The sequence below is a fragment of the Sceloporus occidentalis genome, unplaced genomic scaffold, assembly GCF_023333645.1.
Source record: "Sceloporus occidentalis isolate IW3139 unplaced genomic scaffold, rSceOcc1.0.p SCAF_2, whole genome shotgun sequence".
Taxonomy (NCBI): domain Eukaryota; kingdom Metazoa; phylum Chordata; class Lepidosauria; order Squamata; family Phrynosomatidae; genus Sceloporus; species Sceloporus occidentalis.
This window is the reverse complement of record NW_028316982.1, coordinates 144,716,608-144,860,786: the sequence shown is the minus strand read 5'-3', so window position 1 is coordinate 144,860,786 and position 144,179 is coordinate 144,716,608. Positions and strand designations below refer to the sequence as shown.

The window sequence follows — 144,179 nt, the reverse complement described above, 5'->3', positions numbered from 1 at the left end:
TAAGTCCTCTTTCTTTCTTTCTTTCTTTCTTTCTTTTGGTTTCTTTCTTGAGGCTTCAGAACTAGCTGATCTTTTCCCAAGACATCCAAGATTATTTTAAATTAATATTTTCTTATTTTTCCAATGTTCTTCAATAAAAACAGAAGAGTCAATATTGTATTCAAATCTATATACCTATATATATCCATACACGTAAGATATGGATCAGCACATGGTTCCTAGTTGAATGGAGACTTTCTCTTCCTTTTCCTCTCAATGGAATTCTTCTTACACCAGGGCTGGTGATAGGGATGGTGCCTTTATGCACCCTAGACGTGGTTCCTGTTGCCACCATAGTTGGACTTACGGTCCCGCTGCCACCTGCCTCGCTCTGCAAATAAAGGAAGGGGTCAGGGAAAGGCCTCAGTCTCTTCTGTAAGACACCCAGGAATTGAGTATTTTTGCTGGTTTCTTTGTTCCTGAACAAGATGCCATGCAACCTTTGGGGTTCTGCCTGAGCCGTAAAGGGGATTTCTGCCAGAATACATCAGTCAGGACAATCTCCTGTAGGGATGCTTAGGTAACATGCAATTGCCATGCTGTTTAATGGCTTGATTGCGTGATGCATCAAACAGGCAATTGCATTTTTTATCATGTGGCTGAGATTGTTTTTAATCTTATGAAGCATCAGTTATAAAATTAGACATCAGTGGATGGCTACACATAAATTCAATTATTTCTTTCCGGTAATGACATCAAAGGGTGTATCCCCGCTGCAGAATTGAAGCAGTTTCACACCACTTTAACAGCCATGCCACAGCAGCAATAGCAAGTACATTTCCGTGCCGTTTCTCAATGCCCTTAAGCACTTTCTAAGCAGTTTGCAAAGTGTAAGCTGGGAACACATTTTAGTGACATACACCAGGAGGGCCAGTTGAAATATCTTCTTCTTCAAAAGCATTAAAGGAAGAGGAGCTCTCTCCAGTTTTAACTCCAGCAACCCTACAGAACCAGGACTTTGGGAAGGGACTTCTTTTCTGTGGCTCCCTCAATGTGAAATTCCCTCTCTTTGGAGATCTGACTTCATTACTGAGAAATAATGGAAGGTGCTGTGTGTGTCAGCTTCTGCCTGGACTCTTACCTGCACAACTAAAATATCTTTTGTTTGGGTGGTCGGATTTGCGGCGTTGGTATCCGTGCATCTGGGGAGAAGAAGAAGCTGCTGCCCTACAAGCGCCTCAGAAGTTCCTCGCCACTCCGCGGGGAACAAACAGAGGACTCCTGAAGCAGGGGACAGGCTGTTCCGCTATTGGTCAGCACAGCCTGCCAGCCAAGCAGAGGAGCTCCAGGCTCTCACTAAGCCCTGCGCGCACCTGCGCAGAACTCTGGGGGCTAGCGGGCTTGCGGCAAAAGCTGTGTTGGTGGTGGTGGCAGTGGCAAGAGGGGCCGCAGGAACAGCCACATTGATGGCGGCGGCAGCCGCAAGGAAGAGCAGCCGCAAGTAAGAGTGGTTAAAGGCGCGGCGGCAGCGACGCCCTAACAAAACCCGGGGGGCACCCAGGACGGAACCAAAACCGGACCGGGACCGTGCAGAACGGTCCAAAATCAGGAATGTCCTGCCCCCCGGGACATGGCAACCCTAGGTAAGGAGCACCAGTCTGAAGTCACAATAGTACCGTCTGAATACTTCAGGCAAGGTGCATCAGCCTGAAGTCAAAATGAGCAGACTCAATGCATGAGGGAAAGAGAATCAGCCTTAGGTCACAATGGGCCATTCTCAATCCTTCGGGGGAAGGTGCTTCAGGCTGAAGTCACAATGGGCCAGTCTCATTCCTTCCGGCAAGGAGCATCAACCTGATGTTGCAATGGGCCAGTCTTAATCCTTCAGGTAAGCCTTAAGTCACAATAGTCCCCTCTCAATATTTAAGGCAAGCAACTTGAGGGTGAGATCACAATGGGCCATTCTCAGTTCTTCAGGCAAGAAGCCTCCGCCTGAGTTCGCAATAGTCCCATCTTAATCCTTCAGACTGAAGTCACAATGGGCCAGTCTCAAAATGGCCGCTGGACCACAAAATGGATGCCAGAACACAAAATGGCCGCCTCAGCCTCAGCGCTTCGCAGTGGACAGTTTGAGTCCTTCAGGAAACTCATAATGGAGGATGTAAGATTCCTAAAGTCAGAAGTGACCCCAAACAGGATTTCCCAACCTTAACAATACCTAAAAGTTTCCCTGATGCTCTAATATAGAGGCTCCCTGAGATAGTCAGTATTCACAAGCAAAGGAGGGCCAATAGAGCCACTGGAGAGCCTTGCCTTGGGGTGGCTCTGGATCTCTGGTGCTGCAACAAACTACAAATCCCAGGATTCCACAGGATGGAGCCAGGAGAGTTAAGACGGTTTCGAAGTGGAATATTTCTGCAGTGCAAATACAGCCTGAGCTGGATGTAAAGTACCCAAGTCTGGTTTTTACCCTCTTAATAATGGTTTTACTTTCAAAAACTAAGCAGTTTGTTTTTCTGTCTAATCCTTATTCTTCTTGTTGTTGTTGTTTGTATGTATCATTCTTGGTCATATGAGATGGTCTGGTGTCTCGCCTTCCTTCTTGCCTGAAAATCTATCCATAAGAAAACTGGGGAGACTTTTAAAACCTCCCAAAGGAGGTACTTTTGGCCTAGTTTGGGGGGCAGCCTCCTCTTAGAAGCCAAAGCCCAATGTTTGTAAAGAGGAAGAATAAGACTTGTATTAAAAGTATCATTCCCATTTCTGATCCCTTTTAAAACCCTTGTTCCCCAGAAGGAGCAGAGCTGTGTAATAAGAAAACCCTCTCAGAAAAGACACACAAAGGGACACACTTCCTCCCTTTTGGCCCAAGGAGCCTGGCCTCCTTCTCTCTCTGGAGCCTCAGGAGAGAAAGAGAGGCCTCAGAGAAGGTTCTGGAACATTATTCCCCACACTCACAAGCAGCACACAAAATGGCTGCCGGAAAACAAAATGGCTGCCGGAAAACAAAATGGCCGCCAGAACACAAAATGGCCGCCAGAATGCCAACTGTGAGTCTGGGCAGTGGGCGGGGTCTTCCAGCTCCTCTGCCCCCATTGGCCAGCCTCAAGAGGAGGAGGAGGAGCCTCTGTTTCTCTATTTAGCTCTGTGCGGAAGAGTGAGTGAGGAGGAGAGAGACAGTCAAGGCCTGGAAGTGTTAGGCTTCTCTGCTTTGCTGAGGTCTGGCTGCTTGGGTCTGCTGCTGCTTTTCTTTGGCCTTGCCCTCAGGGTGAGGAGGCAAGGAGCCCAGCAGTCCTTCTAGGCATGGCCCACTCTCTCTGAAGGTGGGAGAGTGGGACTCCCCAAAGGGGATGGCTCTCCTGCTGTAGCTATGATGATGATGATGATGATGAAGCTGTTTTGAGGGCTGTGGGGCAGGGATGGGGCTGCCACCACCCCTTAATCATCATTAGTGCCACCACTCCTGGGCATTCTTGCCTGAACCACTGTCATGGCCATGGCTCAGTGTCAGGGAGCTCTGGGAATTGCCTTTTGGTTTCCCATTTTAGCTGTTGTTAAGGTTCACAAATCCTGACTTTGGGGCCCCTTCATCCTCCATTTTGCCTTCCCTGAAGGCCTCAAACTGCCAAGCGCTGAGGCACAGGCAGCCATTTTGTTTTCCGGCAGCCATTTTGTTTTCCGGCAGCCATTTTGTGTGCTGCTTGTGAGTGTGGGGAAGAATGTTCCAGAACCTTCTCTCAGGCCTCTCTTTCTCTCCTGAGGCTCCAGAGAGAGAAGGAGGCCAGGCTCCTTGGGCCAAAAGGGAGGAAGTGTGTCTCTTTTCTGAGAGGGTTTTCTTATACAGAAATGGGGAGGATAGTTTTAAAAGAAGCCTTGTTATTCTTCTCAAACATTGGGCTTTGGCTTCCAAGAGGAGGCTGCCTCCCAAACTAGGCCAAAAGTACCTCCTTTGGGAGGTTTTAAAAGTCTCCCCAGTTTTCTTATGGATAGATTTTCAGGCAAGAAGGAAGATGGCAGACCAAACCATCTCATATGACCAAGAATGATACATACAAACAACAACAACAAGAAGAAGAATAAGGATTAGACAGAAAAACAAACTGCTTATCTTTCAAAAAGTAAAACCATTTTTAAGAGAAAAAATCAGCCTTTGTTGCTTCTACACGTTTACAACTGAATCAGGCTGTATCTGCACTGAAGAAATAATTCAGTTTGAAACCGCTGTAACTTTCCTGGCTCCATCCAGTGGAATCCTGGGATTTGTAGTTTGTTGCAGCACTAGAGCTCTCTGGCAGAGAAGGCTAAGTGTCACAAAGGAAAAAAGCCTGGTTTCCATAGCACTGAGCAGTTAAAGCGGTGTCAAAGTGCCTCATTTCTATAGTGCAGATGCAGCCTTCTTGGGAAAGGGGCTGATGCTGGGGAAAAGAGGAGGAATGCATTAGGAAAGGAGGACGGACGCTGGACTGGCCTCCCTGAGCGGTCAAGACCTGAGCTGTGGATGATGGGCACACTTAATATTAATATCTTTCACTATTGATTGTAATTAAAGAGGGGATCAGGTTCCTCCTTTCAATAGCATCAGGAAAATGTTTAGGTGTTGTTAAGGTTTGGAAATCCTGTTTGGGGACTTTTTGTGTTCTCTCATCCATCGTGTGTGATCAGGAAAACCTTTCTGGATTGTTTAGGTTCAGGAATCCTGTTTGCGGACCCTTCTGACTTTGGGGCCCTTTCATCCTCCATTTTGGCTTCCCTAAAGGCATCAAACTGCCAAGCGCTGAGGCACAGGCGGCCATTTTATCTTTGCAGCGGCCATTTTGTGCTGCTTGTGACTTTGGGGAATAATTTTCCAGAACCTTCTCTGAGGCCTCAGTTGAACAGAGGCCTCTCTTTCTCTCCTGAGGCTCCAGAGAGAGCAGGAGGTCAGGCTCCTTGGGCCAAAAGGAAGTGTGTCTCTTTGTGCCTCTGGCCCTCCATTTTGGGGTGAAGGAAGAAAGGAAGGAGCCTGTGGGGGTCTGAGGAAGGGGGGGCAGGGGACTCAGGGGCAGTGGGGAGGCTGGGCTTTGGGGGCTGGGAGAGAGAGGCGGAAGCCATCTCACATGGCCATTCAATGCCTGGTGAGAGTGTTGGGTGCGAGGTACTGGAGACAAATCCAGCTGTGTTTTTGTAGCCAGAAGCAAAACGAAGACATCTTCCTCTGAGGGCCACTGGGAAGGTCAGGAGGTTTCAGCAAATGATGCACTCATTTCACATCTAGCTACGGGGACATAACCAGGGCCCTCTCCAATTTCCCACGCCCTAATCCCCCACGACTAATATGGCATGGCGTATCTGTTGTGTAGGGGAGCTGCAGTGAATCTATGTTAGGTCCAGGGGGCTTTGTTTGGTGCAGAGGGAGGAAGGGGATACCCACCTCTGCATGGGCCCAAAGGCGGCATATGTCACCTGCGTATGTCCCCAGCAGGATGCTGTTCTCTTTGTCTTTGACTGCTGCAGGGTTTCTTGCCAAGCCAGTCCTAACCCTGGTCCCTTTTCTCAGGACCTTCATCTTGGCCTCCTTGTACACGGCTTTGGCTCTTCTCTTGCTGGAAGTGACCCAAGTGCAGGACCACCAGGACCGCTGTCCACCTGATGGCTGACAGAGAAGCCAACCAGAGGGAGCTGGGCTCCAAGAGAAAGAGGCTACCGAGGTACAACAGTTCTTTGGTGAGTCACTATCCTATTAGCTTCATCTGGGTCACTGCTGGGCCTATTTATGAAAGGAATGAAATACAATACTGTCCGAGTTTGGCAGAGACAGTCCTGGTTAATCCTCTGTCACCCCATTATTTCGGGGGCGTTTAAAATGTCCTGGTTTCTCTCTTCTCCTCCCACTTTCCCCTTTCTTCAGCTGACTCCAGTTTCTGCATAATGAATGCCAAGGAGTTTGCACCCCATCAACTCAAACATGGGGAAAGGCGAAGAAAGAAGGGGGCAGGGACATGTCCTTGCTAGGAGTCTGAGGCAAAAGCAAAGTGCTGTGCCCTTCCCCGCTTGTGTGATCTTCCTCATAAACAAGTTTGACCATCTTCACCACTTTCTGGCGTTGCTTGTCCACATGTGTCTTGTTTTTTCCATCTCTGAAATGTTGGGGGATAAGGGAGAATGTCTCTGGATCTAATTTGGGGTTGGCCCCATGGCCCTCAAGCCCACAGTGCTGTCCAGAACTGCTTTTTAGAAATGACATTTGCCTCTGAAATTTGGCAACAAATGGCTAAATGCACTATAATCTTTGGAAGCCAAATGTACTATACGGAGCATATCACACTGAGCTTTTTGGTGGTGTTGTGACTCCGTTCCAGCTCACTTCCAAAGTGATTGCAGTTCCAATGATCCGGTTTCATGTCATAAACTGACTGTTTTATCAGACGCCATTGATTTCTATGGGAGCCCCTTGCGAATTGCTTCAACAGTGTTTCAGAAGTCACCCCTCATTTTGAGAAAAACGGGGAAAAAGTCCAATGTTCATAGAATCATAGAGTTGGAAGAAACCACAAGGGCCATCCAGTCCAACCCCCTGCCATGCAGGAAATCCAAATCAAAGCATCCCCCATTGACAGATGGCCATCCAGCCTCTGCTTAAAGACCTCCAAGGAAGGAAACTCCACTACACTCCGAGGGAGTTTGTTCCACTGTCGAAAAGCCCTTACTGTCAGGAAGTTCTTCCTCCTAATGTTGAGGTTGAATCTCTTTTCCTGTAGCTTGCATCCATTGTTCCGGGTCCTGTTCTCATGACTCCAGAGAATTCGCTTCCAGGCTGCCTTCGATTGCACTGCAATTTGTTCTGGTGTGAAAAAGCACTCTGATGCCACCCTCCTTGGCCCCTGCGTCCTGCTCCGTCATTCCCCTCCTCTTCCTTCATGCCATCTCCTCCTTTCTGCCAACCAGCCGATCCCATCATCCCCTGCGTCCCCTGCATCCTCCTAGACCCCGATATGATCCCTTCCTTCAGCCTGCCACCAATCCCATCATCCCCTGCCTTCTCCTAGACCCTGATCTGCTCCCCTCCTTCAGCCTCCTACCAATCCCATCATCCCCTGACTCCTGCATCCCGATCCTGGCCCCAGGGACCCCCAGCGAGCTAACCCATCATCCCCTGACTGCCCCTGCATCCCAATCCTGGCCCAAGGTACCCCCAGCTACCTATCCCATCATCCCCTGACTGCTCCTGCATCCTGATCCTGGCCCCAGGGACCCCCAGCAACCTATCCTGTCATCCCCTGACTGCTCCTGCATCCTGATCCTGGCCCCAGGGACGCCCAGCGACCTATCCCATCATCCCCTGCCTTCTCCTGCATCCTGATCCTGGCCCCAGGGACCCCCAGCAACCTATCCCATCATCCCCTGCCTTCTCCTTCATCCCGATCCTGGCCCCAGGGATCCCCAGTGACCTATCCCATCATCCCCTGCCTTCTCCTGCATCCTGATCCTGGCCCCAGGGACCCCCAGCGACCTATCCCATCATCCCCTGACTGCTCCTGCATCCTGATCCTGGCCCCAGGGACCTCCAGAGAGCTATCCCATCATCCCCTGCCTTCTCCTGCATCCTGATCCTTGCCCCAGGGACCCCCAGGGACCTATCCCATCATCCCCTGCCTTCTCCTGCATCCCCATCCTGGCCCCAGGGACCCCCAGCGACCTATCCCATCATCCCCTAACTGTTCCTAGACTCTGATCTGCTCCTCTCCTTCAACCTGCTACCGATCCCATCATCCCCTGCCTCCTCCTTCACCTCTATGAAGGATGACAGCTAAGGAGGGGGCAGGAAAGGAGGACAGTGTCCAGAGCCCCACTGAGCATGCCCAAGGGTGCCGATTCGCATTGTTGAACCCTCAAAGTATGCTCTGGTGTGGTAATACAATGTGCACTCACTCCCCTTTACTTGAATCCGCATCACGTGATTTGCTTGGAATCGAACTGACTTTGCTTGCCCCTCACTTTGGAAGGACAACAGAAAGGCAACCTGGTGTGCAAAAACATGACGTTTTAACCTCAATCCGAATTGCTAGAGAGGAGTGACTCTGGATCTGGTGTAAAAAAAATCACGCTTTGCATTGCTAGAACAGGAGTGACTGCGGATCTGAGCTGCAACCCCCACCCCATGTGTGATAAGGTCCTACGTGTCAGGATAGTCAGTATGCTAATCCATCATCAGTAGCCCAGCCATGGTCTAAATTATATTGTTGATTATATTGTATATTACAAACTAGGTCTCAAAGGCAGTAGCTTTTCTCTTGCTAACAGAATTTAAAGTTTATTTCCTGGACTAAATTCTGAGGTGATCAAATAATTTTTGGGATGCATCATGTGCTTCTCCCTCCCCTTTTATTAGTCATTCTCTGGATGAGGGCTATTTTCTATTGCAGGTGACCTTTGCGGATGTGGCGGTATATTTCACTGAGGAGGAATGGAAACTGTTGACCAACAAGCAAAGACTTATGTACAATGATGTGATGATGGAGAATTACGAGAATGTGGCCTCTGTGGGTAAGGAAGATCAATTCATTGCCCTTACTATGAAGACTGAGGGCCCTTTCATTCTAGATTATCATGGCACTGTGATTCCACTTTAGAATTATAGAATCACAGAGCTGGAATAGATCACAAGGACCATCTGGTTCAACCCCTTGCCATGCAGGAGACACATTGAAAGCATCCTCGACAGATGGCCACCCAGCCTTTGTTTACAGACCTTCAAAGACCCTTAAAGACCTTCAAAGAAGGAGAACTTTAGAAATTAATAATAATAATAATAATAATAATGAGATGCCACCATGCTCTGAGGCGGAATATTCCACTGTGGCATAGCTCAGGAAGTTCCTTGTAATGTTTAGGTAGAACCCCTTTTCCTGTGGCTTCAGTCCAGTGTCCTTTGCTCTAGAGGAGCAGAAAGCAATCCTCAGTAACTCTTCAAATAGTTGACCAAGGCTATCATATCCACTCTTAACCTTTTCTTCAAATTAAACATTCCCAGCTCCATAAACCACTCCTCATAGAGCTTGATGGTTTCCAGACCCTTCACCATTTTCCTTGCTCTTCTTTGGATACACTCCAGCTTCTCAACATCCTTTTTGAATTGTGGTGACCAGAAGTGGACACAGTATTCCAAGTGAGGGCCTGACCAAAGCAGAACAGAGTTGCATTATTACTTCCCTTCATCTACAACATAGAATCATAGAAACTATAGAAGGGCTATCCAGTCCAACCCCCTGCCATAACACTATATCATATTGATGTAGCCTAGAATCACATTCGCCTTTTGAGCTGCTGCAAAACACTGTCGATCCAGGTTCAACTTGTGGTCTACCAGGACTCCTAGATCCCTTTCACACTTTATTTAATAGTCATAGCAACATTCTGTGAAATCTTGGAATTTGTAGTTTAGTGAGGCACTATTGCTCTCCACTTTCTAAGGGTTCTAAATACCCTAACTTAAACTGTCAATTCTAGGATTTTGTGGGAAGGAACCATGGAGAGAAATGTGTTTTGGCTCCAAATGCTCCTCAGCCCATCCCTGACCATGTTTTCTAGCTTTTTGGCCCCTCTTCCAGCCTTTTGAGACTCTGGAGCGGCTTCTTGGGCAAAATGCCTCCCTTGGCCTTGCAATGGCTTAGAGAACAATGGCAAATGGACATCACTTCCCCAAAGGGATGCTGTTGGATATTGAGGGGCAAAATATTACTTATCCCCCCCCCCCGGGAATACAATGTGGAGGTGCCTCTGAGATCCCCTGGGGGGCAATGTGACCCCCCCCCATCACCAACAGTAGTTCATCCCCGTCCTAGAGATGTCGTAAGCCTGCTTTCTGGCATTTTACCCTCACCAAAGTTGGCGTCCAGGTCCCAGCCCCTTTGTTCTGCCTTTCCTATTATTTATATATTTATTATCCTGCCTTTCTCAACAAATGAACCTCAAAGTGTCCCTTTTATGCATCAGGCGCTGTGGGTGTGTGTCTGTGATAGAGAAGAGATGCCGAAGGTGAAATGCTGAAGCAGTGCAGATGGGCAAGAGGGAAGGTTGGGGAGCAGAGGGAGAAAGGCAAGGGGATCTGGCAGATGGGAGCCAGGAGGGGAAGGCAGGAGCAAAGCCAGGATCGCCTAGCTCTGTGTGGCGAGGAAGGGACCTCTGGGAAGGGCCAAGAGAGGGGCCTTGGGGATTGGGAGGCAGGTCTAAAACCAAATTGAATGCAATGGGTGCTTGGTGCAAATATATCAGACATAAAGGATTAGCACACTGGCTCTTGGGTCCTTCTTGGCTCTGAATTCTGATTGTGTTCCCAAGCCAAAATACAGCACAATCTGAGGGGGATGCTCCCAGATACAGCTCAACAATAACAGAGCAGAGTAGGGAAGCAAATATCCAGATACAGATATTGATAATGAACTGACCACTTTCCACACTTAAAAATAAGTCACCAACACAGTTGATTTCATCTAAATCCTTGGAGGTTCTCTATCTTGAGTTGCTAAATAATACAAATATTTGCAATTTCTCCTCTCTGACTTCCATCAACTTCACCATCTCTTTTACACACAACTCCAGTCCAATCCACACCAATCCCCATTTTAGCTGTATAACGTATTGGTTTTGAGTCATCTCCTGGCACCAAACACCATGAAGTGACCTCTGCAGTTAGCTTGCATCATGCCATGTGCTCTAACTCAGCACTCTATGGCAGTCTCACAGAATATGATGCCACCAATCAATCCAAGTATTATTGCACATGTTTCATGGGATATTTTTTCCACAGTCCTTTGACTATCTGCTTCCACTGATTCCTTCAAGGCAGTCCCCATACAGTCTCTTCTTTGCTAGCTCCTGTGAGTAAGGATACAGTCGTTCCATGGATTTAGGGGCATAAACAGCAGGGTCACGCTTGGGTTCCTCACAGCAACTTTATTAATTTAATCTCAAATATGGAGGTGTTAATGAGGGCTAATTCATGGGGTAACAGCCTCCTTTCTTAACTCTGATTTTCAGTCTTATCTGTCATTGTCCTTTACAGAAGAACATTTGATTCATGATAGAGTCCACACAGGAAAGAAGTCACATAAATGCCAGAATTGTGGGGAACGTTTTGCTTACAAGTCAATCCTTGTCATGCATCAGAGAGTCCACACCAGAGAGAAGCCACACAAATGCCAGCGTTGTGGGAAATGTTTTACTTGGAAGTCATACCTAATGGCACATCAAAAAGTTCACACTGGAGTGAAGCCATACAAATGCCAGCATTGTGTGAAATGTTTTTATCAGAAGTCACACTTAGGGACACATCAGAGAGTCCACACAGGAGAGAAGCCATGCAAATACCAGCGTTGTGGGAAAGGTTTTTCTCAGAAGTCAGTCCTAGTGAGACATCAGAGAGTCCACACAGGGGAGAAGCCATACAAATGCCAGCATTGTGGGAAAGGTTTTTCTCAGAAGTCAGTCCTAGTGAGACATCAGAGAGTCCACACAGGGGAGAAGCCATACAAATGCCAGTGTTGTGGGAAAGGTTTTTCTCAGAAGTCAGTCCTAGTGAGACATCAGAGAGTCCACAAAGGAGAGAAGCCATACAAATGCCAGCATTGTGTGAAATGTTTTTATCATAAGTCACACCTAATGACACATCAGAGAGTCCACACAAGAGTGAAGCCATACAAATGCCAGCATTGTGGGAAAAGTTTTTCTCAGAAGTCACACATAGTGAGACATCAGATTGTTCACACAGGAGAGAAGCCATACAAATGCCAGCATTGTGGGAAAAGTTTTTCTCAGAAGTCAAACCTAGTGAGACATCAGATTGTCCACACAGGAGAGAAGCCATACAAATGCCAGCATTGTGCGAAGTGTTTTTATCGTAAGTCACACCTAGTGAGACATCAGATTGTCCACACAGGAGAGAAGCCATACAAATGCCAGCATTGTGCGAAATGTTTTTATCGTAAGTCACACCTAGTGACACATCAGAGAGTCCACACAAGAGTGAAGCCATACAAATGCCAGCACTGTGGGAAAAGTTTTTCTCAGAAGTCACACCTAGTGAGACATCAGATTGTCCACACAGGAGAGAAGCCATACAAATGCCAGCATTGTGCGAAATGTTTTTATCGTAAGTCACACCTAATGACACATCAGAGAGTCCACACAGGACAGAGGCCATACAAATGCCAGCATTGTGGAAAATGTTTTTCTTCGAAGTCATACCTAATGACACATCAGATTGTCCATACACGGGAGAAGCCACATAAATCTCAGCAGTGAACCAACATTATTTTTGTCAATAAGTAATATTAAAAAATATATTTTAATTCAGTAGGGCTAAGGAAAGGCCTTTGTGATTTTGTTTGTAAGGTTTGTCTGTTCATATGTCTGTTTGTGTTTTAAAGGTGTATTTTGTTAAGTTTAGGTTTTAATAGGATTAATAGGATTTATTTATATACTGCCCAATCACTAATTTTAATTGCTAATAGTATAGATAGATGTTTTGGGTTGTAAATTCGACTTGGGTTTATGGCTTGTGGTATAGGTTAGCTAGATGGGGGGCTGGGATTTGTTGCAGCTGGCTAGAAAGTTATGGGAATGATCGCTTTGGCAATGTGTGGGATGTTGGCTGAAGAAAGTTGGAGGCTGGTATTAGGAGAAAGGGGGCTAGTTTCTGGGAATGGCAAACGTGGCCTTGTTATCTGTGGGGCATAGACTGTGGGAATTGGAGGTGGGGGCTAGGTTTGGAAGAGGGTGGAGTTTTAGAGGTTTGGGTTTTAATGTATTGTTTGTCTTGGAGTGGGCAGTTCTGGCTTAAACACTGAATTCCTGACTCTGTGTTCTTAATAAAATTCTTTGCTATTTCAAAACACTGGACTCTTTGATGCACAGAAGTTCTGAATTTGCGCAAAACTGACCCTTTCCTCTCTCCTCAGTCCTCAGCTCCATTCCCATCCATAAGAACAGCAGAGGCAAACACACACACACACACACACACACACACACACACACACACACGATACACAGAGAGAGCTTGATTTCCAAAGCAGAGCCTTCCTTTCCTGCCTTTCCCTCCTTAGTGCAGCTTGGCACCTTGGGCTCCATTGCAGTCTCCTCAAAGGAAGAAAGGAGGGATGGAAAGGGAGGCCGCTGAACCCCCGGCGCATGCTTTCCTTTCCCACAAAAGCCTTAGTGGAATAAGCAGCAACAGAGGGGATAATAGACGATTCCCTGCTCTCAGGCTTACAATCTTTAAAAATCCAAAATGTGTAACATATACATTTTAAATAATAGCCAAACCCTAACCCTCCCTCCCCCACCCCAGTCCCAATTACGCAAGTAAATGATGTAGGATAAATTAAAATAGAGATAAGAAAAAGGAAAAGGGGGCTAAAATTAGGGTGTAGAGGCTGAGGGGAGAACATCTATCTATTCTGGGTAGCTGGGGTATCAGTATCAATATCAGTGTCGGTGACAGTGAAAGCGGGAGGGCTAATCTGGGAAGGGTTGCTCGAAGAGATCCATCTTAACCGCCTTTTTAAAGGCTTGTAAGGGTGTGAAGTAGGTACTACTGCAAATAGTCTGAAGCCAAGCCATGTAGGGCTTTAAAGGTTATAACCAACACCTTGTATCGTGCCTGGAAACAACTTGGCAGGAAACGAAGAGATTTCAGTGCAGCTGCTATGTGGTCGGTTCCAGGTGTTCCAGCGAACACTGTGGCTGCGATATTTTGTACCAATTGCAGTTTCTGAACGTGAAAGAAGGGTAACCCAAGGTAGAGCTCATTGCAGAAGTCCAGTCGACAGAAGTGGGGCTAAGTGGGTTGGTGTGTGTGATTGGATAAGTTTGTGATAGCTTGAGGAACGTCCTTAATACAGGTTCTCCTCCGGCTATTAATTATGTCACACACTGGTTATGGAATTGGTGGAGAGGTGGGGTGTATTGTGAATTTTGATCGTGTTGGCGGAGCTCAAATTGAAGTAGTGTGGGGCAAGGGGAGATATAGCGGTAGGAGGGTGGAATCACAATATAAGGGAAGACAGGATCGATACTTAACACCTATCCTGCCCTCCATCCACCCTGCTAACCCAATAGAACCGAGGGTCAGTCCAATCGTACCACAGACGCTGTCTCTGCTCCTGTGCAATGCCAGGTCAATCAAGAATAAGATCCACATTATTCACGACCTTCTGGAGGATAGGAACTGTGACCTAGCTTGCATTACTGAGACCTGGCTGGGGGCCAAGAGTACTGCAGTGTGGGCACAGGCTCTCCCAGCCGGGTATGTTGTTAAGGAGCACACCAGATTATGTGGGCGGGGGTGGGGGTGGAGGTGTTGCCTTCGTCCATAAAAACACTCTTACCCTAACCAGGAACCCCGTCCAGAAGATGGACTTCATTGAGTGTATTTACCTGACCCTGAAGGCTAGGGACAGTCTGGGGATATTGTTGGTCTACCATGCACCCCGTGTGCTAACAGACTCCCTGGCCGAGCTGACACAGCTGGTCTCGGAAGTGGTGTTGGAGTCCCCCAGACTTCTTGTTCTGGAGGACCTCAACATCCCTTTCGATGCTGGCTCTCAAGATCTGACAGGTGCAGCTCGGGAGTTCATGGCTTCCATGATGGCTATGGGCCTGTCCCAATTAGTCTCGGGTCCAACGCATTGCGCAGGTAATACGCTCAATGTGATCTTTCGCACGGATGGGGACAATCCGTGGGCAGAGATTGGTGGTACCTCTGCCCTATCATGGAGGGATCATTTCCTGGTTGAGATTCGACTTAAGGCAGCTACCTTAATCCCCCCCGGGGGTGGAGGACCTATTAGAATGGTCCACCCTCCAAGGCTGATGGAACCCAAAAGGTTCCAAAAAGCCTCAGAGGGGCTTATGGTTGGATCTGACAGCGACTCTGTTGATGCCCTGACTGACATCTGGGATAATGACCTTTCCAGGGCTATATACAGCATCGCTCCTAAGCGTCCTTTCCGGCCCGCTTCTAATAAGAAACCCTGGTACACGGAAGATCTCAGGGAAATGAAGCGGGCTGCGCAACGACTAGAAAGCAGCTGGCGGAGAGACCACCGTTTGTCCAATAAGACACTCCATCAGGCTCTTTTGAAGTCTTATGGAGTGGCAACAGGTGCAGCAAAACATTCTTTCTATGCTGCAAGTATTGCGTCTGCGGAGTCGCATCCAGCAAAGCTGTTCAGGGTGGTTAGGGAGCTAACTCAGCTCACTCCCGCCCTGAACCCTATCTTAGAACCAACTAAGGCCTGCTGTGACAATTTTAACAACTTCTTCGCAGATAAAATCTCTCGGATAAGGGCTGATCTCGACGCTGGCACTTCATCAGAGACAATTGTAGAGGTGTCCAGAACTTCCCCTGATAAGAAACAACTATAGGCCGCTTTCACTATTGCCATTTTTAGGTAAGGTGATTGAGAGAGCGGTTGCCTTCCAACTCCAAGCTGTCTTGGATGAAACCGATTATCCGGACCCATTTCAAACTGGCTTCAGAGCGGGTTATGGAACTGAGACTGCCACGGTCGCTTTAGTCGATGATCTCCGTCTGGGTATTGACAGGGGAAGTGTGACCTTGTTGGTGTTCTTGGACATCTCAGCGGCTTTCGATACAATTGACCATGGTATCCTTCTGGAACGCCTGAGGGAGTTGGGCATCGAGGGCACTGTGCTCCAGTGGTCCCGATCCTATCTCTCAGGCAGATTCCAGATGGTGCAGTTGGGGGACACTTGCTCCTCTAAGAGGGAACTCACATTTGGTGTCCCTCAGGGAGCTATTTTGTCCCCCACTTTGTTTAACATTTACGTGAAACCGCTGGGAGAGATAATCCGGAGACACGGGGCGCAGTGTTATCAGTATGCTCATGACACCCAAATATGCTTCTCTGTGCCCCCGACTGATTCAGTGACTAAGGATGGGGTCTCTCCTCTGAACACCTTCCTGGAGTCGGTAAAGGGCCGGATGAGGGAAAACAAACTCAGTTTGAATCCAGAGAAAACGGAAGTACTGGTGATAGGTTCCCCAGGCCTGTCCTGAATGGGGTCACACTTCCCCTGAAGGACGAAGTTCGCAGTCTAGGAGTACTTCTGGACTCGTCTCTGCAGTTGACATCTCAAGTAGATGCCATGGTCAGAAGTGCTTGCTATCAATTTCGGTTGATACGCCAGCTGCGACCCTACCTGGGCCAAAGGGACCTTGAAACTGTGGTACATGCTCTGGTAACCTCTCGCTAAGATCTGTAATGCGCTCTACATGGAGCAATGCTTGTACCAAGCCTGGAAGCTTCAGCTAGTACAAAACATGGCAGCCAGATTGGTCACTGGTGTTTCCAGGTTTGACCATATAACACCTATTCTGAAAGATCTGCACTGGCTGCCTATTTGCTTCCGAGCACAATACAAGGTGTTGGTTATTACCCCCATAAAGCCCTACATGGCTTGGGCCTGAGTTAATTGAGGGACTGTATCTCCCCATATAATCCGCCCCGCACACTCAGAACAACCGGGAAGAACTTGCTAGAAATTCCATCATCTAATTATGCTACTACATCCCAGAGGGCCTTCTCAGTAGCGGCCCCACAAATCTGGAACAATCTTCCCGAGGAACTCCGCCTGATCACCCCCCTAAAAACATTCAAAAAGAGGCTAAAAACTTTCCACTTCTCTCAAGCCTTCCCCTCTGGAAAATGAAACTAGTGTACTTTGATCCCATCAACTTTCTGCCTCACCGTTTCGAATGATTGTTTTAGATTTGTATATTGTATATTGTGTTATTGGTTTTATGTATTTTATGATGTGTTTGTAACTGTTTTAAATTTTGTGTACACCGCTTTGATCTTCTGGAAAAGTGGTATAAAAATAAAATTTATTATTATTATTATTATTATTATTATTATTATTATTATTATTATTAATGTGGGTCCTTGTTATCTGCTGGGGTTTGGTTCCAGGATCCCCCGTGGATAGTAAAATCCATGGATGCTCAAGTCCAATTAAATACAATGGCATTGGTATAATAATAATAATAATAATAATAATAATAATTATTATTATTATTACTGTGGGTCCTTGTTATCTGCTGGGGTTTGGTTCCAGGATCCCCTGTGGATAGCAAAATCCATGGATGCTCAAGTCCAATTAAATACAATGGGGTTGGTAATTATTATTATTATTATTATTATTATTATTATTATTATTATTATTGTGGCTCCTTGTTATTTGCTGGGGTTTGGTTCCAGGATCCCCTATGGATAGCAAAATCTGTGGATCCTCAAGTCCCATTAAATACAATGGCATACTGAAATGGTGTCCCTTATATAAAACGGCAAAATGAACGCTTGCTATTTGGAATTTATATTTTTTGGACTATTTTCAATCCATGGATACTTGAATCCGTGGATAAAAAAAAATCCGTTTGATATTGAGGACTGACCGTTTTCGTGTTTTTAGCTTGCATTTTGTCCTACGTTTTTCTTGAAGGCCCTACATTTCACGGTGCCTGTCCTCGTTTCTGTTTAGAATATCTGGTCACTTGGGTACCATGGCCTTCCTAACAGATTTCTTCGCATATATTAAGCACTCGTGATCAGATGTTAGGATTTTGATCTCATAAAACATCCAACGCCGCTGTGATCCTCAGGGGAGGAACTACTCTGGATCCCACCACCTTCACACTTAATCAGAATGAGGGACAGGGCCTTCTCTATGGCTGCTCCCAGGTTCTAAGAATATGGCTGCAATTTGGCATGGGACTTGGGTCTTTGTAAGGATACTTACATGTGTGGAGAACATAATTAAGTACTTTTGCAATATCCGTCTTCACCTGAGGGGCTACTGTGACATTACATCATCGAGACAACCGCTGTGCAATAGTTGACGGTGGAGTGACTCATGCACCACGGACCCAATGTGCAACAGGCACTGATGAGCATTGAGGCAATCCTGATGGTCATCCAGACGCTGGCTAGGAGGTGCCAGAATGCAAAAGGAATGCCTAATGTGGATTCTCAGTCTTGCTGCTATTTAATTATTGCCTTTTTGTAAATCTAAAATCATAGTTGGAGGAAACCCCCAAGGACCATCCAATCTAACCCCGTTCTGCCATGCAGGAAAACACTATCCAAGCCCTCCCTGAGACGGATGGCCATCCAGCTTCTATCGCAAGACCTCCAAAGAAGGAGACTACACCACTCTCCAAGGCAGCAGCATATTCCACTGTCAAACAGCTCTTACTGTCAGCAACTGCCTCCTAATGTTGAGCTAGAATCTCTTTTCCTGTAACTTGCATTCATTGTTCTGTATCCTGTTCTCTGGAGCAGCAGAAAACAAATTTGTTCCCTCCTCAATATGACATCCCTTCAAATATTTAAACAGGGCTATCATATCACCTCTTAATTGTCTCTTCTCCAGGCTAAACGTCCCCAGCTCCCTAAGTCTTTCCTCATAGGGCTTCATGGTTTCAAGACCCTTCACCATTTTAGTCGCTGTCCTTTGGACACCGTTCCAGCTTCTCGACATGCTTTTTGAATTGTGGGGCCCAGAACCGGACACAGGATTATTCCAGGTGAAGCCTGACCAAGGCAGAATAGACTGGAATACAGTCGGCCCTCCTTATCCATGGAATTTTTATCCACAGATTTAAACAGCAAACCTTGATTTTCCATTTTATATAAGAGACACAATTTTGCTATGCCATTTTATTCAGTGGGGCTTGAGCACCCATAGACTTTGTTATCCGCAGGGGATCCTGGAACCAAACCCCAGCGGATAATAAGGGCCCACTGTACTATCATTTGCCTCAATCTAGATACTACACTTCTGTTGATGCAACCAAGAATTGCATTGGCTTTCTTAGCTGAAGCATCACACTGACGGTCTACTAAGACTCCTAGATCCCTTTCACATGAAATTCCTAAGCAACCAGTCAGCTGCCAAGAATTAAACGCTGAGATTTTACTATTGAAATCAAAGGGGTCTTCACGTTTCTGAACTTTGACTGCCAGTAAGTCTTTGGGGGTGAGGGTTTGACTCAACCACACGATTGGACTTGAAGGATCGCCAACTACCTCTTGGCAATGCTGCTTTGCAAAGGTTATCACAAATGGTCAAGAATTCTGGAAGTCCAAATCATCTGTCCCAAGTGGGGAAATCTCTCCCAAAATAAAGGAGATAGTTGTGCAAAGCAGAAGGAGAAAGAGGATTCAGGCTGCCAATGTGGTGTTGGACGAGGAAGTAGGGAGGCAAGGGTTCAAATCCTGCCTCGGCCATGAAAACCCAGTGGGTGACCCTGGCCAAGGCACACTCTCTCAGTCTCAGAGAATAGCCATGGCAAAGACACACACACACACACACACACACCCAGAAGAAAGATGCAAAGGAAGCCCCCTGATAAATTGGAAACAACTTCAAAGCACTTGGTCTAAAATTGGATGGAACCACAATAGAAGCGCAAAGAGGCCCCTGGCCATGTGCCGAATGTGAGGGAGGGGTGACCAACCTCTGCCTGACATCTGAAGTGCCTTCATCCATTTCAGCTTCCAGATCAGACCAGCCGTTTAAGAGCCCCAGCGGCTCTGGCCAGCCAGAATCCCTCTTTGGGAACTGAGCTGACAATGGGAAATGCCCTCACAGCAGCAATTCCATTTCAAGCCCGGGCTGCTGCCACACTGCAGAATCAATGCAGCCTGACACCGCTTTACTTGCCACGGCTCCATCCTATGGAAATCCTGGGATGCCCAGTTTGCTGTGGCACAAAAGCCATCTCACAAAAACTACACATCTGTAGTGAGGCAGAGAGAGAGAGAGCTAGAGGGGCTAATGGGGACCAGGTGGAGGAGAGGGTGGAGGCGGAGCAAGGGGAAGAGTCACGGGACGAACGAGGAGGAGCCTCAGGGAGCTTAAGAGGAGAGGGGCAGAGCTGCGCGGGAGGAGGAAGGAGACGCGGAAGAAGGGGTCGAGAAGCAGCGGTCGGGACAGGGACAGCGGCAGTGACAAGGAGCCCACACAGAGACGGGGGTCCTGCAGCTCTCCAAAGGAGGTTGGGCGGACGAGGACGAGGGCCCCACGAAGAGGTACGGCTAAGAGACCCTCAGGTGGAAGGGAATTTAGCCTATCCCGACGCGGAGTTGTGGAGGCAGACAGAAAGAGAGAACCTGGAAGGACAGTGGTGGGACTTTAAGGGAGATAGGTGGGAAGCCGGGCCCGTCCTAGGAAAAAGAGAAAAAGCTGAAATAGAGCCCCTGGAGAAGCATTCAGGCAGCCGGCATAACAGCCAGGAAGACCAGGAAGAATTGCGGGCTAAGAACGCGAGCCCTGAAGAAGCTTGAAGGAGTGACAAGCGAAGGGCCCGGGAGCTGGGTTTATTTTAGTGTTGGATTGTTGTTGTTGGTTTGAGGGAAGTTCCCATTAAAGTTTCTGTTTCTATTGCAACTGGCGGTGTAAGTTTGTTGCCCACGTGGAGCTGCTTGGTGTTTTGCACACGTGACCTGCCTATCATGCAGCTGGCCCCGCCCACAACATCTCAGGCGTTCTGTAGCGCTGAGCCACGGTGCTTGAAGCAGCGTCAAACTGCATTCATTTCCACAGTGTAGATACAGCCCACGTTTCCAGTGCAGGTTTAACTTTGGGTGCTGTGGCTCCATCTGATAGAAATCCTGGGATGTGCAGTAGTTTGCTGTGGCACCAGGACTCTCTGAGAGAGAAGGCTAAAATATCGTACAAAACTGCAACTCCCAGGAGGCTCAGCTGGTATGAAACTGATCTAATAATGGGATGTCGTGTGATGTAGACACAGCGTTAAGGAGTGCTCTGTTTTACAGTCTGGAGGAAGGATGCTTTTGCTAATTCCGCAAATCCCAATAAATGACAAGGGGCTCCCATCTTGTGACCCTGATGGATACAGAAAAAGAGAGTTTCCCATGTTCTCTGCCTCGGATCAGCCCCTCCTAACCAACAGCCTGACCCAGGAGAAAAGCAGGCTAGATATACCGTAAACACATAAAAATAAAAATAAGTTGGTTTGTTTTGGAGAATCCATGGAGAAGGAGGGGGAACTGACTTTATCAATACAATAAAACAGATGTTACGGTCTTATGCTATAAGACCAGATATCCATATCGTGGTCATAGTGGCCTCATGCAATTGGACTTTAGGAAAGTTCCTCCTGCCAAATTCACTCTTTCAGTCTCAAAGGTGCTGTGAGACACTGATTTTACAGAGTAACAAGGGCATATATCTTTGAGTCAACCATGACAGCTCAGCAGAACCCTGAGGTCTTATGAAGTCACAATGGGAAATCAGCTACATGGCTGAAAAGGTTCCAGAATGCATCCACTTGGGCAGATGGGCTTTGAGAAGCCAACATGGCTGGATCCAGCCGGGTTCCTCTCCTGGTTCTGCCGATGCTGGTCTTCTGCCTGAGAGGTCAAGAAGACCCCACTGTAGAAGAAGAATCTTTCCGTCTACGGATCTCCCATGGGGCCCTCGAGTCTTTTTGTGGATGTGGATTTTGATGTTCGTGGATGTGGCTGGCTAAGCCACTCCTGCAGCCTTCAGGAAGACCAGAAGCAAGCCTTCCCTCTTCCCCCAACTTAACCAGGAGCACAGAAGACAGCAGAGACCAGGCAGCAGCAGGAGGGCATGGCAGGAGTGGGAAGCTTCAAAAGCCACTCCTGAAGCCCTCAAGAAGACCACCAGACAAGCCAGAAGCAAGCATTCACTTTCCCCCCAACTCCACCCAGGGCACAGAAGGCAGCAGAGGCCAGGCAGCAGGAGGAGGGCATGGCAGGAGTAGAAAGCTTCAAAAGCCACTCCTGCAGCCCTCAGGAAGACCAGCAGCCAAGCCAGAAGCAAGCCTTCTCCCTTCCACCAACTTAACCAGGGGCATAGAAGGCAGCAGCGCCAGGCAGCAACAGGCGAAGCAGGAGTGGTAAACTTCAAAAGCCACTCCTGCAGCCCTCAAGAAGACCAGCAGCCAAGCCAGAAGCAAGCATTCACATTTCCCCCAGCTCCACCAAGGGAACAGAAGGCAGCAGAGGGCAGGCAGCAGCAGGAGGGCATGGCAGGAGTGGGAAGCTTGAAAAGCCACTCCTGCAGCCCTCAAGAAGACCAGCAGCCAAGCCAGAAGTAAGCCTTCCCTCTTCCCCAACTCTACCAGGGGCAAGGAATGCAGCAGAGACCAGGCAGCAGCAGGAGGGCATGGCAGGAGTGGTAAGCTTCAAAAGCCACTCCTCCAGCCCTTAGAAAGACCTGCAGACAAGCCAGAAGCAAGCCTTGCCTCTTCCCCCAACTCCACCAGGGGCACAGAAGGCAGCAGAGGCCAGGCAGCAGCAGGAGGGCATGGCAGGAGAGGGAAGCGTCAAAACTCCTCCATCCCTCTGGAAGACCATCAGCCAATCAAGAGGCAAGCCTTCCCTTTTCCCCCAACTTCAACAGGGGCACAGAGGGCAGCAGAAGCCAGGCAGCAGCAGGAGGGCATGGCAGGAATGGTAAGCTTCAAAAGCCGCTCCTGCAGCCCTCAGGAAGACCAGCAGCCACGCCAGAAGCAAGCCTTCCCTCTTTCCCCAGCTCCACCAAGGGAACAGAAGGCAGCAGAGGGCAGGCAGCAGCAGGAGGGCATGGCAGGAATTGTAAGCTTCAAAAGCCACTCCTTCAGCCCTCAGGAAGACCAGCAGCCACGCCAGAAGCAAGCCTTCCCTCTTCCCCCATCTCCACCAGGGGCACAGAAGGCAGCAGAGGACAGGGAGCAGCAGGAGAGCGTGGCAGGCGAAGGATGCCATCATGCCTTTCCAAGCTGTGCCACTCGGATGTTGGGTGTGGACATTTCTCCATTTGGGGCAGGACAATCCCACCGGTTCCACCTAAGCTTAAAATGTGCCATCCAGGTCGAGCTGCCTTTGCCAGGTTCAAGTGATGGGACGCAGCTCTGCACCAATGGGGAAGACAAGGGGAGCACTAGCACCCAAACCCGGGTCTGGCTTAAACTCTGGGGGTTCAATTCTCAGAGTCCAGCCAGGTGCTCTGAGCGCTGGCTGGATTCAAATCCCGGCTTAACCAAAGAAGGAAGTAACGAAGAGGAGGAAGGGGTGGAAGGAAGGAAGGAAGAGAGAACTATATCTCCCAGCAGCTCCTGCCCACTATGCCCTTCCATCCTGCCACTGCTGGTCAGTTTGCTGGCGCTTAGTAGAGCCCAGCCAACTGACCAGCAGTGGCAGGATGGAAGGGCATGGTGGGCAGGGGCTGCTGGGAGATATAGTTCTCTCTTCTTTCCTTCCTTCCTTCCACCCCTTCCTCCTCTTTCCTCTCCCTCTTTCCTCTCCCTCTTTCCTCTCCCTCCTTCCTCTCCCTCTTTCCTCTCCCTCTTTCCTCTTCCTCTTTCCTCTCCCTCTTTCCTTCTCTTCATCTCCTTCCTCTTTTCCTCTTTTTTCTCCTCTTTTCTCTCCTTACTCCTCCTTCATCTTCTTCCTCCTCTTGCTTTTCTTCCTCCTCTTTCCTCTTCTCCTTCATCATCTTCTTCCTTTCTTTCTTTTTTAAAAATATATTCGTTATTACATTATTAAAAAGAAATAATATATAAAATTTAAACACGCACATACAATTCATTTTCTTTCATAACAAACCAGAGAGAAATCTAATTATATGTCTAAACCATATCAATTCTTCATTCTTTTTACTTGACATCTCCTGCCTTCTAGTATTAAATGAGGTCTCCAGACATTATAGACAGTGAAATATAGTACTTACAATCTAAAAGTAAACCTACTCCATTTTCAAGAAGTATCTACAATCTCATACATGATTGTAAAGTCCATCTATTTGTGGTTGCTTTAAAGTACAGTAACTATTTCACAAATATTTTTATCACTCCTTTCCAAAAGTAAAGTCTTTTCCTCATTCTGTTTTTAAAATTTTTATCACAGGCTCCCATTGCTTTTCAGACGTATTCATTGAATTCTTCTTTAATAAATGTCTTAATTCATCAGTTTCTATAACATCATACAATTTTATCAACCGGTCCTTTACATTAGGTATTGTCTTCATTTTCCATTTCTGAGTGTAAACCATTCTGCCAGCTGAAATCATATAAAATAGTAGTTTCCCATATTTTTGTTCTAATTTATCATCTGAGATAATATTAAGTAAATACATTTTGGGGTCTTTTTCTATCTTTTCTTCTAATATAATTTGTATTGACTTATGTATTTCATTCCAGTATTTTTTAGTTTCAGCACATTCCCAGAACATATGAAATAGCGTACCATGTTTTTTCCTCACATTTCCAACAAATTTTCTTTGTGTTTTTCAACATTTTTGCCTTTTTAAAGGGGCTATACCAACGTAAATATATCTTACAATAATTTTCTTTGTAATTAACACTTAAAGTATACTTTAATCTCTTCACTCCTGGTTTCTCCCACTGATCAAAATCTATATTTTGTCCCAGATTTTGCACCCATTTCACCATCTGGGTTTTGACTTGTTCATTCTCTAATTCAATTTTTAATAACATTTTATAAAAAAATATTGATTCTATCATTATCTTCTTATTGAATTTTTTTTCCTATTCCATATCCACTTCGCCAATTGCTAAAGTCTAAACATCCATTATTCTTTCTTTCTTTATTTCCTTCTTCCTTCCTTTTCATTCCCTCCTTCGATTTTTCTTTCTTTCATTCATTCACTCTGTCCTTCCTTCCTTCCTTCTTCCCTTTTTTTCTTTCCTTCCTTTCCTACATCCCTTTTCCTTCCTTCCTTCCCTCCTTCCCACTTCCCCTCCTTCCTTCACTCCTTCCCCCTTCCCCGCTTTCCTTCCTTTCTTCCCCTTACCCTCCTTCCTTCCCTTCTTCCCCTTCCCCTCTCCCTCCCTCCCTTCCCATGAAAGAGGAGGGCTCCCAATAATCCAGAAGGCAAGAGAGGCCAGGGAGCAGCAGGAGGGCATGGCAGGAGTGGTAAGCTTTAAAAGCCACTCCTGCAGCCTTCAGGAAGACCAGCAGCCAAGCCATAAGCAAGCCTTCCCTCTTCCCCCAACTCCACCCGGGGCACAGTAGGCAGCAGATGCCAGGAGCAGGAAGGCATGGCAGGAATGGTAGGTTTCAAAAGCCACTCCTGCAGCCCTCAGGAAGACCAGCAGCCAAGCCAGAAGCAAGCCTTCCCTCTTCCCCCAACTCCACCAAGGGCACAGAAGGCAGCAGAGGCCAGGCAGCAGCAGGAGGGCATGGCAAGAGAGGGAAGCTTCAAAACTCCTCCATTACTCAGGAAGAACAGCAGCCAATCAAGAGGCAAGCCTTCCCTCTTCCCACAACTCCACCAAGGGCACAGTAGGCAGCAGATGCCAGGAGCAGGAAGGCATGGCAGGAATGGTAGGTTTCAAAAGCCACTCCTGCAGCCCTCAGGAAGACCAGCAGCCAAGCCAGAAGCAAGCCTTCCCTCTTCCCCCAACTCCACCAAGGGCACAGAAGGCAGCAGAGGCCAGGCAGCAGCAGGAGGACATGGCAGGAGTTTAAGCTTCAAAAGCCACTCCTCCAGCCCTCAGGAAGACCAGCAGCCAAAGCAGAAGAGAGCCTTCCCTCTTCCCCCAACTCCACCAAAGAGAACAGAAGGCAGCAGAGGCCAGGCAGCAGCAGGAGGACATGGCAGGAGTGGTAAGCCTTAAAAGCCACTCCTCCAGCCCTCAGGAAGACCAGCAGCCAAAGCAGAAGAGAGCCTTCCCTCTTCCCCCAACTCCAAGAGAACAGAAGGCAACAGAGGCCAGGCAACAGCAGGAGGACATGGCAGGAGTGGTAAGCCTTAAAAGCCACTCCTCCAGCCCTCAGGAAGACCAGCAGCCAAGCCAGAAGCAAGCCTTCCCTCTTCCCCCAACTCCACCAGGGGCACAGAAGGCAGCAGACGCCAGGAGCAGGAAGGCATGGCAGGAGTGGTAAGCTTGAAAAGCCACTCCTGCAACCTTCAGGAAGACCAGCAGCCAAGCCAGAAGCAAGCCTTCCCCCTTCCCCCTTCCCCCAGCTAAACCAAGGGCACAGAAGGCAGCAGAGGGCAGGCAGCAGCAGGAGGGCATGGCAGGAGTGGTAAGCTTAAAAAGCCACTCCAGCCCTTAGGAAAGACCAGCAGCCAAGCCAGAAGCAAGCTTTCCCTCTTCCCCCAGCTCCACCAGGGGCACAGAAGGCAGCAGAGGCAAGGCAGCAGCAGGAGGGCATGGCAGGAGTGGTAAGCTTCAAAAGCCACTCCTCCAGCCCTCAGGAAGACCAGCAGCCAAGACAGAAGCAAGCTTTCCCTCTTCCCCCAGCTCCACCAAGGGCACAGAAGGCAGCAGAGGCCAGGCAGCAGCAGGAGGGCATGGCAGGAATGGTAAGCTTCAAAAGCCGCTCCTCCAGCCCTCAGGAATACCAGCAGCCACGCCAGAAGCAAGCCTTCCCTCTTCCCCCAACTCCACCAAGGGAACAGAAGGCAGCAGAGGTCAGGCAGCAGCAGGAGGGCATGGCAGGAATGGTAAGCTTCAAAAGCCGCTCCTCCAGCCCTCAGGAATACCAGCAGCCACGCCAGAAACAAGCCTTCCCTCTTCCCCCAGCTCCACCAAGGGCACAGAAGGCAGCAGAGGGCAGGCAGCAGCAGGAGGGCATGGCAGGAATTGTAAGCGTCTAAAGCCACTCCTTCAGCCCTCAGGAAGTCCAGCAGCCATGCCAGAAGCAAGCCTTCCCTCTTCCCCCAACTCCACCAGGGACACAGAAGGCAGCAGAGGACAGGCAGCAGCAGGAGAGCGTGGCAGGCGAAGGATGCCATCATGCCTTTCCAAGCTGTGCCACTCGGACGTTGGGTGTGGACATTTCTCCATTTGGGGCAGGACAATCCCACCGGTTCCACCTAAGCTTAAAATGTGCCATCCAGGTCGAGCTGCCTTTGCCAGGTTCAAGTGATGGGACGCAGCTCTGCACCAATGGGGAAGACGAGGGGAGCACTAGCACCCAAACCCGGGTCTGGCTTAAACTCTGGGGCTTCAACTCTCAGAGTCCAGGCAGGTGCTCTGAGCGCTGGCTGGATTCAAATCCCGGCTTAACCAAAGAAGGAAGTAACGAAGAGGAGGAAGGGGTAGAAGGAAGGAAGGAAGAGAGAACTATATCTCCCAACAGCTCCTGCCCACTATGCCCTTCCATCCTGCCACTGCTGGTCAGTTGGCTGGCGCTTAGGAGAGCCCAGCCAACTGACCAGCAGTGGCAGGATGGAAGGGCATGGTGGGCAGGGGCTGCTGGGAGATATAGTTCTCTCTTCTTTCCTTCCTTCCTTCCACCCCTTCCTCCTCTTTCCTCTCCCTCTTTCCTCTCCCTCATTCCTCTCCCTCCTTCCTCTCCCTCTTTCCTCTCCCTCTTTCCTCTCCCTCTTTCCTTTTCCTCTTTCCTCTCCCTCTTTCCTTCCCTTCATCTCCTTCCTCCTCTTTCCTCTATTTTATCTTCTTTTCTCTCCTTCCTCCTCCTTCATCTTCTTCCCCCTCTTGCTTTTCTTGCTCCTCTTTCCTCTTCTCCTTCATCATCTTCTTCCTTTCTTTCTTTTTTAAAATATATTCATTATATAATTTTTAAAAAGAAATAATATATAAAATTTAAATACACACATACAATTCATTTTCTTTCATAACAAACCACAGAGAAATGTAATTATATGTCTAAACCATATCAACTCTTCCTTCTTTTTACTTGAGATCTCCTGCCTTCTAGTATTAAATGAGGTCTCCAGACATTATTAACAGTGAAACATATTACTTACAGTCTAAAAGTAAACATACTCCATTTTCAAGAAGTATCTACAATTGCATACATGATTGTAAAGTCCATCTATTTGTGGTTGCTTTAAAGTACAGTAACTATTTAACAAATATTTTTATCACTCCTTTCCAAAAGTAAAGTCTTTTCGTCATTCTGTTTTTTAAATTTTTATCAAAGGCTCCCATTGCTTTTCAGACGTATTCATTGAATTCTTCTTTAATAAATGTCTTAATTCATCAGTTTCTATAACATCATACAATTTTATCAACCGGTCCTTTACATTAGGTATTGTCTTCATTTTCCATTTCTGAGTGTAAACCATTCTGCCAGCTGAAATCATATAAAATAGTAGTTTCCCATATTTTTGTTCTAATTTCTCATATGAGATAATATGAAGTAAATACATTTTGGGGTCTTTTTCTATCTTTTCTTCTAATATAATTTGTCTTGACTTATGTATTTCATTCCAGTATTTTTCAGCACATTCCCAGAACATATGAAATAGTGTACCGTGTTTTTTCCTCACATTTCCAACAAATTTTCTTTGTGTTTTTCAACATTTTTGCCTTTTTAAAGGGGCTATACCAACATAAATATATCTTACAATAATTTTCTTTGTCATTAACACTTAAAGTATACTTTAATCTCTTCACTCCTGTTTTCTCCCACTGATCAAAATCTATATTTGGTCCCAAATCTTGTGCCCATTTCACCATCTGGGTTTTGACTTGTTCATTCTCTAATTCAATTTTTAATAACATTTTATAAAAAATGTTGATTCTATCATTATCTTCTTATTGAATATTTTTTTCCTATTCCATATCCGCTTCGCCAATTGCTAAAGTCTTAACACCCATTATAAACCTTTCCCTAATCTGTCTAAAGTAAACCAGGTACAGCTAAGACCTTCGGATATCCATTGCTTTGTGACTTTATTTGTATGCCTTTTGCCTTTTTGATCAATCAGATCTTCATACCTTACCCATTTTTCTTGGCTTAGCTGGACCCAGTTACAAAACGCTTCCTTTATGGATGCCCATTTCGGAAGGACTGGGCTACATTTAGGTTTAATATTCAACCAATACTCTTAATTGCTTCTTAGAATTTAATTTAGTATAAAATAGATATCCATACCATCCAAAAATAAGTTCTACTCCCTTCCTTCCTTCCTTCTTTCTTTGTTTCCTCCCACCCTTTCTTCCTCTCTTCTTTCCTCCCCCGTTCCCTTCCCTTTCTTTCTACCTCCTTCCCTCTTTCTTTCTTTTCTTTTTTCTACTTCCTCTCTTTCTGCTCCCTCCCTCTTTCCCTCCCTCACTTCATTTTGTCCCTCCTTCCTTCCTTCCTTCCTTCCCTCCTTCCCCCTTCCCCTCCTTCCTTCACTCCTTCCCCCATACCTCCTTCCTTCCCTACTTCCCCTTCCCCTCCTTCCTTCCCTTCTTCCCCTTTTCCCTTTCCTCTCTCCCTCCCTCCCTTCCCATGAAAGAGGAGGGCTCCCAATAATCCAGAACTAGACTCTGGGAGCCAGAGGCAGAGGATGATGATGGGTCTCTGCTGGTGCCTGAGACTGGCATAGCCCTTCTGCTGCTGCCATCCTCCTCTCTGTCCAGGAGGCAGCTCCAGTCTCAGGGGGAAATCTCCTTTTCCCCTTCCTTCCTTCCTTCCTTCTGCCTGCCATCTGCAGCAGAGAATGCGATGATGATGAACCAGCTCCCTGTTGATGAGCCCAGCAGCAGGCCAAAGAGGCAAAACCAGCAGCAGAGAGTCCAAAAAGGCTGGCGAAAGACAGTTCTAGTATGGTTATTTTATAATAAAAAATGGTTATGTTAAATAGTGATTTGTGTGTTCATGCACTTTGCTGTGTTTTTTCTTCAGACCTTCTGACCTCCCAATTTCTCAGCTGCTTTTAATAATGTGCCAGTTTCTCTTTCCCTTTTCTCCTTCATCCTTAGCTTCCTTCCACTGCAAACTCCCCAGTTATCCCAATTAATCCTTTCCCTTCCCACTGTCTTGAATTATCTGTATTCCTGCATGGCCAAAGAGGATTGGCTTATATCACCCTTAGTAGTAACTTCCAGCTCTAGGATCCTATGTATTCCTGCACGGCCGAAGAGAGTTGGCCTATATGGCCCTTAGTACTAACTTTCAGCTCTAGGATCCTATGTATACCTGCACAGGTGAAGAGGGTCGCCCTATATGGCCCTTAGTAGTAACTTTCAGCTCTAGGATCCTATGTATTCCTGCACAGCCGAAGAGGGTCAGCCTATATGCCCCTTAGTAGTAACTTCCAGGTCTAGGATCCTATGTATACCTGCACAGCAGTAGAGGGTCGCCCTATATGGCCCTTAGTAGTAACTTTCAGCTCTAGGATCCTATGTATTCCTGCACGGCCGAAGAGGGTTGGTCTATATGACCCTTAGTAGTAACTTCCAGCTCTCAGATCCTATGGATTCCTGAACGGCCAAAAAGGGCCAGCCTATAGGACCCTTGGGGGCCGTATGTTGTGCAGGCCTGATATAGACATCCGATTTGCCACAACTGCACTGATGGGTCTAATGGACTATTACTGCTGATATACCAAATTTTTAATTTTTATAAGCGCAGTCATTCATCGCCAAAAACACAAATGGATGGATATTAACATCAGTGAAGACTTTTAAAGGACATGTTTATTTACTAATTTTCGTCTTTGTTTACCACCCTTTCTGTTACAGAAACAGACTGGTCTGTTAAAATGGAGTTCCAGTTGTTGTTATTATTATTATTATTAGGGGGGGCCTTCCCTTACGTGAAGGATCTGTTCCGGACCCCTGAGTAAGAGAAAAAGTGTGTGTGCTGAAGCCCCATTGAAAATAATGGGCCGTGAGCTCACGGTGTGGTGCGGTGCACATGCCATGAGCACGCACGCCATGGCTTTCCCCCACGCGGCGCTGTATAGGCCTATCCCTGGTTTTCCACTCCACCAAATACATCCAAAGGAAAGTCTGGGAAAGCTCATGCTGCCAACTGCTTTCTTTCAGTCAGTCTCAAACGGTGCCACAAGATCTCCATCCATATGACTCACAGGGGTAGTAAATTCAAACAATCCACCAAACAGTGATGCAGAGTTTTATCCCAGGTCTGTTCAGGTCCGTTTGCATCAGTTATTCACACTAATGATGATGTGGAGCTTTAGAAAAAAAACCTCAGAGGGAAACCCAATATTGATTATCTGGATTAAGTGGGGGCTTTGGTAGCCCCAGTCCAACTTAATCTAGTGTGTTCAGGATGCGAGTGAACAATGGAGATTCAACTCAGATTCCTCCTGGATTATTTTCACCGTGTGAATAACCCCCGAGTTTTTTTTAAAAAGATCCACATCATCGGTAGTGTGAATAATCTTTTTTTCTAACAGCCTTGTTAACCAGAGGTTGGATGGCCATCAGTCGGGAGTGCTTTGTTCATGTCTTCCTGCATGGCAGGGGGTTGGACTAGATGTAATATTGGCCCTTGCGGTCTCTTCCAGCTCTATGCTTCTATGAGATTTGTTCAGAATAGGTTTGCCATGGCCCTCCCCCGAGGCTGAGAGAGCGTGACTTGTCCAAGGTCACCCACTGAATCCAAGGCCAAGGGGGGAACTGAAGCCTGGTCTCCAGAGTCATAGGCCAACACTCAAACCACTCTGGCACTCAAAAAGCATGTAGAGAAAGCAGGGCTGACTTCCCACTCTGCAGGCGTGCTTGCCTTCAACTGGCTGGGACTGGCATCCAAGTATTAGGATGCTGCGGTTCAGCTGCAAGCTTAGGTTTACTTCTCCTGGGAACAGGCACCTGGAGAGTTCAGAAATAGTGGTTTCTACACACGTGTCTACCGAAATAATTATTTTATTTATGTGTCACCTTGTTTGTTATTGTTGTTGTCGTGTGCCTTCAAAGTGTTTCTGACTTATGGCAACCCTAAGGCAAAGGTATCATGGGGTTTTCTTGGCAAGATTTGTTCAGACTGGGTTTGGCACGGCCATCCTCTGAGGCTGAGAGGAACCCAGTGGGTTTCCATGGCCAAGCTGGATTTGAATTCTGGCCACCAGCATCCTAGTCCAACCCTGAAACCACCCACACCTTGAAATAAGTATTTGAATTATGTGTCTCCTAGTAAGTAAGTAAATGTTTGATTGTGGTAATAGGCCAGTGTATGATAGCTGATTCCAATACGATTACAAACATCTGAACATTTAAAAAACATAACAAAGTAAAACAAGGCAAAATTACGTGTGAAATCATAAAAAGAAGGCAATTCCAAATTAGTATTTTGCTGACAGAGGTGGTCGGATTTGCTGCGTTGGTATCCGTGCATCTGGGGAGAAGAAGGAGGAGGAGGAGGAGGAGGCTGGTGGACCTTCTGAGGAGGACCATGAGTTATCTGAGGGACCACAGAATCCTGGCTGGTCCCAGAAGGCTCTGACTGAAAGGGCACAAGCTCCTCCTTCCGTTTCCCTTCCTATCAAGAGCAAAAGAGGGGAGAAAGGGAGAAGTTAGTAGCAAACTTGAGAGCAAACTGGCCAAAAAGGCTACTGGCTACTGACAGAGCTACCTGAGGGCAGCCTAAGAATGGAGGGTTGTGGTTTCCCTATATTTCCCCTCCCCATATCTGCAGGGCAGTAAATTCACTCTAGCTTCTAATCTCAATTCCTGAGCATCTATCAAAGGTACGACACCCAATGCAAGGAAAGCGCTGGGGATGGTCCTTTAAACTTCCGGAAACCGATATTGTTTCTATTCACCGAAAAACGTCCCCATGACCGTCAACATATGTCCCTCCCATGTTCTGATTTTCAATCTCACCTCCTCATCCTTGGTCCGCTTCATGCGTGCCTTTTTGTAAACCCTGAACAAGCTCATCGCATCAAATTCAGCCAATTTAGATACGAATACCCATAGGTTCCTGGGAAATCAAATGAATGATATTTTCACTTTGTGCTGACTGCTGAGCAGCTATTCGACAACAAATATTCCAGCTAAGTTTCTCTTGAGAAAAATTGCCCTCTCCTGACCCTAAAACAGCCAGGGCCACCTGAAAGTCTGCCAAAATCCCCCCCCCGCCGGCCGCCCTGTTGGTAGGTGGCATTCAAGGGCAATCTGGGAGGTGCAGCCCTGCAAGGGCCCCTGGGGCAACAATTCAGCCTTCTAACCCCTAAACGTCTATAAAGTTGGTGTAGACCTCTAATTCCCAAATGTTGGTCCTTCGGGTGTTTTGGACTTCAACTCCCAGAATCACCAGTCAGTTTGAGCAACAGTCAGGAGTTTGGGGAGTTAAAGTCCAAAACATTGAAGGGATGAAAATCTGGGAATCACTGGTCTAGAATGGCTGGCGGTATAGAGCTGCCATATCAGAGTGTGGCCAGCTGAAGTCGGGTCATCGTGTCAAATTTAGTCTTTGCCAGAATTTCACACAGCAGACCATGGACAAAAAACTCTCATGCCATCTCAGCCCTTAGAGCTTCCAGATATTCTGGACTTCAGCTCCCAGAAGCCTCAGCCATCTCGATCAACGGTCTAGATTTCTGGGAGCCAAAGTCCAAAATACCAGTTTAGGCGTCAGTCCCCTAGAAGAACAATCCTAAATAGAAAGCAATGGCTGCCAAAGGATTGATGATGGTAGAATGGGGTGTTCTGGAAGAGGGCCTCAGTTATGATAAAGGGAGCCACCGAGAGCCAAATCAGCTCCATTTCTATAGCCTTGTCGGGGTCATTGGGTTCCATGGCAAAAGGCCTGGCAGGTAAGTAAGTGAGGCTTACCTTCGCCAGAGTATAGTTTTCTGCTTCTTAGGATAAGCTTTCAAGCACTCTCTGATGTGGTCGCCTATCTCTAGTATGCAGCTGTGCATAAGATTCTCCAGTTCTTCCACCGAGCGCCCCTTGCCTGGGTTGCCCAGATCTTGTATGGCCTTCCCGACTGGCCGCATCTTCTCTTGGCACTGAAGAGGGGAACAAACAGAGAGGAGAAGCTATACTTTAGCCATGTGAAAGTGAAGGGTGGGAGGGAAGGCGGGAGAATTTTTTAAACTTGCCTATCGCATCGGACAGCTAAGGAGAGAGGAAAATCAGTTCATCTAAAATGTGATGCTGGAGAAGAGTTCAACGGATACTCTTTTCTGCATGCTTTCAGCATGCTAGGAGTGGCAGTAAACTTACAATGTCAAATGTTTCCTGATCCAGTAGCTCTTCCTCCTCTTCTTCCTCCTGTTTTGCCATAGCTATGGGCTCGCTCCCAGCTGTAATGTAGACAGGGCCCTGGGGTGGGTTCCCGTGATCTCCAACTTTGGCCTCACTCTCTTTGGCCTGTGAAAGAAGAAAATTGGTCAGATAAGTCCTAAAGCAAAACGAGAGATCTGACCCTTGGAAGAAAGGAGGGGAAGAGGGTGTGACATTGCCTTGTTGTGGTGCTGCTGCTGGTGGTGCTGGCGTGTCTCCAGGTCATTTTGGACTAATGGAGTCCTAAAGGCAAAGCTGTCTTAGGTTCTTCTGGGCTAATTTCTTCAGAGGGGCTTTGCCCTTGCAATCCTATGAGGCTGAGAGTGTCTGATCTGCCCTAGGTCACCCAGTGGTTTTTTGATGTTTGATCAGGGAACTGAACCCTGATCGCTAGTGTCCTAATTTAATATTTAAACAGGCATGCTATACTTGCTATACCTTCTCTGTCTTGTCCTTGGTTTTTTCCGTCTCCTTCTCATCCTTCTTTTCTGGACTGATTGCAAAAACTTCTTTCTCTTCTTTCTTCTGCTCTGTTTTTGCAATCCTCTTCTCCTGTCCATCCTGCTAGAAAAAGGGAAGAAAATATGGAGGAAAGGAGACAAAGGGAATCTTTGGGAGTCCTAGTTTAAAACTAAAATAGCCGGGTCGTGCTGGCTCTACCTTCTCTTTCCCCTCTTTTGTTTCTTTTTTTCTTGTCGTCCCTTTCTGTATCTTTCTTGCTCTCCTCCTTCTTGTCAAGAACAATACCCCTTGTGAAAGAGCTGGCTGGCCCATGGAGGAGACTGGCTGGGGGGACTATGCAAGACTCCATTTGGCTGGCTCAAATGGACCTGCTCATGAAGTCGCTGCTTAAGGCGCTGTTTATGGTGGGAGGAAGTGAGAGAGGGCCTTTTCTACTAGGGCACCTTCGGGGGTCCAGTTGGCACTGATTTTATTGAACGCCAAATAAAACATGGCTTTTGGATTCCCGGTGCCTTTGGATTTAATCCACATTCCTGCATGTGTTTGGTTTCCAATTGTTTTCAAAGGCTGTCAGCTCTTCTGTTTCAATTTTTTGAATATAGGTTTACCCCACTTAATTCACCCTTCCTTAAATTTGCAAAGAGATCTTGTGGCACCTGTGAGATTTGCTGTTTCAAGCGCTCCTTTTCCTGCTTTTTTTCCTTCACGAAATTCACGAGGTAGTCAAGCTGGGCTTGGAGATGCTTCTCCTGTGGCGTTTTGTCTGTCTGAACTGGCGGGATTATTGGGATCCTCCTTTTCCCCCTTTTCGAATGGGAGCAACGTTTGCCCTCCTCCAGTCTGCTGGGACTTCTCCTGTTCTCCAGGAGTTTTCAAAGATTATTGGCAATGGCTCTGATATTACATTTGCCATTTTTAAATACCCTTGGATGTAGTTCATCTGGTCCCGGAGACTTATATTCACTTAGATGAACAAGGTATTCCTGTACTATCTCTTGACTTCTTCTGTGCTGAAATTCCCCTATTCTGTCCTGTTACATTATCCTCAGGTTGAGCACCCCTTTCCTTTTCTGAGAAGACTGAAGCAAAGAAGGTGTTGAGTAATTCTGCCTTTTCTCTGTCCCCTGTTAGCTTTAACTGCTATGACTCAGTGCTATCGAATTCAAGGATCTGTACTTTGGTGGGCCACCAGAGCTTCCTGATAGAGAAGGCTATATATCTCACAGAACTACAAACCCCAAAATTCCATAGCATTGAGCCATGGCAGTTAAAGTGGTGTCAAACTGCTTTATTTCTGCAGTGCAGACAAGATCCTAAAGAAAGGAAAAGTTCACAACACCTTATTGTCCCTTTAATGCCTGCCATTTGGGGGCGAAGAAGTGATTTTTAAAATGATACTTGCAATAGCAAAAGTATTTGTGTTTGGTCTGTGTCACCTAGTTCACTCCTCCTGCTTTGCATCTCTGTTCATTTCTTCTGAGTTTTTATGTTCTGTAATTTTCCTTCTGCTCTTTTTCAGCAGCACTAAACCAAATCAGGATTACATCAGCGACATTTGTGCTCACACCATGAGTTTCCCCTGCTCTATGCACTGGGGTCCAATGCATCCTTTAAAGACAAGAAATGGAGAACAGGTGCTCATTGGCTTTTCCTGGTAATAGAACTTTCTTTATAGTACCATATCTGCCTTACACTTTCTGGAATCTTCTCTTTGGCAGCTATGGACACATAGGCATAAATGGCTTGAGCCCAAAGATATTTTCAGGTGGTTGCCAGGGGACATGCAAGCTCCTCCAGCTAGATGGAATATTCTGGAAGGCCAGATGTCAGACACAGCTTCTGTTAAGTTGTGTGTGGGCTGAAGCAAGACAAAAGTAAGCAACGTAGGTAGGAATCTGATACGCTACTGGCATCCTGAGTGGTTCTCTATAATTGGTCCAAGAAATTATCATGCTTGATCTAGATGCTACATTTCCACAGAGCTTTGCCAGACTCATTTGGGTGTCTTGTAGGTAAAGAACAGGTCAGGCAGGTATTTTCTTCATCAGATTTATAGACTTGATCCCAGCCAAAATCATCTCCTCTCACCCACCCACAACAAAAATCAAAAGTATATTCAGTTGATACACACTGGTTTAAATAGTGACACACACTATTAGTCCTGACTAGAGCAGACTCATTAAATAGCAGGCACACTCCGCTAAAGTATGATCAGCTAGAACAGAATCTTACTCTTTTTCAACTCAATTTTTATTGTATTTTTTATTGCAGGCACACTGCTACAACCCAACACTAAACGTCTGTGTTTCTCCAGCTTTCTTCCTTCCACTTTTGTTGTTGTTGTGTTTAGTTTTGTGAATTTTTTTATTCATGGCAACCCTAAGATGAACCTATCACAGCGGTTTCTTGGCAAGTTGCTTCTGAGAGGGTTTGGCATTGCCAATCCTCTGAGGCTGAGTGAGTGTGACTTGCCATAGGTCACCCACTGGTGTTTTTTTAATGATCTCCAGAAATGTAGTCCAACACTCAAACCAGTAAACCAGTAGCTAGGCAGTAGATGTAGCAGGAGGGAGCTGGGTGATCATAAAAACCCTTTGTAAAAAGAAGCTTCATTGCCAGCTGCTTTGTTAAATGAAGTAGTTCTTTGCTTCAGAGGGAAAATGTAAGGATCTGAATAGACTTTAACTAAACATGCAAAGAAGGAAGCATGCTGTCCCTCTGTTTTGACATTGCTTTGCTCATTTGAAAAGAAACACCTGAAAACTGCTTCTATCCATGGAGGTTCTTCATGTAAGGAGAACCCTGGTGCATCAGGTTTCAGAATCATGTGGCGAGCCTCCGTGCATAAAAGAGTCTCCCCATCCAGACTCACTGATTTCATCATGGCAGTGGTACAGGCAGCAGGGCTGGCATGCTCCCCTCCTCACAGGCTGAGTGGAATCATATGTAGAACATGTGAATAGGATGTCCATGCGAAGCAAGTCATATTTCTTACTCTTTTTGGAGAACTTGGGCCAGTTTTGTCTGGGAATGGACAGTTTCTTGAATTGTGACACAGCGTTTGTAAAAAGGCAATGAAAGGCAGAGGCCATTTTCCTGGGTTTCCTCTTCCCATGGGAGAAGAAGGCCTTGCCAAGGATGATGAGAATGCAGCTGCTCCTGTCTGCTGGGTCAGGCCTCAGAGAGCTATGATCTGGCAGGCACCAACCTCCTTGGCTTCCCTTGCCTCCTTGTTTCCTTTTCAGATCTCCATTAATAGAAAGCTGGCAAGTGTTGAGCGCCTAGAGATCTATGACGAACGCTGCACTGGGTTTATGAATGAAAACAAACCTTTATTTTGGAAATGGAAAAAGTCACCCATTCACATCAGTTGTAGAGAGGAAAGAGAGAAGAATTTTTAATATAAATACTTAAAATAATTGAATTGATGTTGGTGATCGTATGACACGACAGACACTTAAAACCTTCACTAATACGTTGATCAAAATGAAGTAGAAATATGAGTAAGAAACCAGGGATTCTGGAACTAGAACTACAAAATATTTGGAGGATTGAAGCTTCTCCACACCTAAAGTAGATAGTTTGTATACACTTCAAAAATTCACATCCAGGTTTATTTTATCTATATAATTCTCATCTCATTGACATGTACATAATACACACACACACACATATATTCTATATGCACTGGAGCCAAGTGTCTGGGATAATTTATCTATTCCATAGGAATATTTATGGAACATTCTCCATGGTTCCACATGTTGGATGTTAGAAACAAGATATTTTAAAATCTTATAAAGAAGCTAAGGCCCCATACAGACAGGCCAAAATAAAGCTGCTTCGGGTCACTTCGGAGGTATGCTGTTTAAATGATGCATGCGGCCTAAGAGTCTGGAAGCTACGCCAAAGCCACGATCCAGTCCTAAGGACTGGAGTGCAGCTTTGGCGCAGCTTTCGGACTCTTAGGACTCAAGCATCATTTAAACAGCATACCTCCAAAGTGACCCGAAGCAGCTTTATTTTGGCCTGTCTGTATGGGGCCATAGTTACATTTGTGGTTCAATAACAAAGACAAAATGTGAATTTCAATTACAGTTTAGTTCCAGTCTATCTGAAAAACTATTTCTCTTTGGAGAGTCTGCACAAATTTTAAGATCCTCGGGGAAGACCTTTTCTGTGTTTCCAGAGCCACCACAGGTTCAGTTGTCGAGAGCATTTTCAGTGACTGCCCTGGTCTGTTGAATCCCCTCCCACATATGATCTTTTAACTGGAATGTGTTTATCATCATTCTACTAACAATATTTTAACCATTTAATTTTTTTTAATATGGTTGTTTAATTGTTATTTTTTTACTTGTGTATGTCCGTTGTTATTTTTTATTTTTATATAATTAAGAGTGTCACATTAAACTACAGTTTGCAGGATTCCTAGCACTGAGCCAGGGCAGTTAAAGCAGTCTCAAACTGGATTAAGAGTTGTTTGAAAGAACAAATTTCAAATTGTAAGATTGTAAAAAAAAAAAAGCTAAATATTTAGGAATCTGAGTAACCAATAAAAACATAGAGCTATTTAATAACAACTATGGAGCTTTATTGGGGGGGGGGGGATTCAGAAATATTTACAAAAATGGACAAAACTCAGATGATACTATACAGGTAGAATAGTAACTATTAAAATTATAGTACTCCCTAAATTTAACTTTGTTTTTGCAAACTTTCTGCCTATAGTAAATGAAAAACCATCCAATTATGGAATAAGGAACCTAAGAGGTTTATATGGGAGGGGGGAAATCCCATGTTAGATGGAAGACTTAATTGATTCCTGACAAAACGGTGGATGTGAAATACCCAAGTTAAAAACTTACTACCAGGCCATCATACTTGTATGGATAACATATTGGATCAGTTTGGAAAACAAAAAACTGTTAAATTTGGAGGGCTTTAATCTGCGATTTGAGTGGCATGCCTACCTATGGTATGGAAAACAAAAAATACACAAAGAATTCAAACATCACTTTGCCGGGAAAGCTATTCTTAACACCTGGCTAAAAATAAAATTGGCTTTCTACACCAAAATACCAAGTTGGGTGTCACCTGGAGAAGCCTTTTATAACAGAACTAGTACGACAGAGAATTGGTTAAGATATAAAGATATCATAACAAAAAACAACCAACAACAGTATGCTATGAAATCGCTGGAGAAAATCAAAGAACCCGAACCCCAAAGCCATTGGTTATTACATAAACAATTATCAGGCAGATTCAAACTTGATTTAAAACAGGAAGGCTTCGAGATTATGAAAAATGACTTGGTTAATTTGATGGAAGGTAACAGACAAAAATTGACAAACTCCTCTCAGATCATAAAAGAAATAATGATAAGATGGGCCAATGACATTGGCAAGTCAGTAGATATAGACAGTTGTCAATACGCTACAAAAAAGACATTTAAATTTTCCAAGTGCCAAACCATCAGAGAAAATTATTTGAAAATGGCCTTCTGCTGGCACTTAACACTGGTCAAAATAGCTAAAATATATAAAAACAATAAAAATAAGTGTTGGAAATGCGTAGAAGAGGTCGGAAGCTGGTATCATATGTGCTAGAAATGCTCTAAGATTCAAAAATTCTGGAGGAATTCACAACATTATTCAAAACTATGAAATTCTCCCAGAAATGTATTTGTTAAATATGGTCAATAAAATCACTGACCATGATGTGAAAAAACACCAAAATACTATGCTATATATGATTACCTCTACAAGATTACTCTTAGTGCAAAAATGGAAACAAAAAGACTTATCTACAGTAGACGAATGGCTAAAAAAATCTTTAGATAATATGGAGCTGGACAGATTATTAGACAGATTATCAAAATGGATAGAAGAAAAATGAGTGGCAACCATTAGATTGAAGTGAATAAAAAAGTGCAAAGCAGCCAAGATAAAAAAAAGGGAGTTAAACTGAAGAAATTGGTAGATTCTCATTTTTTCTCATTTTTTTTTTGTTGGAATTGTAAATACTGTATGCAAATAACCATAAGAAATAATGTAGAAAGAGACATATTATATTAAAAATGCAAACATTTGAAGAAGTTGTAATAAAGAAACTAAAAAAAAATCTGCCTTTTCATCTGTAGGCACTGAAATGAGAAAAAGATGTAGTAAGACAATATGGGTATTTTGGGGTCATTGGCAGCCTAGAAATGACCAGTCCTCTTTATGCTGCAAAGATTTTCTGAGCTTTTGCTCACATGCTGCTGATTCTAAAGGTTGCCTAGAAACCAGCCAGGATGAAAGAAACAGGTAAACCAACATCTACAGGAAGGATTTGGAGATCTGAAAAGAGATTTTGAAAAGTGGTTGGGTCACCGCTACTTTCCAAATGACTGAACTAGCTTTCAGTCTTGGCTCTTAAGATTCCTATATTTTCTCTCCTAATATGGCTATCACAGACCTAAATAGTTAGATTCCCACCTTGTAATAAATCTAAGAGCTTTTCTGATTGGAAGGTTGGTGAGTGATCTCTTGGCCGCTTATCCTTGAACCTCTTTTGCCTCAGCATGTTTCTGCCACATTGAACTCTCTTCATAATGTATGGGAACAGGGCCAGGCTTAAGATTTGGCTGTCTTTCACAAGGTGGTCAGATACTTGGCAAAAAGTTTTAAACAGTTCCTTTCATCATGCTTATATTGCTAAAGCTGAATTTTATCTTTCTTTAAATGATTCAGGAGAGGGAAATCTATATCAACAATTACATTCAGGAATACGTCTTAAATAATTTCAATTGGAGGAAAAATAATTTCCCTCAGCCAGCCTACTAAAACTAAACAAGATCACTGAATTATCTCTGCAGTGTAAAGAATAATTACAAACAGTATCTTGTTATTTCATATATGATATACAGTGGGCCCTTCCCTTACGTGGGGATCCGTTCTGGAACCTCCTGCGTAAGGGGATTTCTGCGTATGCTCAAGCCCCATTAAAGACAATGGGGCTCGTGCCTGTGGCACGGCACAGTGTGCGCACCAAGGGCATGCATGCTATTACTATTTCCAGAGGACGCCAAGCCTTCTTCCAGTGCGGCTTTCAGCGTATGCTGAAAGGCGTGTAAGTCACGCCTGTGTATTATGTGGGCACACTGTTTATTGTTTACCTCATGGCAACAGTGTAGCCCTATTCATGTGACATGACATATTTAGGGAAAGTGTGGTCGAGAGTAGACAATTCAGAATTGTGTCTGTTATCTCTGGTGCATACATACATTGCAGATATTTAAACTAACCCTGGTGCTAATACAAACTCTGTAACTGTGGACAACTCTAGACATACTGAACATGAACAGTGGATCAATCTATTTCATTTTCTATCACTCTTTGAACACAATTTCACTCTCCCGTTTTCACAGCATTTTATAAATGAAAATTCAGGTATATTTTTAAAAGGCTTGAATTTTTTTTCTACATTTTTCTACATCATTAGCTCAATGTACACAGTTTTGCAAGTCTTATCCCAATATCTCTCTCTTTTTATACACTTTTCCTTAATGTAAACTTTTTAGGAGACCTAGATTTCAGAGTGCAGAAAAAATAGAAGAACTGAAGGGCAGTTGTGTTCCAGTTTCATGTTAATTTGCAAAATGCACATTAATTATGGGCCAGAAAAAATTCTCTCTCATCTCTACTGAAAACATGGGCAATGAGTGAGCCTTGCAGGTGCAGCCCTGACTTCTGTACATGCCACATGATGTGGACAGGACTTTGAAGGTCTTCATGGTAATTTCCATTTTACAGAAGAGAAAACTGTGGTTTTATCCAAAGACAATGAATCCTTAAAAGGGTAGAACTGTTAATCCAGTTCTTTTGTCAGATTTCCAACCAGCTCACTTATTATTGAACTACATTAGATCCCGTCTTTTTGCAAATGCACGAATATATTATCATCGTCATCACATTTGTCTGAGAACGTGGAGAATATTGTTGCTTGTTCTTTGTTTCCTTTCTATGGAAGAAATCAAAGTAGAATCTAAAAAGCATTGAGAGTGCAAGCTATGTAGGGATTATGATTTATATTCTCATTTGAGAAAGTAATTATCTCATTTGGTTAAGCATTGCATTGTATTCATGATTAAAACACCAGAAATTATTTAAGCATGCAAAGGCTTAAGCAAATACTCAAGTTATCCATTTCATCCAAATCCAATCAAGCAGAGGATACTTTTATCTTTTTGTCATTTTGAGTCTGATTGGGTGAACAGCTACCCTTAGATTCAGAGCTAGAGATTGTGTAAAACAGGTGTGTTGCTTGTGCATCTCTTTCTGGCTGCTAAATTGACCAAAGCTAGACTAAATAAGGCATGATCAGTACCAGAGGAGAATACTGTAGATGCAGAAGGTCAGGAAAATAAGCAGAATAGTAAATCCAACCACTGGACACCAACAGGACCAGCTAAATCACCATTACTAAGCAAAATATGGAGTCTAGCTTGATTGCTGGGTTCATACGGGGGACAATTCTAGAAAAAAGATTAGACTATGGTCCAAAACACACTGCAGAAATAATCCAGTTTAAGACCACTTTAACTACCTTGGCTCAGTGCTAGAGAATTCTGGGGAGTGGCATCACTTTAATTTTTTTAAAATAATTTTTAATTTTTAATTTTTTAAATTTTTCTTTGAAAAATCACATTTTAACCAAATCTTCACTATGCATCTGTAAATACATTTAGGTTGTGCACATGATGTCGTAGTTTGAAGATATAGTTTTAATTTTCCTAGTTGTTTATGTCACAATGATTATCATTACATTCAGTGGTATATGGGAATTACGATTTACAATTAACATCAGTGCGATAAAGCATTACTAAGGATTCTGTATGGTGTAAAGTGGGAGGAGGTGAATGGTGTGTGTGTGTGTGTGAGAGAGAGAGAGAGAGAGAGAGACACCATGAATTATCACACCGGTTGACACCAACCCTAGGGATGCCACTGATTCTGGGAACTGTAGTTTTGTTACACATCAGACAGTTCTGGTGCAACATTAAACTACAGTTCCCAGAATTTCCTAGCACTGAGCCAGGGCAGTTAAAGCAGTCTCAAAGTGGATTATTTCTGCAGTATGTTTTGGATCAATGTACATATAACTTGATAGTGGCTTGAGCATTGTAGTAGGTTGAGCACTGGGCTACAACTTTGGAGACCAGGGCCTGATCTCCTGTTCAGACATGGAAATCCATTGGGTGACTTTGGGTGAGCCGTGCACTCTCAGCTCCAGAAAACCTTTAGGGTTGCCATATGTCACAAACAACTTCAAGGCAGACAACAAAATATGATTTAAAATTCATACACTGGTATCAGTTATATGACAAAGGAGAAACTGAAGAATCTTTATAAAGAAAATTTGTGAATGCATAAATACGAGAAACCTGCTCCCTTGTAGGCTTCTAGGAGGGAAGCATCAGTGACATGATAACAGTTTATTTAATGTTACAGTGTCAGGTGGACTTTGGCTTGGAAGCACAGGGTCGCCCTCCAAACAAGTAATTAAACCAGCTTAATATAGAATTCTTACAAAAACCTGTAGTGGCAGCAACTGCGCAATAAATGGCTATGACAGTCATATAAGCTCATCCGTAAGGAGCAACAACTATTTCTAAACTATGGATGTTACAATTGTTCTTCATATTTCACACTGATATTAGCTGGTATCCTTTATCTGCAGAATATGTGAAGATGTTTGTGGACATTTAACACAGAATATTTTGTACGTATATGGCTGTTTAACCTGAAATCTCTAACAGCTTACCACATTTTATGTGTCTAAGCAGTGTTTTCCTCATCACGGATCTTCCTTACTTAGGCTTTATGGTCCCCTTCTGATTTTTCTTCTTTACAAAAAAAATCTCTCCATCTATCTCCTTCTCAACCCTTGTCCCACCTCCAAACCCAAACCTCTTGGTTTAGAAAGTTGCTGTATTTGTGTTCACACTATCTATCAGGTCTGCCATTTCTAAGACTGCAATCTGCTCCCTGCTTACCTAGGAGCAAACCCAATTGAACTCAATGGTCTTCCTTCTAAATAGACAGATAACAGAATTCTGATTCAAGGACCATCAAATCCAACCCTTTGCCATGCACAAATACACACTCAAAGCACTCCCAACAGATAGTTACAGTGGTACCCCGGGATACGAATGCGCCGCCTTACGAAATTTCCGGGTTACGAAAAAAATCAATGTAATTAAATGTTTCCGGGTTACGAAGGTTATTCCGGGTTACGAAAAATTTTTTGGTGCTTTTCGGCGCGATTTCGCACGAAATTGCGGCTTTCGCTATTAAAGCCTATGGGCTTTTCGGCTAGCGAAAGTTTCCGGGTTACGAAAGCGGCGGCGGAACGAATTAATTTCGTAACCCGGGGTACCACTGTATTCAGCCTCTGTTTAAAACCTCCAAAGAAGAAGACTCCACCACACTTTGAGGGAGCATATTCCACTGTTGAACAGCTCTTACTGTCAAAAAGTTCTTCCTAACGTTGAGGTGGAATCTCTTTTCCTATAGTTTGAACCCATTGCTCTGTGTCCTATTCTCTGGAACTGTAGAGGGGGGAAAAAGCATCTTCAGTATGACATAGTCTATTAATTTATGGAAGCAGCCAACGAATGTAGGACAGAGAGGAGCAGGGAAGGAAATGTGTAACCCAGCTTCCTTAAAGGTGAAATCCACTAACAGTGCATCCAGGTTGGCCCAGTGTATTGAGACATGGAAGCTTTCATTGCTATACAGTTCTTATCCTTTATTTTCAAGCTCTGAAAGGCATTTCTCTTGTCTTAGTATATTTGCTTGGTATTATCTTCTTCCTCTGCTCCCTTCCAAAGCCTGTACCATTCACCATTTAGCACCTGCAAGCCGCCCTGCCATTTGGTGCCTGAGAGAGAGCAGAGATCAGAAAAGAGGTTGGCTATGCACCGCTAGTCAGGGACAGAACAATGATATTATCTACTGAAAGACCAGATGGATCATGTCATCAATCTACATCTCATTATGACCTCCCTTCTCTATAAGCCATTGAATGACCATGGGGACTTTACAGCACCTAAACTGTATATTTAGGGTGTGTGTGAGGGGTGTAAGGTAGTTCTATCCATGGAACGTTTACATTACACTCCATAAGAATACTTGTCCATTTTATCTGAACAAGACCCAGACAAGATGGTCAGCTCTGCTGTCTTATTTTGTAGTTTTAATTATTGAGTGAAAATTAATTTTAGTGGTGCTGGGTTTGCTAAAGGGTGTTGTGGACCATCTTAATGGCTTTTCCATCTATTAGGCCTTCTTGCATTTGCATTGGATGATGAATGGAATTTCATGCCAGTCGTCTCATGTAGCAGTAAAATGCTGTTGTACTTGAGAGGTCAGCTAGATCCTTTTCTGTACTCTTGAGCTCCAGTAGAATGGGGTAGCTAAATAGGAATTGAACACACAAGCTTCTCCTCTTTTGGTCCAGCAATCTCCCTAATATACTTTTGCTAGTATGATGCCTTTCAGAGCATTCTTGCCTTCCTTCAAATAAGACAATTCTCTCTGACCCATGGTTTAATCCCCAGCTACCTTCCATGCAGAAAAGATGGGAAAGTAAAACAAACTATGGCGGGTTACAGACCGCCATTTGGGACATCCTTAGGAAGTCCCAGTTTAAAAAGGGGGCGTCTCTTCTAGACACCCCTACTCCTGTTACGGACTCTGTCCGTAACAAATGGCGGTGGCCGTTCCACACGGCCACTGCCATTTTGACGTCTTGGACGCCTAGCGTCCAGATGTGTCGCAGCGGAAGTGATGCCGTGAAAGCGCATCTTGCGCTTTGCGGCGCCACTTCCGGGGCCCAGGAAGGAGCGCAATTTCCGCGCTCCTTCCTCGCAGCGTCCGGGAGTCCCGCGGTTTAGAAGCTGCGGCTCCCGGACACTGCAAGCAGCGGCGGAGCCAGACCACTGCTTTTAGGTGGTCTATAACCTGCCACTGATATCATAAAAGGAGGAAGTGGTAGCATGGCTATTGGCCAAACCCAACTTTATTGGTCTACACACAGAAAGGCAAGAGATGCTAACATTTTTGATGAGAAGAGGGAGGGGAGGTAGTGTGGGACTGTTAACTAAACCTCACTGACTTATCTTTAGTCCGGTTACGTAGACAGAAGTAGAAAGTATATGAAATGAGCAAGTGTTGTGGACTTGACAGTTGCAGTCTGGCTGCAGAGATCTGTGGGCTGAATTTGGCCCAAAGACTGAGAGTTGTCTATGCTACAGCCAAATTTTATGTCATTTATATTGGAAGCTGCCAGTGGAAACTCCTTAATAGTTAGATGTATAGCTGCTTTTTTCTAATATGACAGACAGGCATAAAATAGTGTGCTTTTGTACACTGGGAAATTGCTTTTTGGAATTTTTCTCATGAGGTGATAGCGGGTGACATAATAATTCTGGGAGATTAAGTGCTACTGAAGTTGGGCATTGATTTTATTAAATCTATTTTATCATTATATTATTTGAAGTTTAGTTTGTTTAATGTCAAAGCTCTAGAGAGATTATAGTCTTTCTTAAAATAATGCATTCTTTAAAATCGAATATGGACACAAAGATTTTCTTCTTGATGATTTAAATCTGCAGCATTTGGAAACTATTAATGTCAGAGTAGGTAAGTCAGAAAGGGTTCAGCTGAAATGATGATGGGCTGAATAGCATTATGGTAGTGGAAATATTTGTTTTGAGGGAGAGGATATAATAGGATGTATGCAATAGGAAGCAATTACTCTTCTTGCAATCAGGGTCAGGCAATTGATGAGGGCAACCTGCCCATTTGGCAGAGAAGAATTTTCTTTGGACACTATTAGGTGGTGCCTCTTACAATCTGATTGTACACTATGCCATCATCTGATTATGGTGGATTGTTCTGTGGAAGCACATGTATGCATGTGTATGAAAGCCATGAGCTAAACAGAAATACTGACTAAAATGTTAAAACAGAATAATAGAATTATAGAGTTGGAAGAGACCATAAAGACCATCCAGTCCAACTCCCTGCTGTGCAGGAATACACAATTAAAGCACCCCTGGTAGACGGCCATCCAGCCTTTGTTTGAAAACCTCCAAAGAAGGACACTCCACTACTCTCCAAATTCCACTGTCAACCAGTTCTTACCATTAAGAAGTTCTTCCCAACTTTTAGGTGAAGTCTCTTCTCCTGTAGTTGGAATCCATTGCTGTATGTCCTAGGAGTTTATCACATGCACTTTTGGTTCCATTCTGGGCATGGGCAGGGGATGTACGTGACCGAGTGAAAATGGATTTTATTGCACTCTAAACTGTTGGCAAGGTGTTCTCATGCCATCGTCGACCCTAACCTATCCCCAATCTGGGCTCAGGCGCGTGAATTTTGCTCAGCCAGAAAACTTCTGGCTGAGCAAAAAAGCTTTCCAGTTGAGCAAAATTCACAGGCCTGAGTCCAGCTCGGGGATGGGTTAGGATAGGCGATGGCATGGGGATGCCTTGATGACAGTTTAGCATGTGAAAAAATCCATTTTCACTTGGCCACACACATCCCCTGCCCGTGCCCAGAAAGTGTGTGCGATAAGCTCCCTAGTCTTTGGAGCAGCAGCAGACAAGTTTGCTCCATCCTCCATATGACATCTCTTCAAATATTTAAACATGGCTATCATGTCACATCTTACTTTTACTTCTCCAGCTCTCTAAGATGCTCCTCATAGCCATGGTTTCCAGAACTTTCACCATTTTGGTCTCTGTCCTCTGAATATGCTCCATCTTCTCAACATACATCTTGAATTGTGGTGCCCAGAACTGGACACAGTGTTCCAGGTTAGATCTGACCAAAAGCAGAATAGAATGGTACTATTGCTTCCCTTGATCTGGACACTCCTGTTGATGCAGCCTAGAATCATATTGGACTTTTTAGCTGTTGCATCACACTATTGACTCATTTAGCTTGTGGTCTACTAAATGCAGCAGGACATCTCAACTTCGGCCATCTTCTGCTGCTAGAACCTCACTGGGTAAGCCGAAGACTCTTTGTCCTCTGGGTAGTTGCTGTGTGTGCAACAGCTAATAATGGCAATCTAGTGTTGTTTAAATCAGTTGGATTTTGGTTTTAGTTGAAATGTGGCAGGTGAGGAAATGGAACCAGGGCAAAACTGGGCCAGAACAAACAACCAGGATAGTAAGTGGTATGGTAAACTGTAGAAAATGGCAGATTGAGATGCATCACATGGGACAAATATGGGGAAGTAGCATAAAACCTTTAATAGGCTGGCTCTGAGCTTTACTGTCATATCAGGCCCTCATTATTGATTACCTACCAGAGTATGGTAAGGCCAATTGGAGAAGAAAAATTATGGACCTTTGGGAAACCGAATGTGTTGGAGGCACATATTAGAAAGGTGACCTTTTGGACAACAGAATCTGGCCAGAATATGTTGGCTAGGGGAACCTAGGAATTGTAGTCTAAAGAAAGGAGCTTTTCCAAGCTGGGATAAGAAGTAATCATCATTCTTCAGGTGCAATTAGTACAGGAAATAAAGGAACGTTAGTTACAGAATTCATGTTGCTCAGCTTTTCTTCCAGTGTAATGGAGAAATGTTCTCTGTAGGGCTAAACCAAAGTAAGGAAGTTTGATAGAAATTTTTATATTTGCAAGTTGGATTAAGATATTCTGTATTAACAAATCCTCAGAACCTCTGTTCTGCAACATTATTAGGAATTAATGGGAATATTACAGAGTAATCAGTATGAGGATTACAGAAAAATCATGCCAAGACTGTATTATGCTAAATGCCGCCAAAGTTCAGTTTAACAGTAAATTATTTTATCCTGCAGTTTTTCATCTTTCATTTGGAGACATAGAAATGGGTATGAACTTAAATATATCCTCTCATAAAAATTCTTTTAGAACATTGCCGTTATAAAGCATATATTTTATACACATGTCAGACACATTTTATGTCTGACAGACTTCTAAAGGGGTTGAGGTGGATAATACTAGATCTTTATTTTTAAAAAAACTATCAAGGGTCTGACCCATCTAAGGTATAAGCTTGAATTTTATTGAAATTGATCTTTACTTTGCATTAAATTGATCTTCTGACGTTTTCATCATTGCCAAATGTAGATGGTCCTGATCTGACTAGGACAATGATTTCTGCTTTTATATTTGAGAACCATCATATACTGTAAAAGTCATGTGATATTTAAGTAAAACCATTTGCCAAGAGCAACTTATTGGAGCTGTAATCTAGTTAGATATGTGTTTATCATAGGAAATTGACTTCTGTGGCAGGGTGGGGAAGTTCTGGCTCTCTAAATAGTTTGGACTTCAACTCCCAGAGGCCCCAGCCAGCATAGCCAGTGGTAAGGAATTATGGATGTTGAAGTCCAAACAAATCTGGAGGCCCAAAAATTCCTCAACCCGGTTAGGTCTTTCTTTGGGGACTTGTGAAATTCTGTCATTGCGTGTTCTGTCCTTTTGATTTGAATGTCTGATAGGAGAAATCCCCTTCTTATTTGTAACAAGACACAAACCATTCTGGTCAGGATTTCTGGAGCCCAGTTGTGTTCTGCGTTCACTTGACAATTCCACTTGGTTGGTTTCTTTTTGTTTTTCTTAGGCTGCAGTTTTGTCCACATTTACCTGGGATTAGACCCACTGACATTAGCAGGACTTACTTATAAACAGGGGCACACAAGCCAACACTGTTGATGCTTTAATTCTGTTCCAGCACTTATTTTTAAAATGAAAAATATATGCATTTAATTGGAAATATTTTCATTCATTTCCAACAAGATTTCAAGTATTTCCTGCCTCTTCCAAGCCTTGATTTCTTTCTGGTGATTAGCTTCATACCACCAAGGCATTTTTCCAACATACAGGACTGCAGTCATCATGACCAGCCCTACCACTAACACAGATGCTTCATGCAATAGATTCAGGGAGGGGGTGCAGGCAAGCAATGGGGGAGATGGGACAAAGCCATATATACTACCAAGCAGCTCTATTGCCTGTAAGGTAGCTTGCTGTACATGGTGGAGAGTGTTTTCCTGTCACCATTAGTTAAATAAGATTCAGCTGCTATGCCACTTGAGTTCATCCTCTGAATGCAGAACAGGTTGGCAATGCCATCTTGTTATTTGCCTCAGACAGTAGAAATCTCTCAGGCTGGCTCTGGTGAAGTCCAAAAGAAATAAATAAAAAATTAATGATTCCTTCATAAGGAAAATAAATGTCCAATAATTTTGAGGTTTATGATTATACCTTTAAAATGAACAGTTGTTTTTCTTAAGTTCGGAAACTTTAACTCATATGGAATGTTGTTATTGCTTTTATTGTTATGATTGTTATTATTATTATCCTGCTCCCCCCAAAAAATGGGGACTCACAGCACCCTATAATCTAAAAGAACAGTACAATTAAAACATATAAAAGAATGATTCTAGATACCTCACTGCAGGAGAGTGCAAAAAAAAGAGTAAAGAATATTTTCCTTAAATAGATAATAACTTCTATATGCACATTGCTTTACTTACAATAATGGCATCTTAAAGGTGATTTCCCCCCACCAATTTGGTGTCCTATATTTTTGACAATGGAAAAAAACTTCTCTTTAAAGAAAACTGCCAAAAAGAACAGATCAGGGCAAAAATTAATTATAGTTGATGGAGTCCTTCATGACCTTTCACTCAGCGCAAACTTGCATACACTTGACTGCAAAGCAGAGGCACTAAAAAACTTTGTTAGTGAATTATGAAAATGTATAAGAGGACACCAGCAAGAGTGCCCAAGAGTGTTAAAACTCAAAATGATTGTGACGAACAAAATTGACAGTTACACCAGATACTTCACTCTGCAGTTTCTTTTATTAGATACTGAATCATTAATATTATAGCTTTTATTTTTTTATTCTGGCATTCCTGGTCCCACACACTCACCCACACTTTTTAAATGTATTGTTTAATCTATTGCATATGGATATGATGCATTTTAACTTATTATGGAATTTTTAAACCATAGTTTTATTGTATTGTGTTGTACTGTTTTTGTTTGCTTTCGGTTTGTGCTAAAGCAACAGAACTGAATTGAATTGTCTGCAACTAGGAAGAATAATTTGGGTGAGCAGAAGTTTGTATAACAACCTCTTTTGCAAGTGTGTGTGTGTGTGTGTGTGTGTGTGTGTGTGTGTGTATGAATTAGAGGAAAATAAGAGTAGCATGGTCCTGTGAGGAGATGGGAAATTCGATGGGGAAGGTTGAACTGGTAAAGCCTTCAGAAATTTGAGTGCATATCAGGATGCATACTTACTAAGACTGGCCTGCACTGAAAAGAAGACTTGGCCTTCATAGTCACAGTGGTACTCTGAATGGCAGTGATATTTCTAATTAGTTTGTAAACCCACCCACCTATTTTTGTGACTAGGTTTCGAATAGTCTTAGGCGACTGAGCATATGGAAGGAGTCACTGGCTGTTCAAATCAGCTCCCCTAAAGGCCTTGTGCTGAGCAATTCTTCTACAGGAAAGCAGCTACAGCTGTTTAACTCTGCCGCAAGGTGAAATGATGCTTGTCCAGGATGCTGGAAGAGCAGTCATTGCAATAAACAGATAAAATGGGGAAATGAAATAGATGAGACAGGTGTTGAATAGCAAAGGAGATGGATTAGCCTGGGCTCAGCGAGTGAAAGGATGCCAGACGTCCTAAAAGAAAGAAAAAAAGAGTGATGATTATTTGTCAGTTCCATATGACAGCAAGAGGATATATCTTTATAGGGGAGAATTAATGACAAACAGCCTGATTGGAAGCCAGGGTAGCCCAGTGGGATTGGCTTGGATCTGGGATCATGTTCCATTCTGCCATTGTGTGCCCTGGAGAAGTTCGTCATCTGACAAATGGGGATACTGGTAAGAGGATTGTCTAGAGAGGTTAAGACTGTCGAATGAAGAGTGCTATATACATTCTAAATGCTAGTAAGACCCCTGTCTCACATCTTATTCTGATAGATTGGTCTTGACCCAAAGATGTGTGTGTTTAGAAGCCTTGATCATAACACAGCTGGTGTCCTCCCACCATGGCAATTCTGTACTTGCCGGAGAGCTGGGGAAGGTATCAGAGATGTGTCTAGCTATGTCCCCATAGCAAGAAATGAAATGATTACATCATCTACTGAGGTCCTCTGGGGGTTTCAGCAGTTGATGGAATTATTTTGCATCTGGCTACAGGGAAATTCTCAGATATTTCTCCAATTCAAGAATGTTGTCCATGAGGCACAGAATGGTATGGGGCAAGGGGATTCATCAGCTCTATGGGATCCCTGGTGGTACAGTGGTTAAATGTCTGTAGTGCAAGCCACAAGATTGTTTTGCGTTTGATCCCAGTGTCTATGTACAGACTACAAACGGTTGTCCAATGACTGTGAAATCTTATATAGGATTAGTGTTTTTGTTGCCTGTGTTTATGGCCATTGGTAAATAAATAGATTATAAAGGCATCATTTGTGAGTCTCCAGTGCTCTCTCATAAAATGAGAACTAAATTCTTTAGCACTGCCTTTGGACCTCTCACTGTTCTGATACATGGGTTAACAATATCCAGTTCCCTGGATGCTCTTTTTGGCCATTCACTGGCTGATCCTGTGACCCCAAGCACTGAATTGTGCAGGCTGACAGGAAAATAAAAAAAGCTGTGCTAAACTAAAAAAACAACATGGGTGCATTGGAGGAATCTATAATTTTGTCTACATATTGTACACACAGGCCATTTTCATACACGGACCTATGTGCTTCCATCCCAAAAGTGGTTAAAATGGTGGTGTCCCAGGAAAGCAAGCCCATTTGCTAATGGTTATCACATACAAGAGCACATCAAGGGGTTAAAGGCACATTACTTAGAGTCAGATTCAAATTTGGCTGTCAAATGAGTGAGGACAAACCCCCAGTGCTTGCTTAGAAATACCTTTTCTGCACATGCTCCAAACTGTCATTTGCACAAGTACCCCCCCCCCCCACATGCCCCAAGGAGGAAGGGGAAACCGGGGGGATCCTCTTTGCCCCAGAAGCCCCAAAAGCCCCTGAAGCTGTGTTAGAGAGAAGCAGAATGAGGCTTCCCTTTGCAAACTCCATAAAACCACAAAGACACACACACACAAGAGAGAGAGAAAAGGGAAGGGGTTGGGTCCATAAGCCTGCCTGATCCCAGAGAGCTGATACTCCCTGATGCCCTCCTTTTAGAGGACATGTTCTCCATTTCTCCCTCCATTTTTTCAGGACTTACAAAACATTCTCCCTCTGCCACCTCCCAACAGCTGGCCCTTAATTAGAGCCTGAAAATAGGAGGAAAAGCAGCTGAGCAAGGCTAAAGAGGGGAGTGTGTGTGTGCGCATCACTTTAAGAAGAGAGCACAGCAAGGCACCCTGGGAAATGAAGGCATCTAGAGGTTTGCATTTTCAGGCACCTGGCATTACGTGAAGAGAGTGAATTTGCAAGCAGAATGGACATGCAAATCCGGTAGTTTTGCGAATTTGATTATTTCTTGATACACCTCACATTCTCCCTGGATTCTGTCCTGATTGCATGCAGCGTCATGTGGAAAGCAGCTGTGAACTTGTCCCTAATGCCCTGGATGGATCTTGCATTGCCCCCACTTTAACCTTCCAGTCTTCTCCATGTGAAAAAGTCCACAAATAAGAACATGAACTACTAATATGAAATTGTTCGCTCCAAATCATGTGCTCCCTTGTGCTCTCTCACACATCTACAACGATCAAAGAGAGTGTGTGTGTGTGTGGGGGGGGGATACAGAAGTAATGAAGGGACCAAGATAATATAAACTGCCTGTTGTCTTAACTATGTCCTAAAAAGCAGTCTAGCTTATTATTTGCAGACATTCTTACTCTGTATTGACTGAATAGCTGTCCCTCTAATTTATTTTGGACATGGCTTTATTTTACCTGGGATATTATGCTTGGCTCTGGAATCATGTTAGCATAGGTGGTGGTGATGTTGATATTGATGATGATTTATCCCCTACACAAAGAATTCAAGATACAATCATATACTGTTGGAAAGGCTGCAGGATCAGGTGGAAGCCCCATCCTCATGATATCGTATGAAATATGCCAGTGGAAAACAATGTCAGCACATCTGCTGGGCTAGCAGAACTCCAACTGGCATAGAAGACCAAACAGGACAGAGATATGACTTTTGCCAAATCGTACAGCCCTTCAGGTTCTGAACAGGTCCCTATCATGGTATAACTTTACACAGACTGTTCAAATTGATGGCAAGGAAAACTCATCAATGTAATCCAAAAGACCTTGCCTTTAAGCCCTTGTAAAATTTAAAATGAGACTAATGTAGCAGTGATAACTTGTTCTGCTATGCCCTAGGATGAGAAGTTCAAGTACTCTGCAAGAATGAGTGTCTGCAGAATTGAAGAACTGGAAGATGGCACTCCCCCAAAACAAAACTATATCATTTAATTCATCATCTCCCCACCTTTCTCCATCTTCCTGAAAGGCAAAGTGTTCTCCATGCAAAGGAGCAAAGATGGGTACTATACAGATGCTACTCCTATTACTATGAAACACTATTACTATGACAAGTCCATACCAGTTTGGCTGACAGGAAGAAAAAAAATATTTCTAGAGAAAAGAGAAAAAATGTGTTTTAAGAAAATTTTGGAAAACATCAGTCATCACACTAATGTAAGTGGTGTTCCAGAATTTATTCTTACTAGAAGTGCAGATATGTGATCTGAATAAGTTGTTTGCCACTGGAGGCAAATAACACTTATATATATATATATAGAAGAATTTAGAAGAGGCATGGTTGGATTAGATTCAGCTGCTGAATTTTTGCTGTCCCTGGGCAAAGGATTTGGTAAAATGCTTTTACCAAAGTAGTAAACATAAGACTGTAAATTAGGTACTAAGGTTGCAATCCCATACACTAGTGTTTCCCAATGTGCTGCCCTCCAAATGTGTTGGCACTACACTTAGAAAACAACCAGGTTTAGAAAGGCCATTCTACACATTTATATGGAAATGGCCACACAATTTCATCCATGTCTTTGCAGAACTAAGTCCAGATAAAAGAATATAGGATTAATTTCCAAATAAGTGGACAGAAAAATTGCAACCTATGTCCCACTGAGAGAGGATACTGGATGCTGGCTGGCTAGGTTAAACAGGTTTATTGGTCAGGCTATTGTCTTCCTTCTTTCTCTTGAATAGAAGTTTCTAGCATGAAGAAGTATTCTGAAACAGTTGTTCCAAATTGATTAAATTTTTTCTTTTGGCTGTTACGAAGCCAAGGAAAGCCTTTAGGAGGGACAGCAATTTTCTGGCCTATGCCTGGGGTTCCCTGTTTGCCCCATAGTTTCTTGTTTTTATAGTTATTAGAAATCTATATATCAGTGATGCTTGTGATGCAGTTTGGAGTGGGAAATGTACACAAAAACATTAATGTTGGTAACATGTTAGAAGCATGTTAATAGCAAATGCAAAAATGCACCTGTAAAAGTTGGTGTTAAGAAAAACACATACACAAATGTGTGCATTCAAGTTACAAAGACACACACACCAGTTTTTGCTTGTGCAGTGATGCCGGGGTTGGAGAAGAGTCTTACAAACCTGATGTGGAAAGAAGACTGGGATGAGAATAGTGGTGGGGAATTGATAAACTTATCCAAAATGACTGAAAGACCAAACAGCAACAGGACAGACATGGCGTCATGTAAAAAGTACTGGCCAAAGACACTATTACTCAGCTTTAATTTCCCTTTATGATCCTCACGTGATAAAATCCAAAGTGTCCTTCAGCAGAGGTTTTGGGGATCCTCTGTTCTCTAAAGTCACAATCATTTTGTAGACAATGCATTTTTTTTTACAAGTGACCTCCATCTTTGTAGCCCTACAATGAAATAGCAAAAATAATCTGGACTCATGACTAACAACTACCTTAAAAACACAAAAAGGGAAATGTTTGAATTATTAGCCTGGATTAGATAGATGAAACTTTGAGAAGTCCTTCATTTTTCACTTTGTATTTTCCCCCCAACCATTAATTGGAACCCAGAGTTAAGCAAAATCATATGGATTTAATTCCGCCAATAATAAGCATATTACCAATGTGGTTAACTATTTACCATTCATTGGATTATGCCCATATATTTTTTTTACTTGTAATAAACATTTTTAATTTGAATTCTTAAGAATTTGAGAGAAAGCAGATAAAATAAACTTTTTCTTTCATTGCTGTCTTTCCCATCCTGACTTCATTTCCAATGAAACAAGATAAATGGCATTTTTACTGGAATCTATCTCTTATGAGGTGATTAAATTTAGATTAAGGAATAGTAAATTTGTAAAAGATTTAAATATGTCAAAAACAGAGGGCTTACTTAAAAGGCTTGGGAAAGATTTATAGATGGTACATATAAAATAGATGCCTTTTAAAATCCTTGTAGTTCATTGACATCTGCTGCTTAAACGAACATTAGAATAAATCATATCACTAAATCATACCATATGAAACATTTTTTCATTTCACCCCTCTTACGCTGTATTTCGTTGGGGTGGGGGAATGCTGCTGCTCATTCCCTCCGTAACAACTTTATGCACTGTTTTCCACATGTCCCCTTATCATTTTTTTTTAAAAAATATGGGTTGAACTATTTTGTAAGAGATAGAAAATCTTTCCCCCAAACCTGTCATAGCTAAGGCCCCTTTTTTATGAATTAATGTTGGAAGCAGATTTCACTCTTACAGCTTAAAAAATTTAGTAGATAACCTAGGGGCTGTACAGACCACCCCAAAGGCGCGACCTGCAGCCACCTCCATCTTCGCCATATCAGGGCCGCGGCAACCGCATGCTGTGGCCCTGATCTGGCCTTTTTGTGCCGCCGGCACCACAGCTTTACAGTGCTCCTTTGGAGCTGCTTCATCTGAAGCGCCAGAGAAGTGCTGTGATGCCGTCCAACATGTGGTGTGGTGCACGGTTGAGGGTAGGGCATGCGCCATCTGGATGCCACGCCTGACTCCCTCCACCCCCAGGCCAGCCTTAATGGCTGGTCTGAACAGACTGTCAACTGGAATATTCCTAGTAGATACAGACCTGCAGGGGTGCATGCTGTTTTCCAACTGTGTTGTGGGTGATTGGCACTGCAGACGTGTAGCTATGGGGTAGGTGAGCACTATCCCCCTCAAATAAGAATTCTGCCCCCAAATGAAATTTCTCTTCAGTCCCCAAATGGCTAGCATTGCAGAAATAGATGCTAAGAACCTAGAACTCTTATATTTGTTGGGTCTGCTTTCCCTTGGTGATTCTCCCTTCTCCTTTTCTTTGGATGGCTAAATGTATTTCTAAATGCAACTGAAATTTTAAGTTACCACAATGCTAGATAATTTGGGACTCAAGAGAAATTTCAGTTGGAGGGCACAATTTTTATTGGGGGCAACACCTTCCTTCCCCTCCCACCTTCCAGCTACACCCTTGAACTGTCCCACCTCCATGGCAGCCTTCTACTACATATTTTTTTAAGAACTATGTGCAACCACCATCTGGTAATTTGTGGGGGGGAAATGGGAATTTTATTGAATTTTTGTGGAAGAGGAAATGTTTAGTAGTTTTTTAGGAGCTGGGGACACAATGATTAGTAACATTATTATGGGCACTTGCTTTTTCATCTCAGTTTTTATTATTGCTACCATTGTAAATGGCTGCTGCAGGTTTGCACCATGGACGTCATTTTGCATCTTTCCCACTTGGCATATGCATTAATATAAACTAACCATAATTAAACAACTAAAACACATTTTTCTCATGTGGTAGAATTCAACGATATAGCCATGTTATTCTGTAGAATCAGTATGTAGAGAGATCTTGTAGCACCAGCCCTATTCACAAGATTTCAGTTAGTCTCAAAGGTGTTACAAGATCTGTCTATATTTTTCCCAAGTGGATGTTTATAAAATACATATTCATACATAGTATGAATACATAGTAATGTCCAATCAGTGAAGAACAAATGATAAATGTTTATCTTTTCAGCTCTGGGGTATAAGGTTTTTAAGGAGCAGCAGAAACACTTAAGAGAACAATCATGTTGACCATCAGTGACATTCCATGTTGCAGAGCTAATGACCTCAAGATTATGGTTGCAAAAAACCCCTGGCATATCTTGAACAGAGAGATGGGTGGTACTATACTATAATAATATCATGCTAGGACCAAAGGATTTGTCACTACATTGCTTACTCATCCCAGCATGGACACATGGTACAAGAACAGTGTAAAAACAACAGATCCCCTTCATAGCCTGCTGCCACATTACAGAATTAATGCAGTTTGACACCACCTTAACTGTCATGGCTTCATCATATGGAATCCTGGAATTTGTAGTCTGTTGTGGCACCAGAACTCTCTGCCAGAGAAGGCTAAATATCTCACAAAACTACCAATCTTGGAATCCCATAGGACTGAGCTATGGCAGTTAAAGTGGTGTCAAATAGCATTAATTCTGCAGTGTAGATTCAGCCCTTGCCTTCATAGAAATTCTGCCAATGTCCACCAATTATGGACTGTTCTGCTGCCCATGTGCTGCCATACACAGAAGGAACAAATGACAACAGGGCCATGAAAAGATATATGAAAAGTGCCATTGGTTGAAATTTGCATGAATCACAATAAAAATTCAGCAGCATTAACAACTGGGAAGCACATTAATTATTTCTTTTGTATAATCTTGTTTCATTTTTTGTACCTTAGACTTTCAGTTTTGAACTGCACAACAGCAGACACAGCAATTTCTTCCAATTTACATAGGTTGAACAAAAGCCACACACTAAAACAAAGCCCGCTGCTGGCTCTTCTTCTTTTGGCAAAGGCTTTGGAAGGGGAAACATAAAAGTACTAACATTTCTGATTATAGTACTTTCCCCACAATGCTAAACTGGCCTCTAATGCGTTTTAGGCCAATTTTGTAAATATGAAGCACTTTTTCCTTGTGTTGTGAAGGGCAGATGTGGAAAAAATCATTTCTACATTTTGCAGAGTAATGGTCCACACCAAGCCATGTAGTTGACCTATGATTACAAAGTGGCAATTGCTTTCACACAGCACAAAATCAGCCTCCCTCCACCACTTTGCTGCCTATCTTGAATCAAGAGCAGGAGCTATTAGCAAAATGAGGGTGATTCTGCGCTTGGTGTGATGCTAATTATAGGGCCTTCTCTAGGTGCGTGTCTACACTGGCCAAAACACCTGTAATCATCTTGTAGCCATTGTGACGTGGGTACATGATGTTTGTGACAATTTACAGGTAATGTGGGGCTTTCCACTGAAAATCTAATTTAAAAAGAGCTGCCCTTTACTCCAAATTTGCCTGGAAAATCCAAATAATCATATATGTAGCCAGCTCTCTGTGGCAATGTCAAAGTGAAGTCGGGAGGATTTTTGGTGGCCAGAACTGGTTGGTGTCAGCAAGTGTGATGTGTGTTGCCTTGTGTTTGGTACTTCAATCTATGTATGTATGCAAATCTTCACACTAGTGCATGAGCAGGGAGTGACTGAACCCATAGGAATGCATTCCTCCCTCCCTCTGATCAGCCTTGTGTCAACATTTTTTAAACAGAAATAGCAATAGCATGTACATTTCTATACTACTTATAATTGAACTCAGCACTCTCTAAGCAATCTGTAACCCAGTTGCCCCCAACAAACTGGGTACTCATTTTACTGACCTATGAAAGGATGGAAGGCTGAGTCAACCTTGGAGCCCCTGGGCTTGAATTTACAACTTTGTGGCTGCAGTACTGGCATTTAACCACAGTAGTGAATGAATGAGTGAGCAAATGAGCCAGCGAGCATGTGCACCTCTCTTCCTCATTCTTCTCACCCAATTCTCTTCTTACTCAAGTCAATGGTTGATGGGAAGGATTGGAGGGGAGGAAGGAAGAGGGGACACTCATTCAGTGGCTCATTTACACGCTTGCTTGATCAAACATGCGGAGATTTGCATACATACATTCACTTCTCACCCAATTGCCTTCTTACCCAAATCAGTGGTTGATGGGGAGGACTAAAGTGAATTCACCAGGGGGAAATGTGTGGTTATGCTGATGTCACCTCAATGTGTCTCTGTGTGTGGTGTTAGCAGGGTCATTGTGGGATCATTGCAGACCAGGAAAATGAAATGTGAGGGTGGATTGTTTTTTGTCAGTGTAGACAGGCTCACAGCAGCCATAATTGAAAGGTTTGTTAAATTATTTTCAGGGAGAGCAGAAAAGGAAAGAGCAAATCCTTGATCAAATTTGTTTCATTTTACATCTTTTGCACAGGGTCTCACCTTAGGTATGCCACCCTTCCATTGAAGGCTTACAGACAAGGCTTACTTCTGTGTGGAGGTGCCCAGGCTTGTGCAATTATGAGTCACAGTCACAAAATCATTTGCTTGTGCAGTCCCTCATTTATTGAGGAATAACATGCACATTTCACATTGACTGCCTACTCAGGTGCAAGTAGAGCTCTTAGCTAGGTCAAAATGAATGTCTTTTGCTTCTTCCTCTTTGGCAATAAGAGATTCTCCGTCCTCCATCATTTTATTCAAACATCTGCAGCTGTGCTTCCTAGATCTATTTATCCATTTCGGTTCACCTTGAACTTATCATATGCACATCACTATAAAATGACTGGGTTCAGTTAACAAGATGCTTTCTTGGATATTAATAAAACAAAATGAAGCACTAGAAGTCTAAATCATCTTGGCCTGGAGTCTCATGCACTGGTGCGCAAAGACCTTTCAGCAAGGGTGTTCATTGATCCTCATCATTCCTTTAATATATAATAATCACAAGCAGCACCACCATATAAAGATATAATGGAATGAGTTGCTAATGTGTGGGATGTGGAAAGCCCTCTGCGGAAAATTATGAGATTGCTTTCTATCTCTGACACTCAAGAGTATTTCATAAATAAAGGTTCAAACCTATTTTTTTTTAAAAAAAACCTGAAGCTGTCAGAGAAGGATTCCTTAGCATGAGCAATATTATGTTCAAGTAGGTTTCAAAGCAAACATCTAGGATTAAAGCCTTTGGAACAAATGCCACTTCTATCTGCCCTCCATTATATTTCTTAAACTGTAATTTTTTAAAAAAAATAGTTTAATTGAATTGAGAGGGAAGACTCAAGGATATAAACTGACTGGGAACTATATTAAAAGCATTTTATATACCCATCTCCCACTGAACCACTGAATGTATGTCAATGACACTCTTCCTCTGTAAGAAACATATTTTTCTAGTTCAAATGTGACATACTATTCACTAAACATGGTAGGAAGAAAAGTAACTATATGCTTATATAGTCATATTATTCTTTGGTATAATCTTTTTTTTTACTTCTTTCAATAGTTATTAGGGTCAAATGTCTTAGGGTTAAGTTACACACTACAACAAACGTGCTATATACAGTGAAAGGTATCACTTTTTAAAAGTTCTAGAGTACACAGAATAAGTACATCACGGGCTGTTTCACACTGCACATTTATAGCATTATGATCCCACTTTAACTGACATGACAACATCCTCAGTAATCCTGGGATCTACTGCTTAGGGAGAGGCATTTTAAATTCTCAGTCAGAGAGGCTGATTCCACAGCAGGAAGCAATGACAATTAATGTGAAATCATGATGCTACAAATGTGTAGCATGGAAGAAGCAGTGTGCATGAATGCTGCACATGATGCTTTAGGACCTTATCGCACACACAAATGTAAACGTTCTAGGGACTGGAGGAGGACTCTCGTGTGCGCGCGCGACCGCCCAAAAATGGATTTTATCGCACACGAAGACGTCTTCCAAGAGGCCTCGTTCCGTCCTGTTCCGTCCCCCGGCGCGCACCCGTTCGCGTCCAGTCCTGACGGGTGTGATTTTTGCCTGACGGATTACCTTCCGTCTGCAAAAAATGGCGCCCGTCAGGACTGGACACGAACGGGTGCGCGCCGGGGGACGGAACGGGGCCTCTTGGAGGATGTCTTCGTGTGCGATAAAATCCGTTTTTGGGCGGTCGCGCACGCACACGAGAGTCCTCCTCCAGTCCCTAGAACGTTTACATTTGTGTGTGCGATAAGGTCCTTTGTTCAGCTTATATTTCTCTCCCGCCTTCTTTCTATGTGGTGGTTAAAAGAAGGAGGGAAATCCATCCATTAGAGCTTTCTTGTATTATTAAAAACTTATGTGCAAAGGGACTGATTCTGTAACTAAACACACACACACACACACGCATATTCTCTTTGTTAACTTCTTCTGTACATGCACAATGCTGCCTTGGAGCGAAAGGACAGGCCCAACACCATTGGGCCTGGCCTCAATTAAGAAAAAGAGCCCTCCCTCCGGTCCATCTGCCTTGGTCCAGGCCTCAGAGGGAGAGAAGAATGCTGGACCTGATCCCCTCCCCTCCCCACCATTCACTTCTCCTTTTGTGTCGTGTCTTTGTAGATTGTAAGCCTGAGGGCAGGGAACCATCTATTATCCCCTCTGTTGTAAGCTGCCCAGATTCCCAGTGATTGGGTGGCATATAAATAAATCCTATTATTATTATTATTATTATTATTATTATTATTATTATTATTATTCCAGATGGGAGCCATGCAGACTTAATTTTGAGTTTTAAGCTGCATAACAGATGCTTAATGTATCATTTAAAGAATTCAATAATATTCATGTGCATGACATTTCTTAAAAAAACCTTTCACATCTCTATGTACTCCGTTTATCCAATGCTATGCATGTCAATACTGAAGTGTACTCACTTGGAGATAATAGTGGGTGCAATCCTTTACTAAAGATCCATGAGCCAAGAGACTAGACTCTCCCATCCATCCTTGTCAGTCAAAATGCTACTGTCACTGCTCCCTTAAGAGGTAGTATTAGTGTTGGTGTGGGCATGCAACTGCAGCAGGGGCAATTTCCTTCCCATTGTGGGCCACGGTTGTATATTTTTAGCCACAACTGAGCCAAAAATACTTCTAATTTGCACTTCTAAGTTTATTGGTCGGGTTTGACCAATTTCTGGCATGTATTTGAAATTGGGGGGTGCCTCTGCACTAGTGAAACTCTTCAGATCTACTAGAGGAACACTACACAGACATGCTTGCTAAACCCTCCCAGTAACTTCCAAGCTGTGTATTTCATTCCATGCCACACCCTGTCAATGACACCACATTGCACCATTCTCAGGCTTAGTGTGCGAAATGTCCTTTGCAGTGATTTCAGTTGCCTCAATATTACCAGTCAGTATTACTCAGTATTACCAGTATTACCCTATCCATCTTGCTTCAACCGAGTATAAGATGTAGTATCAGCACCCAATCATAGCACATAGTCGCCTGGATATAGAGTAAATGCCATGCATCATGACCATAGCTAAGATAATAGGACCCCCTGCAACGAGAATGTAGTGGAAAAAATTATATTGGCTGGACAGAGACAAAAATGAGGGGAATGGCAGTAGAAAGGGTCATTGGATATCATGAAAGAAATTCAGCTGAAGAAAAGCTTTGTCAGGGATTTGGAATCATAATTGTGAGTCAGTGCTGTAATTTGCCTCCTGCAGTTGCTATCCTCCTGCCCAGCAATATCTCTCTGGCCTTCTGGGTTATCTCAAGCCTCTAGTTCCCAAGGGGAGATGAAAAACTGGAGAAAAGATATTTTGCAGACCAAGGAAGCATTTTGTGCCAAACAGCCTGGCCTCAAAATGAGAACATGAATGCATTGGTAACACTTCTTTGCCTAGAAACTACAGTAATCAGATATCTCATAGTGAGACTCCAGACACAAACACACAAGGTTAGATGGCAGACCAACAATTGGGGGTGCCAAAACAGAGGTCAATTTGGAAGGAGGAAAAGTAAAATTGCTACAACCATCTTCCTCCATATTCATTGCCATATGTGAATAGTATGTCCTGTACAAAGGGTCTTTCTCTTACACCTTTTCCTGTCCCCAAAGAGCTTGGGGCAATGGATAAGCAAGTAGCTCCACCCGCACAATTCCAAGTGGTTAAACCTAGGAAAGCCCCCCAGTGACTGTGGCTCATTGTGAAGCGGGAAGTGAGAGATGGAGGAGGTAATGTAGAAAAAGAAGCAACATCTGGTCTTGGCTTGAGGGGGGGGGGGAGGAAAAATGAGAATGCCATCACAGATAGACTGCACCTTTATTTTATGTCTCCTGGAAACCCAGAGCAGCTGCATATTCATCATCTGAATTCCCTCTCCCTGCTTTTCCTTCCTTAATAGTAAGCAGCAGCAGCAACAACAACAGAGGGGACATCTCCTTGGAGTGTGACAGCTTTGGATGGAGCACAGAGGAAGGGACACCTCCCTGCACGGTGCACCAAAATACTCATGCACACACCTAAGTCACACTTAGGAGTGCATATTTCACTAGCAGGATGCTTCCCAATGTCTTCCACCTAGAGGAGTCATTTAACACAGAGATCAGCTGTCTGTTGACAAAAGCCAGGTGTTCCATTCCAGCCATTGGCACAGCTGGCCAAATACATTTCTACCTTGTAGAATCATAGTCTGAATACACAGAGTAGAACAAACAACCAGTGCCCAGATGGTCTTTTATTATGACCCCCAAGGGTTATAATAACACTCTTTATTCTTTTCTCTCAGTGATTTGCAAACACCTTTTCTAGGATATATCCACTGCTGCTGCATACATACTCCTCCTCTCTCCACAGGCTCATCTCCCAGAGGTCAAGGAGCCATTCTGTAAGGGAAGCCCAAGCCATGAACTGTTCTTAATTTACTACAGGTTGAATACCCCTTATCCTGCCGGAGGAGATCCATCATATTACGACTCTTGATGCCTTTAAGAAGGCAATCAAGATGGATCTCATCCGGCAGGACTCCCCTGACTGACCATCCCATAATGTTGATAAGGCCGCTCTGTCTGCCCCATGATGCCTCATTTTAATCATAGTTAATTTATTAATTTAATTGTAAGTATAATTATGTTTTAAGTTCTTAAAAAGTGGGTAAGGAGATGATATGATTTTTTACTTATGTTTGCTTTATAATTGTTATTGTTTCATTTTATGCTTGTAATCCTCTTCAATCTTTTGGGGAGACGCAGGCTAATAATAATAATTATTATTATTATTATTATCCAAAAAACCCAAAATACTTCAACATCCAAATGTCCACATGGGTAGCTGAGATAGTAACACTTTTGCTTTTTGATGTTTCCATGTACACAAAATTATTAAAAATGTTGTGCATAAAATTCCCTTCAGGCTATGTGTATAGGAAACATAAATGAATTTCATGTTTAGACTTGGATCCCATTTTCAAGATATCTCATTAGATAGATAGATAGATAGATAGATAGATAGATAGATAGATAGATAGATAGATAGACAGATAGATAGATAGATAGATATTCCAAAATAATAATAAAAAACCCTCCAAAATCCAAAACACTTCTGGTCCCAAGCATTTTGGATAAAAGAGACTCAACCTGTATATAGCAATCCGGTGAGAGAGACTGGGTTGTCTCTGCCCTTGTACTTGGTCCACTGCTTAGAGACATTTGCACATCAGTTGTATACGCTGGAGTAATATTTGCAATAAGGAGCCATAGCAGCTGGCAAACCCCCACAGTAATAGCACCGAGAATGCTCTAAGCATCATAAGAGTGGAGAGAAATCTTTCCATATAACTCCTCCATCTTATTTGCTACCTGGTTGCTACTGCTGTAGTCTGAAAAAAGGTCCATATAGAAGGAAAATTACAATGCCACAGTGTTGAGGGACTGAAGTGGGCTGCAGTCCAACAACTAATACGCAACTCTAGGTGAGGGAGAGGAAGAAAGATTTAACACTGCACCATGCTTTAATAATTTCCTTGTAAAAATAGATTTTAATTGGCTGACTTGAACAAAGAAAGGGAATGTATATGAAATAGTATTATTGTATAATTGCCTGGGGTGTTTAATTTCCAGTGAAAATGAATAAGACCATTTGTAAATACTATTAGAAATCTATGGGAATACAGTGTATGAATTAAATAATTTATTTTGCTATCACAGCTTGGAATGCTATGTGTGTATGTTTTTTACATATATAACATGTTATCATTAGCTGTTGCTTTTGAAAGCACATTATTGCTTGTTACTTTACAAATAACGTATCAGTAGGATATTATAATTATGTTTAAAAACAAATAAAAAAATGATCTAAACACTGAAAAATGAAAATGGCTCAAAATAACCCCTTTAAAACATATTGTAGAAGTAATTAGCATACCTCCAAAGTGACTCGAAGCAGCTTTATTTTGGCCTGTCTGTATGGGGCCTATGTAACCATTACTCATTACACTAAAAAGCTTGTCACACTAAAAGGTACAGGTGCTTGCACTACTTTGCAAAACAATGCTTTCCTTACCTCCCAAAGGACTTGTAATGCATTATTTTCAAAATGTAGTTGAGAGTTTTAGCAATAGAAGGTATTCATCCTGATGTGTTGAATGCAAAGAAACTAGTGTTTCTGAAAGAGTTTTCTATTTTTTGACAGAAAATAACATTTTCAACATTGATCACCTTTGCTCGCCAGCAAAAATACATCTCCGAGGAACAAGACAGAAACAAGGTGATCCAACAAACTCTGCAAACCTGTTGTTATGGAAACCAGATTTTGAAAGGATGGAGCCATTTTTTATATACCAGAGGAAGAAGAATAGTATAGCCCACTAGGATTAATTAGTGCGATCAAACTCAGTTGTGAAAGAAAAAAAGTCTAATAAAGTATGTGCATTATCTTACACATCTGGTACCAAAGTCAGAACAGAATTTCACATCAACAAGTCCACCACATGCAAAGTGGATGCCGCTGACATGTCTAAGCATTGCCTTTTGTGGTTATTCTAATCTTTTCTATGATTTTATGTTCCTTGTACTGAGCAAATCCTTTGGAGGAGTGACTGAGATACCGTTCATAAATCAATAATGAATTTAACAATAGAATGTGGTCTCAGATCATGTTCGATTATTATCTAAATAGTCTTGCATATCGTCATGGATTATCATCTAAAAATAATGTTATAATACTGGGGCGTGATCCTTGTTGCTGCATATCTTGCTTTTATTGAATTTGCTTAAATTTATTGATCATTTAAAAAACAACAATGAACAGCCAGAATCCTGTTGGGGACTTGTGTCTTCATATGTGGGCTTACGTCTGCAGGAATCAGAATTGCACAATTGAAAAATGTCCATATCCAGCAGAAGGCTGCTGTTATGTTATTACATAGCAGAGCCAGCAAAGTGTCCAATGTGCAATGGTGCCTGATGCACAAAGGGACCAATGTACATCGGTCTTGATGCGCATTGGGCACCAGCGCACATTGAACGTTCTTACTGGTGTCCTGTTACAGATCTTCACCGTCCAGTAAAGCGGTTTGTTAGTGCTCTGCTATGTAGCTAGGTATATGTAAAATGTTACGTAACATGTCATAGGATTCTGGTGAATATCTTGTTGGGCAACCGTTAGGTACAGAAAAGAGTACAATTCATTTAGTGAGAGTCACTGAGAGTTGCTACATTGTACAGTAATGCAAAATATGTGAAATACAAATGATGGAATACATCCATGTGTTCCCCTCCAGTGCTTGCATAGCCTCCAACTGTGCTGATTTGTTAGCCACAGTCCTAAATAATAATAATAATAATAATAAAGTTTAATTTATAGCCCGCCTCTCCAAAAGGATCGAGGTGAGTTACAACATAAAATGCATAGTAAAATACATAAATACATACATAAATCCACTTATTCCCCATCCTTAAACTAATCCACATAACTACAAAAAGAAAAACTGATTTCTGATCACCTGCCATTGAATGCAGTGTGTGAATGCTTACCTGCATCCAAATGGATTTATCTCTCCAAAGTGAGCAAGGAAAGGACGTGCCAATAGTGTAATAATAATAATAATAATAATAATAATGTTTTATTTATATTTTCCCGTTTCTCCCAGTGGATCGAAGCGGGATTACAATCAGAATATATAATAAAACAATGCAATACAAGTGTCATTACAAATACAAATACAGGTACAATAATTCCATCCACAGCTATTAAAAACAAAATATAAAAGCAATCTTCTATCTAAAAACATGCAATATGCCAATCCTAATTAACATCTTGAGGTATTTCTGTGATAACTATCTTTTTTGTAGGAGAGTGCGTTTGTTATCTTCAACTCAGAACACACATTTTAGCTTATCATTATGGAGTGGCTGCTTCAGAAGGGGAGATCCTGGCTCTGCTGTCTCCTCCTTTAGTGACCATTTCACTTGGTTGTATTATACCTAGAAGTGAGTCCCGAGTAGACAATTGTCAAAGGGCTGCTATGCCCCCCAGGGGTCATTGGAAGGATATTATTTCCAGGGACTTCTCATTGAGATATAGTTTTTATTCTAGGTCCAAAATGACTGAGGCACACCAGAAGTGACAAAATGCCCCCCCATCCTCCAGGTGACATTGGAAGACATTTTTTTAAAAATCAGAATATTTTAGAGTTGAGGAGAGTGCCTTGGGGTACATATTCACACTGGGTGAAACAGTGAGAACCCCTTTTCTGTTGCCTCAGTTTCGAATAACTACCCACATCCCAGTCATTTTGTAACATCATTATGTCACATTCTGGGAGCATTTCTTTCCTTTTCTTTTGTATGATTGCACTCAAAAGCCATTGTTTTAAAATGTAAATAGCACTGGGTATTTTTGCAAAAAATGTCTGTGTACAAACATTGTGGATAAATGTGTAGGTTTTTCAAGATAACAGCTGATAAGAAAACAAGCTGTCAGTTTAATTTAGCAATAGGTTGAATTGCTTGACTCCAGCTAGGCATGGCTTTGAAGTATTTCTCTTTCTGATCCTTTAGAGGGGTTAGAAATCACATGTGGTGGACTTGTGAAAAGGCCAAAAAAAATTGGAAATTGATCCATGGAGAAATGAAAAAAAAAATCTAAATTCAATATTCGCGTGGACCCCAAGATGAATCTTTTGAATGTTGTAGAAGACCAGCACTTGGAAAGACAGTTTGGAAATTGATATTCTTAGCAATATCAGCTGACAGGATAACATATGCTAGGTATTAGAAATCAGAGGAAATACTGTCTTTAGAAGAATGGAAACTCAAACTCTATGATTTCTATGAAATGGATAAATTATCCTTTTGTTCAGTAAATAAGATGTTAGTAAATTTCTATAAAGAATGGAGTTTATGGATTGAGTATGTTCAATCGGAAAAAATATAGACAAGATACATAGCATTGATAGATTAAGAGTATGGTGTAGAAAGGCAGAGGTAATATAAATAATGGACGTATAGAATTATGAATATGTGTATAAGTTTTATAGTGAGGGTTATTTCACAACTAAGTTTACATATTACCTCTAACTTGAATATTGGTTGAAGGTGGTTATGACTTATTGCCTGTAAGTCTCAAAGTGAATAAGAGTGAGATTTAGGGGTTTTTTTGTATGTTGGTATAAAGGAAGTTACACGGGGCCACTAATTCAGAGTAAGATTGACAGTCAGGTATGTCTAATTAAGATGTTACTAAGAGTTTGTGAAGTGTAAGTTAAGATTTAGAAATATCATAGTTACAGTCGAGGAAGTTAATTTGATGTGTGTATGTTTTATGTATAATGTTTTATGTGTTATTGATTTGTTAATTAAAAAAAGTTAAAAAAAACCAGCTTTTCGGGACTTGTGAACATGAACGATCCACAGTGATCTGGGAACAGTTACAACTGAGTTGTGCCTGCTTAACCCAGTTTGAAAGAAAATGTTAAGTCAGAATGGGAGGGTGCACATTGCTATTAAAACTGACTTTCTGCAGGAAAATAAAATAAAAGGAGGAGGATCAGAGCACAATTCCTTACAAGACACCTTTATTGTGGATGAAAAATTAGCCATTTGCCACCCTCAGTGCTTTAACATTTTGAAAGGTTGTTCCTGGCAAGGGTTGTTATCAACAGAATGGGAGATAGAAAGGAAAATATTAACAGACCTTGATAACCAAACACCTTGTGGGGCTTGGCTGACCACTGGAGTGTAGACAGTTGTGCTGAAGAAGACAAGGTAACAAAACAAATGAGGCAGAACATCCCCCCCCCCCCCAAATACTTGGAGGATACATACATGTTTAAGTAAAATGCTGTATAACAGGTATAATCATTTGGCGAATGGGAGAATTCTGTTCCTAGTAATGTTTATGGATATCACCTTGGCAAAGATGATTTCCTGGAGAATTAATGATCGGGCGGTACTAATAGCGCTTTGCTATGCTGCGGGCCATCAACTCCCAGCCAGCTTTTAATCTTCAGGAAATGTATTGTGCTTTAAAGGCTGTTCCTTTACAAGAATGGGTATTGATTCTATCGCGCTGGGTTTCCTTAATTGTTTTTAAAATGGTAAAAAGGACCTAGAGGTCACTGACATATCCTGACTGCTCTGTCCAATATTTTGCAGTAAAATCAAGAGAGCAATAGAAACATGCTTCAGCCACTTCATCCCATAAACAACGGGTTTACCCAAATTTAGTTATGCTTAGTGTTGATCGACCGAAAGCATTGAGACTTAGGGAGAATGTTGGTTTTTTTATATATATATATATCTCAACTCATAATTGGATATTAGAATTATCTTGATAATTGACTCATTAACTTGATGATTCACTAATTTCTGGTGATTTCCCCTACTCACCAGATTATTGCATTTAATGTTTAAGATAAAAAATATACTTGAGTTGGTTTGGTTATTAGAACTTGATAGAATTTGCTTGAGAAGAGAATTTTTCTCCTGAGAGTGGCTGCTTCCGGAGAAGAAGTATGAGCACCGGAGGAAGTGGAATGAGGATATGGTGGAGGAAATGATTTGTTTTCTTAGCAGGAGACTAACAAAGCCCGCAAGCAGCCAGGCCTTTTTGGTCTGAAAGACTGGTGTCTTCCCTCCCGCTTGGGCCTCTGTGAAAAGAAGGGATGTGGAATCTTTTCACAGGTATGATGCACTGTGGCACTCTTAAGTAACTTCTCCTCTATTGATTGTATTCTGGAATGATTTCCATTATATAATGGTATAATATACAACCTTATATATTATTATTTGTAGTGAGCGGCAATGAATCCCTTTGTAATCTTGCTCACACAGTGCTAAACATTTGAATAATTAAGTGAAAACCTTCTTCCTTTCTTGGCATCTCCACTCTATTTCTCCCCACTCTCCCAATCTGCACACCCTTTCTTCTTTTTTTTACCCACTCCCATTTAATTCAACAGTTAAGGTAAGATGGGGGTGGAGAAGAGTGAGCTTTTAACATATCTCATCATTTAAACTGAAGATGTTACAGATTGTACTTAAAGTCCATGGTTCCTTCATACAAAACATGTGCTCTACCACAGATCTTTGAAGAATTTTGATTGGAAAAGATGCAGTGATTCAGTTGTGCAGAGACATTTGCATATGCTCAGGAATTTTCAAAAATTTCAGTTTCAGAATGCTTTACTCAGGAATCTCCATTTATTGAGGCATTGTAGATATCCATTTACTTCTGTACCTCTAACAAATGAGACATTTCTGGAATGAGACTGCATCAGAACTGCGGAAATAATCCAGTTTGACAGCACTTTAACTACAATGCCTCAGTGCTATGGTATTCTGGGATTTGTAGTTTTATGAGATATTTAACTTTATGAGGTCTGATTGTGTGCCACAACAAACTACTAATCCTAAAATTCCATAGCATTGAGAAGCCCTGATTGTGCAATGGTTAAATGCTGGTAGTCCAGCCACAGGGTTGTAAGTTTGATCCCAGGCAGGGCTCCAAGGTCCACTCAGTCTTCCATCCTTTTTGTAGGTCTGTAAAATAAGTACATAGCTTGTTGGGGGCAATTGGCTTACACATTGTAAACTGCTTAGGGAGTGCTAGTTCACTGACAAGCAGTATATACTTGCTATTGCTATTGCTATTGACTCACAACAGTTAAGGTGCTGTCAAACTGCTTTACTTTTGCAATGCAGATGCAGCTTGAGTAAAGTGTCCATATTGGTGGGGGTGGAAAGAAAAAAAGAGATGCAGACACATGACAAACTGAATTGAAGTTGTTGTAAAATAAGATGCTATGCTTTGTGATAGCCTTCCCAAACCTGACAGTTCCAAGATTTTTTGGACTCCCAATCATTTCCAGCCAACAATTCTAACATGGGCTTTGTAGTCTATCTAGAAAAACAGTCCAGGTTAGAGGCAGGGAATTTTAAAAGGATTAAAAATAAAAACCCTTCTGAAGCAGCCAGTAACAAAATGTGCTCCCCTAAAAGCAACAGTGACAATTTCCATGACCTTTCCTGTAAATCTCATGGTCTGCCCCAACACGAATGTTTTGCACAACAAGTAACTTAATGGTAATACAACCAACTGAACTACAGGTACAGCTCAGATAAAGAAATGGATGTGTCCATAGAGATCCTTTCTTTACCAGAAAATTTGGTACTAGAGGCAGAAAGAAGGTGAAAAGCTATGGATATGGAACAGTTCCCACTATTGTTCCATGGTGGTGGGACTGCATGCTTCTATCAGCCAAGAGGCTATGCTGACAGTAATACTGTTTGAAAACACTGAAGTTCTGGACCATGCCAACCACTACCGTGTCAGGATGCACAGGGAAGCCATTGAAATCCACAAACACCTGGACAATTTCAACTGGAAAGAAGAAACCCTTAAAGTGAACTAAATTTGGCTACCAGTCCCAAGGAATAGCAAAATAAGGACACAGCAAATGCAAATGGGAAACCACTCAGAGTCAGGGGCTTTCCCAGCAGATAATTGATCATCAATTAGCAGACACTAATCCTCTGTTGCATTAGCCTCCGAGCCTGAGGCCTGCCATCAGCACAGAACAATACACATGCAAATTGCTCCTGCATTCCCAGGCTCACACAGTATGTATATACCCACTTTTTCCAGACAAGCATTCTTTGAAGATGCCAGGCACAGATGCTGGCAAAACGTCAGGAAGAAAATCTTCTAGAACATGGCCACATAGCCCGAAAAACCCATTAAAAACTATGATAGTAACAGTGCTGCAAGTAGGGTCTCCCATGTGAGACAGGCTTTCTTGAGGAGCTAGACTAAATGTGCCAAACAGCAACTGGGCAGCAGCACTTGTGGGGTGTGTGTGCCACTGGCAAAGGATCTCTCAGAGACAATACCTCCTCTGGAGCATGTGGTGTGTGTGCACTTGTGGAAATGAGTTTGGAGCATGGGCAAAAAAGTTATTTCTGAGTTAGCAATACGATTTGCCCTCATCTGTCTGAAACCCAAATTCACTTTTGACCCACTTTCTTGCCTAAGTAATGTGCTTATAACCCCTTGTTGTGCTCTCTGTGTGATAAGTATTAACAAATTTGCTTGTTTTTCTGGGATGCCAACACTTTAACCATTTTCGGGATGGAAGCACATAGGTCCCTGTGTGAAAAAGTCCTATTATTCTTTAATATGGCTGAGGGAAACCTGGTGAAGATGGTTTATCTGCTTTCCCCTCTTCTCTCTGTTTTGTTATTCTCGTATGCTCAGTTAAGATTCTTGATGGAGTTGCTGTTAATCTAGCCTCTTGTATGCAGGCACACACAGCTGCAGTAGGATCAAGTAGATTATAATCCCACTATTTCCCAGGTCAAGTTTTATTTATTGGGTTATTTACTGCTGCCATCCTGCTGCAAACTGACACCAAACATCTGAGTTTTTCCAGCTGTCCTTGACCATTCTCACAATGCTGATCCTGCCAATCCCCCCCAAAAAACCCACCCTCCCAAACAAACTTCCAGCTAGACAGAGGACAAGGAAAAAAGGGGAATTGAGCTTGTGGGCATAAAAAGCCTTTGCAAAAAGAAGCTTTGATATAAGAGACTCTATAATTTAATAATTATATATTAAATATAATTTGTTCAAAAAGGAAGAGTTTAGGAATAGTCAAGGACAAATAGCTGGAATAGTATCAACAATATATATGACACTTCACAGAGCTTGAAATGCCTACAGGATTTGTTCCCCAACCTGTGGGTCCCCAGAAGTGGTTATACTACAACCCTTAGAATACTTCTCCGTTTTCTTTGTAGGTAAGGATATCAGAGAGTTGAAGTGTCACAATATGTGGTTATATTTTAAAAACTATGGTTACCTGTTTTGAGGCACTTCAGTAGGCAGAAAGTAAGGATATAAATTCCTTGTTATATATTATACATTAACATCACAGATAAATAGCTTCCCAGTTTTTGCGCCATTGCCATGAGCTGACCTCACTTTACTCCTCAACCTGCCTTCATTTTGCCTGTGCTGTCTAACATTACAGCTTCTGGAAATTGTGTGTGTGTGTCTATTTCGCACCATATCTTGCTTGAAAAAAGAATGGGGAGGGGTTACCCTAACAGCTTTCCTTATTTGGGACTTGGGAACGGCCACTATTCATCTGAATTCTTGTTGGCCTCATTTCAATAAGATTTATTTCATTAGAAATATGATTTTTACCCAGTTTATCTTTGCCAACATTTGATCTTAACACTGATGTATTTGTAAACCTGGCAAGTGCAGTGTGCATTGTTCATCCAAAAATCAGGACTGATCATGAAGACAATATGGCCTGCAACACCTTTGAGAAATATGAGCACAAACACAAATCAAGCTAGAGTATAATATGTAAAAGGAGTAGATTGATTTATTTTACATAAACAGCAACAAATGACCCAACAAAACATACCATGTACAATTCACAAATACGAAGCAAAGTTCTCTTTTACTGCACAGTTCAATGGGGCTACCTATAGCAGAACTGAGGAAGTAGGTTTTGATGTGTACAAATTTCACTATCATTTTCTGTAATGTAACAGCTGTTTTTTCCTATTACATTTTTATGTGACATTTGTGGGAGCAACATGGCTAAATAAGATAAATGACTTATTTTCCAAGTGCTTGAACTCAGACAAGAGTACACTCAAAATATCTCAAAGAATGAAGCCCTTGAGATTGCTGTTGTATGATTATGGTAAATATATTGCAATGAGTTTCACACTGAAATGTAATTGATGTTGATTTTACCACATGCTGAGTGCTGTCAAGATGCCAATCTCTCTAGGTCCAGAGGTCTGGCCACAGAAATACAGCAAGGCTACATATGGAAAGAGGCGGCCACTTGTACTGAATAATGTAAGAAGGATATAATTATGAACTCATAAACTTCATGTGGAGAGCCAGAGTGGTGTAGTGGTTTGAGCATTGGACTAGGACTCTGGATAGCAGAAGTTGAATCCTGGCTGGGCCATGGAAAGTATCATTAGAACTGAACTGCAAGAATGCATAGTTAAAAATTCAAATTCTTACAATAGCAGAGTAACATAATTGAAAGCTAGTATGGTGTTGTGGTTTTAGTGTTGGGCTACGACTCTGGAGACCAGGGTTTGAATCCCTGCTTGGCCATGGAAACCAACTGGGCAAATCATGCACTCTCATGCTCAGAGAAAGGCCTCCAGTCATTTGAAGACTTCTGTCAGGCAATAAAGAGTTAAGCTGGGAGGGAGGTACATGCAAATGAGTAATGACATCACAGCTGACAGAAGGCACTTGGCCAATCAGTGAGCAGGAAAGAGAGTTTCTCCAGGAAGCTTCCAACAGAGGGATATAAAAGGCCTCTGAGATCAGTTGGAGGAGCGTCTGCAGTGGAGAGTCTGGAGTGGGAGTATCTCCTTTGATGTGGGTCTTGCTGGTTGGGAAAAACTGCAGTGTTGAGCCTATGTCCATAAAGCATACTTCAGGGAGGGAGGTTGTGATAGGACAAGGCTAGTAACTACATCTCAAGCCCATCTAGGCTGGAAGATTCCCTCTCTGCATCAGTACTTAGGAGTGTGTTAGTTACAACGGATAGGCTTTACTAATTTTGTTTCTGTCGGCTTGCTTGAAATGAATATCTGATAACTATAGGCATTGTACCTGCAAGGTCAAAAGACCTTGTATGATTTATATTAGTTTTGTTAATAAACATTTTCTTTAAAAGTATCTGCTATTCCTACTCTTCTTTACACGTGCCTTTGTTTGGTTATTGTTTGCTTAGTTTAGAAAGGGAAGGCAACTATAAATCCTTAACCAGTCCCAGTGTGTGTTAAGGAAAGGGTATTATAAATTCACTGGGTGGTGGCAGTGAGACTGTGCCAGTCTCTACCAGCCCAAAATTGGCCCAAAACATGATGAAAATACCCAGACAAACTTAGGGAGTATTTTGGGGCAAAAAATATTGTGACTCCTGAGATTTTTTAGAGGACACAAAAACAATCCTATGGGCCACATGCCCATCCAGGCCACACTTTGTCCAACCATGAGCTAGACAGTGCTGTTGTTAGCTGGATTTGTAACTTACTGAGGGGCCAAAGGCTAAGATTACTGTGATGATCCCCTGTGGTCCAAGCAACCCAAACAGCAGCCCTGTCTTGGCACTTTGTCCAAACAGATCCTTTATTTCCCTCCCAAATCTCCTGTTCTTGATTCATACTCCCTGCAAAGTTGAATGAGACTCTTGGAGAATTTCAAATACCCCAGCTACCTGGCGGCATGGGGGCATGGCGTATAGTAGATGCTGTACACCCTGATGCCTAGGCTTGCCATATCCCACCTGGGGGCGGGACTTTCCCAGATTGGGGCGGGGCCACACGGTCCCACCCCGGTTTGGCCCCTCCCCCGGGACCTCCCGCCCCCAGCAAGGCCCTGGAGGCAGCTCCAGCCCTCCCCATGGCTGTGTGCCACCCTCCCCGCCTCCCTGCCTGGCTTCGCCTAGAGAGCAGGTCTTCAAGACATCTGCCACTCAGAGCTATTGCCAGCCCACTTGGTATATATACCCTGCAAAAGACATTACTTTCAGGTTACAGTGAGCAAAGAAAAAAAGGCCATCAATCGTTCCTGTTTCCCTGGGAGTCTAAATGCCTCCTCATCTTTTAAATGTCTACCGCTCAGTATTGTTGTAATTCTTTATCACAGGGTCGTTTTTGAGGCCCTAAACACCTTTCCTTGTAATATGCAAATTTCTCCTGAAGCTGACCAATGGGAAAGAAGCAATCAGCCCTCCACTTGGGTTGGTTTTCAATGGCTTGGAAGGAAGAGATTTTGCCTTGCAAGTTGCTGGTAAATAATAGAAGGCTTTGGGGTAGCAAAGGCTGCAGAAATAGTTTGACCCCCCCCTTAAACATCCATGGCTCAGTGCTATGGGATTCTGGGAATTGTAGTTTCTTGTGGCACCAGAGCTCTTTTGACAAAAGGAGACTGAATGGAGGCGTTGCCTGGCTGGGGGCAGAGCCTCTTGCCAGCAGTGAGAAGGCTGCCATGATGAGGAAAAGCAGAGGCTCCTCTGGTGGTCCTGGCCACTTCCCTTGGCTCCCTCCCTCCTCCTCCTCCTCCTCCTCCTCCTCCTCTCAGAGCTCATTCACACTCCCTGGCTTTTCTCTCCCCCACCCCCCCCCCCTCTGCACTTTGAGACCCCTTTAACTTCCAAAGCTCAATGCCACAATAAACTACAATTCCCAGGATTCCATAGCACTGAGCCCTGGCAGTCCAAGCAGTGTGTTTTGGACACAGAGATCCTCCAAATGAATCCAGTCCCTAGCTTTTATATCTCTCACACACCCTGCAGGAATAATAACCCACTTTGAGACTGCTTTAACTCAGTGCTAGGGAATCCTGGGAATGCTAGTGTTTGGGAGACATTGAGACTTCTCTGCCAGTCATGGCTCTGAGGCCACAATAGACTACAATTCCCAGGATTCCCCAGCACTGAGCAGTCTCAAACTGGACCATTTCCTCAGTGTGGATGCACCTGGGGAGGAATTCTGGGCACTGCAGTTCAACTAAGTTTGGAGGGTTATGGGACTCCCTGTCAGAGATAGCTCTGGGGCCACAGTGTACTACAGTTCCCAGCATTCCCCAGCACTAACCCAGGACAGTTAAATCACTCTCGAACTGGATTATTTCCTCAGTGTGGATGCAGCTTTGGTGAGGAACTCTGGGCATTTCAGTCCAGCATTGTTTTATTTCTGCAGTGTGTTTTGGACCAGAGACAAGGTGACCAGGCATCCTCCTCCTTTTCCAGGACATGCCCTCTTCTGTCACATTTCAAAATGTCCTCCATTTGGATCATGGCTAAGAAGCATGGATTTATAATTACATGGGTGTTTTTAGCTTTTATTTTTGGCCATGTCCTACATATTTTTGCTTGGGTGCCCTACATTTTGGGGTGAGGGCATTGGTCACCTTGGTCAGAGAGCTTTCCAGGGGTTAACTGCCATTCTGCTGTGGTGCTGGAACAAACCACCATTCCCAGAATTCCATAGCATTCAGCCAAGGCAGTTAAAGTGGTCTCAAACCAGATTATTTCTCCAGTGTAGATGCAGCCCAAGCCTTTTGCCTCTCTTATGCCTGAGATTTCAAAGCCCAGCCCTGGCACCACAACAAACTACAAATCCCAGGATTGCATAGGATGGAGTGATGAGAGTGAAAGCAGTGTGGCAGCAGCCTAAGTGTGCTTAATGCAGTTCTTAAGATGATGCACCTCTTGCCTACAGAGTCTCACAAGACTTTTTTGTTGAACAACTTGTACCCATTAACTCCATTTCATGTCTCCTTTATTTAGTGGGGAGGAATACGGACAAAACAAGTCAAAATGAATAAAAACCAAAGTCCCTTGACCAAAGGGTTTGTTTGTGGAATAAGCCTCTGAAATATGCAAGAGGCAATGTTAAAATAAAGCCATGTTCAATGCTCAAATGTGCTGTTTGGAATGGGGAGAGGGGGTTGGCCAGAAAGGGAAGTAGATTTCCGTGATCTGTCTACGAATAATGTCAAAATGTCCTCCATTTTGATCATGCCTAAGAAACATGGATTTATATGAACATTTCTGAAAAAGCCTCAATTTTTTTGCGTGTCCTCCATTTTTATAAATGTGTCCTACATTTGAAAATGTTGTCCTGCATTTGTCCTACATTTGTCCCGGTTTGGAGGTCCTCACTTATGGCAACCCTACTGATGCCGTCCCAAAGCCGGTATCATGCTGTCCCACTGCCCATATGAAGGGAAGCTTTTCAGTGTTCCGGCAGTGTGGTGTTGCACACCACAGGAGCACCAAAAAACTGCAGTGGAAAGGGCTTCTTTTTTCCACCCCAAAAAGGAATGGCATGTTGCTTCTTTTTTGGCCGAAAAATTGCCGGATCAGGGCCGTGATGTGTGGTTGCCATGATCCGGCATTAGGGCCATCTGTACCAGCCCTTATTCTCAGGAGAGGCCTTAAAAAACCAGGAAAGTAGTAGAAACTGAATTTGTGCACTTCCTGCTGTTCAAAAATACCTCTCCTGTGCCTAACATCAGAATCTTGGGATTTGCAGTTTGCTGAGGGACTTAGAATTTTCTAGTGCACTCCCTCTTCCAGTTGTGGTCTTTCTGAAAGCATCTGTTTGGTTACCATGTGAACAGAATGCTGGATAAGGCTCTGGTTTGATTCAAGAGGGCTGCCCTTGGCCTCAAACTGATGGATTAAAAGGACCACCATTAGGCCATGTTGGGGGTAGTGTTTAGATGGCACATGGCTAGAAGCTGTGCAGCAGCTGCCCCAACCCAGAAGAACCAGGCCAAAAAGGAGTGACTGAAAGCTGCTCCTTTTGGGTGGTCCAGTTCAGGGCTGCTGTGGCAGCCTGGATCGAGGCCAGATTAGCACCAGTGTGGCCGCACACCACACTTTTCCACGCATCGGCTTGACCCCCCTCTGTTCCTTTATTCTTATACCACCTCCACTGCACACATTTGCCCGAGTTTCTGTCAGCCTCCATATAACAGCTCTTAAAATATTTGAAAAGTGTTGTCATTTCTCCCCTCACTATATTCAGTTTCTTGAGACTTTCCTCAGGGGATATGTCTTAAATCCTACTCATCATTTTTCATGGCCCTCTTTTGAGCCCAGTTTGTCTATAGCTTGTCTTAAAGTGTGGTATTCAGAACTGTCTACTCCAAATGAGATCTGATAAGCACAGAAGAAAATACAATTTACTTTCCATGGCTTGAATACTATGGCTCTGTTAGTGAAGTCTAAAATAACTTTTTCTGCAGCCACCTCATCCTACTGACTCATGTTCAACATGTGATAGACTACAGCCCCAAATTCCTCATTATATATACTAGTGTCAGGCCTTGTATTCTCATTCTTTACTTGTGCATTTGATTTTCCACCCTATGCTGCCTCCAATAAATTTAGAACTTTGCACTTGTCTCCTTGATATTTTCAATTAAGCTTCATTATTTTTTCTAACACAATTATTAGTTTTGACCCAGCTACCCATTCAACCAAGGGCAGTCTGAATGTTATTCCTATCTTTTGATCTGTTCACTCTTTGTATCAGTTTTGTGTCATCCACAGATTTGATAAGGATTTCCCCATCTCACCTCTATATCAACATCAAAATGTCGAAAAGTACCAGGTCAAGCCACAGTTCTCCAGCATTCTACCCAAAACCTCTCTCCAGTTTGATGAGGATTCATTGAGGAACATCATCTGAACATAGTTTTCTAATGAGCTCTGAAACTACCTAAGAGTACTATCACCTACAGTAATTAGCATATAACCAATTTGCTAAACAAAATATTATGTGGATTTTTAAAAAAATGCTAAACCAAGATAAATTACACCCACAGCTTCCCCACAATCCACTAAATTAATGACTCTATTTAAAAAACATTACCAGGGAGGATTTATTGACAAGGTTTTGCTGGTTTCTACTACTCAGTATATTTTTATCAGTGTGCCAATACACTGTGTCCTTTATAATGTATTCTAGCATCACCCTTGTATCAAGAGAGATAACATTCACTGGCTCTGATGATGTTATATAGTGGTCCTTTGGCTCCAGAAACTCTTAAGGATACCAAAATGCATGGGTGCTGAAGTCCCATGAAACACAATGGCATAATAAAATGATGCCCAAGATGAAATTGTAAAATCAAAATTTGCTTTTTGGAATATATATCTATATCTATTGAATATTTTCAAGCTGTGGATGGTTGAATCTGTGGACAAAGAATCTGTGGATAAGGAGGGGTAATTGTATTATCACATTGCCTGCCAGATTTGACTTCATGCTGATGCCACTATAATGCAAAGTCAATTCAGAATAAGGGGAATATTCATGCTGGTACCACTAAATACAAAATCAGTTCAGAATAAGGGCAGCATTTTCTGATCCAATAGTCTAAATTTTAGCAAAAAAATAAATAATAATAATCAAAAGGGAGCAGAGGTGTAAATGAGGTCAAAAATGTAAATGAAACATACAGTAATAAGTAGGTTCAGCTAAATCTAAATTATAATTGCTTTATTTATTAGATGATTTTAGATAAAATCATCCCAGAAATTCTAAATGAACATTTGCATTCCATATATATATATATATATATATATATTATATTTTAAAATGGGTACAAAGATAATAAGAATCCAAAATGTTAACTTTGCTAGAGTTCCACCTATTATTATAAGAAGCATTCATTCTTTTGAGTCTTATTTATAAGGCAGTGGAAATTTCGAAACTGCTGCAATAGCAGTATATGGCACTGATGAATTTGATAAAGTAGTGATGAGGTGATTGGTCAATGAGATGACAGAATAGATTATACATAAAAATCTACTCTCCAAATTTCCTGGCAGGTAATAATTGGGGATTATACTGGTTTTATTAACTTTACAGTGCACTTTGGACCTCAGGAAACGCCCTTCCTATTTTGCAATTGCCCTCTGTTTAGTCCTCTTTTGTATGCATACAACCACAGTTTAATTCAAAAAGTTATTCTTTTGTAAAGATTCAGATGACATTTTATGGTGAGTTCTTAGAGGATTGACTACTAGCTCCATACAAAAATAATTTCACCTGCAAATCTCTTGTGGGGATTTGGTTTATCTATTTATAACAGAGGTGGGAATGTAACATAGAGACGAATGCCATCATTCTACTGCATTGATATCATATGCGAAAAAACAAAGTTGATTCATGTAGGCATTTGTATTTCTCACCACCAGAAATGAAACCTGAGCCAACACCATAAACTCTCTCTAGCACAATGCCATGGTTATGGTCAGTTCTAAGGATTCTGTTGTTCTTGTTTGCCTTCAAGTTGTTTCCAATGTATGGCAAACCTAAGGTAAAGCTATCAGGGCTTTCTTGGCAAGATTTGTTCAGAGAAGGTTTGCCATTGTCTTCCTGCAAGGTTGAGAGAGTGTGAATTGACCAAGGCCATCCAAGTAGATTTCTGTGGCTGGTAGGTGATATTTTGATGAAATGTTTATTAATATCCTTCTCGGCCATGAAATGTCAAACAGTTTGCTTTAAAATACAGTATAAAATGATAGAGATGTAGAAATCATTATGTGGTTGGGATTGAATGAACTTGGTTTATAACTGATGACTAGACCTGTTTACTATAAGACAGTTTATTTTGAGTTCCCAAAATTCATAGAATGCAGTCCAAAGGCCTTTGAGTTTAAACTTAGTTCTTACATTTTCAGCTGACATTACCCTGCCCCTACAACCAGACTCAAGAAATCTGTCTTTATTCCTGGTTTATATGCCTATATTAAAATTTTAGTAGCTATGAGGTACTTGAGGGCATAGAGTCTGGGAGACCTTGTTTTGCTTTCTGTAAGCTAGGATTTTTGCTACCGAGTGGCTGAGTTTCCATCCTTTCTATGAAATCAGAAAACAACAACAACCGAACATCTGCATTTTTGAGGAACATAGAGATGATGGTAGAATCAGCCACTGGAGGAACTGAGGGAGTCTGCTTCTCATCTATCAACGGAAGGGAAGTAAGATTCCTTTGCATGTATTGTTTGTGGTCTAAATACCCTAAAGTCACCACTCCCTATCTTGGAAGCTAAGCAGGGTTAGCCCTGGTTAGTACTTGGATGGGAGACCACCAATGAATGCCAGGTGCTATAGGCTATACTTCAGAGGAGGAAACTGGTAAAACTACCTATGAGTACTCCTTGCCTAGGAAAACCCTATGAAATTCACCGTGGTGGCACTTGGGTTGGCATCACCCAATGTGGTAACTCACGGTGTCACATCCCTCCATTGACCTCCTCCCATCCCACACCATATAGAATCTTTGGTAACTTTTTTGTACTAACATTACTCATAAATTCCAGTATATCACTGAATGTAACGGTAATAGTTTTGGCATAAACAACTAGCAAAATTAAAATTATACCTTTTCAATTACAATATCATATGAACAGCCTAAATGTATTTACACGCACATCATTTGATGTGGTTAAAGTGAATGTTTTGTAAAATGTGATGTTTTTAAAGAAAATTTAAAAAGGATAAAATTTTATTTTTTTTCTTTTTCTAAAAGAATTTAAAATGTAAAAATGCATGTATTTTCTTTAATTAAAAAACCCTGGCACCTCACCTTTCACTGGATGGGAGAATGCCAATGAACACTATTATTCTGTGATTCTATGAGCAGGTGATGTAGGCTACATTTCAGAAGAAGGAACTTGCTTACAGAGTAGGTCATTTTGAGTGCTGAGTCACTAAGAATTGTGGTATCACAATTGGAGGGAAGAGCTGTAAGACCTGTGCACTGAACATACCTGTGTCATCCCCACTTCCTTCATGTCCCATATCAAAACCTAATGCCAGTTTCACATTTACACCCATGGAAATTCCAAAGGGTTTATAGGCCATCAAAATGTCTTCCCACCAACTCTTCTCTTCCAGTAGAAGGGTATATCCACATCATCTTAGTTCCTTCCAAATAAGAACACTCTGTAAATTGTGAACTTTCATTATACAGTACTTGGAGTCAATATGTATCTTTTTGGGTAGGAATTCTCTGTTGAAATTGGTTGACTTTTGCACAATTCAATTTGAAGAACAGTATATATTAACATATTTAATATTCACAGCTGTGGAAACTTACTGACTGGAATACTATTTTTCTGTTCTGAAAGTCATTGTTTTCATAATTATTTTATCAGCACTTTTCTGCACACAGACACTTCTGCATGTAGAGGACTAACATTTACCTCCTGCCTATCTCATACTCTCCAACTCTTTCAGCTGCCCTGGCAGGGATAGTCCCAATTAATTCTCTGTCATCCCACTTTTAAAACGTTCCAGTTTCCCCCTCCTCCCACTTTCTTTCTTTGATCTCAGCTTACTTCCATTGCTGCAAATGAGTTCAACATGCATGCCTTCCCCAGCAGGCTCAGGCAAAAGTAAACTGCTGCAGCCTCTCCCCACTTGTCTGTTCTTCTTAATTAATAACTTTTGTTCTCTTGATTATACTTCGATGTTGCTTGGCCACATGTATCCCAGCTTTCGTCTGTGAAATGTTGGAAGGTATGGTGTGTATGACTGCCATGCAACTCTTTTGAGGTTTCATATTTCTGGAACTGAAGTTTCTGGAATGATTTTACTCAACATGTGAATCTTTGGAAGTAGCTCCCTCGCCATGTAAAAATCAAGGATGAAGAACAAATGGATCAAGCCTGCTGGCCTCCTCCCCTCCCCAAATTTGGAAGAAAAAAACCCAGAAAATTTAATTTGTTCATAGCACATCGTGTTCAGATCATTCCTATCTCCTACGACATCACCTATGGATGTGCTATCTTTGTATTGTGGAAAATAGAAATTTTTCTGGAACCCAGCCTTGGTATAAGTCAGCATTTCCAAAGAAAATGAGAGTGCTGGAGGATATAGAGTCAGTGAGTCACCAAGTTTACATTTGTTCCCACTTGCATCATGACTAGGCCTTCCCTTGGGACAGCATTAAGAAATGCTCTGCAGTGTCCTGAGAGTTCTTTTTACTTTATTGTTGTTATGATATTTTTCAGCTGATTCATAGCACTACAGTCTTTGCCAAGGTTCACCTAATCCCTTTTTGCAGCCAAACCTGAATTAAAGAACATTGGATTTCCATACTGAAGCATACAAATTGGTTCCTTGACATCTAATCACATTTGATAGTTCAACTTGTAGGATAGGGAAAAGCATGCTGAAGCTTCAAGGTTGTCAAGTAAAACATTAGGTTGTTAGTCAAGCCGTACCTGAGTCTACATGGAAGGGGTGAGGAAATTTCCGTGAATACTTGCCTGGATAATCCATAATATCAGTACACAGCTCTTTTATAAATTCTCAGTCTAAAAAATCTGACTGCTGAAGAAATAGTGCTTCTTGGCTGCATCCTCAATACAGAAATAACACAGTTTTATATTATTTTGACTTCCATGTCTCAATGCTATGGATTTCCAGGAATTCCAGAATTTGTTGTGGCACCAGAGCTCTATGAAAGAGAAGGCTAAATCTCTCACAAAACTACAATTCCCAGAATTCCATAGCATTGAGCCATGAGGGGAACAGATAAGAGTTGGCTGAGTTATGGGATAGAATAGTAAGATATTTGAAACACTGTATTGAAACCCACAGGGTGACTTTGGACAAGTCACATGCTCTCAGCCTCAGGGGAAGGCAATGGCAAACAAAACTCCATGTTATATTTGCCTTAGGGTCACCCTAAGTCAGAAACGACTTGAAGATACACAACAATAACAACAACAACCTTTTAAAAAGAAGGCAGAAGATATCACTCATTGGCCAGTTGTTTACAGCTTTATGAAACCTGAATGTGTATTGAATGGGTATCCAGTCCATTTTAAATCATGACTTTTAAATCCAAACTTTTATGAATGTATTTTAATAATTTTATAGTATTTAAACTGTGAGTTTATGTATTTAAATTGTGTTTTAATGTGATGTACTCCACCTTGACTTGGGATGTGGTGGCTTGGTGGTTAAGAAGCCAGTTCTGATGACTGGAAGATTGGAAGGTTGGCAGTTCATGGCCCAAGTGCTGCATGATGGGGTGAACTCCCATCACTAGTCCCAGCTTCTGCCAACCTAGCAGTTTGAAAGCATGCAAATGCAAGTAGATAGTTAGATACTACTTCTCAGTGGGAAGGTAACAGTGTTCGGTGCAGTCATGATGGCCACATGACCACCTGAGCAGTCCTTGGACAATGCTGGCTCTTCGGTTTAAAAACGGAGATGAGCACCACCTCCTACAGTTGGTTATGACTAGGCACTCATGTCACGGGACTACCTTTACCTTTACACCACCTTGAGCCTTATTATTATTTTATTAGCTAAATAGCCTACCCATCTTCCTTCATCCTCCCATCTCCCTAGTTGGAGAGGTCCATTTGGATTGAAAAAGCTTTCCCAACAGATAGGAAATTGAGCTTTTTGTAGCAAGATATCTCTGTGGTTTCAAATAGTTTCGGCAGGTCCACAGTGTGATACAAATGGCAAAATGAGGGAAAACACACAAGCTAGGAAAAGCTGGATCAGTTTACTTATGCCTGGGCATAGTAGGAAGAGCAAGGTTTTGCCTCCTCCTCTGCAAGCCTCTGCTGAATTAACTGAATGCAAAATACTTATGTACTTTGAACTCAGTTCTGTTGAAGTACACTGATGACAAAGGGGGAAAGCAGGAGGTAAAGAGGGAAAATATGTCATTTTAAAAATGGCTGAAAAAGTGGGACAGCAGAAGATTAATTGAGACTGTCCTTGCCAGATAGGGACAGTTGGAACATATGTATCTGTCCTCACTCCAGTGCATTCTGTAAATACTTATTTTTTTATGCTATCTAAACTTCTCACATACAATAGTTCTTGTGAAGAAGCTCGAGCAGAATTCATAAAAACACCTGATGGCCAAACCAGACACTGTTTTCTGCTCCCCAAAGAAAGCTTCTAAATCTTATTCAGTTAGTTTAAAATAATACTTGGACAGTTAAAAAAATTGGTTTGCTCAGTCTTGCACAGTAAAAGCACTGATTTATGGGCACGGTGACTTTAACGATAGTTTTATTGTACTAAATTATTTATTACCACAGATCCAAACAAACACGTACCAAATGCAAAACCAATTGTCCTCCCCTTCTTTTGTGGAGAGACTTCATTCGTTCTTCTTTCACTATTTTTAGAGAAACCATTTGCTTTGCTTTTATGGAATATGTGTTTATGGTGGTATTATTTATTGTACTGTATTGTGTTGTATTTTTAAATTCCAAATTTCAGACAAGCTTGAATACCCTAAAGGCATCAAATCCTGTTTGATCTTGCAAGTTAAGCAGGGGCAATCCAGGTTAGTACTTGGATGGGAGACTGCCAATGAATACCAGGTGATGTAGGCTATATTTCAGAGGAAGAAACTGGCAAAACCTATGAGTTTTCCTTGCTTAAGAAAACCCTATGAAATTCATGAGGTCACCATAAGTTGACAGGTACTTGAAAGCTCAAACGCACACACACACACATTTCAGACAAGCATTGCTTCCCACATGAGCTAACATCGATAAACAGAAGAAGAAGAAGAAGGGGGATATACCCTGTTATTCCCCAAGAGATAAATGGCTTGATGTTTAGTTCATATAAACTAAAAGGCAAGACATAAGGAAAGGGAAGAAAGAACTAGAGGGCCAAGAACAGGATTTTATGGCCACAATTAAGTGGCAGGTTACAAGCTGAGCTTGGAAAAGTAACCTTTTTGGACTATTACTTCCATAATCCTCCAGTTGTGGCCATGATGTCAAGGTATTCTAGGATTTATAGGCTGTACAGACCAGTGTTATATGCTGGCCTCAGGGCAAAGTGGGGGCAGGGTGTCTACATGACACACATCGTGGGCAGCATCACGGCACTCCTTTGACACCGTGGACCTTATCGCACACAGAAACATAAACGTTCTAGGGACGGGAGGAGGACTCTCGTGTGCGCGCGCGGCCGCCCAAAAACGGATTTTATCGCACACAATTCAGTCCTCCAAGAAGCCCCGTTCCGTCCCCCGTCGCGCACACCGTTCGCGTCCAGTCCTGATGGGCGTGATTTTTGCCTGACGGATTACCTTCCGTCGGCAAAAAATGGCGCCCGTCAGGACTGGACGCGAACGGGTGCGCGACGGGGGACGGAACGGGGCTCCTTGGAGGACGTCTGCGTGTGCGATAAAATCCGTTTTGGGGTGGTCGCGCGCGCACATGAGAGTCCTCCTCCCGTCCCTAGAACGTTTACGTTTCTGTGTGCGATAAGGTCCTGAGTCTAGATGACGCAAAGCCAAAAGGAGTATCAGAAGATGCTGCTGCGGCAGTAAAGGCACCCTTTCTGTAGTGCAAAAAGGAGCCACTTTTTGCAGCTTCTTTTTGCACCACTGAAATGCCAGATCGGGACTGTGGCATGTAGTTGCTGTGGCCCTGATCTGGTGCTGAAAGGGGTGGCAGCAGGCCACTCCAAAGGGGCAGTCGGTTTAGCCCCATACTATCCAAAATTTTTCACAAGCTTGGCTTATAAAGGAGCATTTCTACAAAAGCAACAAAAAATACTTAAGTAAAAGTCTCATGATTGGAATGTGGAAATAGAGGGGTATAACCTTATTAAGAGAAATAGGCCAAACAGGAAAGGAGGAGGAATAGCACTATATGTCAGAGATATTTACACCAGTGAAGAGATCCTAGACATCAATCATGGAAGCCAGGTGGAGAGCATCTGGATAAGAATCAAAGGGGAGGGAAACAACAAGGGTGTTACGGTGGGAGTCTACTACAGACCCCCAAGTCAGACTGAGGAATTGGATGATATCTTTCTAGAACAGATGACCACACAGTCAGAAAAGAGAGATGTAGTAGTGATGGGCGACTTCAACTATCCTGATATTTGCTGGAAGTCAAACTCAGCAAAATCCTCAAGGTCTAGCAAATTCCTCACTTGCCTGGAAGACAATTTCATGGTCCAAAAGGTGGAAGAGGCAACAAGGGGGTCAGCTATTTTAGATCTGATCCTAACCAACAAGGATGACTTGGTTGATGGGGTGCAAGTGGTGGGATCCTTAGGTGGAAGCGACCATGTTCTCCTGGAGTTTGTTATACAATGGAGAGGAGAATCCAGGCAGAGTCAGACACGCATCCTAGACTTTAGGAGAGCGGATTTCAGTAAACTTAGAGAAGTATTGAGGGCGATTCCATGGTCAGAAATACTAAAAGATAAAGGAGTTCAGGACGGATGGGACTTTCTCAAAAGGGAGATACTGAAGGCACAATTTCAAACAGTTCCAGTGAGAAAGAAAAACGGGAGGTGTCTCAAGAAACCAGGATGGATGACTAAGGAACTTTCAACCGAGCTGAGTTTGAAACGGAAAATGTATAAGAAATGGAAAAAGGGGGAAATCACGAAAAAGGAATTCAAAGAAATAGCAGGCATGTGTAGGGGTAAAGTCAGAAAAGCTAAAGCGCAGAATGAACTCAGGCTTGCTAAAGAGGTTAAGAACAATAAAAAGGGCTTTTTTGGATATGTCCGCAGCAAGAGGAAGAGGAAGGAAATGGTAGGGCCACTGCGTGGAGAAGATGGCAAAATGCTAACAGGAGATAGAGAAAAGGCAGAATTACTCAACACCTTCTTTGCCTCAGTCTTCTCAGAAAAGGCAAAGGGTGCTGAACCTGAGGATAATGGAGCAGAGGACAGAATAGGGGAATTTCAGCACAGAATAAGTAAAGAGATAGTAGAGGAATCTAATCTAAATGAATTTAAGTCTCCAGGACCAGATGAGCTACATCCAAGGGTATTAAAAGAACTGGCAAATGTAATATCGGAGCCATTGGCAATCATATTTGAAAACTCCTGGAGAACAGGAGAGATCCCAGCAGACTGGAGGAGGGCAAACGTTGTCCCCATCTTCAAAAAGGGGAAAAAAGAGGATCCCAACAATTATCGTCCAGTTAGTCTGACATCAGTTCTAGGAAAGATTCTGGAGCAGATCATTAAAGAGAGAGTTTGTGAACATCTAGAAGGCAATGCCATAATCACAAAAAGTCAACATGGGTTTCAGAGAAACAAGTCATGCCAGACAAATCTAATCTCTTTCTTTGACAAAATTACCAGCTTGGTAGATGAAGGGAATGCTGTGGATATAGTATATCTTGATTTCAGTAAGGCCTTTGACAAGGTTTCCCATGACATTCTTGCAAACAAGCTTGTAAAATGTGGGCTAGACAAAGGAACTGTTAAATGGATCTGTAATTGGTTGACCGGCCGAACCCAAAGGGTGCTCAACAATGGCTCCTTTTCATCCTGGAGAGAAGTAACCAGTGGGGTCCCACAGGGCTCTGTCCTGGGCCCAGTGCTATTCAACATCTTTATCAATGACCTGGATGACAGAATTGGGAGCATACTTATCAAATTTGCAGATGACACCAAATTAGGGGGAATAGCTAATACCCCAGAGGACAGGATCAAGATTCAAAATGACCTGAATAGACTAGAAAGCTGAGCCAAAGCTAACAAAATGAAATTCAACACAGAGAAATGTAAGGTATTGCACTTAGGGCGGAAAAATAAAATGCACAGATATAGGATGGGTGACACCTGGCTGAATGAAACTACGTGTGAAAGGGATCTAGGAGTCCAAGTAGACCACAAGTTGAACATGAGTGAACAGTGTGATGCGGCAGCTAAAAAGGCCAATGCTATTTTAGGCTGCATCAATAGAAGTATAGTGTCTAGATCAAGAGAAGTAATAGTGCCACTGTATTCTGCTTTGGTCAGGCCCCACCTAGAATATTGTGTCCAGTTCTGGGCGCCACAATTCAAAAAGGACATTGAGAAACTGGAGCGTGTCCAAAGGAGGGCGACAAAAATGGTGAAGGGTCTGGAGACCCTGCCCTATGAGGAACGACTTAGGGAGCTGGGGATGTTTAGCCTGGAGAAAAGAAGGTTAAGAGGTGATATGATAGCCCTGTTTAAATATTTGAAAGGATGTCATATTGAGGAGGGAGCAAGCTTGTTTTCTGCTGCTCCAGAGAACAGGACCCGGAACAATGGATGCAAGCTCCAGGAAAAGAGATTCCAGCTCAACATTAGGAGGAACTTCCTGACAGTAAGGGCTGTTCGGCAGTGGAATGCACTTCCTCAGAAGGTGATAGAGTCTCCTTCCTTGGAGGTCTTTAAACAGAGGCTGGATGGCCATCTGTCAGGGATGCTTTGATTTGGATTTCCTGCGTGGCAGGGGGTTGGACTGGATGGCCCTAGTGGTCTCTTCCAACTCTACGATTCTATGATTCTATGAAAATAAAGATGCAGAATGGTTGTTTAAGTATGTACATAAAGAAAACATAACAAGATAATATGTATAGGATTTGAGAGTAGATGTTAATATGACTATAGGATTTCATGGATATGGCTGAACTTTGTTATTGTTGTTATTTTTTCTTTTTCTTTTTAATCATAATAATAATAATAAACAAATAAGAACATCTGAATAGTAACCATCTTGGCTAGCATACAAAATAACAAATTCTGGACTCGACAGAAGGAGGAGGAGAGTGTATTAAACACTTCCCCAAAATAAAATTATTTCCTCTCAGACTTCCAGCCAAAATAACAGAGAAATTAAACAAGGACTCCTTCTGTGTTTGTCAGATACGGATACCCGGCTTTTATTCACACAGTCAGAAGATTGATTATCTTTTCATGGGCAGTGTGAAATCCAGATTACATTGCTCTCCCCCAATCCATAAACAGTTCTAAGCATTGCAGTGTTAATTACTGGTATACTTTTGTTATCTGTGGTAATTTATTTTTCACACTGTCTTCCTGTATATTTCTCACAAGCTTTCACTTTGGATTCACAAAAAAAGGAGCTTCTTTTGCTATGATGATAGACAGCAATTTTATTTCTGACGCTAAAATTCTGGGCCTGTTAACCCGGAAATGACTCTTAGGCTGATATGCATAAGAAAGCCACAGCCCCTGGTGGCTTCCATGTCTGTGGATCAGTGAATCCATTCTAGGTTTTGCCTCACTTTAAAGGAGCTTCCAAGGTGCTGACCAGTTCAGGAATATGTTCAATAGCTTGGATGTAAACATGGAGGGGATGCATTGGCCCAGTGCCATGGGAACTAGTCCACCAACCACTATCATGAGAAAGGTGGTTTTTATGGTGGCAGAATTGTCAGTTATATGCTATCATAAAACTTACACACTTTTTATTTTATTAATACCTTGTATGTCTATGCCAGGAAAATCCATGTATTTTCCTCATCTTAGCTTTCTAAGGCCCTGTGCAGACCGGCAGTTTGGGGCGGCCTGGGATCAGAGCCGGGACATAGCGTCTACACGATGCAAACCCCGACTCGCCCCCAGGGTGTCATAACACCGTGCGCCACGCATGATTTGGGTGAGGGCAATGGCACAGGGAGAGATGGAAGTGAATTCTTTGAGCAAAACAGGAATCATGAGCCTTTCTTCTTCTTTTGCTTTATTTTTCTAATATAATATACAAACAATATTAAAAAGAAACACAATCAAAGCACCACATCAACAACACGTATAATATATACATACAGTAAAAATGAGCACACATATCCAAAATTAATGATGCCCTTCACCTATCAAAATTGGTTATTTCTATTTCTGTTTTCATATTTTATTTCTAATTTCATATTTTTCTATGTATCTACATAAATTGATTTCCCATGAAAGGTGACCACTGTATTCCTTCTCCTTCTGTTATAGCTATGATTGAAGACACTGCCTTTCCAAACTAATTTTGACACCTCTCACATTTATTCTTCAAATCCCAATATTGCTGTTTCCCCCCATTTTTCTTCCCAAAGGGGCAAAACACAGTTATATTCTGGGATCATGAGGCTTTTCTAGAGTTGCCATAAGTGAGGACCTCCAAACCGGGACAAATGTAGGACAAATGCAGGACAACATTTTCAAATGTAGGACACATTTATAAAAATGGAGGACACGCAAAAAAATTGAGGCTTTTTCAGAAATGTTCATATAAATCCATGTTTCTTAGGCATGATCAAAATGGAGGACATTTTGACATTATTCGTAGACAGATCACGGAAATCTACTTCCCTTTCTGGCCAACCCCCTCTCCCCATTCCAAACAGCACATTTGAGCATTGAACATGGCTTTATTTTAACATTGCCTCTTGCATATTTCAGAGGCTTATTCCACAAACAAACCCTTTGGTCAAGGGACTTTGGTTTTTATTCATTTTGACTTGTTTTGTCCGTATTCCTCCCCACTAAATAAAGGAGACATGAAATGGAGTTAATGGGTACAAGTTGTTCAACAAAAAAGTCTTGTGAGACTCTGTAGGCAAGAGGTGCATCATCTTAAGAACTGCATTAAGCACACTTAGGCTGCTGCCACACTGCTTTCACTCTCATCACTCCATCCTATGCAATCCTGGGATTTGTAGTTTGTTGTGGTGCCAGGGCTGGGCTTTGAAATCTCAGGCATAAGAGAGGCAAAAGGCTTGGGCTGCATCTACACTGGAGAAATAATCTGGTTTGAGACCACTTTAACTGCCTTGGCTGAATGCTATGGAATTCTGGGAATGGTGGTTTGTTCCAGCACCACAGCAGAATGGCAGTTAACCCCTGGAAAGCTCTCTGACCAAGGTGACCAATGCCCTCACCCCAAAATGTAGGGCACCCAAGCAAAAATATGTAGGACATGGCCAAAAATAAAAGCTAAAAACACCCATGTAATTATAAATCCATGCTTCTTAGCCATGATCCAAATGGAGGACATTTTGAAATGTGACAGAAGAGGGCATGTCCTGGAAAAGGAGGAGGATGCCTGGTCACCTTGTCTCTGGTCCAAAACACACTGCAGAAATAAAACAATGCTGGACTGAAATGCCCAGAGTTCCTCACCAAAGCTGCATCCACACTGAGGAAATAATCCAGTTCGAGAGTGATTTAACTGTCCTGGGTTAGTGCTGGGGAATGCTGGGAATTGTAGTACACTGTGGCCCCAGAGCTATCTCTGACAGGGAGTCCCATAACCCTCCAAACTTAGTTGAACTGCAGTGCCCAGAATTCCTCCCCAGGTGCATCCACACTGAGGAAATGGTCCAGTTTGAGACTGCTCAGTGCTGGGGAATCCTGGGAATTGTAGTCTATTGTGGCCTCAGAGCCATCACTGACAGAGAAGTCTCAATGTCTCCCAAACACTAGCATTCCCAGGATTCCCTAGCACTGAGTTAAAGCAGTCTCAAAGTGGGTTATTATTCCTGCAGTGTGTATGAGAGATATAAAAGCTCGGGACTGGATTCATTTGGAGGATCTCTGTGTCCAAAATACACTGCTTGGACTGCCAGTGCTCAGTGCTATGGAATCCTGGGAATTGTAGTTTATTGTGGCACCAGAGCTCTCTGACAGAGAAGGCCAAATGCCTCACAGACCCCAGAATTCCAGAGCATTGAGCTTTGGCAGTTAAAGGGGTCTCAAAGTGCAGGGGGGGGGGAGAGAAAAGCCAGGGAGTGTGAATGAGCTCTGAGAGGAGGAGGAGGAGGAGGAGGAGGAGGAGGAGGAGGAGGGAGGGAGCCAAGGGAAGTGGCCAGGACCACCAGAGGAGCCCCTGCTTTTCCTCATCATCGCAGCCTTCTCACTGCTGGCAAGAGGCTCTGCCCCCAGCCAGGCAACGCCTCCATTCAGTCTCCTTTTGTCAAAAGAGCTCTGGTGCCACAAGAAACTACAATTCCCAGAATCCCATAGCACTGAGCCATGGATGTTTTAGGGGGGGGGGTCAAACTATTTCTGCAGCCTTTGCTACCCCAAAGCCTTCTATTATTTACCAGCAACTTGCAAGGCAAAATCTCTTCCTTCCAAGCCATTGAAAACCAACCCAAGGGGAGGGGGGCTGATTGCTTCTTTCCCATTGGTCAGCTTCTGGAGAAATTTGCATATTACAAGGAAAGGTGTTTAGGGCCTCAAAAACGACCCTGTGATAAAGAATTACAACAATACTGAGCGGTAGACATTTAAAAGATGAGGAGGCATTTAGACTCCCAGGGATACAGGAACGATTGATGGCCTTTTTTTCTTTGCTCACTGTAACCTGAAAGTAATGCCTCTTGCAGGGTATATATACCAACTGGGCTGGCAATAGCTCTGAGTGGCAGCTGTCTTGAAGCCCTGCTCTCTAGGCTAAGCCAGGCAGGGAGCCATGGGGAGGGCTGGAGCTGCCTCCAGGGCCTTGCTGGGGGGGGGGGAGGTCCCGGGGGAGGGGCCAAACTGGGGTGGGACTGTGTGGCCCCGCCCCAAACCGGGAAAGTCCCGCCCCCAGGCAGGATATGGCAAGCCTAGGCTTTTCAGATGTTGTTGGTGTATAACCCAACATCCCTCACCATTTCCTTGGGCTGCTGGGACTTGCAGGCCAATGAAATCAGGACAGATATCTGATTTCCTCCTCGATACACACACATACTATCCTGGCATCCTGTCACCAGTGTATGGGGCCTTGCGGCAGGATTTAGCTGTGGAGTAGGGAAAAGACTGTAACAATGTGGGGTGGGGACTATCTTTCTTTCATCTCTTGTCTCTTGCAGCAATGGGCAGTGGCAGTGGTGCTAATAGGGTGGGGAATTGTTTAAACTGGAGAGAAAGTGGGAAATTTGCAAAGGAGGGAGGAATTAATTTGGATCAACACCCAGTGCCACTGCCTTGACCCAAATCAGACTGTTTTAAAGAAAAGACGGACTCCCCAAGAGAGCCAGTCATATCACATTTAATTAAGCCCCTGGACACTCCAGAACTCAGTAGAAATGTGAACTATCCTATTTATTCCATTTATTTATTACTCTTTATGCCTTGCCAAGGAATTTACTTTCACAAAAGCCTTCCTGCTGCTCTTTCCAGTCCTGGGTGTTTCTGGCATGCAGCTGCTGAATTATTGTGGTGCCACGTTAAGTGCCCTTGTGCCATTTCCATTTAAATCCAGCCACCCTTCCCTGCCCCCCACTGGAAGCAAATTACAGCTTTGCTCATGGAAAGAAGTGTATATTGAAAGGCTAGCAAATTACTCCATATTGATTCTCATATGGAATTGAATTATTATCGAGTTAAGGGAGATTAAGATAAAGTTAGCTATATGTTCCATTGAGCTGACTGCACTTAAGGACTCTCTCTGCATTTTCTGGGAGTCTGATTAAGGACTACATTGAAGTCTCTAGATGCTGTGGGTTTAATTCTGAGTACAGAGAAACTGGACACCCCACAGGTAACCAATCATCAGATAGAGAGTGTGGGGAGAGAATAAATGGAGCCATCCAATTTGAATAATCTAATTTAAATCCCAGGGCACTGCACAAATCATTGCACATTATTTAGAAAGCAAAACAAACTGATAGTGAGATAATGGCTAACAAAGCAGAAATTAATCCAAAATATGGGAATGCTGAGGAAATGCCAGTCAAATGGAAGCCAAGACGATTTTGATTAAACCACACGAAAGAAATGAGTTAACTGTGCTTGGAGTGGATAATAAGTAACATTAGAAGGCATATTATAGTCGGTGACAGTTACACATGAGAAGAATGACACTGATACAGAAATAATTGGAGAAATTAGTTGCCTGACATCTATGAGAAAGCATTGCTTCCAATAATGTTAAATATGCAATCAATCAAATGAAGTACGGACATTCTCGTGGGATAGATAGGGGGAAAACACAGGGTAAGTAATAAGTTTTTATGAATGATCTATAGAATCTATAAGGTGTTTAAACCATTTATATTGTATGGCTTATTAAAGACCATACCACTAAGAATTCCTTTAGTAAACAATGATAACAAGAATGAGCAATGAAATTTAATATCCCCCCAAAGAATCATAATATGATAGTTCACAAATACATTAGAAACAGTGGGTCAAATGCTATAAATCTTAGCTACTTGGAAGGAGACAATCTTATGCAATACAATGCACAGGAACATCACTTAGATAACGACAATACAAAATTCCATAAAGGATCCCTCTAGTAGCCAGCTATGTGTTCTAGCATTCAATGAGAGTCTGGAAATCTTCCTTATATAATAAAAATTGAATAGTGCTTCCAGATATAACTATTGTTATGTGAGCACACTGCTGCTTTCACAGAATTTTACAGAGTCCAGCCATGATCATCTATGATTTGTCACTTTCTGATGTTTTTCTCAGTGCTTTTTCTTATCTTTGTTTTTCCACCATAATCAATAATTTAAAAAAAATATTATGGAGGAAACGATGGAATATCCTTATAATGTCTTAGTAAGGCTGGTCTGGAAGTACCTTGTAGCGAAGCACTGAAAAGATTCTCTCTCTGTGTGTGTATACAGACCCCCATGGGATGGAGAATGTATGATCTTCCAGATGTTGTTGGACTGCAACTCCCATCTGCCCTCATCACTGGCCATGCTGGTTAGAGCTGATGGGCTGGATGGATGAGAGATTAGAGGGGTTCAATGCTTCAAGGACAAATCATGCTCTTTCCTTTCACCAGGGCATGTTTCCTCTTGAAATAAGTGTTAAAGTACAGTACATACATTGACCCATGGATAAATCAACACAGGTTTTTTGAGGTCAATTTTTTATCTAAAATTTCTAGATTTATACATGAGTATATACTGTAAATTTGGATTTTTTCAAGCTTTTTTGTGTGTTCATTAATAAGCCTTTATGAAATGAGCTAGATCTGAAGTGCACTAGATCAATGCCTTGGTATTAAATGTTGGTAAGTATCTTTCCATGAATAACAATGATGGGAAGCCAATTCATGAGACTATATGGCTCTTTTGTTATTGGTTGAAACCCACCATATTCCTATGATGAATCTGCCATCCTTTAAAATAGTTATTTTACTGTTGCTTTCTAAAAAGTTGCATCTAGACACATGTGAATGGTCAGCTGTAGAGGATACTAGATGAGGATTCCTTAAAATTTCCACCTAAAGAAAAGCCCTCTTTCTCATCACTGACAGATGACTGTCCCCAGCTGAGAAGAGATTTAGACTAGCTTTCTCCAAGTACTCTCTGGATTAGTTGTACTACAGCACCCATCATCCATTTTAGCATGGCCAGCTTCTCTCTTGGTATTGCTGCAGGAAGTGAAAGCAAGTGGTAAAAGTGGTGCCTATCAGCAATATATAATGTTAACTGGGATAGAAGAGGCACATAAAAACATACACACACTATCTCTCTAGTGAAAGGTGGGAGGGAAAGGCACTGTGTTGCTGTGGTGAACAGACCCACAAACTAGTCAATCAGATGCTGGCTGCCGTTGTATACACCCAGCACTCTGGAGAAGGGAGTGGCTGGTGTATAATATATCCTCTTTGGTTGTGGTTGGAAAACCCAAGGTTACGCAGGCTTCGTGTAAATGTTAAAAAGTATGGGGGACAGGATGGCGCCTTGAGGGATGCCCGATGTCAGCTCTCTCTTACAAGAGCAACTGTCCCCCAGCATCACCTGCCCAAGAGGTAGAACTGAACCACTGGAGTACAGTGCCTCCGATACCTAGCTCCCTCAGGCGCCCCAGAAGGATACCATGGTCGATGGTATCGAATGCTGCTGAGATGTCCAAGAGCACCAGCAGGGTCACACTTCCCCTGTCTATAGAGATCAGCGACCATGGCCGTCTCTACTCCGTATCCCGCCCTGAAGCCGGTTTGAAATGGGTCCAGATAATCAGTTTCATCCAAGACAGCTTGGAGTTGGAGGGCAACCGCCCTCTCGATCACCTTGCCCAGAAATGGTAACAACGAGACCGGCCTATAGTTATTTCTAATCAAGGGATCTAGGGAGGGTTTTTTTCAAGAGTGGTTTAAACACAGCTTGTTTTAAGGTAGTTGGAAATTTCCCGTCCCTAAGGGATGTGTTGATTATAGTCTGTAACAATGTTGTTATTGCGTCCCCTCCCTGGACGGTCAGCCATGATGGGCAGGGAGCAAGGGGGCATGTTGTCTTCCTTTCACTTCCAAGGAGCTTGTCCACTTCATCGGTAGTTACAAACTCAAATAGATCCAGTCGAATATAGTCCACGGAGTCACTAAACACCTCTCTTATAGTCTCTGTTTTAATGCCGGCATCAAGATCAGCGCTTATCTGAGAGATTTTATTTGGCAAAAAAGTCATTAAAAGCATTGCAGCAGGCAACAATTGGTTCTAACAATGGATTCAGGGCGGGAGGCTGTTGAGTTAGCTCTCTAACCACCCTGAACAGCTCTGCTGTGGTCCACTTCATTTTGCGAAGATCTTGTGTATACCATGGTTTCCTTTTGGGAGCGAACCGGAGAGGGCGCTCAGGAGCAATAGTGTCTACAGCCCTGGTAAGGTCGTCATTCCAGGTATCAACCAGGGCATTGACAGAATTGCCTTCATTCTGAACCATAAGACCCTCTAGGGCTTCTTGGAACCTTTTGGGCTCCATCAGCCTTTGAGGGCAGACCATTCTAATAGGTCCTCCACTCCCAAGGGGGGTCTGGGTAGTGGCTTTTAGTCCCACCTTGACCAGGAAATGTGTCAATCACCTCTGCCTATGGGTGCTGAAGACTACATCGAGTGTGTTACCTGCACAATATGTTGGACCCGAGACTAGTTGGGACAGGCCCATGGCTGTCATGGAAGTCATGAACTCCCGAGCTGCTCCTATAGGATCTAATGAGCTGGTCCCGAGAGGAATGTTGAAGTCCCCCAAGACTAAAAGTCTGGAGGACTCCAACACCAGTTCCGAGACCAGCTGTGTCAGCTCAGTCAGGGAGTCTGTTAGGTGATGGGGTGGACGGTACACCAACAGAATCCCCAAACTGTCCCTAGCCTTCAGGGTCAGGTAAACACACTCAATATGCCTCATTTTCCGAACAGGTCTCCTGGTCAAGATGATGGTATTCTTAAGGGCCAATGCCACTCCCCCTCCTCGCCCACTTTCCTTGACCTGCTCTTGGACCACATACCCGGCTGGGAGGGTTCTAGCCCAGTTGCTATCTTCACCCAGCCAGGTTTCGGTGAAGCAAGTCAGGTTGGCATCCTCCTCCTCTAACAAATAATATGAGATTTATTCCTTACCGACCTGGCATTGCAAAGAATGATAACCCTGATCGGTCTGAAACAATATAGGGGGAAGGCATTACTTGGTAGCATTTACAAGCAGATGGGATGAGTGCTTTATACTTGCCAGGCACTGTAATGGTAGCTGGCATTCTTTTAGGGAGAGACACATGTACAAGTCATACAATGCAATGCATATTCACTATGATACAACAGAAGTATTCTACTGACAGCAGCAGAAGAGAAGTTGTAAATAACAGCATTGTAATGCATTGCAGTTATGTGTTGTGCACCATGGTTGCACATTATACACCACACACTTGTCATTGTGTAATCCACAATGGTACCTAATCACTGATATGTGTTGCACAATATTGCTAGTCTCCATGGATGTTGTGTAGTGCTGGTACAGTATTTCCACTTGGATATATTTATGCTACGCTGAGGGATATTAGATTGCAGCTGGTGCATGTGTGTGCTTCTAATACAGTCACTCAGAATGCACAGCAAAGAGCATAGCAAATTGTCCATAGTCTTGAGAAAGTAAATCCCTTTCAACAGCACCCTACAATCCACGTTAAAAGTACTCAGCCCCAAATCCCCAGGAACTTATCTCTGAAGTTTGGCAGGCTTTACCCACTCGTATGGCCTTGCTTCATCCAATGTTATCACACAATGATTTAAAAACTATGGAGGGAGGGCTTTTAAAGAACAACCACCTTAAAAGATTCAAGTCTTATTGAGGAAAACTCCCCCTGTCTATTTGTCTAAAATGTGGAAGATTTTGTCATTTTGGAAAGAACTACTTCGCTTGTATGTCAGACTCCTCCATCTCCATAAAGTTATAGTGATTTGTTGTTTTCCTCATGAGAGTCAATGAGGAGATGTGAAGGTTTGGATTTTCTGAAGCAAGGTTTTCCTTCTGACCCAAGGCAATGCACACTGTCTCTGAAACAGCCCGAGCCCATTCAACTGGCTTTCTAAAGCATCAAAGCGGGATCCAAGCCAAAGATAGAGTGTTTGTACACACACTACTAAATTCTCAAAGTCTCTTGGTTTCTAGGGGCAAGTGCTTTGCATTTTGCAAAAAAAAAAAAGAAGAATGGAAACATTACTTTGCCTTCCTTATCAGCTGTGTGAGCTTGTCATGCAGTGCTCTAGGTAATTGTGTGAGTCTGAAATATTTATTCGTTACGCCATTGATCTCTGACAGCTCGTTTTGTAATGCCTTTCATCATGTGACTGCTGGCTGTGAGGAAAACCTGCTGAGTTTTGCTGTGCTAGAATTTGCATTAATAGTTGAGAGCTCCTTCCTGTACTGACATGTCAATATTAGCTATTGAACAGTTAGAGCAGTATCTCTTCATAGAGAAAGTAGGCTCCATTCAAAGCACAGCGTAGTTGTTTGAGTATTGGACTAGGACTCTGGGAGACTAGAGTTGAAAACCCTGCTAAGCCATGGAAACGCCTTATGTGATCTTGGGAAAGCCACACACTCTCATCCTCAGGATGGCAAACCTCCTCTGAACAAATCTTGCCAAGAAAACCCCACGAAAGTAAAAAGTTCAACAGTTAAAATAAAGAGGCTTAAGTCAATGAGGGTAATCTCTGAGTTAATGGTCAAGGGTACTGTGTAAGAGATTACCTGGAAACTGACCATGCTGGATAAGAAGAGTGTTAATACCACTCCCTAAGGTAATTTGATGAGGTAGAATTGTAGAAAGAAACGTTACAGTTTTAGAGTGCTGGGATTTGACAAATCTGGTTTCCAGAGGTATGCTTTGGTTATAGGGGGTGTGAGTGTGAATTACCAGATACCCAATATTATATGTGAACCTGGAAATAGGAAGTTCAGTATTTTTAAAATCTGGGAGTTGGTGTCAGTAAAGTGATCTCTGAGGCATTTGTAGGAGATTACTTGGAAATGCATGATCTAAAAATGAAATAACTCGAGCTAATAACCAGTTTAAGATCTAGAGCTGAGAAGGTGGTCAGCAATAACATTAATAGTTTCCCTCTATTTGATGTAAAAAGATTTCCTAAATATGGCATAGGAGTTAGCCATGAATTATAATTATATATATATATATATATATATATATATATATTTAAAAATAGTCTTTATTGAGATTTTCCAAGTATAAAAAAGAAATTTTTGCATATTCCTTAGTCTCTTCACATATTCTCTTATCCCTCAGTTGCGCCCTCCCCTCCCCATTGCTAATAGTGGCAGATACGATAATTACAGCTTTTCTTAGACGTTCTTCTGTTATCCAATTCCTCATGAATTCAACTTCCACCTCGTATTTATATAATTTGTTAGCCGGCAAAGATCATGTATTTATTACAACCCCTTTCTTGTTTTATGTAGAGAAAAAAAATGTTCATATATTATTTTCAAATAAATATTGATAACAGTAACCAGTTCTCTGTCTCCAAATAGGTCTATCTTGACCATCTCTCATTACAGAATTTCAATAATGGTTCCCATATTTGTTTATCTTTGTTGGATTTATCTCTTAAAGCCATAGTGGTTCTATCCATTTCTACTATATCTAGAGTTCTGTGAAGCCATGGATCCACAGTAGTGATATTGGTATTTCTCCAATATTGTGCTAGTGACATTCTGGCGATTGTAACTAAATATAATATTGGTTTTAATCTTTCTCTTATCTCTTTATTTTCCGCCATGTTTAGGAGATATAGTTCCGGATCTAAACTAAATTGCATTTGAAATATTTTCTGTATTACCATGTGTATCTCATTCCAAAATTTTTTAACCTTAGGGCAGGGCCACCACATGTGGTAGAAGCTACTAATATTCCCATTGCATTTCCAGCATAGCCCTTTGTTGTTCTTATAAATTTTGCCTAATCTTGACGGTGTTAAATACCATCTACGTAACATTTTTAACAGATTTTCTTTTATATCCATACATAATGTGAAGTTAAGATCTTTCCCCCAGGCTCTTTCCCATTTTATCAAGTCTATATTGTGACCTATATTTATTGCCCATTTAATCCTACAAGGCTTAATTGATTCCTTTACTAGGTCTAATTTTAAACATAATTTATACATTTTCAAAATCCTTCCTTTTTTCTCTTTTTTATTGATAATTTAGCCTAATTCTGTATTTTCTTTTCCAATTCCAAATTGACTATTGTCCATTCTATATCTTTCTACCAACTGGTGGTATGGGAACCATTGCAGTCTTATTTCCTCTTCTTCTAACTCTTCTCTTGTTTTAATCCTCTTTTTCCCGAACTCTTCTTTCAAGTTTTCTTTATATTTTCACCATCCTTTTCCTTTCACTGTTACTCTTTTCAAAAAGGCTTTGTGTGGGGAAACCCATTCTTGGATAAATCTATACATTTTCTTTTTTATATACTTTCCAAACTCTTAATAATGATTTTCTAATTATATGGTCATTGAATTCCTTGTTGTGTGCCGATTTTTCATACCATAAATACGCATGCCATCCGTAAATTATATTAAATCCTTCCAAATTTAGCAGTGCTTCATTCTCCAAATATACTCAATCCATTATCCAATCAATGCAGCATGCATGATAATATATTTTCAAGTCGGGTACAGCTAAACCACCCCTTTCTTTAATGTCTCTTAAAGAACTCCATTTTATTCTTGTTTTTACCCCTGCCCATATGAATTTTGATAACTCTTTCAAAAGCCATGAATTATATATAGCCTGTTTTGAGACAGCTTGTGATGATATGGGGATATCAGACAAGGAGCTTGACTTGATTAGGCTTGAATTAAAGAAACTGAAACATATAACAGAATAAAAAGAATATGAGAGAGACTTAATAGAACTGAAATATCAGAGAGAAATGAAAGATAAAGAATGGCAATATGAGAGAGAATTAAAAAGAAAAGAGGGACAGTTAAGAAAAATGGAGCTTAAAAACAGTTGAGAGAACTGAAGCATAACAAAGATTTATTGGAAGAAAAATATGAGAACAGAAAAACGGGATGTTTTTAAAGAGAAGTTTAAAAAACAGGATGAAGTTGTTAGTACACTTGAAGAAAAAATAGCTGAACTGGAATCCAAAAACCAGACTTTACAAGGTCTTATGGAAGAAAAAACAGAGAAAATTGTTACTCTAAAAGCAAGTTTAGATAATAAAGAAAAGACTGTTTCAGAGTTGGAGTATATAATTTCTGATATAAAACATTCATCAAAAAGTGTTAATGAAACCCTATATAAATAAATAAGAAAAAGATATTACCAGAAATGGTTGGGGCAGCATATACAGCTTTTATTAATTCTTAAGCTTTTATAACACCGAAAGCCCACAGCATTATTTAAAATGACAAATTAGAGACTTTGGCTCATTATACACTTTTTAATTTCATGCTTGTCTTCTGCAAAATCTTTTCCCATATATTTCACTTGCACAAAGCAGAGATACAGCACAAAACTTTTTTAAAAATAGTGATACAAATTCAGCTAGAATCATTTAAATGTTTTACTTGCTACTGAGATACAATGAAATAATAGAGGAGCTGGTCAGGTTTTGGCGTTTGCTGCGGATTTTTAAAATTATTAATCATTATTTTTATTTAATACAACCCATATATCATCGTTTGAATTGTATACATATAAAACCATGAAATCCAATCCAATATGCAGCGATAAATTAAAATTTCTTCTAGATGCCAATCTTGAGATAAAAGAAGGGTCTCGTTGGAGGGCATGGCTTGAATCTTTGATGTTATGCTTGTCTCAGTGTTCTTTTTTAGCAGGTTGAATAGTTTTTGAAAATTCATCCTTTCCTTGTGCTGAGAAAATCTATTCCCTTTTCTCATCCCACTTTTCTTGATACTCTTATTCTTCTTTTTTGCGCTAGAACGTTCTTGTGTGATCTCTGTTCTCTGCAGGTTAGTTCCTTATCTGGTTTTTTGCTTTCTTCCTCATGTGGGGACAAGTTGAGAAGTCTTTTTGATTCGATGGTTTTGTCATGCCATTTGCTTCTATTTTCACTAAAGCATCAGCCATTGCTAATGATTCTGCAAGTTTTGTATCCCATTTTTCTCTATCTTGACATGAGGTATCTAGTGGAGTAGCAATATCATCATCCAGGATTTCCAAGCTGTTTTCATTCCTCCAATTGTCTGGCGAGGCAGGATATCCTTTGCTGATTGCCATAGATATTTTGTCTGCTAGGCTTATAGCACCCCCATCACATGGATCAAAAAGGATCTGTTTGTGATCTAGAGTCCAGTCCAGCACTGTGTCTGAAAGCAGTTCAGGTACAGGGCTCTTTGCTTTTACTATTGGAGAGAAATATTCAGTTATTTTTCCTTGTTTCGTTTGTTCTGTTTATTCCCTTTCTTTTTATGGGGAAGATCCATAAAATTGGGTATAACATCCAGATTCTTACAGCCTTGCCTTGTAAGCATCACCATGATTTACAGTTTGTAGTTACAGGATATGCTGATGAGTTCATAAACAAGTACTTATTGAGAGAATAGTGAGAGTGGGTTAAGTTTCTGTAGGTTAATCTCTCTGTTTCTCTTCAGAGCTTAACATGAAAATTTGTAACACTAGTAGATAAGGACAAGTGTCATCTAAAAACAATTCAAAAGGTGCTAGTTTTCGCCCGCCCCCCCCCCCCCGCAGTGTAAGATTACTCTTATAATAGTATCTTAAAAGCAACTACAAAACATAAGGGCTACGGGAGCATTTTATAATCGCAGAAGCCCACAGGTGCCTTGGGAGCCTCCTCTGTAGCTGGGCTGCTGCTGTTGTTGCAGGGCTTCCTCTGCCTCTGTCAGGGACTGCACTATTCTACCTGCTTGGTGCCAGGATGTGAAGACTCTGTGCCATCACAATGGTAAGGAAGTGGCTAGACTACAAAACATACAGATGCAGCTTACAGTAAAAATGTGGAGAGTTCCATTGTTATAAAAATGGCAGTTTCATTTAAACTAAATGGAAAACATGGCAAGGGCAGCTTGACAACCTTCTTTTCCTGTTCGACCTCTTGCGAGAAAAGGGCTCACCTAGCATCAGGAATTAGCATGATGTCTTTCTGCCATGTTGCTCCAATGACAAGGGGGAAAAAGTGAAAGAAAAGGACCAACAGTGAAATGGAGGATGAGATAGGGGAGGAACATATGATGCTGAACTGTGGAAAAGAAATCCATTAGTGTATACCAGGATGTGTTATAAAAGAGAAACGTATTATAAAAGAGGTAAGGCTGTAAGGTCCGGTTCATGTGCACCCTCTACATCAGGATTCTGCTGATGTGGCTGAATACCACATTCTTTACTTTTTACAGCACCTAATTCTGTGTCCCAATTTGTCTGTACAGAGGCTTCTCAGGGGACTCATCACATTTTTTTTGGCCTTGTTTTCAGTATATATGCCTATCAAAAATGGTTTACTTTTAATGTTTTTCTCTTGTTGGAGTGGACCTTTACTGGCTTTGACAGCTTTGACCCTTTCCTGGCCCCCTTACCCCCTTGTAATTTTATGTAACCTATTTGTATTTTTAAGGCAAATTTTATATTCGTTATACTGTTTTAAGCTTTTGAATGATAAGTTGAGTCCATTTACCATAAAGATTGATTGATTGATTGATTGATTGATTGATTGATTGATTGATGGATACTCCCTTGTTGCCAGTCAAAAATTCACAGATAATTGGTGTGTCTTTTAAAGGAAGCAGCCCCTTAATCCAAAACTGTTAAGACATTTTGGTTAGGCAAGAAAGAGACAGAGCTGAAGTAAAGCTGTGTGTGGTGTGTATATGTGTATACATCTGCATGTGTGCTTGAGGGGGGAGGGAAAATGAGTAACATTTGGCTAAGTCTTGCTCCCTGGAATATAAAGAAGGAAGGAGGAGGTGGGAAACAATATGTAATGACTCCGCACAGATATCCTTGTTTTTACCTTATTAGTACATCTTTTATTTCATTTAGAGAACTTCATCTTCTTGCCTGCCACTGGAAAATCACCCCAAGAAATCTAGAATATGGATACATATAAATATAGAATTTGGGTGCAGGGGATGAGATAGTGCCAGCATGATATCATGAAAGATAATGCTATGCCGCTACACATGAAATGGAAGCGAAAACGTCAGCACCTATTTTGAAACAGGTGGCGCAGCCAGTTTCTTCAAGGAGGGTGATCTGATCCTTCCAGTTAGAAGAGTGGAAATCAAACTGATGAAAGGTGGGAGATTTGAAAAAGATAGAAGGGATTCAAGGAGGAGATTAGGGATGATAACATACCTTGCTTCCATTGTCAGCAAAACGCTACCAGAAATGGAATGTCCATGATGGATTTTATTTCACAGATTAATCATTTGTGAAAATGTGTGGTGCACTAATAAAAAAAGGGAAGAAGATAAATAGTTATTGCATTTCATTTCTATGCTGCCTTTTTCTCCGAAAGAGATCTAAGGTGGCTCACAAATAAAACCATTAAAAAACTTTACAATAAAAATTTGAAAGATATTAAAATCAACTAGCTAAAATTGATGTAAAATTTATAAACGTACAAAAGTTAAAAACGTAACTAAAACATACACCCTGTATAAAAATGATTGTGAACAGGTGTGGTTATCTGTCCGGCATTAATGTGGGGGAACTGGTTGAAAGAATGAGAGAGGAAATTTCTTAATATGCCCACAAACTGTGTAATGATGCTTTCCCCAATATATATGCATTGTTTCTACTTAGTGGTCTCTTTGGGGGGTTGGGGGGAAACCTTGTGTGAACAAGATTGGCAGGAGAATATGTTGTGAAGGCAATATTGCCATCATTGTGGAGAAATCTTCCACAATGATGGCAAAATGGCTGTGAAATAATCCTTATAATGCATATGCTCCATGTAACCAAAGTAAACACAGTCAACTGCCATATATCAGTATGTGTTTTGAGATGCACATTTCACTTGGTATGCCCTGTGGCTGATGAACATCTGAGAAGGTGACTCACCTCATTCATCACCTCCTCCGCATTCAGACCCCGAAGCTAGTCTAAATCAAGCTGCTGCTGAACACGATGTGAAAGGATTGTGACAAAACCTACAGAGAGACATTCTACTTTTGCTGTGGGGAGGAATAGTGAAGTAAAATAATTGGGTTAATCAACCTAGTTAGTAGAATGCCAAGTCCCAAAACAAATAGTGAGGTCTTATTCCTATATACTGGGTTTATAAATACTCCTGCCCCATAACCAGATTCTGCATCTTAAACAGAAAAGTTATTTAATGAATGTAAAAATGCCAAACAAATTTGAAATGTTTGAGAAAATAAATGCTGATGCTGGCAATTTTATATAACACACTATATATATTTTATATAACACATTCTTAGGGCATCTGGAACTTTGCAGAGGAACATCAGCGAAGAGATGAGATTTCCTTTGGGTGGGATAAACAGAGCTGGTAATATTCTCCAAGCCATTGTAATTGATGAATTCTCAGATTATTTCCTGCAGCATATGCATCTGAGCCAGGAATACAGTCCTGCAGCTTGATACAAGTCAATTTGTCAGATAAATTTACAGATACTGAATGATTCTTAATGCCTAGATTTTTAAATACCATGTTTTTCAGTTGCATCAAGGTTGTATTTAAAAATTTTGAGCGTCAAAGTGTTATAAACACTTGACTCATTAGGTATTTCTCAGAGCTCTTTTGGCTTCATGTTTAGGGGCATACACTGTCCAGAAATACTACTACTACTACCACTACTACTACTACTACGGATTTATTTATATCCCGCCCAATCACATGGAATTCATGTAGGTTACAACCATAAAAGAGTACAATATAATACAATACAATTCAAACAAAATCAGAAAAATACTTTACAAATCAAATAAAACTCATAATTAATCCCTTCCCAGCCTTCAACACAACTCCAATCAAAACAATATTAAATGAATTAAAAATACAAACATAACATAATACCAAGATAAAAAGAGAAAAAATGAAAGATGCAAAATATAAAATACAATACATAACATATTAATAATTAAATATAACATAGCATATAATCAACTAACAATAAGCAACTCTACCTAGAAAAAAGTACTAAATGTTAAAACAACAATAATACAGTTATAACAAAGGACTATAGTCCATATACCATGTAATGCATCCTGCATTACCCAGAGTTCACTCCTTTTCGTGTTAACAGCATCTGACATTGTTAAAACCCATCCTTATCCTGTCTCCACATTTACTAATTTGAGCTCTTTCCCCCAGCAAATGTCATCCATGATTCACTAAAATCACCACCCACTTGTTTTGTTTTTGTTGTTGCTTAAAACAGATCCAAAGTGATTATTGAGTGTTTAATGCTATTTCTTTATCCACTGCCTCTAATTTCCCACTATCTGTCTAAGCGGATAAGTCTTTTCACTATAGCATCCTACTAGAACAGTTTAAAAAAGCCTGTCATCATTCATTTTGTTTTGTGCCACTAATTACAGGTTGAGTAGCCCTTAATTGGAAATCTCAAATCCAAAATACTGCAAAATCCTGAGTTGTCTACATGGGTGGCTGAGATAGTGACACCTTCACAAAAATCCAAAATTCAAAATACATCCCAAGCTTTTTAAATAAGGGAGACTAAGCTCATAGTATTGTTTTTCTACCAGAAACAGTAAATCCTGGGACTAATTGTTTCTGATGCTTTGTGTTTACCACTAATTTTCCATTTTAGAGACAATCCAATTTTAAAGACTATCCAGTCCAGTTCACCTAAGCATGTTGATTTCGACAGGTTTAAGGATACTTAAAACACTCTTTGATTGTGGCACATTTCTGTGCATGTCATGCAGCTACTCTGAGTTGTTAATATTGGAAAAAGCATTCACTAATTTCTCAGCTATACAAAACAAAAAGGGATAAATACAAAAAAAAGGTAAATACAATGCAGATTTAACATGTAGATATAAGGTTTCTGAAGTAAACATACGAGTTTATTGCATGGGGCTTTAATCTTGCGCTAGGCATGGGATGTAAACAGGATAAGCCAAGGTTGCATATGGGATGAATACTGCCCAGAGACAGAGCTGTGCGATGGTATCCTCTCCTATGCATTTATATCCTGCACCTAGAGCGAGATTAACACCCTTTGTGACAAACTCCATGATTAGCAGTGTTGCATCTGTATCAAAGTTAATATTAGCCATGGTTAGCTTCAAATTAGTGCTTGCCAACAGTATATGAATGTTCTAGTCTGGACTTTTGTCCCCAAAGAAAGGACAATAAATGGCCTTGGCAGGACAGAGCAGAGGTTGCCCTCTCATCCTGACCTCTCAAAACAATTAGCTACAGCCTACAGCTTCCATAGCCAGCATCTGAAGTATCTCCCGCCTTGCAAAAAGGCCTGGTTAGTTCTATTACCAAAAATAGGAGGATAATATCACAAGCTCATCATTCCTCAGTCCCATCAAACCCTCTAGAAGAGAATGGTGTGCTTCATTCTTCCATTAACAAGAATGCAAAGTATTTTAACTTTGATTAGGTGATGTTTGCTGTTTTGCAAGCAATAAGAAGTTCCATGTATAGTTGTTACAGGACCAGCTCTCTTGTGAGCAAAGAGGGGGTACTGGAGATCTATGATGTCTCTTGTATTATAAGGTCTTTCCAAAAGGGCAGGTCAAGCAGATAAGAAAAACGTATATAAAAATGGACATCCCCAATTCCCTATCTCTAGAAATTTTAATCCAGTAGTGTAAACTGTTGAAAATAGAAGAGATGCCTCTTGGCAGCCTTGTACCAGCAGGAAAAAACTCAAGACTTTTCATTCTTCCTTCTGCCATATGACCAATTTTTTCCCATATTCAATCTGAGTAGAGTACGAACCATACATAAGTAGTTTAGAGCCACCAAAAGGCATCAGTTAAAATCCTAAGCCTATTAGCTCTTATCCCTAGCTAGAGTAGACCTATTAAATCAATGAAAATTTGATAAGACAACCCTTATGTAGGTTTCATTCATTCAAGGAATCTGTGGTAGTTGAATTAAAATTGGGATCTAGGTCCTATTGTCCATTCAGTGAGAGGGTATAATAAGTTTGGTAGAATAAAACTTTATGGTAAGTGTATTGCCAGTTAGTAACCGGGGGGGGGGGGGGGGAGCTATAAGGTGAAATGTAATGTTTCTAAATGTTTGCATCAGAAGACCAAATTAATAGTGCTTCAGTTTCAGCATTGGCCAGAAAGCCTGTTTTATATTAAAGGACAGATAAAGTTTTGTGATATGGCTTGAAACTTTGCTCTCTTTTATACTGATCTCATTTATCAACTCTAGAAAAAAAAATGTCCTCCAAATTCAATTAGTATCTCTGCTTAGAGAAGCCTTAACCATTGCAACTATCATTAAATAACAGTGGAGTATCAGATTGAGAACTAAGTTATTATACAATTGACCCCAGTGTGAACATTTGGTTAATAAAATGTTTAATTTTACAAACATAATTCTTTAGAAGGGAAGAAAGGAGCTATTCCTACCATTTCTATATCTGTCATGATTTCCATTTTGATGAACAATAGGATATCTAAGGAAAATGAAATCATTTCTCCACCGTCCATTTAGTACAAGGAAGAATAAGGTGAGAAGCAGGATGGGGCAGATGTTACTTCTGATCTGGAGTTACCCACCCTTGAGACAGAGGAATCTTGTAGCTCCTTTGAGACTTTAGTAAGAAAAAAGAAGATGATAGCATAAGCTTTTGTAGACTGCATCTGAGGAAGTAGACTTAAGTCTACATAAGCTTATGTTACCAACTTCTTTCTCTCAGGCCCAAAGGTGCTACAAGATCCCTTTGCATGCTGATCAAGACTAACATGGCCATGTCTTTGAATTCTACCATCCTTGAGGCTTGATCTAGATGGTAAGGCCATTTTTCTGCAGATTTCTTCAGATGGTCATATTTTTTCCAATTAAAATGTGGTATTTCCTCAGTGATCTGCTTCAGAAATCAGAATGCAAATTACTGTAAGTTTTATCCTCCAAGAACCAATCACAACAACTGGGACACACAGTTAAGAACAATCAAGTGCTATATCAAATCACTTGCTTTCATCTCTTGAAAAAGCACTTCTTCTCAATACATGCTAAATGTGACTCTGAGTTAAACCATTTCAGCAGAAATTCTATGGTCTCTGTGAAGGTATTACAGGGATCTTAGAGAAGTTAATTTCTGTAGAACTTGCAGAATCTACCTACAACCATGGCAATTTCCTCAACACTGGCATTTACCCACTGAGAAGTGTACATGTTAGAACTAACTGAGTACTTCTATACTTACCAGCACCACCAGGTCTGAACATTTGTAGTAAAAGCCCATGTTGGTTAGGGGGAAGGGGGTTATTCTGGAAGCTGAAATACATAAGAATAACTTTAAAAAGATTTGCTTCTCTCTGTGCTGCAATCACAGTAGTAAAGAATGGGACAAAGTACCTGATATTCTGTCATGGTCCCTTATACAATAGGGTGAACATTTTTGGCCAGTTGTTAATAGATGCATTCAGGTTAAAGTTGTGCTTGACTGATGTGCAGTGGCACCATCGTCTACTGCACATTGTTGCACATTGTGCAATGTCACAATTCTGCAATGAGGTAGCAAAGCACAGTGCCCTATGAGGAGTTACTAAGGGAACTGAATATGCCTAGCCTGGGGAAGAGAATGTTAAGAGGTGATATGCTAGCCCTGTTTAAACATCTGAAGGGATGTAACATTGAGAATGGAGCAAGCTTGTTTTCAGCAGCTCCAGAGAACAGAAGCTGGAGCAACAAATTCAATTTTCAGGAAAAGAGATTCTTCCTCAACACATTGCCTCAGATTGTGGTGGAGTCTCCTTCTTTGGAGGTTTTCAAACCATCTGGCATGAGTGCTTTGGTTGTGTATTCCTGCATCACAAACGTAGGACTGGATGGCCCTTGTGGTCTCTTTCAGCGTTGTGATTCTATGAGTCTATGAACTGAGGTGAAACTCTGTGACTGCCAAGTTACACTACGGCGTCATTCACACTCACGTTTTTCCACTGGATTTATTTGAATCACACCATCCATTTGACACCGAATAGATGTTCAGACTATGCTTGCCATGCTTGAAGCTGTCTGTGGCAATTTAACCCACTTTACATTCACATTTCATTTGGAACTGATTCAAAATGGTGATCGGAGCCAGCCTTTTTTTTAACTGTCAGTCAAGTGATATGCATCTGTTCATATTCCACTGTGGGTAGTGTGTGCTGGCAGAGTTTGAGACATGTCAATTCCTCCACTAGATTTTTACCCCTCTTTCCCATTCTCACAGGACAGAAAGAAAATGGTGACTTGATCCACTCCAACAAGACATTGATCTGAGTGGTTTTTCATGAAAGTATTTTGAGAGCAGAGTAATTTGCACTGCATCGTTTTGCTATAAATTTTGTTGTAATTAGCACAATAGATACTTAAAGCTTGAGTTGGGATTTATTTTGTAACAGGAGAGTTCTAGAATGATATGATACCATGCTTATGTATTTTTTATTGTAACATTTAATTGCACATTAAATATGTATCAGATTTGACAAAGACAAAATGAGCCTCAGAGACAAAAAAAATCAGCATGTTTTTCTAATATGAAGGGGGGAATCCACAGATCTAATTTATCCCTTCTTTGTTTTAGCAAAAATATAAAAGGAGAGTAGTGGCAATCAATGAAGCTAGATTTGCCACTGCATGCACACACCCAAATGGAGGTGAAGTTCAATTCCTTTCTAGTCATTTTCTTACCTATTTGGTCAGATAATGGCAACTAATTTGGATTTAGTGTGAAGTTATTAGTTTTATAGTACTGTAGTTGAAGCTGCATGTCTTCCCCCAGGAATTCTGGAAAGTAACTTGGAAAGAGTGCTGAGAAAAAATAGTCAGAGATTCCTAGGCTACCACATGGATCTATAGTTCCTATATGGGCACAGGTTGGTAAATTGTTTGGAAAATTATTTTCAAGGAGAAACTGCATAGAGATATACTGACCCCATCCATAGCTTTATCTTACCAGAATTCTTGCCACTCTGCAATTCCGATTAGCTTCACCGTGTCACTCTTCTTCTTTTCATTCATATTTTCCAAAGTTATATTTACAGATTGTACATCAATTTAAGCTTGTAGTGTGGAAATACATTCACCAAAGAGTGGCATATTGGCATATTCATGATTTCTGTCTGATATTTTTAATGATATAGCCTTACAGTCATGATCAATCTGTTGCAAAATGGGATGAAGTCAGAATGCGGAGGTGGAACAAAGGTAAAAATCCTGCATCCCTGACCTCATTTGGACATAACTTTTAATGGGGTCTTGAGTTCATCCAACTGCTGTCTGGCGGTGGAGGCGTTTAGAAATCGGGCCACTGTATGCATCATAGAGGATATGATCCAATGACTGGTTAAGCTGCCTGTAAGTTAATAGTACAAATCATCCCACATTCACTGGTAATGTGACAAACTATTATTATTCATCCTCAGCTTCCTCAAGTTCCTCAAGTAACACCATAGTGAAAATAATCAGCACAATAATACTGGTCTACTTTAAGGAGCTGTTATAGAGATTACCAAAATTATATTTGTGAACATTCAAAAACACTCCATAATTTCTGGATATTATTATTATTTTAGCATGTATTTAAGTCTTCACTTTTGAAGCTGGAAAGGCTCAGAAGCGCATAACTTGGATTGGATGGTGCCTAAATATAAACACAGAGAGAGACACACACACTTTCAGTCTGCATTGATACAGCAGTGTATTATTAGCAATAAAATTATGTACAGACTCCTTTTGCAAGTTACTGAGATTCTATTATCTTGTTCGTGAAATGCTCCAGCTCTGCTGAACGTACGACATGAATCAGAAACATTTATGAGTCAAGGACCCAACAGTGTCTCAAATCATTAAGATTTTCTATGTTTTCTGTGGAAATCAAAGACCCTGCTGCTCTCTTTTGAAGCTGTTGCTGTTGGTTTATGGAGCAGTCAATATACTTTGAGTAAAAAAAAAGTATTTTATTATAAGAACTGGTGTTTCATGAAAGAGCTGTAGACATTGGGGAAAGCCTCTAATATGCTAAGACCCGACCCAATGCAACTTGTGACACAGATTATAAAATTATGTAAAGTATACTTGATAAATACACAGACTTTAAAACATTGAAAGTGATTCTACAATTTTCCAAAGCAATCAGACATATCTCTGATTGTTTACTCTAAGAGTGAGTGTCCCTTATTAATCTGTGGGAAATACTATGTAGATCCAGAAGGAAAATTCCTTCGCTCATCCCAAGGAAACAATCTGATAGTTGACATATTTCGATCCCAAACTGCTTGTTTATAGTGTTCGTACTTTTTTAGATACATCTGCATACTATAAGTAATTCATTGTGAGAAAACGACTTCTATTAAGTCAATTTTCTTTTGTTCTACTTACTCGGAGAAATGTCACTTTTATTGTTGCTGTGTGCCTTCAAGTCAATTCTCACATATGCTGCCAGTAAGGCTTTTCTGAGACTGAGAAAGTGTGTCTTGCCCAAAGTCACCCAGTGGGTTTCCATGGCTGAGCAGGGATTTGAACTTAGTCTCGAGAGTCATAGTCAAACCATAGTTGCTATGATGGCTCCTATAGAAACTCAAATATTTCATTGACTCTTAGATATTGGCAAACAGCATTTTTGGCTCAGTTCACTTTTCACTTGAAATTCTTTCTTTTGTTTAGATCTGCTGGGCTGCATTTCTTCTGGGAAACTTTCCACTTGGTATCAAGTTTTTGTTCACCTCATGCTTATTTATTTGTCGGTTTGGCACTCAAGTCAGCCACGGAAGATTCTGAAGTTTTGTAGTTACTTGGCACCCAACTGACACATGGGGAAAAGGCAAGACGGATGGCCTGTGTAGCTGGTATTCAGATTAGAAAAAGAGACTCAGAGCCTCACTCTCTTTGAGATCACATTTGTATTGACACTCATGCACCAGGATTAAAGAAAACTATTGTTTGAAGTGTAGGTTGTTTTCTAACCTCACTGAAAATTCCAGCATATTGTGGAATATAAAAATGTCTCATGTTCAAAAGAGTGCTTGTGTGTGTGTAAAATCAAAGAATCTGAAAATATAAGGTATAACAAAATGTGGAATAAAAGAACATGACAGCTAATAAAATAAAATGTACCTTTTTTGTAGTATGGTGATACAGGCTGGACATTAGACCTCTCTTCATGTTTTGCAAAAATTAAATCCCCGAAGTCCTTATATGGAAGATGAAAAGTGGGTGTCTTGTTACAGTAGAAACTAGGATGTATGGGGTTAGACAGCATTATAGTATGATTGCAAGTTTATCAGCTAATTCTGGGCATGAAACCAATCCAACTTAAAACAAAGAGATAAGGAGAAAATAATTTTAGTATAAACAAAGGATTAGAATATAATGAAACAACCAAAGGGAGCATTGGTGTGAAAGGGTTACTAAGATCTGATAGCTGGTGTAATCTGATGTAGTAACCCAATGGCAGGGTCACTAAAATGGCATCATATAAATCTTCTTTTCCACTGGAGGGGAAGATAATTGCTGACATTAAAAGGGACTTATGAAATCCATATCTGGTTGGACAAATAGAGGCTGAGAATGATATAGAAGCCCAAGCCTTAGGGCAACAAGGAACCAGGTTTTGCTCTTGGCATAGCTGGTCCACCTCTTGGCTGCTGCTGCACAAAGCAGTAGCTGATAACCTGAATTCCTACTAAGGGTAAACAGTCTTCATTTTTTAATGTTTTCAATAAGTGATACACAAACAAAAGCCAATATAGAAATAGAATTAGGGCCGGAACAGATGGCCTCGTCAAAAGCACCTTCTGGATGTCTTGGGAGAATGGTGTTTACATGCCACACACCCAGATGACACCCAGAAGCTGCCTGGAAGCCAGCCAGCTTTCCAAATGTGGGCAGCTTCAAGATGCTCCAGCGGCACAGCATTTACATGTCACATGGCACCAGAGCATCTTGAAGACACCCTGGGATTGCAGTTAGGCAGGGAAAGCTGGCTTTTCCCTGGCCCAAATAGGAGCGGATCTTTTCCACTCCTATTTGGGCCAGGTTCAAGGTGTTTGCCACAACCCTAATCCATTTTTGTCAGGGGCAGTTTCAAGCCACCTAGCGTTGCCACCCCTGAGGACCTCCAAACTGGGACAAATGTAGGACAATGTTTTAAAATGTAGGACCTTTTTTTAAAAAAAAAATCCTGGCCAGGAAATTAAAAAAAAAAAGGTCCTACATTTCAAAACATTGTCCAAGGCCTCGCTGGGAGACAGCGTCTTGCAGGCCCCAGTGAGGCCTTGGAGGACTCCACGATCGCAGAGCCCTGGAAGGCTTCGCCAGGGCCTTCCAGGGCTCCGCGATCGCTGGCCCAGGCTTCCTCCCAGGCCGGGAAGGAGGCAGGGGCCGCCCCTCATCGCAGCGATTTCCGCGAGGGGAAGCGTCCTCTTCCTCCTCCCGGTCTGGGAGGAAGCCTCGGCCGGCTCCCAGGCCGGGAAGGAGGCGAGGGCCGCCCCTCATCGCGGCATCGCCGCGAGGGGATGCGTCCTCCTCCTCCTCCCGGTCTGGGAGGAAGCCTCGGCCGGCTCCCAGGCCGGGAAGGAGGCGGGGGCCGCCCCTCATCGCGGCGATCGCCGCGGTGGGAAGCGGCCTCCTCCTCCTCCCTGGCCTCGCGCAGGCCTTGGAGGACCCCGCGGTCGGAGCTCCGACCGCAGAGCCGCCTCCAAGGCCTCGCTGGGGCCCGGGAGGGAGCGTCTCCGCGGCTGGAGCTCCAACCGCGGAGAGCCTTCCCAGGCCTCAGCAAGGCCTTGGAGCCGCCGCGGGGGCTGAGGTGGCCGCGGTGGGCGGGGCTGTCCCGGTTTGGGCGCCAAACCGGACCGGGACTGGGATGGCACCGCCCAAACCAGGATTGTCCCGCCCCCCGGCGGGATATGGCAATCCTAAAGCCACCCTGTCTTTCCAATATGCTCTGGCCCTTAGATATTTACTCCACAACTTTAGAAGGCTAGGGTGCTGCATTAGCTCCTCCAGGTGACCTGGGAGGATTGCATCCACTGCCTCCCAAAATATTTTTTGCTCCCAGATGTCCCTAAATGCTCTCTAGGGGACATGGAGGCATTTTCACCATGCTTGTGGGACTTCCCACAGTATTTTATCAAGTTTATTTTTTTAACAAGTGAAAGTCACCTCCTGTTCACTTCCTGTTTTTTTAAAAAAGCCTCTCCTATGCCTACATTGATGGGGTGTGGAGTACATGGCGGACATGCTCCCTCATTCGCAAGAGGACACTTGGAGGCAAAAAATGGTTTTTAAAAGCAAGTTGCAATTCTTTTTATCAAGGGGGGGGGGGGGCAGGGGGCCTCCAAATGTGGTAGAAATAACATCCACACACCTGAGAGGACATTTTGAAGCAAATAAAGTTTGCAAAACAAAAGTTGTATTTTTAAAATCCTCCTGGGGTCCACAAAAAGGACCGAAGGGCCACATGCAATCCATGACCTGCATTTTTGCTCACCCCTGCTCTAGGATCCTAGGAGGGTGGATGCAACCCATGGATAGCACTTTCTCTATGCCTCTTTTTAAGTTTGTTGTTCAACTTTCACTTGTTTTAATATTCCACTTGGCATGGGTGCCAAGCAGATAACAAACTGCAGAATCTGCTGTGGCTAATTTGTGTGCCAAGCAACAAACAGATAATTAAACAACAGGTGAACCAAACTGGATTCCAGCTGGGATGCATCCAAGAAGGAATGAAGTCTGAAGAAAGAGAGACCTTCCTAAATATAATGAACTGAGCCAAAATGCAACTTGTTAATCTAATAGATGATGGAGTTAATACAGAGGGGTATAACCAAGCTATGTGCCATTTCTTTGTGGACGAAAATAGGTGAAGATCCCTATAGAAGGACATTTGTTTGGAAATAAGTATCCTTGTATTCAAAGGGGCTTACTCCTTGATGGAAATATTACTTTTTCATACCACATCTCCCAGAATCTTGCTAGGGGATTCTAAGAGCTGTAGCTCAGAAAGTAAAATTTAAAAAGCATTGATAGGGTTGCAACAGTTAAGCTTTCTAATTTTAATTACCAGTCTCCTGGTTTGGCCTCACTGCTGAACAGAAATGCTGAACATCCGCAGAAAATAGATGTGCTCAACTAGAAGAAAAATGCTGCTTTTCTTTTAATAAGGTTGTAATAAGGAATGCAAACTTTTTACTTCAGTTTTTAAAAATGGAATTCTGTGTATTTAAACCATAGGTATGGGAAATCTCTAATGCAGGTTTTTATTCCTGAAAATACTGAAAAGCACGTTTATTCAAATGTAAGCCCAAATTTACTTGGTAGGAGTAAATCCCATGCAGTGATGCAAAGGATCGAGGTCTAGATATTAAATGTTTCCTGCGTTCAGTATTGAGTAGTTCTGTCTTGTCCCATTTCGAGACAAAAATAATCAGTCTATGATTATCACAGTGAAGCCTGGCAATGCAACTCCATAATATACAGACTGAATCGAGGAAATTTAATGAACCTGGAAGCTGTTAGTAGCTCACAGAAGGTGATGAACATCAGTGAGTCAAGATACCTGAGGCCATGCTTTTGACTTATGTCTACACAGATAGAGTTGCCATGACAACTCTCTGGGTTTCGTGAGGGAAAGCCAGGTAAACACCATATTTCTCATGTGTATTATAGAAACCATGGCGCATAAGAGCATAGCACTGTACTCAACAATAGTCTTGGAAAATGCATAATTTTGAATTAAATTCCTAGTATATTTTCCTTGAAACAAAATCAGATAGATAGTCAGATCATTTCTTCTTTGCTCCTGAGTCAAAGAGATGTACTAAGTCATTTTTCCTTTCGAAAGACATCAGCTGAGTGAGCAACTAAAATTGTTTGTCCTTCACTGAAATATTCAACATTATATTCACCTTTGCAGGGTTATTTGGTGTGTATGTGTATAGCTGTTATAGATGTCAAATAGCAAATATCCACTGTGCACTTATTATATATGGTTCTTTAAAGGGTTCTTAAAAGATGTATCTACAAATATATTCACTCCAGTATATATATGTGTGTGTGTGTGGGGGGGTGACTATATGTGTAGGTGCACAGGCACACTGTTCCTATTACAGATCTTACTTGCTATAAAGACAGCGCATTCATATAACTCAGTGAGGATTTATGGCTGCACACAGTTTGCATCTGTAAAGGAAAACTTTGGCTGAAATCTTGTATTGGGAGGCATACACCTGACATGTAGCTACATCTCAGTAGCTACCCTCCAACACACTTTTTATGTCACACAGACCCTGCTCCCCCCAATATGGTGATTTCTATGTTGTTGGAGGTGGAATCAGCAGAAATTCACCTATCTATTTTCTTGTAACTGGATGTGCTGCAGTAGGCATTCATCTAGACCTCCTTATAGATGACATTTTGGGATGTAGGCCACTCTCATTTTGAGCAACTGAAGATTGCAGAAGCATTGTGCTAATACATTTATAAACTTCTGTTTGTTAATCACACCAATACATCCACCCCACCCACCCACGATCTTATGATTTTATAATGCAGGTAACAGTAAACAAGTTAAAGGAGGCACAATGTTATTTTGTGTTATACCCACTGCATCATAACCTATTTGGAGGTAGCTGAAGGAAAAAACACCATCATGTCACATTGCTTTACACTTCTAACAAAAAGATTCCCACACTAATGAAATATAAACATATAATTTGGAAATATTTGAGTTTGATATTTGCATGAGATCCTGATATGTTGACTGCATATTCTCGACTAGAGGAAGCAGGAGGAGTCAATGTATAATTAAACCTGATAATTAAATGTATAATTCAAACTTCTTGCTATAAAAAACTTTTGGGGCAAAATCGGAGGTGTTTCGTCCTGGCTCATAAAGTTATAATCTAATCATATGAGCAGACTGGTGTCATCATTCTCTGCCTGTTTAAAATGAAACAGTGGTCGCAAGCCCATAAATTCATACCATGACACCTTGTTCGAGTACAGTCAGAATTTATTATTGCAAAGAACTGGCAGCTAGGAACAGAGCACTGTTCAGATAGAGCATTGCAGTGATAGATCATTACAGGAGTACTACCTGAAGAGTGAGTTTGTCTCAGATGTTAGAGAAAATTAGTTTTGGAAACTACAACTCTAAGAATCCCAGAATTGGCATACAGGCTGGGGGATTCTGGGAACTGTAATCTCCCAACTACCTTTTGCTTACATCTCAGGTTTATTTGCCATAATCTCACCACATAAGAGCCTAAGGAATATATAGTGTATTTAAGCCATTACTGGGATCATGTGACCCATTTTGAAGCTTAACACTAGAAAAGAGGACCATAGAACTGTCAGCTACAGAAACACTTATTTTTAGGGTTCTCCAATACATTTACTTAGCATCAGGATATACTCCTGACTTCAGCACTATGCGGAGGCACACACCTTGAATAGAATGGTTTGATTCCTAATATTCATATGGAGAAGACTATAGAAGTCCACAGATTTCTAGGGTTCCTGATGAATGGAAGAGGAGTCTAAGGTGGGTTATCAATTTTCCTCTTTATTTAGGAGCACCTTCTAGGGATCTGCTATCTAGAAATATATATATATATATTCCCGCCCCTCTCTGCAATGCAATTTGGGCGGCTTACAACATTAAAATATACATTACATAACATAACCCCCAAGCCCACCCCTCTTAAAATACAATTAAACCATTTACAATTTAAAACATGCTAAAAACTATAATAATATTCTATAGTTATATACAAAAGGTTGAAGAGCAATGGTATAGTATGTAATAAATAGATTTACATTATCATATTGGGCAAAACATTTAGTCCAACTAGAATAGACCCATTGAATGAATGGGACTTACAAAAATGTTGACCTACCATTCAGCAGTTGATTCAATGGGTCTGTTGGAACTTGCAATTGGGTTTCAGCTCAAATCTTCAACATGGCTGGGCCCCATTGAAATATATAATGTTTTAGATTTCTGTGAGTTCCCTGTGCAGATTGTGTAATTTAAAGAATGCTACAGAATTAGCTTTCAGAAGGCACAGAAGTTAAGCAAGTTGATCCATATCTTCAATGAAGAGATGGCTCTGGCTGTGTGTGTTTTAAACATAAAGGTAAAGGTTTCCCTTTGACATGTTTCTCTAGTCATGTCCAAATGTAAGCACCAGTGATAGATGTAAGCATGTGCTAATTTTTTTCATTGAAATCAAGGAGACTAAAAACTGCTTCAATTTGATTTGATTTGGCTCTGAATTATCAATCCAAACGATCACACTACACTGTTATAGTGCTATTATTCCATTTTAATTGCTGTGTCTGCCTCCTGTGGAATTTTGGAGTTTGTAGTTTAGTGAGCACTAAGAATTCTCTGGCTAAGAATTCTAAATGTCCTCCCTAAACTGCAAATCCCAGGATTCTACAGGAGCCAGCCATAGCAGTTAACATGGAATGATAGCACTTTAACAATGAAATGTGATATTGTGTTATATTTCAGTAGCATAATATATCAAAAGATCAAACCTCAGAAAACTACTGGTGATTATTTTATCAGTAGCCATGCTTATGGCTGTTTGGAAGGAAAATATGAGATCAATGAATAAATCAATAAACGATCATTTTATTTACACCTTGCCTTTCCCCTCAAGAGTGGGATGCTGAATGTCAGCTTTGTGCCATCTTGGGCATACATGTGGGCATTGCACATTACATATTTCAGTGTTTATTGCATTGGGATTTGGAAACTTACTTTTAAAAGTAATCCATCCTGTTACTCATTATGATGACAAAAACAAGAAACCTGTTACATTATTTATTGCTTTCCCCATTGCTTTCTCATTACTTTCTTTTACTTTTTTTTTTGCGAAGGAAAACCATTAGCTCTTCTAAGAGAATGGCTTAAAACCCAAAATAATGCCTGAAAAATTATAGAAAACATTAGTTTTTCCACTGATAAAGTAACTGCTGTTATTTATTATATTATGTTTGAAATGTGGCTTTGTTATGCCATTGATAACACAAATGTTGCTAGTTGCAGGTAAATGCATTCCTTGCTGCTCATTGTTTCCAAGACTGCAGGCTCTGCCTTCTGTAATTTGTATTCATATTTAAAGTCTCTGTTCAGCAAATGCCCCTCTTGACTCTGCCATTCATATTTCCTTTGCAGATCTTCCATTTATCTAACCATGGTATGTTGTTTAATTTGCACTCATCCCTGATATTTTAAGAACCACATTCTCTTGGAACTGTCGAGTTATTTGGGTGCCAGAGAGTATTGCAAAAGGAGTTCAACAACAGCTTTTGAATTCTGTTCAGACACTGCAAGTTGCTTTTCAACAGCTGATCCAGTTCAGGTCACTGAAAGGTCTTTTCGTTGCTAGTGAGCCAAATGCTTAGAAAGAAATTCCAGCTGGTGTTTTCTTCTCATACTTCACAAGCTGATGTTCCTCCATCGTTGTTCACCAAGATTATTCCCTCCAAACTTTCCAGCATATTCCATCGTTACTTTCTAAATACCATTGCACATGAACATCTCTCAGCCTGGGGGGTTCCAGGCTACCATAATGGCCACATTCATAGCCCTCCTGGACCACTGTGGCCAGTAGAAGATATGGGGCAAGAGAGATTGTTTATTCATTATTCCTCCTAGAGACAGCAAAAATAACTGGATCAGTTCAGTTTTAACTATGGCTCCTGAGGGACAGAAGCAGGAGGAAAGATGTTGCCTAAGGCCAAGGTGAACATGTCACCTCACCATCATAGATATCTAGTCCAGTGTATCACTTTTTGTTTTAGTGATCCATTTTATTTTATTTCTTCATCTAGAACAAACCGTCATGCTGTAACGGAACTTGTCACTTTAAAGTTTTGCATTTCTATGGCTATTCATATAGTCTGATTAGAAAGGTCATTCCTGGGCACCAGTTCACTCCATGCATCTGAGGAAGTAGACCAAGTCTATGAAAATTTATGCTACAACTTTTTTTCGCTCAGTTAGCCTCAAAGGTGCTACAAGACCTCTTTGCATACTGATTTTCCAGACTGACATGCGACATCTCTAAGTTTTTCTCACAATTCCAGTAGTTTTACTAATGGACCAAGGTGTCTAGTTTTTAAGACAGCCAGATGGCTGGGGGGTGGTGGGAAAAACAGTATCATTTGCAATTCCCACTTTGTCACACAGTACAGCAGCTGTAGTGCACCATCTGCAGGTGTGTGGTACTGCTTTCTATATTCTAAACATATGATTTGGAGATTTTGCATAGAACTATCTGAGCAGGAGGGAAACCTGAGCCATGTAGATATGCCATGAAATCTCCTGGGCATCTATATCATAATCTTCTGAGAGAAGATACCAGATGCAACTGTTGCAAATGACAAGGTGACTGCAAACAGATATTTGCTTTATACTTGGGGTGCAGGGGTGGGGAGAGCAGAATGCTTCGAAGGAACAAAGAGAAGGAGGAGCGAGGGAATAGTCTAGTGTTATCAAGGATGTGAGGCTTTCTATATTCTATGAACATGCATAGCATTTTACAATTTTTCTTTCACTAAAAAAAAAAGAATAAGGAAAAGGAGAAACATTTACTGCAATACAAGTATACCACAGTCAATAAAGTAGATGTATTCCTGGCCTTTACTTCTTTAACAGAAATTTTGGGACCAGAGGTAGAGACAACATGGAAAGAAGAAGACTAGGTTCCTACACCACAATGACACTTTTTTGTGACACTGTTTACTACAGACATGCTGCTGCAACTTCCTTTACCATCCTCCCAATGCCAATGCTAAAAAAACTTCCAGGTAGACAAAAGAGAAGAAGGGGGTTTAGGCTGGGATCCCATAAAAAGGCTTTGTAAAAAGGAGCTTCTTTGTTAGAGGCTTTGCTACCTGAGATCTGCCTGTAAAACCTTTTGTTACAAACCACTGAAAGCATCTGCTTCTTTGCCCAACATGGTATAACACTTGGGGGAATTCTCCCAGCCATCAAAATCAGCAAAATTGGGGAGTGGGAGAATGTTCACTCTCTATTCCTGAAAGTGACCACTCACTGGTTCAGTCATAAAAGTGGTGGGAGTCATTTTTATCATTGGGGACTTTGGTCAGGCCCCCAGAAAATACCAAACAATCGTGCTGTGATCCTTGAATTTAAATATTTAGTGTTTTCCCCTTAAAAAAGGAAGGTGCCCTCTGCTACACAGCTCTTATTCATTAATCCTAAATTACTGTGACTGCTGTTGTTCAATGTCCTGGAGTAACTACAAATATTGCTGCCTGCTTTTTGACTCTGTTATAATGAGGAATTAAAAAGCAGCATGAGCAAGAACTGTAGTGCATGGCAAAGATTTAGACAGCTGATTAAAGAATCCCTGTTTTTGCTGGTCTGTTTTCATTTTCCAGAAAGATGTTTCAAGGTTTACACCTGCATTCTAACTTTGTTAACGTAGACATAAATCACACTGACTTAAGACTGCAGCTCTAGTAGCCAAAGGTAAAACTGCTTGTCTGTTGAGGGGTAGCATTATTGGACTGATTTTTTTTAATTCATTATATACAGTTGCTAGTACTAGAGTTCTGTCAAGGAAGGATAGGAATATTTCATATTCCTTTAACCATTTTTAAAGCTCCAGAACATTAAAACTCAGGGAATATTTTCTGTATGTGCATACAGTATCTTCCAACAGTGGGGAAGTGCGTACTGAAAAATGCAAACACACTTTAGAATATCACACAATATTCTTAACTCCCACATGTGTGAACAAGGACTCAAACCTCAGCTGTGAAGAAGAGTACTCAACCTGTCATTACCTCTCAGGTAAGAATTTTCCAGCTTCTCTCTAGCACTAGTCTTCTGTGGTATGTTTGAGGATTGTGGAGGATGCGGTTAAAGCTTTGCACTAAATCTGCTGAAAAAACACACCAAAAGAATGATAACTGGTCAGAGCTCTAACAAAATATGATAGACTTGAAGTCAACTTGACAGTTGTAAACAACAGCAACAAAGCTGCAGTTATCATTCCCACTAGATCTTGCATCCAATGTGGCATTATTTATATGACACATCTGACATTTGAGAGGTTCTTCCATGCTCTATGCCGCTACTGTTGAAGTGTGTCAGATTCACCACCAGTCTTCATGGACCTTCCCCACTCAGGCCCTGGACTTGTATAACAATAAGGCCATGAGTGATCATGCCAGGTAAGAAGACAGAAGAAGAATGGATAGGGAGGTTAGTAGACATAGTGCAAATGGGCAAACTAATGTACATCCTTGAAGGGAAAGCTAATAGCAAATTTACCTGAGATTGGGAAAAGTTCTATGCATATTTACAATGTAAATTTGGTAATTTCAATATTACTGGATTTGATAGTGCTTGAATTATTTAATTTTTGTTCATAGGATAGGTCTATGCACTAGATAGTTTAAATTAAAAAAGAGGATTGGAAAATTTAGAAATATTAAAGGAAAAGGATACAAGCATCTTATCAATTCATTTTCTGTTTCTACTAAGCATGTCGGATAACTATAATGACATATGCTGATCCCACATTATTCAGGAAGTCTCTTTTATCATATTGTCAATGTGTAACTGATTTTCGTGTATGTATGTGTATGTTTTTCTTGATATAGTATGTTTTTGTGTATAATTGTTCTATACTGAATTATGTTTTATATGTGTGATAAATCAATAAATATATATTTATAAACAAAAACCCACAATAAGTCCATGAATGACAATGCTAGCCATCCTCTGTCTTATCTTGCTCCAAATGGCACAATGGGCACACAGGCATGTACCAAATAGCTCTTCTGGGTACATCATTTCTAGCCTTTAATACATTGATGCTACATGGGAACCATCCATCACACATGGAAATGTCTTTATGATAAGCCTGAGACCAGTTGGGAATGGGCAGTGATGTGTGCTCAGGTTTTAAAGTCACCTTTCTAATCTTCTCCTGCTCCAATGCTGCTCACTGTTCTTGCTGCACATTAGTACTGCCCACTACTTTGGGAGACTGAGAGAAGCACCACAAGTCCCTGGGTGCTTCTGTTGGCCATGTTGTTTGGAGTCCTGTTGGCCATGTTGTTTGGAGATGACAAGAAAAATAATAAAATAAAATAAATATATAGGGCCTAATTTTGGAGGAAAAATTAAATCAGAAAGGAAGAGAATGGAGAATAAGTCAAACAGCTAAGGAGTCCAAGATCTGGTTGTCACATAGGCAATGAGGCCTGATTTGAAGGGTTTGTAGGCAGGGCAGGGATGGGTCTCTGGATAGCCATATCACTGTTAGAATATGAGAGAAAAACGTAACCACTTTAGCATATTTTCTTCAGGAGAAGCAGAACGCAAATCATCCGGCCTCTTGTTTCTCTACTCCTGGCCGTCTCTGCCATGCTCAGCCTCATATTCCCTGTAAGAGACAAAGAATGCTTGAAGAACCATGCTCTCGCTGTACCAGTTTTGTCATTGTCTTGCAAATGAATGCAACCCTGTAAGTGGCAGGTATTCCTCAGAGGTTCAAATACCAGGTGATGAGATGCTTAAACAAAAGGGCACCTGCTCCAGTTACTTTTGTATTTACTCAGAAACCTGAGTGTTAGGCCCTATTTCCAGAGCCCTATTAACTTTCACCACCCTTGCTATTATGTCGCAAGACACATTTGGAGGCACTTTGGTGATCTGGCACATCCAATGGAAAAACAACAACAACAGCCCAGCAGCATTCCCATGGTGAGTTGAAAGCTAAGTGGAATGCGACTCCCTCAGACCAAAAGACAGAAATCTTTGGCACAGCATCTGATGTATAGTTGTGTCTAATCATTTTATTTCTCTAATGCTTTATGGAATTCCACTCACGCTGAGTCATAAAATTATTACTATTGCATTAACAGTGGGACTGGAACTAACTGAGAAAGTGCCAACTCTCAGGGTTTGATTTTTTTTTCCCTCACCGAGTTTAAAGTGAGGCTTGCTTTACTTGCTGTGTAATGTGAATCTGGCCAGAATGCTTGTTCTAATTACAGTGACCTCTCCTTTGTATGTTTTCTTCAGCAAATGGCTCAGACATTTGAAAGAGAGAGGGAGGGAGACTCAAATATTAAAATTTCCTAATAATCTGCTGAACATGCTGAGACACTTTCAAAAACATACTGCATTTTTTTTGCCACAGAACTACACAGAAACAGAGAAAACCAGCCCATGATGTTCAGCAAAACATGAGGCAAAAAAACCAAAATGTACATGTACATACACAGACATATGTTACAGGCTTGATGAATTTTAGCTGACAACTTCTCACCCTATGCACATACGATTGAAATGTTGATACATGATTTTAAAAGGGCATATAACCACACACACACACACACACACACATATATATAAAATATATCTATACAGTTGACCCTCCATATCCATGGATTTTCCATCCACAGATTGAAGCATCCATGGCTTGAAAATTTTTGAAAAATATATAAATTCCAAAATGAAAACCTTGGTTTTTGCGATTTTATATAAGGGACACCATTGCATTTAAAGGGGCTCTGATATCTACAGGGGGTCCTGGAACCAAACCTCAGTGGATACCAAGGTCCCACTGTATATGGCAGAAAGCAGAGCCTAAGATCTGTGATAGTTTCTGCCATTTTCTGTCTCCTAATAAAAGAAATAGAAATGCTTGTTTAGATTTTAAGTTTCAGAAGAGTGCCAGATGTTCCTTTAATGTTGTGGTTTCTAAACTTTGTTCCTCCAGGTGTTTTGGACTTCAGTTCCCAGAAGCCCCAGACATCAATCAGGAATTCTGGGAGTTGCAGTCCAAAACACCTGGAGGGCCAAAGTTTGGGAACCACTGCTTTAAAGAATGTAAGCAAAACCCTACGTAGAATGATCTTGGGTGAACCTGCAGTTAGTACCATGTAAATTAGGCTGCATAGGCACACCTCCAACGCGGGTAGAGAGGGCAATGATGTAGACTTCCAGAGGAAAGTTTCTGATATCCTGAAAACCCTGACAAACCATCCTAAAATGCTGATTCAGGCTAGGAAGGCTAGGATAGATATATGTTTATATGTTATTAATATTTGCTTAAGATTAATCCTTGAAAGCAACAGATGATGTTGTATTCTGTCATGGACAATTGTTTGAATATTAAGATGAAAATCCAGTGAACATGATGGCTATGTGACTTAACAGAAGATAGCTTACATACAGTGGTATGGAATGTAATAAAGTTGAAGTTCCCAGACATTGCCATGTCTGTGTTTCTCCCTGAGGGGAATGCATATGTATATCTATCTGTATGACTCTTTATAATAAATAGCCTAAAATAATATCAAAAGACTTCGTTCCTTACCATATAAATATCCTGGGACTCCAAAACTTAAAAATGTTCAAATGCTGAAGTTAATCTGACCGGTTTGGTTTAACCATTATCATAACTTTGGTAACCAGAGGTTGATAAAGGTGAAACCAGACAAAACCCAGGTTTAGCTGACAAGTGGCAAGGACCCTCAAGCCCTCAATCTAAGAGAAAGGGATGATAGATCTTTAAGTGATATAGGAACCACTTCGATCATCTTAATTCCCCATACCTTTTCATCCATAGAAGCTGCCCCAACAGGCTATTGAATTTTACTTCAGGGCTGGCTGCTTTTACTGCATTTGTGAACATTGGGCTAGTTGAGGCAATGCAGCTTAAGTCCTCCAACATCTCACCTCCATCCACAGATCCCAGGATCTCCTGTGAGAGGCTGCCAGTTCAGTTTACCTAATGATAGAGCCACCCATGGAGAACAGCCCTTTGTATAAATCCAAGACCCAGGTGATTCTTGTTAGTAGAGCTACCCTCATGTCTGTATTGCTAAGATTTTAAACCCACCATTCTGGTAGCTAGGTCAGGCCTTGAAGGCTTCCGTTTAGACAGAGTCAGTGTATGAGAGGAGCTGGCAGCTAGGGCCCAATAGCATGTGGTAGATTAAGATATGACAACAGAAGTGGAACCTAGTGCTTTTGGACAGATATGATGGCAATAGCTCTGTGCAAAAAGAGTCTCTGCACATTTTAGAATCCTCATTTCTGAAGGTTTTAAAAGGTATATAGAACCTCCATAGAGAGTGAAAGCTCTTGCCTTCAGACTACCACTTGTCATATATAGACTACATATAATGTGGTTAAGGAAAGGACTGGGTTGATACCCTCCTCACATGTCTCCCCATCTGAATAGAGAATAATTAAATAGAGCTTTTATTTAAGAACCTGAAGTGGATTCAGAATTAGTCATTGTACACCAACCCAAATCAATGGGACTTAGGCCCGTTACAGACGGGCCTCTAAGTACGTGCTGAGCACATACTAGGGTTAGGAAGCGGCGGCGTTTCTGCACACCCCCAACCCTAGTACGTGCTCAGCATGTACAAAATGGCAGTGGCCGTTCCACACGGCCGCCACCATGACTACATCATGACCGTGCCGCCTCCAAACAAGACGGTGCGGTTGTGACGTAGTGGGGCTGCGCAAGGGCGCCTAGTGCGCCCTTTCCACGGCCCTGGAAGGAGCTCCGTTTCGGAGCTCCTTCCAACTTTGCGTCGCTGAGTGCAGCCTTTAGATGGCTGCGCCAGTGACGCAGAGGAGAAAGGGGCCAAGCGGCCCCTTTCTCCTCCTCCCCGCCATCGCCTTTTGCCACTTCCCCACAGCCTGAAAAGTGGCGGATCGGGGCCTCGGAGGCTGCCATTCTGGCAGCTGAGGCCCCGATACACCAGGGAAAGGAGCGGGTGCAGGCTGCCCCAAACAGGCGATCTGTAACCCACCTAGGTTAGTCATGGCTAATTTAAATATCATTCATTTAACTAGGTCTACTCTGATTATAGCTACATCTATACTCTGCTCCCTGCTTAGAGGAAGTACTTGGATGGAAGATTGCCAATGAATATCAGGTGCTCTAGGCTAGATTTCAAAGGAAGGTACTGACAAAACCACCTCTGAGTATCCGATGCCTAAGAAATTTCTGTAAAACTTCATGAGGTCACCATTAGTTGACAGATAAATTGAAGACACACACACTCACACTTAGATGAAAAGTATGAAGCACAGGGATATGCAATATGAAGTTTACTGCAGAATACCAGACAGCATTTTAACAGACAGCAAACTGGCCTCTATGTTCAGCACAACCATGAAACTCACCCCTTTATAGCCCACCATCTTTTATGAAGATCAATTGATAACAATTTTAAAGCTTCATTGGCCATTTGTTTTTTTTTTAAAAGCTATCCTTGTTCACTTGCTTTATTTCTCTGTCTTGAATGTTTCCAATGTTTTTTTTTTCCTAGTGTATTTTTTGCTTGTGCAGTTGTGATGAAACCAATTTTTATTATTATCCTCTGGTACTAAACTGCTTTAAAACTTTCTATGCAGAGATGTAAAATATGTCTCCATGAGTCAACGGTAGTGTCATAAATACTCCATTATGGGATATTAATGAAAGGGACTGCCAAGTTACCCATAGCTTGCATAGCAGAGGGCCCGTAAAAACAGCAATAAATCAGATGGTCTTAACAGCCAATCTACACTCTTCAATGCATAAAAAGGTGGCTTTCATCAGATATACGGCTCTAGGTCCTCTAGGTCTACCAGTTTGGTGTCATGTATAATGAAAATAGCCAAGATAATGACCTTATCAAGTACTACCAACCTTCATTTATATACTAGCTCACTTCAACACATGGTAGAAATTGTAGGCATCGTATAAAGACACATCTGTTAGCTGAATAATCACATAGACCATATGCTCCATGAGAAGATATATGGGATAAGAACTTGGCCATGGAGGTGGTGTAGCAAGCTGGCCAGTCAGATGGAAAACTCTGAATCCTACCAAAAATTAAAGCGATGACATATGGTGCCTCCCACTCATGCAAGCAAGCACTAGTTTGAGTAATACTAAATTTGGATCTACAACAAAAATATCCATGCTAAACATATCTTACTAATCATACTAAGATGCTAAACTGCCATTCTTGTGAGTGACGGGTGTTTGCGGTTCCCAGTTTTAGACACCACAATGAAGAATAATCTCTAGGAAAAAGCAAGGTGGCAACCATGCTCTTATTTTAATCCCATCACTTTTTCCTGCTTCACCCTCCCATAATCCCTTGCTATTCAGTTTTGAACCAGCCCAACCCTTAACTTTAGTCTTGTGGGGACTGGTGAGCCAAAGTGAAGCACTTTAAGATCCCATTGGTCTCAGGAGGAAAGAGCCTGCAGCATGTACCTCACTCTCTGAATAAAATTAATGGGGATTTAAAAGTGACTGACTTCAAACTCTTAAGATTCATGCAAAGAAATCCAAACCATGCAAGCTGAGCTCATACTGCTGAAACAAATATACATAAACTGCAGCTTTCTGCTGTCTCGAGTTAATAAGAGATCTCTTCTGAAATCTGAATTTTACATTGCATAAATGTGTGACAGCATCATATGAATTTTGGTCTTTTCTTTCTTTAAAAAAAAACAGTCATAAGACATCCCCACTGAAATCATAGTGTACAGGACTGGAACAGCAGAATTAGGAGCCATTCACACTTTTCTTTTTTAATAAAGAGATTTGCATCTCCACGCCAATTCAGAATCGATTCAGAATCAGTTCGGTGTTCCCACTACATTTACCGCAATCAAATCTCTTTGTGCCATTTTAACCCTGTTACTGCTCAAATTTGCCACCATATCGATTTAAAATGGAGATGCCTCCACCTCCAGGAATGATGCAGCACAAACTGAATCAATTTGGTAGCAAGTTCACACTACTGAAGCTGCAAATGGTTGCTGCTCTTTAAAAACAACAACAACAACAACAACAAAGGACCCAGTGCCAAATGCACCGGTTTAAGTGGCTATTCACTCACCGGTGACTTTTCACTTTTCTTAGAATTGACAATTCTACACATGGAGCCGAGGTTGCTCCTTCTTCTCTTTGTATTTAAGAGCAGCCAGAACAAGCCCAAGCACACCCAGCAGCTAGTCAGGGGCTGGAGACATGGAGCTGGACTCAGCATCCCCCAGCTGTTGTTGTATATTGTGGGATTCAGTTGGAGAGAAGGAGCAGCCTATGTACACTCAAGGAAATCTATGCATTGTCTCAGATCTTGGCCACTCTTTCCTGTGGCAGATAATTTCAGGGATGTCGTTTTCATCAGAACTGTGGCAGAATAAGAGAGATGAGTTCAGATATTTCTGAAAAATAACATTCTCAGTAGCAGGGATATAATAATCTGTTAGTCCCATTTCAGACTGGTCACAGTTTGGAAAAAAATCTATTACTCTTTTTCATTTATTTGGGAAATCAGGATATATTTTTTTTAATTTTGATATGGTGAACTGCTGTTTTACTTCATTTGAAGTACAGTCCTTTTAAGAATGTTCACATTGTCCTTTTATCATTGTTGGTATTTTGTGTCATTAGCCAAACTCTGTTCCAGGTTTGGAAGAAGAGTAGGCTATAAGAATATAAAAGAAAAAAAAATTCACATTTCAAGAAAACAATTTTCAGGAATAATTGAGGGACTATTGCCTGGATTCTTTTAGAATTCCAATATTATCATTTTCTATTTTAGCATAACATGTTTGTGTTGCTGTGTGTAGTACTTTGAGATACAGGAAGTAAAAATCATGTCATACTAAAATAATGGGCAAAATACCAGAAGAGGTCATACAGGTCAAGGAGGCCCCTTTTTCACTTAAACATCTTTTATATGCTAACTAATGAAGCACCAAATGCATTTTTGGTTAAAAACCAGAAGCCAGATGCAGAATGTACAGACAATGACAGGGCTTATTAGAATTTAACCCCAAAGATGTTTTTAATGAGGCCTGGGATATGAGAGAAAGTAGTGACCTAAATACCCTGAAGGCAAAATCCCATCTGATCTTGGAAGCTAAGCAGGATCAAGCCTGGTTAGTACTTGGAAGGAAGAACACCAGGGAATACCAAGTATCATAGACAATATGCTGGGGAGGGCAATGGCAAGTATTGTAGATAATATGAAGAGGAGGGCAATAAAATTATGGAGTGAGCATAAATTGACAGGCAAATTGAAGGCACATATTACCATTTCTGAACATGTGCCTTTGAATGCATTCTCTCTGAATTGAAAACTTTAGATCATTTCTACATATGGTTGTCAAATGATTAACTTTAGCTCTGGAAAGAAAAGCTGTATCCTTTGTTTTCAGAGTGTGTGCTTATAGGATCCACTGTGTAGAGGGAAAACGATACATTTCGCACATGCCGTTTCTAGAAATAGATAGAATTTATAGGACCATCGAGAATATATCAGCACAGGGCTTTTATTCTCTCCAGACAAGTAGAGGAATAAAAGCTACATCATGAATTCATTTCATAATAAAACTGTATCACATGCTAGAACTAGAAAAATGATTGCACTGAGTATAGCCAGATATGCTCTAAAAGACATAATTCAAGAGAAAAGGAAGAAGTGTTTTCTAACTATTCCATGGAATTTTACCCACCAAGAAGTGTCTCCTCTTTGACAAGTCCTTTAGTCTCTACCTCTGTTCCACTGGATTTATTAGGAAACATTACTGAAATTTTTTCTGAGACTGCATGCTGCCAAGTGTGACTAAATACTTATATTTTCCAACACAGATTTTTTTTCCGTTAATTGCTGTGCTACTTCACAGACTAGACCAAATTATTCTTGTGAGATCAGAACTATAAAGATGTTGGGTGGCAGTCTTGAAGAAACTTGGGCCAGAGAAAGTTTGAAGTGGGTTGTTTTTTGTGGGTTTTTCAGGCTATGTGGCCATGTTCTAGAAGAGTTTCTTCCAGATGTTTTAGCAGCATCTGTGGCTGGCATCTTCTGGAACATGGCCACATAGCCCGAAAAACCCACAAAAAACTATGGATGCTGGCCATGAAAGCCCTCAACTTCACATTTGAAGTGGATTATTTGTTCCTGTCTCAGTGAGAAAGCTGGATGAGATGAATGACCATTTGACCCAAAATAACATGTTGCATGCTCATGTGCAACACAGAAATGTGAAGAATAATCACAAAATTTCTTGCTTTCGACAACAGGAGCTGGCTTGACATGTCACAATGGCCTGTTAAGAAATCATCAGTGTCTCCAAAAGTATTATTGCTTCCATTGCAGGAAGAAGCCATCCATCAGATTTTCTGTAATTTGGGCCCAGAGTTTCTGCGCAACCCCCCTTTTGAAGCAAAGCACACAGCAAGCAAAGAAGGATTGAATGAGTAATAAAAAAAAGCACAGGCAAACCACTAATATTTCTAATTTGTGGAGGCTCATGCACCAAGACAGCAACTATCACAGTCTGCACAGAAACTGCTGTTTCTGGAAAAAAACCCTGCTCTCACAAATGCAAAAACAAAACAAAATCCTTTTGCCCAGAACACAAGAAAATATATTTACTTGGACAAGGAGGAAAATGTTAGTGTTCTCTTTTTTTGCACATGACAATGTGACAAGTTAAGCTTTACATATCTAGTGCAAAAACATTCACATCTATTTGCATTCACAGCAGGGCTGGCAAAGACATCTTCTTGCCTGAATGAAATATCAAGATTGCACTTCACCCCTGCCACACACAAAAACTGAAGGTTTGGAGCTTTATTTCAAGAATAGTGATAGATCCACATCCTACACTACAATTGAAAGGCAAAGGTCTGTTTCTAGGGCTAGATGTTACACATACACAAGATTGTCCTCCAACGTTATGTCACGAATGCAGTATCCTTCAATATTTCATTGATGAAAACTGAGACGTGTGTGAGCAAGCAACACTCACACATGTGGGTGATTGAGATGGCAAAATGTATGTATTAATTGAATATATATCCTACCTTTCAGCTTTGTTGTTGTTGCTGCTGCTGTTGGTATATGCCTTCAAGTCACTTCTGACTTATGGTGACCCTCAGGCAAACCAGCAGGCTTTCATGCCCAAACAGGGAATCAAAACCTGATTTCTAGAGTTGTAGTTCAGTGCTCAAATCACTGACCTTAACTGCTTAGAGCATCTGAGTATATATCATATTTGAAAAATACTTTTATTGGTGGATTATGGGACTGTGACTTGTTAGAAAAGGCTCAGTTTTAACCTGCATTAAACTGTTTAAATTTCATTAAGGAAAATGGTATTTAAGCAAGCTAATGCTCAAATGACAGTCAAGATGGTTTGAGCATTGGACTCTGTAGGCCAGGGTTCTAATCCCAACTTGGCCATGAAACCCACTGGCTGACCTTGGGCAAGTCACACTCTCTTAACCTTAGAGGAGGCAATGACAAATCTCCTCTGAAGAAGCTTGCCAAGAAAACCTTGTGATAGTTCTCCTTAGGGTCGCCATAAGTTGGAAACAACTTAAAGGCACACACACACAAGGCACACCGTGTGTCCCACTATGCAGACACTGTTGAAACATGCCTCTGACTCTCTTTCCCCTCAATCTATTTCGCACTAAACTATTATTGCACCATGATTCCACTTTAACTACCATGGCAACCTTCTGAGGAATGATGCGCATTACAGTTTAGGGAATACTGAGCCAGAGAGTTCTAGTGTCTCAACAAACTGCAAACTCCAGAATTTCATAAGATGTTGCCATGGTAGTTAAAGCAGGATCACATTAAAGAGGGGTTTGGGAAGGGATTAATTTTGAATTTTATTGTATTCCTAATTGTATTTTTTACTGTTGTAACCCACCTGGATTCTCTGTGATTGGGTGGGCTACAAATAAATCTATTATTATTATTGTTGTTGTTGTTGTTGTTATGTGTGAAAAGGCCCATGCTAACATCCTAGGAAAGGATCACCTGTTGCATGATGTTACTTGGCTCAGAGCTCGCATCTTTTCTCTGTTTCATTGGTTGCTATGGGACTGAAAGCTAAGGGAAATTATGAGTTAGAGTTTGGAAACAGTTACACTTTTTGAAGTCGAAGGCTTTCATGGCTGGCATCCATAGTTTTTTGTGGGTTTTTCGGGCTGTGTGGCCATGTTCTAGAAGAGTTTATTCCTGATGTTTCACCAGCATCTGAAGATGCCAGCCACAGACGTGGGTGAAAAGTCAGGAATAAACTCTTCTAGAACATGGCCACATAACCCCCAAGCCCCCCAAAAACTATAGTTACAGTCAGCCATGCTGTTTGGGGGAATTCAGTGAGCTGCAGTCCAAAAAAGTAGTTCTTCCATTCAGAGTGCAATGAATTCTCTCAGACAATATTTTTCTATATGTTTCCATGGAGTTGTGGCTTGGCAACAGCCACACGTCTCCTATAACACCTACTTTACACTTGGCTTGAGGTGCACAAGTAAAGCACTGAGTTATTCCCTGACAAAGAGGCAAAATTTCAGAAAGCACCTAGTTAAAGTCATCAAGCAACTCTTCTCAAATCAAACACCAGTTTACTAAAAGAAAAAAGACTTCTTCCTTTTGGTCCATACTGTCACACCTTGTCATTATTTTCCATTTGCTGAGACCTGTTCATCCAGAGCTTTCCCTCATTCCTTATAATGCTACCTAAGGTGATTTAGTGCTTATCAATTGGGAAGTGGAGTAAGATTGCTCTGAAACATAACATAGTAATTTCCATGTGTTGGAGGACTTCCTGGAGGTGTAGAACTATATAACTTTGTAAATAAAAGAAAAAGAATAAAACAACAACAACAATAAAACAACTATGTGAACTTCTAGCATGTAAGGAATGGTATATGAAGAAATCAACATTAACACAACTTACCTCCATTTTTGGGGTTGAGACATTGGGGAAAAAAGGGTTTTTTGAACTCCAAGAATAGAAACTTCTGCTTTTGCTATAGGGAATGGGAAAAGTATTTGAAAATATTTGCTAAATGGCTGAAAAATGTGTTTGGGGGGGGGGGGGGTCCTGACAAGGATCTTTGAAGCCTGAGAATTATTCTGTACAAAATTCACACTTTTGTACTGAAACAGAATTTTATGCACAGAGGATAATATCTTTCTATAGAAATCTTTCCTGTTCAAAAAATGCTATTCCCTAAATGGCCACTTCACTATCCCTCCTGCCTTGTCCATCTTCATGTCTTTGTCTTCCTTGCCATCAAGCATGATGCAAGCGTATCCACTATGATCCCTTCTCTGGCCGGAGATCTCTGGAGTATATCACCAAAAAGTACTTCCCCCCTTTGAGGTTTAAAAGGAGAGGCTTAGCTGAAAAATTAAATGATCAAATAGTATGTACATCTCATTGATCTTGCTCTTTTAAGCATAGCTTGGACAAGTTATCATTTTGGATTAGAATGGGCACAGGGACTCTGGGATTTGTAGTCCAAAGCAGAGCTCTGTGATGAATTCTGTTCGTTGTAACACAGAACATATGTGGACTGTATGCTGCAGATACTGATCAGGCTTGAACTTGCCTGTGCTTCCTATTCAAATTACAAGGAGTGTCCAGGAAAAGTCCTCAAAAAACTCAGGGCATAAGTGTCACTGATTACAGTTTTACATCATTCGCTTAGTAAATCATTCCACATTTTCCCACTCATTCATCTGTCACAGCAGCTTAGATCCCAATAAAGCATGAAAACATAATTGTTTTTGCATGCTTCCTCACTGCTGAACCTATTTCCAGGGCGGCTGCTGTTGTGATATGTGAAATGAATTATTTAACTTACATAATTTAGTTCATCCTTTTCTCAAAGATGTTTGTTTTGTGTGCATGCTGGTTAGGGGGCTGGGGATACTAAAGAGATGATTGAGTTCTCCATTATGTGGGATTTTGAAACTTGGACCCAACCAACTAATACTCAAAATACTATCATGTCAATCAATGGCTCCTAGTTTTAACTACTCCTTCTGTTCCATACTGCCTTGATCTTCATTTTGTTTTACAGTATCAGGACCTCTGTACTTCCTTCCTAAGAGCTATTTAAAATTGAGAAACTAGCAAGTTATTTTTAAAAAGTAATTTATTCCCATTCTTCATTCAGTGTTTTTAAAAATAACTGATTATCTTTACTGGTTGCTTTTTTTAAAAAAAACCCAACTCGTTGTGTTTCTTGTTGCATTCCTCATTACTCTTCCATTACTTTGTCTTACTTTTCTGGAGGCAGGAATTTAGGATTGGAAAGAGAATGGCATTAATTTAATTCCAAATGCCCCTAATAATATCTTAATATATCTTTTAAAAATAACAAAATAACAAAAAATAACAAAAATAACTCCTGAAAGTAGTATGTGAACCTTTGCTTATTTTATTCTTGCATACCATCACAAACAGTTTCAAAGTTTTCTCTGCACTGGGCAAGATTACATGTTTTTTGTACATTTTTTATTTTTCGTATTTTGGAACTTTGTTGTAAAAAAAGGTTCTTCAAACAGTGATGATTTTCACACGTAAACATGTGTTTTTTTATGCACAGAAAACATTTTCTGTGCAAAATGCTGTTTTTTGCACAAAATATTCCCTTCCCATGTCCCAGATTAAGAAAAAGCTTGCAGTGTTTTGTTTGACTCGGGCCTCATTCCTACTGGGCAAATAAAGCGACGTATTTTGCTGCGATTCTGACTCGGATCTTTTTTCCAAGTCGTATTCAAATCTGGTCCCTTGTTCCTATTATGAAAGGGTGCAAACGAACTCGGGGGTTTTTGACTCATGTTCTCGTTCCCATTGAAATTTTCTCCATTGTAATTTGAAGCGGACTTTTTTGCTCCCTGTTCCCATTGCCCTTCCAGAACCTCTTTTTTTTAAACAGCTGTCAATCAAGCGCCTAGGCTTCAGTTGCTTCGATGCATTTTGTTCCCCGTTCCCATTTGTGTCTTTCAAGCCTGTTTTTCTGTTTGTTTTTAAGCAGTCAATCAATCGCTTAGGCACTTTTCCCCTCTGGGAAAGGGAGAAGGAGCCTACATCCCCCCATGTCCCTTTGCCTCCCAAGCTGTCCTGTGTCTTTCCAGAGCCCCTCTGGGAAAATGAGAAGGAGCCTTCCCCATTGCTCCCTGGGCTGTCTGGGGGGGGGGGGGGCAATCAAGCAGGCATGTAAAAAAAAGAAAAGAAAAAATAATAGTTAAAAATGGTGTTCAATGGCTCTCCTCACACGTCGATCTATGAATGTGGAGCAGGGGGGAGGATGCAGAGGGCCGTAATGTGTTTACCGCGTTTGGAGGTCAATGTAGCAATTTGCAAAGGAGCAATTTGCCTAGGCGATCGAAAGCTTAATTTTAAAAAAAATACATTTGTCTATATATGCGATCACCTTACCCTGCTTCCCACTGCACTGGGGAAAGGCTATGTGAATGGGGGGGGGGGGGAATGGCACCGGTAATGCAGGAAAGAGAACAAAGCGGGTGACACCTTCAGGCCAGCTCCTCGAGCACTGCTCCTCCCATCCCCAAGTTCCCGAATCGGACACCCATGTCGTTCCCATTCATTTGCCCCGGATCGGACACAGGAGGTGCAAGAAAAACCTCCAGAAAAGTGGAGTCAAATTAACCCAGGTTCGACCCCCCCCCCCCGGATTCGGGTTTTCCCTGGAAAAACACCTGTGTTATACACGGGTGCGCTTTATGCGGACTTGAGCATACACGCTCAAGCCATGGGGAGTGCGCGGGGTGCAAGGGGCAGCGTGTCCCATTCAAATGAATGGGGTGCACGCCCGTGGCACCCTGCATGCTCCTGTGCCACCGCGCCATCACGCACGAGCCCCATTCATTTCCACATAGGCGGAATTTGCCTTACGCGGGGGTTCGGAACGGATCCCCCACGTAAGGCAAGGGCCCACTGTAGATTACATGGGAATCAGATTCGAATTCCAATGGGAACGAAATTGGTGTAATGAAGATCGAATGGGCGCTCAAATGGGACTGATGCTCCCATAATCCGAGTCTTGAACTGCTTTATAAGACAGTAGGAATGGGGCCTCGGTGTCTCAGTGTATCGAGGCAGTCTCTTCTTTTTTCTTTGCCAAGAATGAGTGAATTTGTGAATGTTCTTCACATACCTGTCAGAGATTAACTAGGACATGTTGCTTCTTGTATAGTGGACCCTTGTTATACGTTGGGGGTTGGTTCCAAGATCCCCTGTGTATAACAAAATCTGTGTATGTTCAAGTCCCATTAAATATAATGACATAGCAAAATGGTGTCCCTTATAAAAAATGGAAAATCAAGTTTTGATTCTTGAAATTTAGACTTCTTTTTGAACATTTTCAAACTGTGGATGCTTCAATCCGTGTATAAAAAATCAGTGCATAAGAGGGGCGACTGTATCAGTAAAATAACCCCTATTCTACTTATAATATTACTTTTGAAATGTGACTTCCTTGTGCCTTCATTACCCCAAGAAGTAACTCATTGCTCCAAGAAATAACTAGTAACAATTTCCTATTTACTTGTATCTCAGGCTGCATCTGCACTGCTAAAATAATCTGCAAAACCAACTACAATTCCCAGAATTTTATAGCACTGGACCAAGTCTGTTAAAGTGGTGTCAAACTGGATTATCTCTGAGTGCAGATGAGATGTCAGTGGTGTCTGGTGGTTTTCATGGCTCCTACTCCAGGTTTTAGGCTTTATGTTGAAGGAGCTGTCCACAGTGTTAAATTCTATCTACCAAATAGTTTCAGCACCTTAAATTCATCACCCTCCTCACATGAAAGTCACTGTGTAAACTCTGTGTAAATTCTCTTACAGGAAGAACAGAAGAGAGCTCTCTTTGGATGTGTGTCTGCTGTGGGACAAGACTCTCAAAGGATTTAAAGGTACATTCTGGAAATTTAAAATGTATCATCGTTATTGTTATTGCTATATTATATTATTTATATCCTGCATTCCTCTCGATATAGGGACTCAAGGCGGCTAACAACAATTTAAAATGATGTAAATAAAAAACAATACAAACATCTTTAAAAGTATAAATATAAAGTTTAAAAACAATTGAACAATTTCTAAAATTAAAAGCATTAAACATTAAAGATACTAAAAAGTATTAAAGACTATAGACAAATTTTAAAATTTGAATCACACAGCCCAACCCTCATCAAATTGAAAAAAACTGAGGGCACAAAAAATGTTGGTGGGAGGAGAACAAGGACGGGGCTGTCCTGGCCTCTCTAGGGAGCGAGTTCCAGAGTCTGGGAGCAGCCACCAAGAAGACCCTCTCCCTTGTTCCCTTCAAATGAGACTTAAAGGGTGGTGGGACAGAGAAAAGAGCCTCTTCAGATGATCCTAAGAGTTCTAATGGGTTTATAAAGATTAAATCATAACCATAAAGGTTAAATCACAAACGCCATGCTAGCTAACGCTTTTCTCAATCACCTCTCTAAATGAGGTAGATTTATGCTAAGCAGTTACCAGAAGTTACATGACCAAATCTGCTAAGGCTACTATGTGGTCATTTTGAATTTATATCTCTGGGAAATGCCCATGCCCATGGACATCTCTTCAGTTTGATATTTCTCTTTTTTCACACTCATAGACAGAGGGCAAGCCCTAAAGTTACGTCAAAGAAGCCCAGGTGTCTTTTCTTCCTTTTTTAAACAGAAAGTTACTTTGATGAGATCTACCTAGGATCCTGATACATGTTGTTCTCTAATGGTTTAGTTGTTCATTATAGTTTTAAACTAACAGACTATTTCTCAACTTCTCTCTGCTTGGTCCTTTAATAAACACATTCAGCTGGAAACTGGTGTTGATTTGGTTCTCTGTGATGGGTTTAAACATTGGCCTTACTGTAGTTGATCTGCTATAACAGATACTTTGAAATAAGAGGCCATCCTCTTCTATATCTATTACACTATCCCTCCCACCTGCAGGCTAGGAGACATTTTAATACACAGGAATGAAGGTGATGCTCCATATGAGGAAAATAATAAAAAGATGCCTCACACCATATTTTACCTTACTGAGGGTGCGAACAGACAAGCCAAAATAAAGTAGCTTTGGGTCACTTTGGAGGTATGCTGTTTAAATGACACACACATCTTAAGAAGCCAGAAGCCATGCCAAAGCTGGAGCAAGGTTTTGGCGTGGCTTCCAGCCTCTTAAGACAGATGCATCATTTAAACATCATACCTCCAAAGTGACCCGAAGCAGCCTTATTTTGTCTGTTCTGGCCCTGAATCGGAAGCGCAGGAATAACAGCATGATCCTATGAAGAATTAGAAATGTCTACATCCGTTGAAATCAAGTGTCTTTGGCCAGTAGTGGGCAATTCTGGAGTGCCAGAGTTCATTTCCCCCCACACCTCTGGACCCTAAAGACTCTGCATAAGTCCTTCCTGCAAAAGCATTTTCATTGTTTTTTTTAAATGGGGTTTTGCCAAAATGGGAAACAAGCATTATATTTGAGAATTGTGTTTCCCCAAAAATTCCAGAGACATGGAATATGGCAAAAATGGCACAAAAGGGAGGATATATAGGGAACATGACCATAAATAGGTCCTGAGGTTCATGGGGCCCAAGGCTTCAGGACAGCCACGCCTGCCTTAGGCACCCCTGAATCTGAACTGGATCAGATTGCATTTTGATGTTTCTCAAGTCAGGAGTGAGGGCATGAGAAATTC

General features: G+C 41.8%; 2 protein-coding genes across 2 annotated transcripts; one reads left to right on the top strand and one right to left on the bottom strand.

The window, feature by feature from the left end:
* Positions 1 to 5,607: 5,607 nt before the first annotated feature.
* Positions 5,608 to 12,399, top strand: LOC149319100 (uncharacterized). The gene is made up of 3 exons (XM_089508381.1): positions 5,608 to 5,682; positions 8,382 to 8,502; positions 11,021 to 12,399. The coding sequence occupies exons 1-3, from the start codon at positions 5,608 to 5,610 to the stop codon at positions 12,256 to 12,258; spliced, it is 1,434 nt and encodes a 477-aa protein (XP_089364507.1). The 3' UTR covers positions 12,259 to 12,399.
* A 19,426-nt stretch (positions 12,400 to 31,825) lies between these two features.
* Positions 31,826 to 99,849, bottom strand: LOC149319099 (uncharacterized). Its single transcript, XM_089508380.1, has 6 exons — positions 99,670 to 99,849; positions 34,415 to 34,540; positions 33,917 to 34,063; positions 33,521 to 33,699; positions 32,567 to 32,666; positions 31,826 to 32,222 (listed from the first exon to the last, which is right to left on the bottom strand). Exons 1-6 carry the CDS (start codon positions 99,847 to 99,849, stop codon positions 31,863 to 31,865), a joined length of 1,092 nt encoding a protein of 363 aa, XP_089364506.1. The 3' UTR covers positions 31,826 to 31,862.
* Positions 99,850 to 144,179: the final 44,330 nt, after the last annotated feature.

Bases quoted from the DNA above. Each gene is read 5' to 3' on its own strand.
- LOC149319100 (XM_089508381.1), top strand. From the start codon at position 5,608: ATGGCTGACAGAGAAGCCAACCAGAGGGAGCTGGGCTCCAAGAGAAAG. The intron at 5,683-8,381 runs GTGAGTCACTAT...TTTCTATTGCAG, and splicing joins CGAGGTACAACAGTTCTTTG to GTGACCTTTGCGGATGTGGC. The intron at 8,503-11,020 runs GTAAGGAAGATC...TGTCCTTTACAG, and splicing joins CGAGAATGTGGCCTCTGTGG to AAGAACATTTGATTCATGAT.
- LOC149319099 (XM_089508380.1), bottom strand. From the start codon at position 99,849: ATGGTTCAGAATGAAGGCAATTCTGTCAATGCCCTGGTTGATACCTGG. The intron at 32,667-33,520 runs GTAAGCCTCACT...TTGATTTCCCAG, and splicing joins AAAACTATACTCTGGCGAAG to GAACCTATGGGTATTCGTAT. The intron at 32,223-32,566 runs GTGAGATTGAAA...TGCTCTTGATAG, and splicing joins AGCGGACCAAGGATGAGGAG to GAAGGGAAACGGAAGGAGGA.